At 39.8% G+C, this 130,000-nt stretch overlaps 5 protein-coding genes and 1 long non-coding RNA gene across 7 annotated transcripts; 1 reads left to right on the top strand and 5 right to left on the bottom strand.

Moving 5' to 3' along the window:
- The first annotated feature begins 29,065 nt into the window (after nucleotides 1–29,065).
- Nucleotides 29,066–29,543, top strand: LOC117494894. The gene is made up of 3 exons (XR_004557138.1): nucleotides 29,066–29,224; nucleotides 29,311–29,400; nucleotides 29,486–29,543. It is a non-coding gene; the product is annotated as an uncharacterized LOC117494894 (long non-coding RNA).
- Nucleotides 29,544–65,998: 36,455 nt separating this feature from the next.
- LOC117494905 (fucolectin-4-like) lies at nucleotides 65,999–87,854 on the bottom strand. Its single transcript, XM_034145909.1, has 6 exons — nucleotides 87,720–87,854; nucleotides 69,905–69,980; nucleotides 68,644–68,926; nucleotides 67,680–67,828; nucleotides 66,732–67,011; nucleotides 65,999–66,231 (listed from the first exon to the last, which is right to left on the bottom strand). Exons 2-6 carry the CDS (start codon nucleotides 69,966–69,968, stop codon nucleotides 66,078–66,080), a joined length of 930 nt encoding a protein of 309 aa, XP_034001800.1. The 5' UTR covers nucleotides 69,969–69,980; nucleotides 87,720–87,854; the 3' UTR covers nucleotides 65,999–66,077.
- LOC117494901 (fucolectin-4-like) lies at nucleotides 78,970–125,146 on the bottom strand. 2 transcript variants are annotated; one of them, XM_034145905.1, is made up of 6 exons: nucleotides 125,117–125,146; nucleotides 106,260–106,335; nucleotides 104,947–105,232; nucleotides 103,983–104,131; nucleotides 79,699–79,978; nucleotides 78,970–79,198 (listed from the first exon to the last, which is right to left on the bottom strand). In XM_034145905.1, the coding sequence occupies exons 2-6, from the start codon at nucleotides 106,321–106,323 to the stop codon at nucleotides 79,045–79,047; spliced, it is 933 nt and encodes a 310-aa protein (XP_034001796.1). In that variant the 5' UTR covers nucleotides 106,324–106,335; nucleotides 125,117–125,146; the 3' UTR covers nucleotides 78,970–79,044. The 2 variants fall into 2 exon arrangements, with proteins under 2 accessions (XP_034001796.1, XP_034001795.1); XM_034145904.1 differs by lacking the exon at nucleotides 125,117–125,146 and adding an exon at nucleotides 107,752–107,847.
- LOC117494904 (fucolectin-4-like) lies at nucleotides 92,428–97,384 on the bottom strand. Its single transcript, XM_034145907.1, has 6 exons — nucleotides 97,235–97,384; nucleotides 96,849–96,910; nucleotides 95,782–96,067; nucleotides 95,115–95,269; nucleotides 93,826–94,105; nucleotides 92,428–92,794 (listed from the first exon to the last, which is right to left on the bottom strand). Exons 2-6 carry the CDS (start codon nucleotides 96,904–96,906, stop codon nucleotides 92,644–92,646), a joined length of 930 nt encoding a protein of 309 aa, XP_034001798.1. The 5' UTR covers nucleotides 96,907–96,910; nucleotides 97,235–97,384; the 3' UTR covers nucleotides 92,428–92,643.
- On the bottom strand, nucleotides 111,307–116,278 carry LOC117494903 (fucolectin-4-like). Its single transcript, XM_034145906.1, has 6 exons — nucleotides 116,123–116,278; nucleotides 115,739–115,803; nucleotides 114,672–114,957; nucleotides 114,006–114,160; nucleotides 112,707–112,986; nucleotides 111,307–111,673 (listed from the first exon to the last, which is right to left on the bottom strand). Exons 2-6 carry the CDS (start codon nucleotides 115,797–115,799, stop codon nucleotides 111,523–111,525), a joined length of 933 nt encoding a protein of 310 aa, XP_034001797.1. The 5' UTR covers nucleotides 115,800–115,803; nucleotides 116,123–116,278; the 3' UTR covers nucleotides 111,307–111,522.
- A 1,654-nt stretch (nucleotides 125,147–126,800) lies between the features above and the next one.
- On the bottom strand, nucleotides 126,801–129,978 carry LOC117494906 (fucolectin-7-like). The gene is made up of 4 exons (XM_034145910.1): nucleotides 129,389–129,978; nucleotides 128,448–128,596; nucleotides 127,532–127,805; nucleotides 126,801–127,031 (listed from the first exon to the last, which is right to left on the bottom strand). The coding sequence occupies exons 1-4, from the start codon at nucleotides 129,736–129,738 to the stop codon at nucleotides 126,878–126,880; spliced, it is 927 nt and encodes a 308-aa protein (XP_034001801.1). The 5' UTR covers nucleotides 129,739–129,978; the 3' UTR covers nucleotides 126,801–126,877.
- Between the last annotated feature and the right edge of the window lie 22 nt (nucleotides 129,979–130,000).

Below are 130,000 nucleotides of genomic sequence, written 5' to 3'. Positions count from 1 at the left end.
AGAAAGTGGAGTGACATACGGTTTAACCTTGTCTTCATTGTCTATTCACACAGCAGACAGAATTTGCATATGAAATGTAATCATAGGCTTGAAGTTTTATTAAAGTAAGTGATGTAGAAGATGACAAAGACAGTAATCCCCTCTCAGCTCCACTCACCCTGTCTCATAATGATAATGGTAAGAAGAATTTGTTTCACACACACACACACTCATGAACACACACGCATGCACATCATCACACCTCACCTATCTTTCCAAATTGTAACTAAAGTTATGAACAAAATCCATGCACAGATTCTCACAATGGAAGCCCATGCAACACATAGGTACACACACACACACACACACACACACACACACACACACACACACACACACACACACACACACACACACACACACACACACACACACACACACACACACACAGATTGTTTGTGTGTGTGACAGAGCGTTGGTGAGAAGCAATTTCCCCTCCTTGTCATTATTAGATTAGTACTTGTATTATTTGGGAGAATAAATTGGCCGTGATTGAAATGAATGCTCCAACAGTATCTCCTCTGTCTCTGCAGCTTGCTGTTGGCTCCTGATTATGAAACAGATGATGGGTGCCAGCAGGAAAACACCAGCAGCAGCAGTCAGATGATCTCACTCAGTCCCCATCGATAGTTTTCCTTAAAAGTCAAGTGAGGGGATCTGATGGGGGATCAGTTGGCGACCTCTACGATGTGGCAAAAGAAAGACTAAATCCTGACGCGTGAGTACCTGAACTCTCTACTGATGATCTGAGTTACAAACATAGGTGTCATGTACGCTGGTGACGCTGGGGAAATGATTTTAAATGTCTAATTTGTTCTGAAAAATAGTATGCACAAATATATTAGAGAGGTTTATTTGTGCAACCCAACAGCTCACACTTGGTGGGTGTATTTCTGAGTGAAAAGTGGATCCGATTTGGTCACAGGTTTAATATGTGTTAACTTTGAATAACAAATAATGCTTTGCAACAGCAGGGCACAGACACTACAATAGCGGGCAAGAAGGTAATTGCCCCTTAGCCTAGTGATTCTTAAATGACCCCAAAAAACGTGCCTAGGCAAATCAGAAACGTTAACGAATTCTTGACACAGTTTTCTTCTCGTCCAAGTGTTACATTCTCTCTTTGTGAACATGACAATAAGCCACGTTGTTGAGTTGGGTGTGCGACATTGAAGAGCGAAGCAAGTCTTCAGGGTTCACTCCGCCTCAGAAGATGAGGCAGCAGCAAATTGTCTTGAAGTTTTATAAATAAGCTGAAGCCTGACAGTGTAAATCCTGAGTTTCCAACAAATAGTAGGCCTACCTTACGAGTGTATTGCTTGCTTTGGGCGCAATACACAAGTTGTTTATTTGGTTTGTCTGAAAGTGACGCACATGTTTACAGGGATTAGGATGTTAACTTGTAATTTATGAACTTGTAAAAAGTTTGCACAATACACAGAAACACTTACTGACAATGGCAACCTATTGAACAACCTTCATGGCCAACATCTATCTTACATTACATGTGAGTGTTGAGAAGCTTAATGCATTTGGCAGAAAATACTTTTGGCATTTCAACCTGCTCTTGGGAACCCTGAACATCCTACCAGAAGGTAAGAGCTGGACCTCAGGGTGGAGGATGTAGGAGCGATCAGACCCAAATCAATCTTTCTAATGATGGACCGCTCATAGATGTTCTTGCAGGGATGTGTGTTATTAAAACCCCATCAATTTGACAGCAATCTATACCAGGCAACTGCACCGATTAACATAAATACTAACATAAACTCTTACTTAACTGCGAAGGCTCTGAGTCTACGCAAGAATATATCCTCTGTTGAAGTCTGGAGAAAAGACTTTCAACATCCAGCTGAGTATACTATCAATATGAACAAAAGTACTTCAAGGAGCAGACCTGAGTTATGGTTACGTTTTGGATAACAGCCGGATTACACTCTGTAACTGCAGTGTGACCTACTTCCTGTTTGCTCTGCGTGATAAAAAAATAAAATATCGACTCCGGGTATAGTAATCCCGCTTTTACCTCTAAAAGCTAATTGTTTAATTTGAGAGAAACGGCAACAAAGCAGCACAATCGAAAGAAACAAGCCTCTTTTTAAATCACCTGTATCCATCACTTTAACAGTGCCGAGGTCACATGGGACTCGCTCCATTAGCAGGTCATACACTAAAGACAAAGTAAATACTGTACAGTACATTAGCTGTAGTTACCAGGTACTACACTTTGTAGATTGCAGGTTTAAATGCCTAACATACAGTATGCAAAAATCAAATAATATGTTGAACTCGATACTGTTCACCAATATGACTTTTGGTATCAATACTGTTGGAGCTATTCGATGATTTAATAGTTAAACATGTATTTTCTTGCTGCTTACGTTTATTCTAAAATGTGTCATTATTTAGTCAGTTACAGTAGTTGCTGAGACAAAATGCAGCACAATCGAACGAGGCGAGACACTTTTAAATCACCTGTATCCATCACTTCAACAGTGCTGAGGACACATGGGACTCGCTCCATTAGCAGGTCATACAGCTCTGTGGAAATGTGTGCGCTTCACTTAAATGCTTCCCTTCATTTCCCCCCTTTTGATTCGACGACTGGCGCAATAAGCCCAGCCGGCGCCGCCTGATGACTTTGGCTGTGAAGGGTAATTGATTGGCGGGGATTATCCCCATCGAGTCACCTGCTGATGGAGCTGAATGACAGAGGTGAAGCAGTCTGCAACCAGAGAGCAGCAGCTCGTCTGCAGAGGGACGCTCAATGTGTCCCGTGAGGAGGACAGTTGCTGAATGTAAAATATTTGTTCTCTGCTCACATGGACAGTGTTTAAAACGTTGACCCTGAGCCGTCCTTTACCAGAGGTGGGAAGTAGTGCAGTACAAATACTCCGTTACTGTACTTAAGTACATTCTTCTGGTATCAGTACTTTACTCCACTACTTATTTTTCTGACCACTTTTTACTTTGACTTCTTACATTTGTAACACAAATACCTGTACTTTCTACTTCTTACATGTTGAACACAAATACCTGTACTTTCTACTTCTTACATTTTGAACCCAAATACCTGTACTTTCTACTTCTTACATGTTGAACACAAATACCTGTACTTTCTACTTCTTACATTTTGAACACAAATACCTGTACTTTCTACTTCTCACATTTTGAACACAAATACCTGTACTTTCTACTTCTTACATTTTCCAAACAGGCTGGTTCCTTTAGTTTGAATGTGTGTTTGGTGGCGTGATCATTATTATTTAGAGTCATTGCGTGCCTATTGATTTGAACACGATCCGTGTATCCATCATTTCCTGGTCTTCTCTAAAGAAGAGGGACCAATGAAAACGTTGTCATGTTGCCGTTGTTCAGCATGGAAACATTCATTAGCTAACAATGACATTATTGTTCTATTAATATAAAGGGAGGTCAGGTACTCTTTAAAACAGCTGCTAGTTATGGGTACTTTTTACTGAAGTACATTTCCCAAGCCCATACTTCTTTACTTTTACTTGAGTAAAGAAGTTTAGTCAGTACTTCTACTTTTACCAGAGTATTTTTAAACACCAGTATCTGTACTTCTACTTGAGTAAAGGATGTGTGTACTTTAGCCATCTCTGTCCTTTACTAATAGCACTGAAATGGCTCAAGACCTTGCAAGCAGTCAGCTAAATATGTATTAAAATCACTTTTGTTACTCTGGATTGCACACTGATTTAATAGTGACTCGGCTTGAAAGCTTTTCTATCTGCCTTTCTTTGACCCAGCAAATTAAATGATGTGTGTGTCATCCATCTGTTTTTCGCATTTCACTTAGACATCACTCAACATCTCTCTCCACTGAAGAGAAACGACCAACACATTAGATCAGATCTGTGTAGAGCGATGAGGAGACTCTAACAATCCCCAAATGAGTACCAAATTAAAACCGTCATAAATGCCATATTTTGTCACCATGTTCTCTACTTTAGTTTCACCCTGAGTGGATGGAAATGTGTTTCTTTATCTCTTAAAGCTTCTTAATAGACACTTGAAGATGTTCAGCATATTTGAAGGGGTGTACTTGCATGTCTCTTGCGATTTCTGGGTTGTTATTTATTTGTTTATTTGGCAGAGACATTGCACATTAATGAACACTTAAAACATGAAATGTGCCAAGTGTAAATATGCCGGATTTAGCTTTGAGCTACTTTCCCTCACATAAAACATTGAGAACATGAAAATTACAAACACAGCAGTACAAATACATAAAATGCAAGAAAAGTTCAAGAGTATAATACCCAAGTAATTAGGACATAATACAAAATAGCAGCATCGATACATACAGTGCAAGAGAAGATACCCCTGTATTAAAGTGCATTTAGTGGTGATCGCACGTCTGTTTGTTTCTCAACCAACTTATTTCAAGTCGCTTTTTAAATGAGGCTCTGTTTAGCTTTTTTGGGTAAATGGAAATGGTCTGCAAAGATTACAATTCCAAAGTTCCCTCCATAGTGAGTTTCTCTCTTACAAACGCTTCCATTGGACTCCTTTGTTTACTTCTGTAACATAGTGACATTACTATAAAAAAAATGTATGTCCATTAGATAGCGCTCCAACACATTGTACGTGATAGGCTAAGGGGCGGGACATCTCGAAGCGGTTGACCAATCACAACAGAGCCGGCCAGCTAACCAATGAGAGCAGACTGGGCTGAGGGTGAAAAGATGACCAATTAGGAAAAGGTAGAAAGTGTTTCAACTTTCCTCATTCATTTCTAATTGTACTGAAACTAGCCACATGCATCTAAACTCAACCTTTCTGCGAACAAAAATAAGTCATAGATTAGTGAGTGATGTGTGAAAAGCAGACATCTCTTTTCTTTTGTGTGTCTTTCCCTTTCTTTCCTCTTTAATGCCGTCTCTCCGGTGGCTGTGAATCCTCCCTGCTGCCCATCAGCCCGGCAACATAATTAGAGAGCTTACAACAACAGTATCCACCCGACGGGACTCAGCACACACGAATGCTTTGTCCACTGCCATTACACACTTGAGACGCCACCTCAATTCACTCTGCCTCCACTTCAAGTTGCCCCTCTGTCTGAGTCTTTGAAGGAGCATTCCCCCCCCCCCCCCCCCTCTCGTTCTTCAGCTGAGGCCTGAGGGAAGCAGCTGGACTCTGCAGGTTGCTGCCGAGGCGAGACGGTGAACAAACAGACAAATCAGAGAGGCCTAATTGTTTTGTAATGTGCTCGACTGCGGGGCGGGGGGCTGGTGGAGTGTGTGTGTGTGTGTGTGTGTTTGTTTATGTGTTTTTCCTGATCTTTTTTAATTTATTTTTGTGTGAGTGAGTGAGGGTAGAATTATATTCAAGATTTCATGAAACCAAGAAATTAATTGACAACCAAATTTGACTTAAATGAGATTAATTAATTAATACTTCATCCCCTCTCATTTTTTCAAAACAAACAAACACTGACCAAACCTCCCCTCCCCCCTCCCTTCTCAAACTGACACATTTTCCTGATCTTTCCTGATCTGTTTTGTGTGTGTATGAAGGTCTGTTTGATTGGTGTAATTGCAAGCACAGAACGTGTGTTCGAGGATGTTGTGATTCAACTTTGTTTTCATTAAATATCACACACTCTCTTTAGAGCAGAACATCATTATTGGATGATTATCTTAATCTTCTGAGCATGTCACCTGTTTTCTTTTACTCTTCATGATGGGTTTTTCTGTCAGCTTCATTCCTTTTGCTCGTATTCATAAGAACCCTCTCAGTAATCTGAGATATGTATGAGTTCTTCTACAAGAATATCACTTTGATCCTTTCAATCCTCACTTTATCTTGCTTGTTACTCTGATGAACTTTGATTCAAAGCTGATTCAGCTGCCGCTTTGCTGTGATGTAAAGTATATATTTTCTTTCAGAAATAATAAGGTACTTATTTTTAGAGCTATTTCCTCCATTGGCCTTTCAAGCGAGCAGATTACTACCTGTAGTGCTAATAGTGCTTCAGATGCATGCTGGGAAATTTCTTTTTGCCGATGTGAAAGTACATACTGTAAATTGAGCTGCAGGCGAACTTTATGAATCAACATGACACATTATTCTGTAATGGCTGTTAAAGTTTTTATACATTCATTCATAACTTATAATGACATGTTGAGTGTTTCATTCTTGACTTAATGAATTAAAAGCCATCACTCAAGTTCCACTGATTTCTCTGCTCTCTGAAATAAATACCACTACAGTATTGCAATGGGCACAGTGATGCTTTGAGCTAAATGCTAACGTCAGCATTCAATCCCTGCAGTGATAATGCTAACATGATGTTTCCAGTTATAATGTTTACCATGTTCACCATAATTGAGTGTGTTAGTGCGCTAACATTTAGCCAAAAACACAAAAGTAGCTAATGGAAGCGACACTGAAAAACTGAAATGTTGACTTTAAATGGGACCTATCATGCAAAATGCACTTATTGATGTCTTTTATACATACATATGTGTCCCCGGTGCGTCGGGGAACTCACGCAGCGTCAGAAAATAAAACCCTTTCTCTTTTCCTCCGCACCCAAATCTTTTAAAAACGGGGGTACAACGAGCGGATACAGATTTGCTGCCGATATTATGTAATTTCGGATGGTGGACCCACAGAAAGTTGCTATCAGAAAGAATGCCTGACGTGTTTTGGACGTAATCCCGTCTTTGTTTACATTAGCAAGCCTCGCTAACACTCAGAGCTAACCTGTACTGTGTAGAGCACATGTGTTTTAAAAAGCAGGAAATAAAAAAAGGAACTCACCTTGTGATAAACCTGCAAGAGAAAAAGCATTTGAGCTCCATACTGGTTCAGAAATAATCCTTGATGTGGTTTAGAACAGGATGGCGTTTTATCACAGCAGAATTTTACTTTATCTCCGGTAGAATTCTGATCAGGCATTAGCTCCGCCTCCTCTTTTAATTGTTTTTCAAGCTAAGGACCCCAAATCCGCGTTTCTCTAACAGGGCTGGAATAGAGGGATATGAGGGATTTCTAAAATGCATGATCTTTGTATTTTGAGAAAAACACATCATAGACATGTTTTTATATATGTTTATATATCTGAGACCCATAATATAGGCCTTAAAATAGCATGATAGGTGACCTTTAATTAAATGTATTATGTCAACAGAATTCACATAACTGTATTAGGTTAGTTAAAAGCAATAATATTAAGTTGAAATACAAAAGCATTAGGTTTAACTTCATACTATTGCTTTCAACTAACCTAATACAGATACAATTTGTGAAACTGTGACATTTGTTGACACAATACATTTACTTAAAGTCAACATTTCAGTTTTTTCAGTGCAGCATTTTAATATTTTGTTAGAAAGTAAAGTAGAGAGCAATTAAAAAAAGTCAGGGGATCAACAGAGTCAGACCTTTGGAAATAAATCCCATATTATTCGTAATCTTTTTGTTTAAAATGAATTATCTAAAAAAACAAACTGACCAATAGAGCCATGCCACTACAATCAAAAATGTGCACCACCAACTTTAATTACTTAATTAATTAATGTATTTTGTCGACAGGTTGCACAAATTATATTGGGTTAGTTTAAAGCCAAAATCTTACGTTTGTATACTTGTGTAATATGAACATAACAATTGTGAATTGAGCCAACGAAAACGTTTTTACTTCTGATCAACAAGAGATATTAACCTGAAATAAGTAAGATATGTTACATGGACTTAAACAATATATTAACCGGCTATATATTGTACACTTGTCCTTCCAACACTATATTATTAGTGAAATTAAAAACACACATAATTGTTATAATAATAATTGTAAAGTGTGTATAGTATGTCCATCTCATTCACTTTTTTGAATGTACGTCTTAAAACGTGTCTGCTTCCAACTATCATATTTATTTACATTTGTTGAATGCTTTAAACCACAACGATTAATTTCTATACACTTTTTTAATTACTAAAAGGAGACTATAAAAAGGTTTACACTTGGTTTTCTTTCAATGATTGATCTAATTATATCTTCTGCTGGCAACAAAGCATCTTCCATTCGTCGCATTGCATCAAAAGGACATGCTGGAAACCGTATCTCACACTTCAAAGCTCTCACCAACAGCATCATGGCTCGAGCAATGGCTTAATTATAATGGCGTAACCACTTTTAGCAAAGCGTCTGTCATGTTGCGTAGACATTAGGCAAACTGCCAAATGTTGTAATTCTGCAGAGCTGCTTCTAAAGCTTTGGAAAGGCGGATGAAATTACATAAAACTAGTGCGGAGCAAAATATCTTTAGAAAAAGATTAAAAGCTTCCATTAATGTGTGAATTACTTCTGATTCATCAACATTAAAAGCAACAATTAAATCACTTGGCATTTAAATGACATTTATTTTGTCGTCATTAAACACTTTGATTGATCACAGGATGGCTCCTTTTGCCTTCTAGATCATAAGTGGAGACATTCATTAATTAATAGTGAGTGAAGTAACCCTCCATTACTAACGAGCTCCACCATTATAAAAATACTTGATATGTTATGATCTTAAAGGAACATTAGAAAGTAAGGCTCCAAAATGTGAAAGTGTTTGGACCTACGTCCCCTGCCCTTAAAGCTAACGCCAAAACAGAAAGTTATATATTCATTTCATCAATTTAAGACAGGCATTTTTCACTGAGGGCCACATACAGAAAAATATACAAAGGGCAGGGCCACTCATTAGAGGAGAGGTATATTGCCTCATAAGTTAAGATATAAGTAAACAAAATCAATCAAATGTAGGTAAATAACGCTTGATACTTGAATATGCTTAAGAAAACAAAAAGCCTATATCACAGCTCTCCATAGGGTTTCATTTATTTTGTCAGCCACGGACACCTGGGTGTAAATATAGCATTGTTAGCTACAGACACCCGGGGTGCTTCTCAATGCCAAGGAAGGATCCTTCAGAGCTACGTCATCGAATCCCGCCGAAGGACTGTTCCAATGTCCAGGATCCTTGGAATTCTACCGTGGACTGAATCCTTCGTTGCAAGAAATGTCGAGGCTGCTCATATGTATCCTCGGCGGTCTTAAATTACCCACAATTCTTTGCGCACGGACCAATTTCCAAAATCTTTGGCGGAAAATGGCTGAATCCAGGCAGCACACATTTAAATGTAAGTATGTTCTTTTTAGAGCTATTTCCTCTAATTGGCCTTTCAAGCGAGCAGATTACTACCTGTAGTGCTAATTGTACTTCAGATGCATGCTGGGAAAAATGTTTTTGCCGATGTGAAAGTACATACTGTAAGTTCAGCTGCAGGCGAACTTTATGAATCAACATGACACATTATTCTGTAATGGCTGTTGAGTTTTGCCCTTGTGAACGCAAACCGAACCTTCTGAAAAATGAAACACTGGAACAAACTGTCGTCCAGAGAAGCGGACTATTAGGTTTGAATGAGACGTTAGAGCGTTTTGCACCTAAATAAATAATTAAAATTAACCTTGTTTTGACTTTGCGTCTTTTGTTGATATTTGTGGTTTATGCTACAATGTGCATCATCATCATCAAGTATGATATGAATACAAATTGTATTATTGATTGGTGATGGTGATTTTATGATTTTCTTATGGCTGCTTATCCTCCAGGACTTTTTCAAGGCTGCAAACAGAAGGAGAACGTTTTATGTTAGTTTAGTGGTTCTGTCCTGGAGAGATGATCATTTTACAAAATACAGGTGCTCAAGTACATCTTCGCAAATCAGTTATGAGTCTTCAAACAAGTCGCGCTCAATTTAAGGCGGGGCCTTGCATATGACGCACACCTGCACACTTGCTAGCCTGTTCCATTCTTCGTTCTCCGAATGCTAGGACGGATTCTTGCCTAGCCTCTGAAGGACCTGACTCGGAAGGACATGTCCTACCAAGGAAGCGTCCTCGACTTTGAGAAACAGCCCCGGATGTAAACAGCATTGTTAGCTACGGGCACCCGTGTGTAAATAGCATTGTTAGCTACGGGCACCCGGGTGTAAATAGCATTGTTAGCTACGGGCACCCGGGTGTAAATAGCATTGTTAGCTACGGGCACCCGGGTGTAAATAGCATTGTTAGCTACGGACACCCGGGGTGCTTCTCAATGCCAAGGAAGGATCCTTCAGAGCTACGTCATTGAATCCCGCCGAAGGACTGTTCCAATGTCCAGGATCCTTGGAATTCTACCGTGGACTGAATCCTTCGTTGCAAGAAATGTCGAGGCTGCTCATTTGTATCCTCGGCGGTCTTAAATTACCCACAATTCTTTGCGCACGGACCAATTTCCAAAATCTTTGGCGGAAAATGGCTGAATCCAGGCAGCACACATTTAAATGTAAGTAAGTTCTTTTTAGAGCTATTTCCTCCATTGGCCTTTCAAGCGAGCAGATTACTACCTGTAGTGCTAATTGTACTTCAGATGCATGCTGGGAAAAATGTTTTTGCCGATGTGAAAGTACATACTGTAAGTTCAGCTGCAGGCGAACTTTATGAATCAACATGACACATTATTCTGTAATGGCTGTTGAGTTTTGCCATTGTGAACGCAAACCGAACCTTCTGAAAAATGAAACACTGGAACAAACTGTCGTCCAGAGAAGCGGACTATTAGGTTTGAATGAGACGTTAGAGCGTTTTGCACCTAAATAAATAATTAAAATTAACCTTGTTTTGACTTTGCCTCTTTTGTTGATATTTGTGGTCTATGCTACAATGTGCATCATCATCATCAAGTATGATATGAATACAAATTGTATTATTGATTGGTGATGGTGATTTTATGATTTTCTTATGGTTCTCCTTCTGTTTGCAGCCTTGAAAAAGTCCTGGAGCCAGGACTTTTTCAAGGCTGCAAACAGAAGGAGAACGTTTTATGTTAGTTTAGTGGTTCTGTCCTGGAGAGATGATCATTTTACAAAATACAGGTACTCAAGTACATCTTCGCAAATCAGTTATGAGTCTTCAAACAAGTCGCGCTCAATTTAAGGCGGGGCCTTGCATATGACGCACACCTCCACACTTGCTAGCCTGTTCCATTCTTCGTTCTCCGAATGCTAGGACGGATTCTTGCCTAGCCTCTGAAGGACCTGACTCGGAAGGACATGTCCTACCAAGGAAGCGTCCTCGACTTTGAGAAACAGCCCCGGATGTAAACAGCATTGTTAGCTACGGGCACCCGGGTGTAAATAGCATTGTTAGCTACGGGCACCCGGGTGTAAATAGCATTGTTAGCTACAGGCACCCGGTTGTAAATAGCATTGTTAGCTACGGACACCCATCTGCCTAATAAATTACAGGAAATTGTAGTTGTCTCAGAGTTTGCAGAACTTTGTTAGGGATGCTTTAAGTCTTGTAGAAAGGAACAGTCACAGTGAGTTATTTGCTTTAAATCTGTAGGTTTATTAGTGTGTTTTGAACTTGTCTCACTCGTCATGAAGGTAAACAAAGCTTTGTGTGCTGTAAAAAACACGACTCGAGTGATCATACAATACTCACACAATAATTGGAAGAATCCCCAATCTGTTAGTTTCTATTTCACACTACCTTAAAAGATTAAATGCATGAAATGAAAGAATGAACAGAGTGTCATTTCTCCATAACAAGTAGATATTTAATATTCTGCTCTCTAAGAGATCCCTGGCAGGTACTTTCTTCAGTTCATCTCTCCACAGGGGAGTCAGTATGAACTCATTATGGACACGGTGCCAGGAGATGATGTAACAATGGCTTCATTGCATAACATTTGTGTAACATTCATGCACTTCTATAGTCAGAGCACAGACTCCTCCAGAGGGCTGTTATATATTGTCATCACAGCAGCAGCCATTAGATGGTGTTTGGCTTCATTAATGACATTACTTTTGAAAAGAACTGCAGTGCAGGTGGGGATGAAACAAAGAAGACACCATCTGTTGTTCATGCATAACGCAAATAAACATGAAACTATGTTAGCGCTCAGAACACTGTGTTGCTTTCACACCATGAACATGAAGTTGTACTGCAAACATGCTTAATTTAGTCTTCATCATATTAGCTGAGTGCTTGTTGCTGTAGTAAATCGTCATGGGTTCTGTCAATCATACAGTGTTGGTGGTACCGTCAGTAATCTTTTCATATCTTTTCAGTTTGTTTTCTGATGAGTAATGGTAGTTAGATCATGCTACACTTTTATTCAAAACACTGCAGAAATGTAAAATGCAAATGTAGTGGAAACAATACCAACATTCTTATTGTGAAAACTGTCCATGCACTGAGTATAAGTTGAATGTAACAATGCAGGTGTATTCATTTATACATTGGGGGCAGCTCAAAGGAACTTGGCTTTGTAGCTAAAGGGTTGTCGGTTTAAGTCCCAATCCCAAAACAATAACCCAAAAACCCCCCACCAATATACGAGTGTGGACTGGTAGCTGCAGAGGTGCCAGTTCATTACATCAAATCATCAAATCAAAGTGTATTTCTATCACACGCGTGTCCCAGTTGGCTTTACAGATGAACAAACATAGATGACAGTGTAAAAGATAACAAAGAATTACAAGAAACTGATAAAAGACACGCAAAATACAAATAAAACAAGATGAAGTACCATAAAGTGTAGGACAAACATAGGGTAATCTAATTATAAGCTTGATTTAAAAAGGAGGGTCTTCCACACACTGATTTGGACACGGTCTGCCTCCCTAATAAAAACAGGCATCGAACCCCCAACTGCTCCCGGCAGCCTCTTCACGGTGGCACCTCTCTATAATGCACGTGTGTATTTATTCTGCTTACTGTACTGTGTGTGAATTTAAAACTGAAACCTTAGGGTATTAGTAAAGTTTCATCTTAATGCTGTCTTCTCCTTCTCACATTACTTCCCCTTCTGTGCATTTTCCCCTCACTCAGTCCACTGATCCTTTATTACATGTTACCATAACACCTTGTAAACAGCTGAAGGAACAGGATGCATGGATCTGAGGGGGGTAATGGGCCGTGACCCGTTAATCTGCTATTGAAGAAAGATTGATCTTTAATGGTTTATGTCGGGTTGTTTGCATCTGATGATGTGTAAAAGTGGCAAATGCTGCCTGGAGGAGCCTTAGCCTAATACTAAAACTACTTTGGGGTTTTAACTCCCGGGAATTACCTGGCTGACGCGCTATAAGATACCGTTTGTTTTCTTGCTTAAATGAAGAAGGCTCGTTTCCAGTTGCAGCATAATACAATTAATGTATTGTATTAATATAGCTCTTATACTAGACCTGACGGGACACGTAAATTAACAAATGTCTACTTATTGTTATCTGATGAACCATTTAACAAAAAACTGTTGACATGCTCGAACATTGTGCAACATTATCAGAGCCGTCCCTGGCCAACTTGAGGCCCCATGCAAAGTTATATGATGAGGCCCTCTGTTTCGCGAGCGTCGACGGGGACGGGGGGATGCTAGTGGAGCCTCGCAGCGGCGAAACCGTGCCACGCCACACTAATTGCGCCGCACAAGCGCATAGGTGCGCCGCATTTACGGCTCAGTTGAGGCTCCCTCCGCAAGATGAGGCTCCCTCCTCGAGGTGAGGCCCCCTCCTCGAGGTGAGGCCCCACGCAGTCTGCATGATCTGCCTGTAGGGAGGGACGGCCCTGAACATTATAGAAGGGAAAATTCCTTAAGTCAGCGAAACTAAAGCTGACATTTAGACACTGATCAGAAATAATGTAAGAGTACTGAAAGCAGCATAATCTGAGTGTGTTGAAGAGGTTAATTCATTTTATTATTTATTCTACTATTTCAACAATTAGACAATTTATACATCCGAGAAACAAACACAATTAGTAGAAGTGGGAAGGCAGAAAGCATATCTTATACAGAGTTAGCCCTCCCGTTAGTCATCCTGTTGAAGGATAAAGAAAAAAGATAATTATGTAATTAAATACGCACACAGATAAACAAAATTCTATACACATACAGATACATATGTACACATATACATACACCCATTTCCAGGGTGAAAAGAAAATAATAAAGTCAACCCTTCTTTTGCATGAAACAGAAAATGATGCATTATTTATCTATTTATTAGCCCCAGTTCAAATCTGTATTGATTTATTGCCACTTGGGGCAAAGAAAATGCTAAATATCGCACAAACACACGGCCTGTTTGTGCCTGGATGTCATGGCTAACACGTTAGCAAGCAATTATCTATGTAAACATCCAGTGGACACAGAGCTACATTAGCATTCAGTTGGCGTCCTGCGTCTGGTTTTGTCTCCTGAGAGATATATCTGACTCTTAAACTGCTACAAGCTCAATTTTCTTCACTAGCTAGCACTTATTTAACCCGTCTTTAGTTGCTTAGCTCCAGTGGGGTTTATCAGAATATGCTTTGCAGAAAAAAGAGCTGATTTAAATGCGGCATTAATCCAACTTTGAGCGGGCAAAAAGTCAGCCTATATCTCTATAGGGGTAGCATTTCTATGTAGATGTGTCACTATAAGCAACACTTTTTACATTACGTAGTGACTTGATTTGTTGGTTAATAAACAAAATATGATTAGTGCCGCTTTGAACGTGCATCCTGAACGTCTCATCTAGCTTATTTCACTGCTGCATCCCGGCCTGCCTTTTTGTGAAATGCATGAGAACAAAGCAACAATAGCCATTTTAGTCGGTGTAATACACATTTTCCGTTGCCTGGTAGCCACCTCCATAACAACAAACTCATTGCACTTATTCAGAAAAAGAGAGAGAGAGAGAGGGGAAAGAAAGAGCTATCAGCACTCAAAGACAAATTGGCTTTTATCCATTGATGCCATTTGCATCGGCGGCGGCATATGCGAGGCATCTCTCTGAAGTCAGGACTGCATTATTAAGTCAAATTAAGCCGTTCTGTGCGCGCTGAAGCTGAGTGCTTGACCCTTTCTTGCCGGGGGATGCTATCTCGTTGTGCCGCATTAGGAGGCCCAATTGATCCCGTCTACAGTTTAAATAAGGCCATTTCTGCACTCTCACCAAGAGGCTCACCCACCCTGAGATCCTCATTAACACTCCCCCCTATCTCACGCTGTCATCCTCGCAAATTATTCGCTCCCCCACGCCTGTCGTCTTATAGCACGTTGTCGCAGTGTTGCTATTTCTTTTTTTCATTTCTGTCCATTGGGCGCCTTATCTTGCCTCAGTTCACCCGTCGCTGTTTTCCCCCAGCCTTCTCCTCCCTCTCTATTTTTGTCTGTTTGGCTCTTAGTGAGTCTGAGGGAGAGACTGAAAGGGAATTACAGAGTCCTTGGTGTCATTGAAGCCACTGAGAGTGACAGAGCAAAGAGAATAATGAGCCCTCCATCCTTCTCTTCAGACCAGACTCTCTCTGGGTCTTTTTGTGGTTCAAAGGTCATTTATCTTGGTACTTTGGAGACGGTGACACACTCTTTCCCCATGACTCACCCACAGACCCATTTGAGTTAAATGAAACTAATTAGCTACACATTTTGGATGATGGATTTTAGGCTCCCATTCTAGTAGCAATTACGGAGTTTCAGGGCTATCGATTTACTTTTTCGGAGTCGAGCTACAGCAGATTGTGTTGCCAGGAGGAACAACTATAGAAGTTTACTGTATAACCCCGGGTAATTATTGTCAGGAAAGTGCACTGCAAATCATCAAATTCTTTCTCTGCACACAGCCATTGATTGTTTGTGGCGTTCAACTCATCATCAGCTTCGACAGACTATCCTTTCATCAACAGGCAGCCTATATTTGAAACTCATACAATGCACTGCCGCGGGATATTTGCTGCGTTAAACAAGAAAGAAACTGGATGGAATATGCTGAGTATGCACGACTTTCAAAATCAATGGCATAAATATGACTTAAACATGCAAACCATAACAATGTGGACGTTGTAGCAGTGTGGCAAAACGAGATTTTCTACACTGTATTACAATAACAATAACTGCACAATGGCTTAAAGAGTATGCTTAGTTTCAGCTTCATATCAGTAGCTGTAACTAGTGTCTCTACTTTGACATGTCTCCATGCTTTAATGTTCAAAAAGCTCTTTATTTTAAGTGATAAAACACTATATAACATTCTATGATCATTTAATACTTTGAAAAGAGCTATTATGCATAATGGTTACGTTTGAAATTGTGACTACATTTTGATGACATTACTTTTGTACTTGAATTCAACATATAATGCTCATCTTCATATTCTGCTCTGATTGGTTAGCTGGCCGGCTCTGTTGTGATTGGTCAACCGCTTAGAGATGGCATAATAAGAAGCATAATAAGGCCTCTTTAAGCTGGTATTTAAGGTTATCTCATTAAATCTGTAAAGCACTAACAACAATATCACAACACATAATCATCTCCTAAACATTTTGTTCTTTTTTCACTGCATCCTTTCTTTGACACCCCCTTTTTGAACTATAGTAGAAAAGACAAACATGGAAAGATTACCGCAGGATGTAATAAACCGTATCTGTTCGATGCAAACTGGATTACAAGGGCCAGAAATACCTCCGCACGGCTTATCATGCTAACATTGTGCAGATTGCAGCAATTGATTTTGAATAGCATGTTGCTCGAGGAGGCCCATTCAGAGTCAAAGCAGATGGTGATAGTGGAGAGGTGGAAGTAATTAGAACAGCTAATCCTCTGTGAGGTGGTGTTTTGACGCCTTCTCGACTACAGCAACGCTCCTACAATAACCCACGCAAGAGGAACAATAACACACTAACGCAAGCTTTCAATCATTGTGTACCATTTTATTTTGCTCACATTTGTCACGATGGGTTCATTTTGCAGCTTGGCGCAGTGACAAAAACCTGAGGGCACAATTAGCAGACAAAGTGTGGTTATGACTCGGGACTCAGTGATGACTGCAGTCAGGGTGGTTTCCATAGTGATACTGGTTAATTACTCAGGAGACGAGGTTAAATATAACAAAAATACATTTACTCAATTATTATTTTCCCATACTTAAACTTTACTTAAGTATTTACATTTAAAGCTACTTTTGTACATCTTGGGGAAACATAGTGTACTTTTCAGTCCATTACATTTATTTAACACTCATAGTAACTAGATATTCTTTACATTTAAAACACATGGCATTTTGAATATAATGATGATCTTTATAAAGTCAGTATTTAAAATAAATCTGAGTGGCTAAACATTGAGAAACCAACACATTTAAAAGCTCTTACCATGCATTTGTAAGTGATAAAACACAATAATATAATACTTTGAAAAGAGCTTTTGCGCATAATGTGTACTTTTACTTTTGAGAACATTTTGATGATAATACTTCTGTACTTCTACTTAAAATGGAAATGTTTGCTCATCTTCATATTCTGTTCTGATTGTTGTGATCAGTTTTGTGATTGGTCAACCGCTTAAAGATGTCCCGCCTATCACGTACAATGTGTTGGAGCGCTAGTCAATAGAAACGCAAGTGTTACAGAGTAATGTCACTTTGAAGTAGGGCTGCACGATATATCGTGTCGTGACGAAAATTGCGCATATCGCGATTATCGTCACGACACGATATATCGTCACATCGCAGGACGTGCGATTCTTTTTTTTCCTTTTTCTTTAAGACGCGCGATATTAAGTAGGCAAATGAACTCAAACACGTCATGTTACAATTATTTTGCTGCTTGCTACAAAAGGAAAACTCGCGTGGCTCTCATGTCAGGGGTACTTGAGTGAGTGACAGCAAACCACCAATCACAATCAAATCTCCAAAGCAAACGGACCCGGTGATTAAAGGTAAAAACACTGAATAAAGTAGTTTCATGTGTTTCTCAAAGGCAGTTCGGAGCTGCTAACCGAGCTAGCTCAGCTTGTTGCTCTGATAACTTAAGATCCAGACGTCCGTGACTAAAATCCTTCATCCGGTTAAATATAAAAAATACCAATTGTATAGCATTAAAGTTCAAGAAAGGATGGTTTGCGGTCTTTTCTTCAATTCCTGTATTTTGTTCATATCGCAATATATATCGCAGGGGGGAAAAAATATCGCAATATGAGTTTTTTCCAATGTCGTGCAGCCCAACTTTGAAGGTAATAAACAATGGCGGCATTTCAGACGAGCGGAGTGTGTGGGAGAGAAACTCAGGAATTTTAACCTTTGCAGACCATTTACATGCACTAAATCCTATATTAAACACTACAGGAAAAAGAACACACCCAAAAGCATACTAGGGCCTCTTTCAGTAATTTGGAATTCAGGACTTGTATTTCTACTTTTACACAACTATAGGATCTGAGTGCTTCTTCCTCCTCTGCTCTGGTGGGTCCAGTTCCTCTAAATCTGCCCAGAGCACATTACTGTTTGTTGTTCAGGGGTCAATTTGTCTAAATATCTGAACTCAATTACATTTTTTTCTTAGGAAACTTGTATGATGTGCATATTTTTTGATAGATTCTGTTTTCCTTCATAGCTCCCAGCTGCTCCTTTTTTACTCTGAGGCACTATTTGCCACACGCCTCATTATTTAGTGCCTCTTTGCCTCTGTCTGGTATGCACAAATTACTTTTATGAAAAATGGCAGACACCTATGCCTATACCTTCTCCATTTACTCAGTGAGGCTGTAAATCAAGATGTGAAATGGTAGTTTAGTGGCCCATAAAAAGATAGATACAAGACATTATGTTCATTTGACTGTGCATCAAGCAACATGTTAGCACACCTGTGTGGTCACTCTTTACTTCCTGTTGTCGGTAGATGGTCGCTGTTATCTCTCGGCTCAGTAACTGTTTATATTCACATTGCACGACCTTGAGGAAAATGCGGCTCCGGCTGGCCATTGGGAGCTTAGTGGTGTGTGCGATAGATCGCTGAGGTACATTAAACAAGCAATGAGGTACACTGAGCATTGTCGTAAACGAGATTTAACCTCCAAAGTGTGATTTTAGTGCGTCTCATTGTGACGCCACCATTTTAATATTGGCAGACAGGGCTGGAAAGGTGCCATGTTCAGCTATTAACTGTCACAAGTCTATGTGATTTGAATGGTAAATTAACTGCATTTATTGAGTGCTTTTTCCAGTCTTCTCGACCCCTCAAATGACTTTTACATACAAGTCAGCATTCACCCATTCACACACATTAATACTGAGGCAAAGGCTAACATTCACACACACACCGTTTGTCATGGATTCGCAGCAATTTGGGGTTAAGTATGTTGCCATGGGATACATTAACCACAGAGCATCCAATTGGAGGAAGAACAAATACTGAGACACCGCCAGGGTTGTGAGGGTTACTTAATGTAATGTGATTTGATTCATTTGCGCACATTTTGGTTTACTTAATATCAAATGCAATGCAAATACATACAAGAGAAAGTACATTTAAATAAGATGTTTTCAACTCAAGTGTATTATACAAGACAACAGAACAATGTGACCTTAGAAAAAGAAGATATTTAGGATCAAAAATGATTTCATTTATCTGAAAAGCTGACAAACAATGCTCTTTTTAGGTTGTTAGTAACATCACGTCTTTTTTTATGTAACTTTAAGGGAATACAGTTACCTTTTTTCTTTGTATCTGGATTACATAATCCTGTCATCTGTTACTCCCCAAGCCTGGCCATAGCCACCCATCTCCAATATTAAAACTACTATTCTTTTCACCTGCTGAAGGTAAACTTTATATGTTTGCACATTTTATACACATTAGCAATACATATTAAGTGTCCATAGCCTTGGGTAAATTGATATACGCAGAATCAGGAACACAAAAACACCATTATAAGGTCATAGGAGAGTCAAATATAGCTAATAATCTGCAGCACATAATGATCCACAAATCAAGGGATTCTGACACAGTGCTTTTGTGCCTCATGGTGACGAGGAAGCGTCTGAAGCAGATTTCTGCCGCCTCAGTGCTGTCTGCAGACATTAAAAACACTGACAGAGCTGACATCTGCTGTTATGACAGGTGTAAGAGTTTACTTTCATGAGCTGCACGATATACAAAGTCACATGATGTGTTTGGGCTCAGCGTGAACTTTTGTTGAGACAGCAGTTCGTGACAAAACATGAGAGTAATGTTCAATAGCGGATTATTAGTTACACACAGAGTGGAAAAAGAACAGATAGATGCTTCCTTTTGCAGAAGAAGAAGAAGCTGTTACTCCAACTTCATTTATTAGTTTTAATCCCAAAACTGAATTTGGCCAAAAGTGTTTAAGTCCTCCGCCTTTTTAATGATGTGTCGGCTTATTCTTTACATGGTGGATGTGGTGTCAGGATGCAAGACACTTCCTCTTTAGAAACAGCCGCTAACATCTTTACAACTTTGAAGGAGTTTACTCTCATTAACTTGGAAACTCTTAATCTTTTAGAGGATGAAATATAGAGACTAATCCACGTCAATGACCAGCAGAAGTTTAACTCGAAAGTTCAAAAGAAAACGGCAAAATATTCCAAATAATCCTGATTTAATTTAAGTTTGTTTTTTTGACAGCATCATTACTAACTGATACATGTTTTTTTATCGCCTGGTTCTCTTGCTGAAACATTTATTCAATATTTAAAAACACTGAACTGGCAAAAATAAGTACTTTTGATGTTGATTTTACTGTCAATTTAAGAACTATTCAACCACAAAAACCGTCAAAACCAATTAGTGAGTTTCCTAATAAGGCTAAGTTGTACTGACCTCTTGACCCTGTCAGTTTTTAGGTCTTTAAAAACGTATTTAATTCAGGTACATATTTCCTTACAGGACGTCTATCTCTGATGCTCTATCACACATGTGTCAAACTCAAGGCCCGGGGGCCAAATCAGGCCCGTGGTGGATTTAATTTCGGCCCGCAGGATAATTTCTAATTACTATTAGATCTGGCCCGCCGGTATATTGCACGCACACCTTCACTCAATCCTGAGGGTCTCCTCAGCTCAGAGCCTGACCCCACACATTGATGAACTTGCACCCAAGATGAGATGCCAAGTATCTGGCTTGAACTAGCATCACAGAGCAGCACACTGAGTTTACATGGATGTTTCCTTCTGCACGTTTTCTCTTGCGACAACAGGGCATGTTTGTTTTTTTCTTTGAGGGTTTTCTTGAAGCTGTTGTTGGCCTGTGGAAAAATGTAATCATAAGAAATGACTCGGCAGATAGAGCCATAAGAAATGACTGCAACTGATTATTTAATGTTTAATGTTGTTTTTATAGGCAATAATTTAAGCTTTGTTAGTTCCAGGTTTAATATGTGCAATAAGTTCATTTCAATAAGTTTTGCAATAAACATTGAACCAGTCCGGCCCTCGACTAGTACCCATTTTTTCATTTTGGCCCACTATGTATTTGAGTTTGACACCCCTGGTCTATCATCTTCATCACAATGACCCAACTACACAGCATCATATTATGACATGATGATAATATCCTCGTGTTCAGATCCTAAATGTTGTGTAAATGCGAGAGACATTTGAAAAGTTCAATAAGACCTCAGTGTTCTTCTTCTTTTTTTATGGATGAGAAATAGGAATGTGACTTTTTCTGCATGAGACCATCCAGCTGGAAACTCGGGGATACTTGAGAACCGAAGCCTATATACTTCCATTCCTCGAAGACAAAAGAAAGCATGACTGGCTTTTTCATCAGAAAATACTGCAGTGGCCATGTCCTCTGTTCTACGACATACTCAAGTTATGTACTTGTGTGTGTGTGTGTGTGTGTGTGTGTGTGTGTGTGTGTGTGTGTGTGTTGTGTGTGTGTGTGTGTGTGTGTGTGTGTGTGTGTGTGTGTGTGTGTGTGTGTGTGTGTGTGTGTGTGTGTGTGTGTGTGTGTGTGTGTGTGTGTGTGTGTGTGTGTGTGTGTGTGTGTGTGTGTGTGTGTGTGTGTGTGTGTGTGTGTGTGTGTGTGTAGTCCTTCATATCCAATAATTTAATTCCAAGAGTAAGAAATGATCCACAGTGTAATGCACCCGTGGCACACTGCATTTAAAACCTATTATTCACTGGCAACTTGTCATCGATAGTAATCCGACTTTATTTCTCCAGCTGCTTTTAAAAAAAAAGTTTAAATGGCGACATATTTGTACCTGTCTAATCATAGCGGTGTGATTGTGGTGCCGGGTGCAGATGGTCAGCACTAACCTTCCATTATCTCTTTCGGTGAAAGAAAGACAGCCGAAGAAAGGTAACACAATTACACAGAAAGCAATTAGTGCCACACTCTCAGTGTTGTGGAACGGAGGGGTGTAATTACGCAGATGAAGTTTGTGACGGCTATGAATGTCTCGGATATGAGACGACGCTATTAGCCATCCTTGTTTTTTTAATTAGTGCTCCTCTCACTTTTCTTTTTGCTGCGACATTAAGGGTAATGTTGCAGGGAGGCGAGCCGGGTGCAGTCACAGGAACAGTTTTCATAACTCACACAGAGCTGCTCCATTGTCACTTAATGTAGCATGAAACATCAAAAAGTTGTATCCAAACAAGTCACTTTATCAACTGATAGACCGCTTTCATTGATCGAAGAGCGGTACTTGCAGAACACTTCTCTGCTAAATGGCTTTTTGGTGGAATTGCTTTTTTGTGTTTTCTATTAAACATCCTCAAATCTTCCCATGACACTCTCCTAACACACTTTAAACAACAGAGCTAATTCCATGTTTGAAATGGTGGTTTCATAGGATTTCCTCCATGTATGATTTAAGTTAGTCTTCTTAATCAATTAAAGTGGACCTATCATGCTATATTTGAATAATATAGTGTAGGACCATACCTATATAAGGCATATTTATACTTTTTTTTTTCAAAATACCAAACAGATCATGCATTTTAGCCATGCCTCATTTTGCTCAATTTGACATTTTTTCGCTCTGTTTTTGCAAGGGCTGATTCAGTGAGAACAGCACCATCTACTGGCCAGGCATATGTACTACAGCGTCTCCAGCGCTTTCGAACGGCAATGGCCGTGGCTGTCTCCTCCTGATTGGTGGAGTTGGCCCAATAGCCGTAGCGCCACTGTCCTGACGTCAGGAAAGTGTTCAAATCTGGATCAGTTTTGATCAGATCCGTTGCAGCCCCTTTTTTAGAGATTTGGGTATGGAGGAAAATAGAGAGGATTGTGTTTTCTGACACTTGGTGAGTTCCCTGGAACACCGGGGACACATATTCATGTATAAAAGACGTACAAAAGTGCATTTTGCATGATAGGTCTCCTTTAAATGAAAAACATTATCCTGTACTTGCTTTTGCTATGATTGTCTCCATTGAGTCACATTGTTAATACAGTACAGTATGTGATGGGTTTGTAAGATTATTGTAAGATGTCGCTGGATTTATGAAATGTTTTGACAATGCTAGCTGCTTAGCTCCATGTTTTGTTTATTGTTTGTTTACTTCATTTGCACAATGTAAAAATACACAAGCACAACAAATGATATACAACGCAGGAAGAGGAAAAAAAAGAGGTTAAACCTCCACCTTAATCGTGTTTAAATTCACAATGTTATAGGATTAAAAAAACAAGAATAATATACATTTAATAGTGGTGACAAATTAATAGAACAACATATAATGAAACAGATATAACATAACAAAGGGGAACAAAGTGTGTGTGGCTGTGTGTGTTTAAGACTTGTTTTGTAACATATTATGGAAAATGTGTGTCCCTCCCCTATCACATAGTTTGCGTTGGAGCGATAGGATTTAGCCTTTGCAGACCATTACCATGCAAAAAAACAAAACCTTAATTTTATGGAATTGTAATTATTGTATTCTAACTGTATTTGTGTCATTGTGTTATTTACCCATTCATTGTTATTTTCACATTTATCTTGTAATTTTACCATATTCTCAGATATGTTTGTTGTTTTTACATTATCATTCATGTTTGTTGATTTGTGAAGCCCTCTGAGACAAATGTGATTTGTGATATTGGGCTAAATAAGATACACTCTTTACAACATCAGGAGGATACGTCCCCTCCTGACCCAGAAAGCGACGCAGCTTCTGGTCCAGGCTCTCGTCATCTCACGCCTAGACTACCCTCCTGGCTGGTCTACCTGCCATCCGACCTCTGCAGCTCATCCAGAATGCAGCAGCTCGTCTGGTCTTCAACCTTCCTAAATGTTCCCACACCACACCGCTCCTCCGCTCCCTTCACTGGCTTCCAGTAACTGCTAGAATCCACTTCAAGACACTGGTACTTGCGTACCATGCTGCAAATAGATCTGGCCCTTCCTACATCCAGGACATGGTTAAACCATACACCCCAGCACGTGCACTCCGCTCTGCATCGGCCAAACGGCTCGCTGCACCCGCACTGTGAGGGGGACCCAATTTCCCATCAGCAAAAACACGTGGGTTTGCTATCCTGGCTCCAAAATGGTGGAATGAGCTCCCCATTGACATCAGGACAGCAGAAAGCTTACACATCTTCCGGCGCAGACTGAAAACTCATCTCTTTCGACTCCACTTCGAGCAATAAAATTACTAACAAAGCACTTATATACTAACAAAAGACTGGCTTATCTAAAGCCAGTTGAGTAGCACTTGAAATGTTTTGGCTCTATGAAACCTAATGTACTTATATGATTCTGTTTTCTTCTAGTTTGTATCTTCTTGGTCGAATGCACTTATTGTAAGTCGCTTTGGATAAAAGCGTCTGCTAAATGAAATGTAATGTAAATACATTTGAATTGAACCCAAAAAGCATAAAAGGGCCCCTTTAAGATCCAGTTCTACATGAACCAAAAGCACCACACGTGTTGAACTCTTCTGTAGTTTCTCATCACTCCCCTCCTCTCCCTGATTACTCCAAACCAGCAGAATGACCTTCCTGCCGCAGTCATTACAGCAGAGTCACTCTCCATCTTCCACCTGTGGGCTGAAACACATCTGTTCCAAGAATTATCTCTCGCTAGACCTCCTTTCCCATCACACCTCTTAATTACAGCTTTATTTCACACTCCTGTCTCTCGTATGATAATTCGGCGGTCGTAAGAATGTTGTTGAGACAAAATATGGCTGCTGCTTTGGAAATCCAATTTTATTAAAAGGAGACATTGCCATTCACAGCAGCACTCTTTTCATTTTGAACACGGGAGAGGAAGTAAACAACCTGCAGGCCTTGTTCATGAGTAGCACCTTAGTGGGAATCTATAAGAGACCACGTTCACACTTCATAATTTCAAGTGTCTCATATTCTGATAAAATCCAGGTGAGGTTTAAAGCACCATCATTCAAATGTAGGGCTTAACAGACATAGACATGGATGATGCTTTTAGGATTGTGTTCAGGGTTCACTACACACAAGAGGACATGTTTTGTATTTTTGATGAAGAGAAACTATGCTGCCAGGATGCATTACTGCATATTAGGAAAAAACACTCATAGAGTGTAGGATTGAGTCTTAGAATTGTGTTTTTGGTTAGATGCCTGAATTAAGGTCTGTGGTTAACACAAGTATCAACCCAGTCTCACGGTATTTCGTGTTATAGTCACAAAATTAATCTATTGATTCGTGTTCACCAACACGATTTCCCCATTTTATTCGTGTCACACAGAACGATTTTAAAAGCAATGTAAATAATAACAAATTAGAAGGAAAAAAATATTTAAAAAATACAGATTTCAGTATTCTGAGGCCCTGAGCCCCATTTATTTTCCTCGCGGACGGCAAATAAAGTCTGACATTATACAATTTAAAAATAAAACCAATAATCGTGGCTTGATATTGAGTAAGAAAATGTTTTTATGAACCACACAGCTTCCGGTCTTCCAAGACCCGACCGGACAAACAGACGTGGTGCAGGCACGAAACATACTACCAATAGAAATACATTGCTTTTAAAAATCGTTCTGTGTGACACGAAAAAAAAAAGGGGAAAATCCTGTTGGTGAACACGATCAATAGATTAAATTAATTTTGTGACTATTACATGAAATGCCGTGAGACTGGGTTGCAAGTATAGGAGATGTTTAGTTTTATGTCGGAAAATATGCCACTAGTAAATGAATTAAAACTGTGACTAAATGAGACTACTAAACGTCACAACACTGATTATTAGCTGCCTCTAGCTTAGCGATTGTGAAGTAAAGTCATGAATCTGTGATGTTGTTGGCTTCCAGGCTAACGTTAGCTTTTAACTTCTACGCTTCAAAAATCATAAAAGCGGTGGTAATCTGTGAAGGTAATTCTGCTGAAAATCTGAGCTACGCTTTCCATTATCCGAGGGCTTAATGGAGCCAAAAATCGTCAGATTCTTGTGTAGCATGTACCTACAGTAGCATTAGCAACATATGTGCATCTACGCTGTTGTCTTTAAGATACATGCAAATAAGGGTTGGCCATACTCAAGTCGATTGGTACGGACTAATGGTCCCAAAGGTGTCTGTTAACTACTCAAAACAGAAAAATAATGATTTTTACACTCAAGAAATAACTTTAATAGTTAACTTCTATAACAGTTTGGCTAGCGTTAGCTCGGTGGTCAGGGACCAAGTATGCATGCTTTTATTTTTCCCTCTCTCAATCAACAAGGGAGAATATGTCCATATAATCTATTCATTTAAACGGACAAGGCACATTAATCAACATTACTGTAAATGTGCCAATATTAGCCAGCTGCTTTCTTCAACTGTTGTCCTGTGTCGAGATGTTTGGAAACCACAGCAACAGAAATCGGCAAAACATTAGTGCAGTAATACATCAACAGTTTCCGCTGTTCAGTATGTAACCATGCAAGCAAGCAACATGAATCAACAAAGCAATACTGATTATAGACATGTTGGACGCATGCCAACATGCACAACAGCAATCAGCAATTAGCAATTAAATAAAATACAACAATCATAATGGAGATTGAGATCAAAAGAACATTTCAGAGTTATGTCAGTGTAACTTTAGCGACCACTATCACAGGGAACAGACACAGTGAGTGGATATTCCCACAAACTAATCACTGATGTGTTTACACTTGGGAGAAAGGCTGATGCATTCACATGTGTATCCAGCCTGATGGATGCATCAATCCATTAAAGACCTATTAATCAGATTTCAGTCCTTCTTCAGTGCTACTAGAATGTATTTACAGCTACTTTTGTGAACCTACACCTAAGATGTATGAAGTGTAATGTGGTATAAAAAATGTTCATTCCCCATTCTATTTCTGCCTATAATTCATGTGTGTTTGACTCGATATATTTCAAAGATAGTGAACGGTGTTGATAAAATATTAACTTAAGTGTATACTATGTCTCTTTATGAACATATAGTCTACATTTGGTGATATTCTGATCATTATGTCCAGAGATACTAGGGATAAGGCAGTCAAAGCCCCCTTTAGAGGAAGCTTTTCACTTTTTTTGGTTATGGCAGGTCTCCAGACATATTAAAATAACGGGAAAAAAACATGGTTGTGCTTTGTTCTACCTCGGGTATCTCGAAAACTAAAGCCTTTTTTGGAGATACTGTATGTTCCTCTACTGTTTGATTCCCAGCAATGACCACATTTATTTTTGCTTGCTTGTAATATTAGATATCAAGGAATATAAGCTCTCATTGTGGAAGAACTCAGTAAAAGATTAACATGTGAAACAATCCGAGAGAAGCAGAGCGTACTGCATGACATCATCTTCTCCGTATATCCAGAGGTGGGAAGTATGGAGAGTGAATGCAAAGAGAATAGGCGTACAGTGTCGTCCTAGAACATTCCTCTGAGACGCTTCTGTGCAACAGGGCGGTTTCTCAGGCAACATAGTTTCATCTAATGGATTACACACACACCAAGAGGTGGGAAGTAGTGGAGTACAAATACTTAGTTACTGTACTTAAGTACATTTTTCTGGTATTTTTCTGGTACTTATTTTTCTGATGACTTTTTAATTGTACTTCTTACATTTTGAACACAAATACCTGAACTTTCTACTTCTTACATTTGAACACAAATACCTGAACTTTCTACTTCTTACATTTTGAACACAAATACCTGTACTTTCTACTTCTTACATTTTCCAAACAGGCTGGTTCCTTTAGTTTGAATGTGTGTTTGGTGGCGTGATCATTATTATTTAGAGTCATTGCGTATTGATTTGAACACGATCCGTGTATCCATCATTTCCTGGTCTTCTCTAAAGAAGAGGGACCAATGAAAACGTTGTCATGTTGTTCAGCATGGAAACATTCATTAGCTAACAATGACATTATTGTTCTATTAATATAAAGGGAGGTCAGGTACTCTTTAAAACAGCTGCTAGTTATGGGTACTTTTTACTTAAGTACATTTCAAAGCCCCTTTACTTTTACTTGAGTAAAGAAGTTTAGTCAGTACTTCTACTTTCACCAGAGTATTTTTAAACACGAGTATCTGTACTTCTACTTGAGTAAAGGATGTGTTTACTTTTGCCATCTTCTCCGTATCTGTAACCTCTCATGACTCCGTGTCGCTGCCCTCAGAGTTCAGTCTGCGGATCTGAGGGTCAGGGGTCCTGGCCTTTTCTCAGAGAAAAGCTGGCGGCCGCTCCCATCTGTCATCAGCTCAGTGGCCAAATGACTTGTTCTTTACTGGGAGCCAACAAGATGGATGGAGCCACTTCATCACAGCGTATTGGGGGCAGATTGGACGCTCTGCACTGCATGAATCTTTGACAGCAAGTCCTCCCCCGCCCTGACTCCTATGGTTACCATCAGGGCAAAGTAGATTACAGCTAACTCATTAGCAGCACTACCACTGTGACTGCATATTTAATTCATGATTTTTTACACCCATCAACATTACAGGAAGTGTGATACTCAGAGCATTTTCACACCATTAAGAGTTGTTTCGCTATGAAAGATATAATAAATTATGAATTTTCCTACAAGTTGAAGACTTTAATTTGCATGCACAGAGGATGTCTTATTAAATTATTCTGGCAGCACTGGGCATCTTACAGTGGTGCTAGTTAAAGGGATGACTGCACATACAATGCTAGGATACAATTAAGAGAACCATATCCAAAGTTATCCCAAGATAAATATTGTATATGTAGCAGGATGAGAGTCCTAATCCCTTGGAAAGCATATTCTCCTCTTTTGGCTCTTGTGAGCATATCACCACCAGGGGGCACCCTATAAAAGGGCAGAGGTTTCTAGCTGGCTGTCTCTTGTTTGTTGGTACACAGACCCGCCCCACTTGCGTGTTTGCCGTGTTTGCTTCCGCCACCGGTGCAGGTATGTTGCAGTTGCATTGCTCGCTTCGGGAAAGGTTCTGCAATTTGCCAGCGTATTGATACTTAGCCCTGCTTTGCCTCAGCTAGTGGTGGATCCTCCGGGTGCAGCCTGTCAACGCAGCCATAGAAAGCATGAAGCTCTCTCCTCTCTGCGTCATCGATAGGAAAGCCTGATCGGTATGTGCGCTGTACGGCGATCTATTTAGTCAATCCACCTCATTACTTTTATTGATATTAACGCTGTATTTATTCATAAACCTAGGGCCAATCCAATGATTAAGGGACATCTGCTGTTTTGCTTCACCGGAGAAAGTGTATTTATCGACACCAACTGCTGTTGATCCTGCCTAAATGTTTGGGCTGCTGCTACTGTGTTGCTGCTTCTGATTGCTGCTTCTGGCCAGCTTTGCGTCGCCTACTGCGGAGGCTCGCTCACCAGTTAAAGTGCTGCTTTAACTGCACGCCTTCCTGCTGCCTTGCTTGGGCCGACACTCGAAGTGTGGAAGTCATTGAACTCTGGGGCTAACTCCCCCCTATAACTTGTCCTTACTTTGGCCAACTTGATTTAAATTAGTTTGTTTATTTTATTCTAGTTAATTGTTTATTTTGTTTAACTGAACCTTTTATCTTGTGATTTGTTTTATTCTTAAATGTTTACACAAGTTATCTGTTTATGAGAACATATTTGCTATTGTGTTTGTTTATTACTTTGATTTACTTATTTAGCCCCCATTAACTGCATTTCCCTCTTTGTTTCCCTACTTAGTTACTGAGAGCTGAAGGTGGTGGTGCTGGTGTCCAAGGTGGTGGTTTTCCTCTCTTCTTTTGTGTGTGATGTGCTCCCCCGGGATTTGATTTCCTGCACGTATGACTGGGGTGATTTAAGTTTGGTTTGTTTGGGGATCCTTCCACTCACTCGTCGACCCTATCCCCCCACTGGTAAGCCTCAGCCCCTAATTCATTTTGTTTCCCTTTGTGCTACAGCCCTGTGTGACTGTTTTAAACTGCATTTTAAACTATTGACTTGTGCTAAATAAAATTGTATATTTTTGATAAATTGAAACCACGTCTCCGGCTCCATTAGTATTCGAACCTATGTGTCCTCTGAAAAAGTGTTAATATTTCCTTGGGTGAAACTCCCAAGGTGGCGTTGTCGGAATTGTGAATGGTGTAATCAAACCAACTTGAACAAATACATTCACCTATCCTCCCCTCTGCGGCTACTGCTACATATAGAACATTTTCATCATCTTTGTGCAACACTAAACTACAAAAACTCGAAATCTTGCCAAGTATTTGTCTAATATCTAGTCAGAATATGTCTCTACACCTGATATAAGACACAATAACTTCAGAAGTAACAATGAAGTGAGATATAGGGTCTTGTTTTTAGACAATGCATCATCCTGTTAAGTCAAATAATCCTATTTTGAGTTGTATCTCAGATGAAACGCATATATTTTTACATATTCATTAGAAAATCACCAACTAACATCAGAAAACAGAACACTTTTGAGCATTACACATATGATGTTTGTCAATTTAAAAGATAATTTTGCAAGTAAAAAAAATAAAAATGTGTCGTAAAACTGTGAAGTAACACTTTTTTTTGTGTGAAACCTCTCAATGAACTACATCTCCCGTCTCGCACCACACACCAAGACGGCCGTCACGTTGGCACATTTCACTTCTTTCTTTCAGAATGAGGCGGAAAGTATTAAAAGAGGTGAAAATCACTCCAAGTCTGGGCATGTTGAGAGCTGTGCATACACACAAGGGGAGTTAGTCGGTTCATAAGAGCCAGCATGCGGGACCGGGACTCTGGGATTTGTAGTCTTTCTAGTTGCGTATTTTTCATAGTCTTATATTTCAACAGTTTTACGACAAACTGTGACTTTTTTAACATGGAAATGATTTTTTAAGATTGACAAACATCATATGTGTAATTTGTGGCACAATTCAAACGGGATCGAAAGATAATCTTTCTCTCCCCATTGACTTCAATACATAATTTTTCCGAAATAAGGTCCCATGCGTCGGAAGTAGAAGGGCGGGACTTCACCTCTCTATAGTGCAACTTGTTTTTGGAGCAGCATCTTTTCCAGTGAAGTGTGTGTAGTCTATGCATGATTTTTACTTCCTGTCCTTGTTTGTTTCCCTGTTAATTTTGATTGTCCTGGCCTTATTAGTTTTTTAACTGTTCCCCATTATCCCTGCAAACACCCAAAGGTCTTTACATCTATCCCTTCATTAGTTCAGCTTCTATTTGAGTCCTGCTTTTTGTTAAATCTTTGTCGAATTCTCGTTTGTCGTACCTAAAATAAGAAATCATGGTGCAGTTTTTTTACAAGTGTACCTGCAACTTGGACATTAGTGATGTATCGGTCGCGAACGAGCCGATAATTTTGAACGGCTCTTTGGTGAGAGCCGTTCTTGTTATCGTTCAATCGTTGGTCCGCACTCACTGCCTGCTAAAATCCACTCGCCTTTTAAAAAGCTTGATTTTGTTCCCCAAACCTATTCTGTGAAGACCCGCCCCTACTCTGATTGGTAGGTTTCAGCACGAGGAGTGAGATGGGGTGGGTCTTAAAGGGCCCATGTCATGGCCATTTCCACTGATCATAATTACATTGTTGAGGTATACTAAAATAGATTTATACTGTGCAATTTTCCAAACTCACATTGGTTTCGCATACAGCATCTCTGTCAAGCATGTGTATTCAGCAGTATTCACTTTCTCCACTAAACGACTCGTTGGAGCTCTTGCCCCCCCCTCCCTGTGAGCCTAGTGTGCTCCGATTGGTCAGCTCGGCCACTCTGTTCTGATTAGTCAACCACCAGAGAGGCTGCGCCCATGTCTAAACGGCTGCTCTCAGCCGAACATCAGTCTTATCATGGCGTCGGTACAGCCGTATATTTTATATACATATATATATTTTTAACTGTTGTTATAGAAGAGTGTGACGGCCCCAGGGCCTTTGTCTTACGATGGGGTGGAGCTGAAGAGGCTAATCAGCGCGATCACGGACACCTGGCCGGAGCCGAGGTGCTAGCCAGCTGCCGGGAGTCACACGGCAGCCTCTCTCTCCCTCCAAGCAGCACAGCGATCCTCTTCCCTGACCACGTATCTCTGCATTTACCACAATAAATGTGCCGTGGTTTTGTAAACTCGTGTATGTCTCCTTGTCTTTCCGTTGTGGCCTACGAGCCGGTCATAACAAAGAGTAAGTTATTTTTACCCGTTATAAACTACTACTGTTTGATGAGAAATCAAATCATGGTTTGCTATATATAGTATTTCCATTAAACTTTATTTTTAGAAATGTACAAAATGAACGTAAATATACATATATACACGGTATATCGTCAATTACTCCCCGTTGTCGGCATCTTGCCTATAGCAGCCGGGGCTTTTTAGGACGAGGCCTCAGTGTGGTCCGGTCCCCGTCATGTATTGTCCGGCAGGATCTGGCTGGACGAAATCAAATGCAAATCACAAAATATTAGAGAAACTTAGTTGTTTTAGATTCGTTAGTAGTAGTTGTGGTAGGAGTGTGGATCTATCTAATCCAGGGCTTCTCAAACTCCGGACCAAGGTCCGGATCCGGACCGAACTGCAAATCAATCCGGACCGAACCCTGTGTCCCATTATAAAAACTAAAACAATTTTTTTATTTTTTAAATCTTTTTTTTTTATTTTTTTTATTCTGATTCTGATCAATTAATGTACATCATTGTGTACGCGCGTCTTGTGTCTGACGCATTGTGAGAATGAACGTGCATATATATTTACTTGTGTGCGCGAGCGTGACACGCATTGCAGACCGCAAGTTAACCGCAAGTTTACCTTGACTTTCTAATGCTTCTAATGCCTTTTTTGCCGAGGTTCAAGGTATTGGCTTCAGACAAACAGTGCCATTTCTCCCACTAGTTCAAGCCACCATACTGTATGTATGTATTGAATGTGTGTGTGTATACAGGGGCGCCGTTTGCCAACAGGCAAGGCAGGCAAGTGCTTGGACCAGAAGGGGGCCCCCAAAGAAGGTAGATTAAAGGGGACCTATCATGCAAAATGCACTTTTGTACGTCTTTTATACATGAATATGTGTCCCCGGTGTTCCAGGGAACTCACCAAGTGTCAGAAAACACAACCCTCTCTATTTTCAAATCTCTAAAAAAGGGGCTGCAACGGATCTGATAAAAACTGATCCAGATTTGAACACTGTCCTGACGTCAGGACGGTGGCGCTACGGCTATTGGGCCAACTCCACCAATCAGGAGGAGACAACCACGGCATTGCCGTTCGAAAGCGCTGGAGACGCTGTAGTTACAATGTACAAAATAATCTAAATAAATCAAAACCTTCGAATGAGAAGCTGTGTCCAAACTTTTGACTGGTACGGTGTGTGTGTGTGTGTGTGTGTGTGTGTGTGTGTGTGTGTGTGTGTGTGTGTGTGTGTGTGTGTGTGTGTGTGTGTGTGTGTGTGTGTGTGTGTGTGTGTGTGTGTGTGTGTGTGTGTGTGTGTGTGTGTTGTAAATTCCTGCTTTTTTTACTTATTGCACCATAATTCTTTCTCAATGTTCTTCCACAGAACTGATAAAAACACTCACACCCATACACATGAATTCAGTATCATTTTCCGTGGAATATGCCTCCTCCCATGTACGATTGCACAATGACCCACAGCATCTCTGTTGACCTGAGGTCAGTACAACAGACTTCATCACACCAGTTGACTTCTTACTGCCTATCATTCACTGTCAGCAGACACACGAAAGTGTTCAACAAGGTCTTATTTTCTTGCTGTAATATCTTTTTTGTATTTCACAAACATTGTAATCAATAATTTTCAGAACTCTGTGCAGTATACATTTTTATTTGAATTTGTTTTAGATGTCATTGTTGTTTTCAAAATGTAACTCCTGATGGTTGAATTTGTCAGGATTATAATCTAGCTCAGCTGAAAAGTCAGATTGATTCAGTTAACTACAATTGTGATTACTCATGATGTGTCTTTCTTTAATGCAGGAACCCACAATGAGCACCTACATCTCAGAGCTTCAAGTGTCCGTGAATGCAGCTGAGGAGGACGACCTTGATAAAAGACGCTTCAGCAAGATCGATGTCAATCTGAACAAAGAAACAGGAGGAAAGGCCGTCTATCTTTGGTACAAACATGGATCAGAGGCAATCACCAAGGTTCAAATATGCCTTATATAGGTATGGTCCTACAATATATTATTCAAATATAGCATGATAGGTCCACTTTAAGAAGGTCCACAGCAACGACAACATGAAATACCCTTTAATTTACTGCAACGACATGTCGGGAAACCCCCTCATGCATAGAGCGCCGTAAGAAACTGCTTCTTAATTTCAGTTTCGTTTCTCCGCTCCGGGGGGTGGGGGGGTACTTTACTGGCATTGATCCGGACCAGTGACCTTGTATAAAGTTCACAAGTGGACCTTTAATAAAAAAGTTTGAGTGCCCCTGATCTAATCAATCTAATGAACAGCTTGCCAGCTAATATGCTAACCTAGCTTTGTTTACCTTGGTAGCTAACGTTAGCTCGGAGGAACGGCAACTATAATGTAGACTAGAGTAATAAAACTACTATGAACAAAAGCTAGTGGTTCATATTAGGCTAGCAATAACGTGTTTATAATTGCAATGTTATACGGGTAGTCTGCTACGTTCGGTCATACATTGTAACGGTCATGAATACATTGTTTTGCGCTAGCATACAGCTAGCCTCGTAGCTATACATGCAGTATATGTACTGTCACAATGTACGGTAAATCACCCGGAGTATACTGTATGAGTATTCCGTGTGTGTGACTGCAGACATTCTCCTGCCATGACAAACATGTAAGGCCATCTGCTGACATTGTAGTTGATATATTTAAACGCTAGCAACGTAGCATCACAAAAATGTTTTTCCGACCAAACCTAGCTCTAGCTCCGTGTGTTAGATCGGTTGCATACACGCTACGCCAGCTATAATGTAATTACGTTTCGCGACTGACCGCACGGCAAATCACCCGGAGTATACTGTCAATAGGTATTTTGTGTGTGAATGCAGACATTCTCCTGCTATGAGATACATGTATGCAAGGCCATCTGCTGATATTAGAGTTGATATATGGAAACTCTAGCAACTTAGTTAGCACAGTTAGCACTGTGTCAATGGCTTAGCAGTCCAACACAGTTTACACATTTAAACAGTCTTGTTCGATAAATACACAAATAACAATGCAAACTTACAGGTTGTGTACCCGGATCTTCCCCTGCTCCAAACGGTCCAAACAAGATGTGCATATCCGGCCTCAAACTGGGCAATGTTTTGGAAGCTTTCGTCTGTGAAATGCCGGTTCTTTGAACCTCTGGAGGAACACGCCGCTGCTGGTGTGGCCATAGCTCTTCAGGATTGGTCCATTTCGTTCCGGGTACCGCATGACATCAGGCGGTACCCGGAAGAATCAAATGGGCAGTGACGTATCTCCAACGAGGCGTTTTGGGGAGGTATTTTCTGTGTTAGAGTTTTACTCGCTACAGGGTGTACTTTCAGGGTTTTGACTCTGCACACCGTTTACATGCATAAAAACCTTCATAACACACAAGGGGACGGGTAATAACCGGAAAAGCATGACATGGGAGCTTTAACGGAATACGCGAGAGAGAGAAGTCATAACAAGTGGTACAGGACAAGTAGACGACGTGTTTTTCGGATGGAAAATGAGCCAAACGCGAAAACGCAGCAGCATTTGGATGCACTTCAACCAAAACCCAGGCAGTGATAAAGCGCACCGTTTGTAAAGGCAAAAATATCCTTTAAAGCAGGGTCAACAAATAATCTCCATCGCCACTTAATTATCATTATGACTGGTGATTATTTCGCAGATAAACCTAGTAACCCCGCCCCCTTTAAAAGAACGGCTCTTTTGAACGGCTCTTTGAAAGGAACGGAGCCATAAGATCCGGCTCCCTTCAAAGAGCCATAATTCCCATCACTATTGGACATCACAGTTGCATCTCATATTGATTTGTAAACCCAAAGCAAATTACTGATTTAAAAATGCCGTCTCAATGCATCAAATTAATGAACCATTTTTGTCGCGGTTTGTAATTGTGTTTATATCACTGCAGAGTTAATGTCATTTTCAACAGATGTTTTCATTATAATCTTTATGTGCACATAGAAAGAGCAATTATGAGAGCATTCCACTCCAATTAGGATATTTAAAGTTATTCCACCCACCACAAAGCAGGTGTCTGGAGCTGCCGTTATGCATTTATTATAAGATGTGTCCTGTTGCATCATTGGCAACATGTGCTATAATGGAAAATGGTTCAAATGAAATAGGCTATCAAGATAGATAGATACAGTAGATACTTTATTGATCCATACATACACTGCAAAAATCTAAAATCTTGCGATGTATACTTGTCTAATTTCTAGTCAGAATATGTCGTTACACTTGATATAAAACCTAATAACTTAAAGGTCCCCTATTATACTGTTTTTCATCAATATATTATAGGTCTCAGATATATACAGAACATGTCTCTGATTGGCTGAAACACCAAACAGATCATTGCAGCATTACCCATAATCCCCTCTGTTTCAGCCCTGTTTCAAAAGAGCTGATTCTCTGTCTGTTACTTTAGATGAAAATAAGGAGCCCCTCCCCACGCCCCTCTGAGAGATATTTGGTTACAAAGAACACAATGGTGCTCTAGGAGAAGATTCAGGTGATAAGGTGGGGGGGGGGGTTACCTTGGTTGGTGATTGGCTAATAGTTACACAAGCCAAAAACATCGTTATGACATCATAAAGTGGCCAAAATCTGATCAGCTCATTTTCAGACAGGTTTTTATAGAAATGGATCAGGACAAAAAGAGAGAGAATCTTTGTTCCTGAAACTTTCAGAATCTCTTTACACAGAGGGGGGGGACACATGTTGATGTAGAAGAGACATGAAAACGTGGATTTTGCACAATAGGTGACCTTTAAGTCTTGTTTTTAGACAAGGCATCTTAAGCATCTTTGAGTCAAAGTCTCTTAAAAACATCTTATTTTATAGGAAAATCTCCAACTAACATCAGAAAACTGAATACGTCTTATAATTTCTGTTTTTTTTTGTAACAATTTACCTAAATCTGGTCAAACATAGTTCAAAATAAGTTTTCCCAGCTAAATACAAGATCTAATTTATCGAAAAATCCCATCTTTACTTCAAGAAATCTTACCAAGCCATTTTGTACTTGTTCTATTGCCAGATTTGTTCACTTATTAAAAGCGAAAACACCTTGTTTTTATTATATATTTACTTGTTTTTGGAGCAGCAGTTTTTTCCAGTGTATTTGAGTCATTCTTTCATCACAGAAGCAGAAGTGTGTTCAGACATTAAAATACAATACTTAAAAAGTGGAAAAGAGAATTACAAATATGATATCAAATATAAACAAAACAGTATAAAGATATTGGAGGCATGTGGCGCAGTGGATAGAGCCTTGCTATGGGGGTCAGATGGTCACAGGTTCAAACCCCACTGCAGTCAGCATGTCGTTGTGTCCCTGAGACACTTCACCCCAAATTGCTCCTGTAGGGATTGTCCACAGTATTGAGTATGTAAGTCGCTTTGGATAAAAGCGTCTAACAAGCAAAACATGTAATGCAATTCTGGATAACTAAAATAAAGAGTCAAACAGAATACAGGATGGAAATACTACAGGTCTCAAAGTTCAGCATCCTGAATGTATACATTATAATCATTACTTTTGGCTATGACATTAGCCTTTATTTTGACACTTTATTAACGTCTAACCCTTATAATGTTGGATTCCTTTGCACGATGGCCTGCACTCTGGAGCCGCATCGTGTTATTAGTGAGCTTAAAGACCAGCTTGAAGTGATTTCCAAAGTTTTTAATACAAATCCAGTCAACCACAACTCGTGAGCGTGTTTCTTTTGAATACTCGCCATCATCTCAATTTCATTTCTGCAATCACCCATACTGCATCAGTCTGCCAGTCGGAGTCTGGGGAAGTACAGAATCCTGTATTTTATTAGCGGAAAGAGCAGTTTTTTTTTTATTGGGTTTTGGGGCCGCTGTTGATGGAGTCGTGGTTTCGGCTGAAATGACTGTCAGATCTTAACACGCTAGCTGTTTTGTTAGTGAACACTGAGTATGAATTTTCCAGCTGTCCTACGTTTTAAATTACCCACAATTACCCTCAACTGCCAAAACTAAAAGATGAATAGACACAAATATCCACACCTCTTTGCCATTATGAAATAACAACGTGCTGGTGACAAGAACTGTTTCAAAAGAGGATGATTTGCCAAGGCACACCTATTTGAATAGCGGAGGACATTTCATATATTTTGTTAAAGCCTTGTATGTCCACATAATGATTATAATAAGTGCAGCCACACCTTCAGTAGTCTGTTCTTTTAATGTTCTCCTCCTTCCTTTTCCTCTTTCTCTCACCATGTTGCTGCAGACACAATCCACTTTTCACCCTGAATTGAAAAGGTTCAGAGTCTGCTCCTTTCGTCACGGGGTCTCTGTCAGCAGCTCACTCTGCTTTAGGCTCTTTATATTTCCTTTTTGCTTTCTCTCTTATCTTTAACTATTTCTGTTGTCTGTCTCTGCCGTCTAGGGCAACTATGAAAGGAAGAAGAATGGAAGAGACAGTCGAGAATAATGAGGACTGAGTATACAGAGACATTTCAAGATGTATTGTTGCCACCAGCAGTCGCTTTGTGTATTCAAAATAAGATTGAACCCATGAACAAGTCATAGAGCAGTGAAAGCCTTTTTCAGTTTTAGTTCTTAAGTTTCAAAATGGCTGTAAATAAGAAGCTGAATTGAACCTATTTGCTCGGAAATTTAAAAGGGCCATATGCTCATTTTCAGGTTCATGTTATTTAGTGTCTCTACTCAGAAATGTCTCCATGCTTTAATGTTCAAAAATCTCTTTATTTTTCTCATACTGGGTGTTTCTCAATGTCGAGGAAGGCTGCTCAAGAGCTACTATTTCAAGGATGCTACGTCATCGTGTCCCGCCGAAGGACTGTTCCAATGTCCAGGATGCTTGGAATTCTACCGAGGCCGGCGTTCGTCGATTCGAGGCTGCACATGTGTATCCTCCGCGGTCTTAAAATCCCCACAATGCTTGGCGCACGGACCAATTTCCAAATCTTTGGCGGAAATTGCGCTCCATTTAAGGCGGGGCCTCTCATATGACGCACACCTGCACACCTGTTAGCCTGTTCCACAATTCGTCATTTTCCGAGGCTAGGAAGGATTCTTGCCTCGCTTCTGAAGGACCTGACTCGGAGGGACATGTCGTACCAAGGAAGCGTCCTCGACTTTGAGGAACAACCACTGCCTGTGCTGCAGCACCTCTTTTCACCCTCTGTCTGCAACCAGAGCCCAGTCTGCTCTGATTGGTTAGCTGGCCGGCTCTGTTGTGATTGGCCAAAAGCTCAGAGATGTCCCGCCCCTTAGCCTATCACGTCAAATGTGTCGGAGCACTAGCCAATAGAAGCACAAGTTTTACGTAGTGATGTCACTATGTTGCTAAAGTAAACAAAGGAGTCAAATGGAGTCGTTTCAGGGGAAGTGTGTGAGAGAGAAACTTCCTCTGGAGGGAACACAGGGATTTTAGCATTTGCAGACCATTAACATGCACTAAAACCTATAGAACACACTAGTGTTGGGTGTGAAAGCTTAAAATAACAAACTAAAACTGAAATTAAAACATGCTTGTCCCTTTAAAAAAAGAGGGTGCATGTATTTATTGATTAGCATGTGTATTGACTATTTGCACATGTTTTCTTACATAGCTGTGCATCAACCTTTTGTATGATTGTGCTTCTCTCCGGTTCAATCGTATATATCCACTCTAAGGTTGTATATTTTTCCATAAGTAGCAGATCAGTGCCATTTGCAGCCATGATTATTAAAGAACTCTTAGTGCAGAGCTTTGAAGGACAATCCTTCTTTTTAACCATGGCCCCGTTTTTTTTTGCAATCAAAGAGGCCCCCTTGAGTTTTCTTGAGATCAAACAAAGTTATATTTACATTTATTCCTCAATAAAGACATGTAGTGCATCCTTGAGTTCTGAAAAAAGCGTTGAATGCATTTCATTCCTCATTAAATATTCACAAAGCCATTTAAATAATATGTTGCTTGTTAAGAGCTGTCATCCTGCCTGCATTTTGCTGGCATGTTTTGCATATTGCTGACAACTAACTCACCAAAATTGTTCTCAGGGTACTGTCGCCCACGTCGTTGATAATATCAGTACTTTTGTGTTGGGAAAATACTGAGTGTCCTCTTCCAATATGAGAGTAACATGATAACAAAGGTACCCCAACTGTAGCTGTGTACATGACAGGATGTATGATTACCGAGAAGAGCATCAGGACTGTTTTAGGCATATGATAGCTATGTGATTAACATGATGATTCAGCCTCTATGGAGATAGACATATGACAAGCATGATCATTTCTGACGTGGAGCTCATCTGAACTAAACAATGAATACTGCAGAATTTTGAGAAAAAGTCAATTTTTTTAGAAAAAGTCAGAAATTTGAGATTCTTTGAAAAAAAATATATCTGAATTTTGAGATGTTTTGAAAAAATATCTAAATTTTGAGAAAAAGTCAGAATTTTGAGATTTTCAGAAAAAAGCCAACATTTTGAGAAAAAACTCAGTATTTTGTACATGACAGGATGTATGATTACTTAGAATAACCAGTATTCCTCCATCTTGTGACTGTGTAACTCCCTCTCTTGTATATCAGCATGTGAAGGACACTGTTCAGGAACTAGTTGATGCTCTGTATGTGATGACTACTTCCATTCTTGAGAGGATCAGAAATACATGGATCCTGATATTGAAGATCAAGCCGGTGACGAGTGATATTTTCTTAGCATGTTATTGTTTGTTTATAACCATGTCCGTCTGGCTGCTCAGATTCCTTGCATTGTTAGACCAGCAGTAGGGATGCTACATATATAAATACCATATTTCAGCCATTAACTGGCATACAAGCGGATTGCCCTTTAAACAAAGACATTACTTCTTCAATGTTATCTCTTATCGTCTTACCTTCAGACTACATTGTCAATCCTCATTCTTATTCTTTCCACAACGCTGTTAACAGCCTGTCTGCTCAAGAGATGCTTCTCAGCAGTTTTATCTTGCTTTGCCTCGATTTTCCATTTTTAATCCGCACACACATATAAAACACCACCTCCCAGGTGCGCAATAATAATGGATTATGTTCACAAAGCAACCACTAAGTCACACATAAGGGATTTGGTCAACAGCCTAAAAAAAGACAGCATATCCTTGTTTAACATTGCATAGATCCTCTTATCGCAGGCGTTATCTCATTCCACGGTTCTGATGCATCACTTCGTTTTACTTTCTCTGCAACGAGGGAGGGAGAAGTGGAAATGATTCGCCTGGAAATTAATCCTCAGTTCTTTATTCTAGAGAAGCCAGTGTGATTTCTAAAACCGACACATCGCATTGCTCCAGCAGTTTTAAATTATCATACAGATAATGCAAATGTGTGTGACAGTCTGTTGGTTTAGTTCACTTTAACGGATTTACATTAAAGTGCTTTTACAGTCGGGTGGAGAGTGAATGCAAAGAGAAGAGGCGTACAGTGTCGTCCTAGAACATTCCTCGGAGACGCTATTCTGTGCAACAGGGCAACGTAGTCTCATCTAATGGATTACACACACACCAAGGGGTGGGAAGTAGTGTAGTACAAATACTTCGTTACGGTACTTAAGAACATTTTTCTGGTATCAGTACTTTACTCCACGACTTTTGACTTTGACTTCTTACATTTTGAACCCAAATACCTGTACTTTCTACTTCTTACATGTTGAACACAAATACCTGTACTTTCTACTTCTTACATGTTGAACACAAATACCTGTACTTTCTACTTCTTACATGTTGAACACAAATACCTGTACTTTCTACTTCTTACATTTTCCAAACAGGCTGGTTCCTTTAGTTTGAATGTGTGTTTGGTGGCGTGATCATTATTATTTAGAGTCATTGCGTGCCTATTGATTTGAACACGATCCGTGTATCCATCATTTCCTGGTCTTCTCTAAAGAAGAGGGACCAATGAAAACGTTGTCATGTTGCCGTTGTTCAGCATGGAAACATTCATTAGCTAACAATGACATTATTGTTCTATTAACATAAAGGGGGGTCAGGTACTCTTTAAAACAGATGGTAGTTATGGGTACTTTTTACTTAAGTACATTTCAAAGCCCTCTTTACTTTTACTTGAGTAAAGAAGTTTAGTCGGTACTTCTACTTTTACCAGAGTATTTTTAAACACGAGTATCTGTTCTTCTACTTGAGTAAAGGATGTGTGTACTTTTGCCATCTCTGCACACCTCACACACACAGGAAACCCTTGTCTCCTCAAAATGCATATCCAATTCTGAAGGCGGGGGAAGAGAGCGAACACGTACAGTGACCTTTGGCAGCCTCACTGTTTCTGCGCCTGCTAATCGATTGGTATTGTGAGCCACATGCAACAGCTGTTCAGGCGTCGAGACCCAGTGACCGGGCAGATACGTTTCGCCCGTTCGTTGTTCAGACCCGCCGGCTGTTTCCACAAATTCAGCTTTGAATTTAATGAGCATCTTCCTGCCTTCTGTCTGAACAGTCCTTCCCTTTGACTCTGATGCAGACTGAATATTCCCCTTCTGTCTCCCGTATAATTGACAAGGTCAAAGAAAGCATCTCTGGTTTCAGAGTGACCTGCGGTTTCTGACTCACCCCAGATTTACCTTTGACCTGCTCCTTTTCAGAGGGAATAATGTTGTCTGTAAGTGTATTTATTAGTCATTGAACATAGCAGTTTCTTCTCACATAACAATGACATCGTTGAGACTTTACTGCAATAACACTTTTCAACAGCTCACCTCTGGCTGGCAGATAACTCACTGCTGCATCGTTGAGTTTCTCCGTCCTGATTACATTTTGTAATTCTTCTGTATATCTGTTAATTATATACTATCATACAGTATATTATAGGCCTATATTGCTGCTACTGAAGTATTTTGGACCTTTTTAAAGAACATTTTAATCATCCAGAATGTTGCATATTGTTTAAAATGTGATATACTATGTTTCATTGTTAACTCTTTTCCACTTTTTAAGTATTTGTATTTTAATGTTGAGCACACTGGTCCTGAACAAAAGAATTTCCCGAATTTGGGATTAATAAAGTATCTATCTTACTGTCTGTCTGTCTATCTATCTATCTATCTATCTATCTATCTATCTATCTATCTATCTATCTATCTATCTATCTATCTATCTATCTATCTATCTATCTATCTATCTATCTATCTATCTATCTATCTAGGTTACCTTTCTCAACATCATGACATCTTGTTCTGGAGCTGGGTGCAAAGCTGATATTTGTCTCTTCTTTGTCTACACAGTTTATGAGGCGTTTTCAAATACTGATATCTGAGGGGGGCTTCACGTGAAGTTACCCAGTCATAAACATGTTTTTTTCCGATTATTCAGACCCCACATACATTCAATTCAAGGCTTTATTGTCATGTGCACATTAGCTACAGTGTAGATATGGCAATGAAAAACTTAAGTCACAGGCTCCTCCTACAGTGCAACATGAATATATGGCAAATTAAACAGATAAAATAGTGCAAGAGAATGTTTTGAGATGTGCAAGTAAATACAAATAAAATTGTAAGTAAGTGGAATATGATCTATAGATAAATAATTTGCAAGAGGCAAACAGATGAATGTTTATGGATGTCAGGTGTTTAATAGTCTTATGGCCTGTAGAATGAAACATGCAACCGTTTGCCTTATCTAGCAAGGTTACCAGAAACTAAAACACATTTGTTTTATCCGCCTTGTACTTCCCATTCTGTGCCTGCAAGGACTTTTATTGCACATTTTTACTTCATCTTCAGCAGTGCTTTATGGCTTTAGTCCATTTGCTACTTGTAGAAGCCAAGAGTTCACATCATGACGGTCGAAACACCCTCGTATACAGGCAGTGCGTCATCGTTCGTCTTTGGAGAACTCGCTTTCCCCAAACTCGCTTTCCCCGAACTAAACTTTTCCCGACAAAGAGGATGCTCCATCTTGTTGCAGTGTTTGCAGAAGCTGCTATAGACCAGCACAACCTGGACCTTTGTGATAAAAGTAAGCCAGACACAGAGACCTATCTGTGTGCTTTTTTCAAAGGCAGCCCTCGAGGCGAGCCTTTCGATAGCTCAGTGGAAAGTGACTACAGAAATCAAGGACTTTTCAAAGAACACTTAGAGACGCCGCGCCATCTGATAGGCAGTGTGGAAATTTGTGGTGAGTGATGCTCGTCGCATATCCTACCATCTGCAAGGCTGATAGTTTAGTTTAATGAGAAGTGCAGAGACAAAGTGTTGAGAGGCTTTGCATGGCTGTATCATTGCTCCAACTTTGTAGGGTATTGCTTCGTCTCCTCCCTCCAGCTGGCGTCTCTCTCCCTGGATCTCTGCTGCTCGGGGCCTCGGGGTCGTGACCTCTGTCTCTGGCATCACACAGGCAGAAGATGAGCCAAGTACACAAACACATGTATTTGAACACAAAACCAAACACACACTCGTCATACTGTACATGACTGTGCACACACATCCACACACAGAGCATATGGCTCCCTATTAATTTCTGAAACAAAGTTCTTATAGATGTACCTGTGGATGTTTGTTTCCAGATTTGAGTGTGGACGTTTGTTTGTCCTTGCTATTTAGCTGTTAGAGGGTAGATATAGAGAAAAAGTTTTAATGTCAATGTTTTCTTGCACTCAAGATTATATTTCGCCTAGTTTTAGCAATACAATTTGTGTTTAGATATTACATTTTTACAACTTCCATGTTTTTGCATGGAGTGTAAATCTGGAGCTAGGAGCACTTAGCTTATAGCATAGCATAGCATGACATAGCACAAAGACGGAAAGCAGAGGTAAACAGCTAGCTTGCTCAAAACAATAGTTTGGAGAGCTATTGCTTTGGGCTTTATCCCTTCCTCGCTAGATCTTATTGAATGACATGTACACTGCCAAATAGAAGTAAACAACCTAATGCAGAGAAATATAAATAAAGTTAACAAGTTTTAAGAACTGAATAGCGCTAGCGTGTTAAAATTAAGCCCACCAGCTAGTCCACTAATTAGCCCCATTGAGATGAAGCTAGCTTCCTACACAGCCGATTATTTTTGCAGCTTCCTCTCTCTCAGACTTTTTGGGCATAGGTTGACCATTACGTTTTATTTTTAATGGTTTAACTTGGCAATATCAATTTTTATTAATCATATTAAAATATAAGGAATTTAATATATTCCAGAGTAGGTTTGTCCCAGCATTTAGGTAAATTAAGATGTGTATTGATAAGATGATAGCAGGTAGGAAAATAGCTAATTACACAGCTAGCGAGAGTCAGCTTGACTCCATTTTAATGTCCCTCTTATCTATATACAACACAGTCTCACGGCATTTCGTGTTATAGTCACAAAATTAATCTATTGATTGGTGTTCACCAACACGATTTTGCCATTTTTTCGTGTCACACAGAACGATTTTAAAAGCAATGTAATAATAACAAATTAGAAGGAAAAACAGATAAAAAAATATACAGATTTCAGTATTCTGACACAGAACGATTTTAGAAACAATGTATTTATATTGGTAGTATGTTTCGTGCCTGCACCAAATAATAACAAATTGGAAGGAAAAAAAGATGACAAAAAATACAGATTTCAGTATTTTGAGGCTCTGAGCCATTTATTTTCCTCGCGGACGGCAAAAAAACTCAGACATTATACAATTTAAAATAAAAGGGATAGGGTTAGGGTTAGGGTAAGATATTGAGTAAGAAAATGTTTTTATGAACCACACAGCTTCCGGTCTCCCAAGACCCGACCGGACAAAAATACGTGGTGCAGGCACGAAACATACTACCAATAGAAATACATTGCTTTTAAAATCGTTCTGTGTGACACGAAAAAAAGGTGAAAATCGTGTTGGTGAACACGAATCAATAGATTCAATTAATTTTGTGACTATAACACGAAATGCCGTGAGACTGGGTTGCTATATATGGTTAAATAATAAGTAAATTGCTGAATTTGCATGTGAGAAACATCACCACTATTCAAGCAAACGAGCCATCTCTGTTTAATTTGAGAAAGTAATTAATGTAAATTCTTCACAAGAGGCAAGGTGTGTTTGTGCATCTGTTTGATCACGCGGATACGGATGCTAAATCGTGCTTAGTGATGCGTAGACAGTGAAGCTGAACGGTCAGAGAGATTGAAGCATTGTGCTGAAGGATCAGTGCGTCAAACCACATCTCCCACTGCGACAGCTCCTTTTTGCTCTGTGCTCACTAAAATGAAGTACCTTACTTACAGAATAAAGCATGCGTTCTCTTTCTTGCACTCAGTTGCTGAAAGTTATAATCCTCCTTAGACTGGCTGTACTTTAAAGGAGCGTAAATGGGGGACGTATAACAAGCTTAGCTTTTTGTTTCCTGTCGTTCTAATGTTCGACGTGTCTCACAGTGGCACCGTTCACAATAACCCAGACACAGCAAAGTGCATAGCGGACATTTTCTTTTGAAATACCTTGCTGTAATCTACGTCTTCAATCATAGCCAAAGTGGGAAGCTTGAACATTTGCCTGACTATAAGAAGGAGGTTTACGACTTGAAGCACTGCACTTAAAGATTGAATCACATGACAAAAGCATGACGTCCCTCAATGCTAGGCTCTCTTACAGCTGTTTGATAGTTGAGCACCTGAGCCTTGCAAAGTGCTGACTGTTAATCTGTACTGTCAGATCTTTGTTGAAAGACGTGAATGACAAATTGATTTTGTGACAAGAAGGACTTGAGAGAATTGATTGCAACAAACACAGAGAAAGAAGGCCATTCGGACCGATTCACCTCGTCTTGTCTTCTCCTCTGAAGCCTGATCTCTTCTCAAAGCTCCTCTGTGGAGCATCTTAAAGAGGCTTGGCGCTTTTATCCAGTGACACTAAACTAATGAACCGGTGAAGTAGGTACTTTGTGTAATGCATCAAGGTTCTCGACTGTAACTACCCTTCAGTGGTTTCGTGTAACATTATGCTAAGGATTGTGTCACAGAGGAGTAGAGACATTCATTTACTGTCTTAACTCTTTGCAACACTTCCCCAATCCTTTAACCCTCCTATTGTCTTCGTTTCCCCCCCCTTACTTTGGTGTTCGCGGTCAAATTTGACCGGTCCTGTTTTAACTGCTATTACATTAACACAAAAACCATTAATCATCACCAAATTTAATTTAACACCCTTTCAAACTGTAAATATTGTATCAGACTACTGGTATACATGAACAACTGCAGTACATATACAAAGAATAGACACTGAACAAGTATTGCGTGTGCCAGGTGTGATCCATGTGGGGGGATGGGCACATAAGAGCGGGAAATGTATCAAATTGTTCTGTGTGTGTCTGTGTGTGCCAGGTGTGATTCACATGGGGGGATTGGGCACATAAGGGGGGAACACATCTAGAGTGTGTGTGTGTGTGTGTGGGTGTTGACTAAATCATCCAAAATTCAATGAAAGTGCTGATCAGCAATTTAATATGTTCAAATGTCTACTGTGAAGGATATCATAAAGCCTTAATGCAATCGAATGTAAAACAAAAAAGTTATGATGAAAGTAGTAAATCTGTCAGATTTGACCCGAAGACAACAGGAGGGTTAAAAGACCACTGAGTCTGATTGGCTTACAGCGCGGCTAGCATTGCTGTTCACTCATGATTATGGTAATGTTGTTATTGACATAACACAAAAAATGATGTTTCCTGTCAGCTGAAACCTAAATCTAACATTAGTTTTAATAAAACATGGTATGAGCATCAAGATAAAACAGTAATCTTGATATTTGTCATCGGAAAGGTCACTGTTATGGGCCATTTAAGATATCTACAATAACCTGAACCTATGATAGTCAGTGAGATATTACTGTTTAATGTTGATGTTTGAGATGAATTAATAATATTGAATGACACACTGCATGTCAGACACTAATGTCAGTGAAGAGCATCACCACTTTGATGCTTTGACCTCTGTCAGGACATTTAAACCATAACAATACGCACTATCTTGGCTTATTATTAATGAACAGTTAGCTCCTTAATTAGGTCTCTTGTTCTTTGATCCTTTGTTCTGGTTTTCTGCTTTCTCTCCGCTCTGCTTCCCTGCCCTGAGGTCATCGCTGTACAGCAGCTTCAACTCTGCGCTCAGTACACATTACGGGTCAGCTGTGGTGATGTAAGGTGTTTTTCTGCTCATAGACCAACAGTTTTCTGCATCAGGTTCAACGATCAAGGCCCAACCGGCTGCTGAAACAACACGCCGAGGGTCATCAGGGCTGAAGAAACTCTTTGTGTTGTCAACAGCACTTCATCAGAGAAAGATACGGCTGACACAGACCTTCAGGCAGAGTTAATATCCTCTAAGTTAGTGATCTCTGTATCAACAAGCATACACTTTACATTAGGATTAATATAGTTAAGATATTGTCTATTCCTCACATTATATTTGAATGTTGAATGTCTTCTAAAAATGCACCTTGAGTCTGGTGACGAAGACGAAGACACACATTCAGAATCCAAATAACTTTATTCGTCCCACAGAGGGGAACTTTGCATTTGTTATAGCAAGAAAAGAGACAAAGACAGCTTAACCCAAGAAGACCCAAGAAGCATGCATTAAAAAATATTAAAGATACAGAGAGCCATATATATATATATTGCACATAATTGGTATTGCATTCACAAACAAGTGCATTGATGGTTTTAGGATCCATAGTTTGAGGCCCTGGAGCAGATGGCGGTTTGATGCCTTGCTCAAGTTCACCTCAGCAGAGCCCATGAGGTGGACTTGCAGCTAAAATAAGATAATAAGATAAGAGGTACCTTATTGATCCCAATTAGGGAAATGTTTGCGGTGCAGCAGCATAAGAAACAACAAAACAAAACAAGGGATTGCACATAAGCAGAAATGAAAGAGTAGAAGTACACAATACTAGAATATAAACATCTCAAAATAGAATTAAAGCAGCATTAAAAAGTAGAAAATACACAGTAGCCCGTGACGATAGCAAATCTATAAACTCTGACAATAAAACACTATTGAAGGGCTTATTAGTCAAAACCACATCTATTTATTTATTTATTTTTTGGTCTGTGCAGGGACTTGAACCAGTGACCATCTGCATCTACAAACTTAGCTACAGACTAACATAGACATTAAATACATATTAGACCACAAGAGTAAATCAGCTGATCAGCAGTAATTTAAAACTCTATTAATGTGTTTAAATTCACCAAAAGATAGTCGTAATGCCTGGATTGTGAAACTACGCTGTGGTTCCAGTTCTCAATTTCCACCATTTCACTTTTGTAAGTCTTTTTTCTAAGTACCTCAACAGAAAGTAGATTACTGTGGGCCAAGCTGAATCCAATGTGTCAGCAAGTGAGCAGCTTCCCCCCCAGCGAGATATCAACTCTCTGCTCAGCATATATAATATCTCCTTGCAGTTAAGTCATATAGACAGAAGCCTTGTAGCTTTTAAATTAATATTAGATTACATTAGTTCAATCAGGAGAGACGGTTTTGATGTAGGAATACATATGTATTGCCAGGAATACACAAATTAATGTAATGCTGATTTTGGCGATTAGGCCCCGTTGTGCAGGAGTATCATTCGGGAGGGGAGAACCGATCCGATGAAACCCCCCGGGGTCTAGACACTGGTGGTGAATGGATAGTTGGGTTCGGTCTGAAGGGGAGTGGCTTAGCTTGACCCTGGTGGTGGTGAATGGATAGTTGTGTTCGGTCTGAAGGGGAGGGGTTCGTCTGAAGGGGAGTGGCTTAGCTTGACCCTGGTGGTGGTGAATGGATAGTTGTGTTCGGTCTGAAGGGGAGGGGCTTAGCTTGACACTGGTGGTGGTGAATGGATAGTTGGGTTCGGTCTGAAGGGGAGGGGCTTAGCTTGATCCTGGTGGTGGTGAATGGATGGTTGGGTTCGGTCTGAAGGGGAGTGGCTTAGCTTGACCCTGGTGGTGGTGAATGGATAGTTGTGTTCGGTCTGAAGGGGAGGGGCTTAGCTTGACCCTGGTGGTGGTGAATGGATGGTTGGGTTCGGTCTGAAGGGGAGTGGCTTAGCTTGACCCTGGTGGTGGTGAATGGGTAGTTGGGTTCGGTCTGAAGGGGAGTGGCTTAGCTTGACCCTGGTGGTGGTGAATGGATGGTTGGGTTCGGTCTGAAGGGGAGGGGTTTCGCTTGACACTGGTGGTGGTGAATGGATAGTTGGGGTCGGTCTGAAGGGGAGGGGCTTAGCTTGACCCTGGATTCAGAGGGACAGGAGGTGAAAAGGGGTGGAGGAGGGTTGCGTTGAGTCACCTGAAATGACAGCTGTCAGAGGGGGGGAGAGCAGATTGAAAAGGGTTAGCGGCGCGCTATGATAGGCTTGTGGGAATAGAGCGAAGTGATTGGTTAAGCTGGGGAGCGACGCCCCCGATCACTTATTGAGAGGAGAGAGAGTAGTGACATAGAAATAGTAAATTAATGAGAAAAGACGGTCTTCCTGGTTGAACTTGCGCCGAGCTTCATATCTACTTTATTAATCCCAAATTGCTAGACTACACTGTAATAGACTAACCTAATACTAAAAGTAAATAAACACAGGATACTATAGGCATACATTAGACAAGTGTCCAAGTTGTATATAGTTAAAAAACACAACATTTAAATACAATGAGAGTTCGACAATATGAACAAATTGCTCCGGGTTATTGACAGCGGAAAACAGGGAAATCTGGCAAAATAAAAAAAAAACCTTTACATAAAAATCTGTTTAATTTCACTTTATAAAACAACATTTTAGAAACGGCCGTGTGTATAGTCTGCAGTTTCTTCCAGCGATAAACATTCAATGATTTTACATCCTGTGATCAATCTCTGTCTAGCTGTCAGTGTTATAGTTTTATAACACATTGAAAAAGGCGTAGAAAAGATGGCAAATCATGTCTATGTACTGTAAATACTGTTATATATTACAATATCTTTTATTATTTTTAATATTTATCTAGTTCTCTATCTGTGTTTTGTATCTGTGTTTTAATTTTATGTATGCACCACGACATCAAGTCAAATTCCTCGTACGTCTCAACCTACCTAGAGATAAACCTGATTCTGATTTCTGAAGTAAACATAAACAAACTAATTGAATTAAGGTGTTATCTGATGCCGCAGCAGGGTGACTGTTAATAGGAGACCTTCCTTCAGGCTCAATTATTCCACACACACTGAGTAAAGTCATTAGCCTAATGTTTACAGTGGAGATGTATGTCATCTGAAGGCTGTATGGATTACTGATGAGCTTTTCACTTACTGCTCTGCGTGACGCTTGTGAACGATTCCACGCTGCCAGGACTCAAACTGAGGACACGAATGATACAAAAGTTGTGTTTCCTATCAGACTTTTTCCAAGTTGAGGTCAAGCAGCACTTAATCAGGAGGTAAATGAGCGCCAGAGTTGGTATCCTGTGGCGTTGGTTCCCATTATGCAGACTGACAGCGGTGGGAAATCTTCTGCAATAACGGCGAGCTGTGCAGATGTACGGTAATTAGCCCATCCGCTTATAATAGCTTAACAATTACTGGCATGTCGCCATTTGTTATGCAGGAGATTTGCTTTGTTGACTCATTTGGGAGGAAACCGATATGAGTTTTTTGATGCAATTACTCATCATTAGGATTTGGGTGTACTGTAGTTGAATCTTATGAAGGCTTACCCAGGAGGAAGATTAGGGCGGAAATTATTTTTGTTTTGTTTTTTCAAGACAAAGTAATATGTGTGAGGGTGAAACAAATGGGAGAGGGATGTTTGTTTTGTTGGTTGGTTAGGTTGCAGTTGTTAATATCTCACTGTTTAAAGCTTTATTAACAGAACTCTTAGAGGAGATGGAAGCTGCAGACTGAGCCGTGATTGGCTGTTACTATTTTCTGTGCATTTTACCAATGAATCATGCTAAACAACTGAAGCTGAATTAAAGTTACTGATAATCTTCTAAAAGTTGTTTATCTTTCTCAGACATGTTGTTACATAAGGAGATGTTGCACTTATTACATTTAAAACTAATATAGTTTACAGCAGGGGTTTTCAAAGTGTGGGAAGGTGAGCCTCCCCTCAGAAAACATAAGAACAGCCGCACCCCCCCTCCCAATTATTACTGCTATTATTATTATTATTGTTGTTGTTGTTGTTGTTGTTGCTATAATGCAGGGGTATTCAATTGCATTTCAAAGAGGTCCAGTGAGAGAACATGCTCTGTTTTCGCTGTCTACCTTTCTCTTTTTTGAGCACGCCATTTGAAATTACTCCGACTGTTTCTCTCTTCTTGTCTCGTCTCTGTGTGTGTGTTTGAATATATCGTGCTGACTCACTGACTGACCGATTTGATTGGCTGAGTAGCGTCACCTCCTTAAAACATTAAACAATAACTTTTTAAAACGTTTTTATCTTTATGTTTTAAACTTTTTCTTAAAACATTTTTAACATTTTCAACATCGTGGATAAATCCTTATATGCTCCCGGAAACACACTGAACGTCAACTTTGCCTCCTTATGACACTCACCCCTACTTTAGTGGGAACAATGAGTCTGCGTCTTTGATGCGCACAGGCGGATGATGCGGGGATGCAATGTAGACAGGAATAAACGCAGATCATCCTCTGGCTGCAGCCTTGACCGGTTCTTGCTTTTGATCAAAGTAAGTATTATTCAAATACAAATAAAGGGCGGTGCCGGCCGTCAGCGAACCGAGCCGGCCGTTCTGTGATTCTCCAGAACACACAGCTGGCCAGTCCGCCCCTGCCAGGAACCAAATCTTCAAATAATCGTGGTCATACTTCCTCCATTTTCTGCCAGACGCTGTCTCCTCTTTCACTTTAAGTAACTTCACTAAAAATCGATCCACGTTGCCGCTGGCATAAAGTTAGCTGAAGTTAACTAGCTAGATTTCACTGTTTCTCGTTATTTTTTTCTCACGCTGCGCCTCCCCTGAAGCTCCCCCCGGGGAGGCGCGCCTCACACTTTGAAAACCGCTGGTTTACAGCATGACAGGCTGACATAATGCTAAAAGTTAAGGAAAAGTAAAGCACCCTTTTCCTGCTAATATATTTAGCTTTACGTTTTTAAGCTACATTTTGCTAAACAATGTCTATTTGGTGTTGAAAGCAAAAAACTAAACAAATACAGCATCAAGTAAGCTAACATCAATACAAAGTTGCAAAAAATACATATCTTTTTTTGTATCACTTTTGCCGCTGCTTTATACCAAATGTATATTACTCAGCAAATACAATCATACACATTATTTTCAGCCTTTTGTTTTGAGCTTGCTGACTTTATTTCTTTTAATTGAGATATCATATTTAAGTCTACAGTCATCATGAGACAGCTTTAGGTGTAAAGCATTAAGTCAATAGTATCTGAGCTTTGTTAAGTGCCTCCATAAACATTCATCTGTTGTCATCTTGCAATTTACTTACTCATCTAAATAGTTATTGTCATTGTAATAAACAGTATTTAGTTTCATCTTACTGTACAATATTTAATTTCACATTCTGTTCTTGCATATTTCATATTTTATTTACATGTATATAGACTTCTTGCACTATTTTTTCATTTGTATTTTTGTATTTTATTATATAACTATGTTGCATCGTTGGGTCAAAATAATTTCATTGCCATTTCTACACTGTAGCTTATGTGCATATGACATTAAAACCTCTAACATTGGAATACAGTCTGAAGTCTCGTGGGATGATGAATTGTTCTAAACCGTGTGAAAAGTAGGTTTTTCAGGTTGTTCAAACAGAATTTAAAGTACTGTATATTCATTGAAATGTCCGAGTCATCACTATATCATTCACAATGTGGATTCCTATCTGAAAGCTTTCCTCAATGCTCATTAGAACTAAATCTTCTGGATATCTGAAGGATATCTTTTTTGGCCCTCATTGCTGAATGTGTTCCCCTCAAAGTCTTGTTATTTCCGTCAGTTTGATACGCCAGATGGCTATTAATACTACGATACCCAGAAGGCTCAGCCACTGTTGCTATGGAGAAGAAGTCATTCCAAAAGAGGATCAAAGCAAAGCTGTAACGATAATTGTAATTAGAAACAAAACATGGCCGTATTCTTCCAAAATAATCTGTAAGTGAACTGAATGCTGCCGAATATGAATCAATTATTAATTCAAACTTCATTGTTTTCCGGTCGCAATAACACACACAACAGAGTACATTTTAGCTATTTCTTTAACACACTTTCTCATCTTTTGTACAGATAATTCAACCGTAAGAGTTTCATCTCCATCTGTCAATGGAGAAAAATAATGAGAAGATAATTTGGAAATACCTAAATGAACTCCTTCAACCTCCCAACATGACTGACTTTGAATAACTTTATATGACTGAGACATATCAATAAGTTTAATATATCCAAATAACTCCTTCCGGGGATTTGCTCTTAATATAACGTTTGATCGACAACTGATGATTCTAAATTAAAGTCAATCTACATTAGAAATACGTGTGTGTTGCAAGTGAAGTCCTCTGCATCATTCACACTATATTAATGTATAATTAGTACTTTAGTCACACCATGCACCCATTTAGATTGAATAATTGGAAATGAATCATTCTGAAATGCTGCCAAAGAGCTTTTATGAAGTAATTATTTTCTCTTGTACGCCCATGGAGAAAATACACTGGAATGAAATTGTGGCAGAGAACAAACTTAAATGACTTTCCCTCAGGACAGTATTTCAACAATCCTCACTCTCCCCCCCTGTTCATCTGTGTTTTCGACAAATGATGTCTCTGACTTTATTCCCTCCCCAAAACCTCTCTGAGCCGCACACTGTGGCCTCGGCTGTGACGGAGCACGCACGCACGCACGCACGCACGCACGCACACACGCACGCACGCACGCACGCCACCAGAATGTTAATACAGCTGCACATTACTGTTGAATAATGTCATAAAATCACTGCTCATATTTTTATAACCGCATTTGGCTGTTGCTGCAGATATTAAGCAGTCAGCCTGGAGGCAGACATATTGCCTGAGCTGCAGAGGAAGAGGATGACTCCTAATACAAATGTACTCTCCCAATGTCACCTGCTGTTTGGACAAATAATCCTTTTCCATGGTGTGTCCCCCGGTGCAATCATGTCAGAAAGCTTGAGATGTTGATGCAGGACGGAAAATGCCATGCATAACAAATATTGATCCGGCGGACGTGTTATCAATAAGCCGTGATTAGAGGAAGAAAAAGTCAGGTGAAGCACAATGAAGGCTTATCCACTCAGTGATGTGACTGCAATCCAAAGCATGTCGGGTCTATGTTTACCTCACACACACACACACACACACACACACACACACACACACACACACACACACACACACACACACACACACACACACACACACACACACACACACACACACACGTACGCACACACGTACGCACACACGTACGCACACACACACACACACACACACAGATAACGTCAAACACTGAGACACACACACAGTGGCGGTGACCCTGGAATGAGATCACAGCGACACAAACACTGACGCAGCACACGGGTGCAAACAAAGGCAATTTAATGTTGCGCCCTCAATCAGATCCATGCACGAGATAAGGATCGGTGTACAAACACAGAGCAGCCGCTCGATCCCTCACAATGGCACCGTGACCTTTCAGAGAAACATTCCTCACACACAGAAACAGCAGAGATGATGTGCGGCTGCTCGGGATGAAGAGGGATTACGCGCTCACTGCTGCTAATCAAATGAAAGAGCAGAAAAATTGTATTAGGTGGGAGAAATAATTGAGTTAGTGGAGCTATTGAAGGACACCGGCGGCTACAGCTGAGGCTCAATGCTGAGTACAGTGAGGCACAAACATGGTGTCCTTTGTTTCAACACACAAACACTGCTCACTCACAAAAAAACAACAAAAAGCAGGCCTGTTTCCAACTCACTCATCAATACAGAATTCAAAGCAAACACACGCAGCCTTATGAATTAAATTATGCTTTTTTCGTCAACATTTAGAGGGGAAAACTCTAATTTCTTATCCGTTAACTATGAAAATACCAACACAGTCTCACGGCATTTCGTGTTATAGTCACGAAATTAATCTATTGATTCTTGTTTTTTTCGTGTCACACAGAACGATTTTAAAAGCAATGTAAATAATAACAAATTAGAAGGAAAAACAGATTTAAAAAAATACAGATTTCAGTATTCTGACACAGAACGATTTTAGAAGCAATGTATTTATATTGGTAGTATGTTTCGTGCCTGCACCAAATAATAACAAATTAGAAGGAAAAAAAGATGACAAAAAATACAGATGTCAGTATTCTGAGGCTCTGAGACATTTATTTTCCTCACTGACGGCAAAAAAACTCAGACATTATACAATTTAAAATAAAAGGGATAGGGTTAGGCTTAGGGTAAGATATTGAGTAAGAACATGTTTTTATGAACCACACAGCTTCCAGTCTTCCAAGACCCGACCGGACAACAAGACGTGGTGCAGGCACGAAACATACTACCAATAGAAATAAATTGCTTTTAAAATCGTTCTGTGTGACACGAAAAAAAATGCGAAAATCCTGTTGGTGAACACGAATCAATAGATTAAATTAATTTCGTGACTATAACACGAAATGCCGTGAGACTGGTTTGAAACTACAGCCAGTATACTTAGCTTAGCTTAGCATAAAGACTGGAAACAGCTATCATGAGGCTGTTGAGAGCTAACAAAAGCCACCTACAAGAACATCTAAAGCTTGCTAGTGTTGTTTAATATGTACAAAAACCAAAAGTGTATAAACATAAAGTGGAGGTTTCAACTTTTTTGAATCAGTCCCTTCTGAAGTCTCCACCATGGATGTAAAAAGAGAACTGGATACAGCGTTGGAGGCGGGCCCCGTTCATTCCTATGAAGGTTACTCAGTGGCGCATGAAGACAAAACGGCCTGACTCTTGATTATAAAAATACTCGGATCTTGGGTCTTGGCTCAGAACCTGCGCACTTGTTTTCCTAAAGTCACGCCTCAAATCCGCAATAACATGGCTTGTAAGGCTCAGTCAAATGAATGGAGAAGGAACATAAGCCTTAGATTTTAATGCAAAAGTTGTAGGATCTTATCATTTAACCTGTTAAGCCCGAGAGACCCCGGTACCGGGGCACTGCCGCAACATCTTGCAGGAAACAGTGTCTGAGGGCATGTTCATTTAATAAACTATGAATGTTTTATATCCATGTAACGGGAAGAAACTCATCTAACTGATCATTTTATTTATTTTTCAAAAGAAAACCCACAATGCTAACAGTGAGCCTCTGAATTAGCAACGAGCGAAAAATGCTAACAGATTACTGCACCGAAAATCACTCACAAAACCTTATTATTTATCTTTTCTCCACATCCATGACATCGATTCACATCGTGAGGTGACACAGAATCGATGGGTACCCTCATTATCACTGAATTATACGAAATTGCGACGTTATAAGCAAAAACAGACATCAAAACATTTGACGCTAGGTAGCTAAAAATGCTAACAAGGTTACCTTGGCTCTGTAGTCTCTCCAAAGTGGTCTTCAATGGCATTAAAACGATACAAACGCTGCTGAAGTTAATCCATAGGTTAATCCAATGTGTCTGTGTCACTTTGAAATGATTTCTGATAATCCATGAGCAATGAGACGGATAATCCATGCTTTTCCGTTTCTAGATGTCAAAGCTAGAGATAGGTTCACTCTAATGCAAAATTACATGCGCAAAGCCCCCACCTTTTTGTTTCACAATGAGTGTGTGTGGGGGACTCCCCCTTCGATTCTATTGGCTCTAACGGTCAGAAAGAGGTGTCAACCATCAAAATCGACCAATGGGTTCCAGAGATATGAAAAAAAAAACATTTTCACCCAAATCACCTCAGAGGTGGGGTGGTTTTGGCTAAAGCTCTCTAAAAAGGTCAAATTTCACTTGTTTTGCATCAATCTTGATACAGGGTACTTATTATATGTTGTACTTTGGATTCCTAAAGCTTTTAGTCTACTAACCCATCATCCAAGTGTGGTTTTCACTTTAAGTAAAAAAGAATTGTTGGACGGACACTATAATTTACAGTTTTTTACTATGTAAAATCTGAATTCTCTTTAAAATAAAAAACATCTGTATTGATTCTGACTTTTCTACATCCAACTCACAGGTTTATCATTACTTTGAGAAAAAAGATTATTAATTTAACCCTTTTAGAAGGGAAGATATGGTCATTTGTTCTGGGAATGTCATTTTCGAGCCTGAGACCTGAAAAACAAGCTCAGGGCTTAACAGGTTAAAGGTGGGGTAGGTAAGTTTGAGAAACCGGCTCGAGATACACTTTTTGTTATATTCCATGGAATGCTCTTAACATCCCGATAGCAATGAATATCTTAAGTGCTTTGACAAAAAATCCATAAAAACATTTCATCTGTGGAAGCCGTAGTACTGTAAAAAGCACAACCAATCATTTTAGCCGGCCCAATGTAAGTCAATGGTAACAAGTATTTTTGGGCCAAATGACGTCACAGACTGATACAGAAGTTGTAGTACCACTGTTTGGCCACTACGATAATTTGCGCACTAAATGTGGCGCCGGTTAAAAATAAATCATGGTGACGACCAGACATATCATCTTCTTGTTTTCGGCAAAACAAAGCGAACAAGAATATTTCCTAAAATGTAAAAGTGTGTTGGAGAAATGGAACAGTAGGACAGTATTAATGCTTTAACCCCTTAGGACACAAATTGCATTGAATCATATTTGGGAAAAATTAACCAAGGACACATACGTATAGTATCACGAACGCATATGTTCCTAAGTTATCTATACTGTTTTAAAAATAAGTTATAAATTAAATAAATAATTATAACAAATATAATCTATATGTGCATTATTCTGTCTTCCTAAGCCATGAGCCCAAACATAAAGAGAGTGACAGACAGCGTCTCCCGGGTCGCACGTCTCTGCACCCGTCACTCAACTGTCTGTCTGGAAACTGCTTTAAAGATTGTTTACCAGCAGTAGATACCTCATATTATTTTAATATTAACATCTGATAAAACTTTTGATTAAGATGCAGTTTTTCTACAAATATTTGTAACATGTTGTGCATTTTTTCTGAGGACCAGAATCAAAGCAACAGAAATGGGATCAAAGTCAATAATAGCAATGAAGTCGTACATGATGTTAAGCAATTTACGCAAAAAATAAACCTTAAAATGTAATATTTTCTTTGTGCGTGATGTCAAATGGCTAGTCAACTTATCATAAGTCAACATTTTATCATTCAACTTATCTCTTTGCAACCTCAATTCATGTCTAATGAAAATGACATATGGGACTTATACCTAGAGTCTTAGTGTTATTAGACTCGGTGGAAAGTAACTAAGTACATTTACTCAAACTGTACTTGTGCACACATTTGAGGTACTTGTACTTTACCCAAGTATTGTCATTTTATACTACTTTATACTTTTACTCTACTACATTATGTACTTTTACTACATTTATTTTACAGATGTATTTACTAGTTGCTTTATTCATTCAGATTTTGACATTTGTTTTACAATAAAGCTTATAAAATAACTTTAATGGTGAGTTGGTTAACAAATAATTAATATCCAGCAATTTTGCTCAGCTTCTTATAAGTGAAGATTTGCTGCATTGATTTGATACTCCTAAAACTTTAAATATATTTTCCTAATCGTACATTAACTCTTATTTAAGTACCTTTTCGATGCAGTACTTTGAACTGAAATTGAGTTTTTCACAGTGTGGTATTAGTACTTTTACTCAAGTAAAGAATCTGAATACTTTTCCGTAATCATTTCCCTTGAAAGGATCTTCTCTGGATGAGAAACAGTTTGTTCACATTTCCAAACACAACCAAACCCAGACAGATGATTTCCTGACTTGAATAAACAAAGCCTGTTGTCTTTTTCTCTGTCATCAGTTTCTCACTCTGTCACCCTCCTCCTCCTCCTCTCCTCTTCCTACTGTCAGCTCCTCTTCCTCCCTGTGCTCCTCTGCCTGTCTTCTTCACTTTCGCTTCCCCTTCATCTCTTCCTCACCCTCTCAGCTGCTCCTTCTCTCCCTGGCCCTCTCTGGGTTTGTAATGGCTACTGTCATCAGGTTTGATGAGGGACGAGTCCACCATCATCCTCTTCCTCAGCAGCACACAGGAAGTGATGTTGTTAAACCACTGCTATACGTTTTTTCTGTCTACTTTAGGCTATCGTATCCAGTAGGTATGGGAATGATTAATCGAATATTTGAAATTATTCAGGTATTTCTTTTTATGGGAGGCATGCCTAAGTTGATCACATATTATCAAATGAAGTAATTAAAGGTATACGAAAGTGCCATTTGAAATATCTTAAGAACAATATCAAAGAAAGCTTCGTTTGGTTTCTATATTTATTTGAAAATGTATTTTTTTGGGGGTCGAATATTCGAATATAAATTTGCTTTCAAATTCCCATCCCTAGTATCCAGAACTTTAATGACTTGTAAATATCAACAACAGCCCAAAGCAATTACCTTTTGTTTAGATCCCTTAGCTATGATATAGACTGGAATTCATAAATGAGTTAATACACAGTCTGTTACACCGTTTTTATGTGTAATTCATGCAGTTAACTGCCTCTGTTTGTTGTTTTGGATCGTCTTACTGAGCTGAGTCACTTTTTTGGCCATGAGGCACAGAGGACTGCACTGGAGCTGAAAATACCTTTAGTGCTTTGAAATGTCACTACATTTGGGGAAAAAGCCGTGCTAACCTTCACGGTGTCACTTACGACTTGACAGATTGCTGCATTGCGTGTTAATGTGACCTCTAAAGAGAAGCAGGAGCCTTTTCTTCTTTTCCAGAATTTGCTAAATTTTGCAGGACAGAACCAAATCCTCTTATAGGGAACAAAGAAACACACTCACAACCTACTACTGTGGCTCTGTTATATGTGTAAATGTGCTGTTTTTCTTTTGGTATGCAGGTGAGAAATAGTAGATTTAGCATATGCATAAAACTCCAGATATGCCCACAAAGCAGTGTTTCTCTCCTGGAGCAAACTACAGTGCACACGTTGCCTCTGCTGATGAAGCAACATGCACATTTTGTCTTTTGCATTTGATTTTTAATATGGCAGTTTAACAATTGTGGGTTGTGTTATAATGTTCTTTTCTTTGGTTAGATACAAAAACAACTGGGGTACAGTTGGACTAAGACCATGGTTTTAGATTAAAATGACTAGCTTGTTAAAGTCAACCTGACCTCCTCCCTCTGGGTTTATTTGATCCATAATGACGTCAGACTTTTGCTCCTAGCGTACAATAGCTGGCCGGCTCTGTTTTGATTGGTCAACCTCATAAATCATATCAAATCAAAATGTAGTATAGCCCCAAATCACAAGAAATGCCTCAAAGGGCTGTACAAAGCAAACAAAAGCAAAGACAAAAACAAAATACAAACGTCATAGCATAACATTTAAAAAAACATTATACATCAACATAAGTATTGCCATGTGATAAAAGCATGTGACTGAAGTGATGCTAATATAGATAGAAACTATGGTGATGGAAATTAGTTAGTTTACAAGGAAGACATAGAGAAGTCCCGCCCCTTAGCCTATCAAGTACAATGTGTTGGAGCGCAAGCAAATAATGGTGCATCGTGGTGTCATTATGTTGCTCAAATGAACAATGGAGGCGTTTCAGGTGTGGAAGGGAAACTCCCTCTGGTGGGAACACAGGCATTTGAGCCTTTGCAAACCATTTACATGCACAAAAACCTATATAAACCCCAAAAAGCATGTTAGGGCTTATTCAAGTATTTAGCCCGAGGTTACTTCGACTGCAGGGGCTGGAGATTGAACCGATGACCCTCTGATTGGTAGATTAAATGTACCCTTGAGCCACAGCTGCAAATGTATGCTATACCTAGAACCTGCTGTATAATAATAATAAGAGAAATGGAGACAGGTTCCACACAAATACACAAACACACAGTTTGTCTGATTTAAGTTTTTCAGAGTATATTGACTGCAAGTTTGGTTCACTCTGCCTTTGTTTGCCCTCAGGAAGCAGACAGAGAACACATCGGCACAATAACGTTTATTGGGGAGATCAAGTTGCCGTCCTTCCATGACACCATAAATATTGTAACTTTTGTTTTTCATCTGGGAGGATAAATCAGCGATGGTGGTGAAAAACATGGCAAACGGCTCCAATGCCCTGTTCCCATTGTGTTGGTAGATGTGGTTTTCTGTGTATGCTGCAAAATTCATGACACAAGAGCATACAAAAAACCTCCGACAGACTCTTTTTTGTTGCCAATTCAAAGAGTTGACATCAAGATTTATTTTCCATTTTGCAGCCAGTGTTCTGAAAAATCTGAAATGTCAAAATGCACAAGAAAAGTCGGCAAGAAAAGAAGGGCAAATAGCTGGAAAAGTTAATTATTTGTGATTAACTCTTTCCCTGTTTCAATCACACTTAAAGTTGCTCTTCACATTACCAGCTCGACTGCCATTGATTGTTCCTGTTTTCATTGTAATCAGAGGATCCTAAAGACGTCTCTTAGCATGACGCAATCAAAGGTCCTTCTCTTTTTCAGAGAAGGACCTTTGATTGGAGGAATCAAGAACTCTTATTTCGGTGACGTTGCTCAAGGACAGAGACCCGGCCCTTCATTTAATGTCTTACAAAACTAGAGACATAAAAAGGGCAAAAATAGAGACACCGTGTAAAGGGCTTGCTCCTTAATGAGATATTAGCAATCCTCGCTCGGTTTAAAAATATACACAGGAGATGAACATTGGCTTCCTAACAGCCTCTTCCAGTAATCGTGGAGAGCCACTTTAATGATGATTGTAAAGCTCAGTAAAAGGCTTGAGATTTGCATTTCTTAAATAAATGGAAATGATTCAAACGAATCACCTGGTCTAAAAGGTACCTTAATATGATGTTAGTGAGTGACTGCAGAGAGAGATTTGACATGTGCTCGGTTGTGGTCAGATTATTGGGATGAATACGAACACTTTAGCCGCTTTCACACCAAGTACTTTGCCGTACTTAGTGCCCAGCACTTAGTGCCAGCACTTAGTGCCCCCATGGAACTAAAGAGCAGATCGCGTTCACACCGGAATAAGTTCCCTGAGGGAAGATTACGCAAATGAAGCCTCTGACGTCACTTCTTCTTCTTCTGCTTTGGGTTTACTGGCAGGCCACTAACCACTTCACGCCGTATACTGCCACCTAACCAACCAAACAGAGTCTCCTTAATATGCCGCTCTATTTAACCTGCCAGATATCTCTCTATGCTTTGCTTGCTGCAGCTACTTCCACGTCGCTGCTGCTTGCCTGCCCCACCACCACCCCAGCTTCCACACCAGCTTCCACCTGTAGGCTCGGGGGGTTAGTTATTTAATCATCATTCATCGTGCTATGTATATCTGTGGAGTGATGAGGCCCGAGCCTAGACGCCAAACTCAACTATATGCTGCTTCTAATAAACATGTTAAAGAAACACATGAGTTGTCTGACTGAACTATATATAATCAAGGCTGAACAATAATGGAAAAGTCCACCTTGTGTTTATTCATTTATGAAAAGGACTATACTGCCAATATAGTCTCCTACATTTTCTATCTTTATCTTCAGTTGGTCAGCAACAGCAGCGATGTGCGTAAATAACCCATAACCCCGTATAGAAGTAGCATACAGTACTGCTTCATACACAAACAAATGTGGGTATCTTGAAATGTAAAAGGGAGCTAGTAACAATGAGTGGTAAATGCATGTAGTGGAGTAAAGATTGTGTCACTTTCCTCCAAATGTAGTGGAATAGAAGTCGCATAAAACGGAAATACTCAAGTAAAGTACAAGCATGACTGAATAGTACTGAGTATATTTACTTATTTACATGTAACCTCTGGTAATGACACATCCTATCCAAGCTCTCCAGCTGATTTACTCACTAGAATAGAAACCCAAAAGCCTTATTCTAAGGTGGACCAGAGCCCAATAACATGTCTGAACTGTACTGTCCTAAAGCTCGTTCAACACCTCACCAAACATATCAAACTGTTTGCCAACTCTACGCATTAAACCCCTCTTTACTCTCTACTCAGACGCTTTGGATACAAACACAGTTTCAAGTTTCACTTTCTTTTGATTTGTTAGAACTTGTCCTGATTTTCCATTACAGGCCTGTCATTATGTCCAGTCAGTTTTTATTTACTCTCAGCATTACAAAGCTCTTCAGCTTCTCTGCTGTCAGGCTACTCGACAAACAGAGACCAACTCTGTTTACTGTTTCTGTATCAGTGTGGCATTAATCTTCTTTTGTTCTGATATTGTGCAATGCCCACCCACACACACTCAATCACGACCAGAATGAAGTTGGATTAATCCTACTCTTTATTGCCTGTCCCCAGTCTTGTAAAAAAAACACCTCTAAGATTACACGTACATTTACATACCTCCAGTCAAGATTTACTTCTTTAATTTAGATGTAGTGTACGAGTACAGTGTAGTGCTCAATTGCTTAGAGTGTGGTACCACTGTGGTGCATTGATTTATTTTCTACATTTCATACATTTTCATTTAGCTCAGCTGTCGGAGCACTAGTTTCTAGTGGAGCTGCTTAACATATGGGGCCCTACTGTTTTTGTAATTGTATCCGTTAAATCAGGGAACAGATTAACTCCTGGGGTGCCAGGTGAACGCAATTAAAGTTAAACTAATGACCTGATAGGACAGAAAACCGCATGAAATCAGAATGAAATGTTTCTTTAGAGGCCAGCAGTGTTTTAAGAGTCTTTGGACAATTCTCTTCCTATGTTTGGAAGCTTTGAAATACAATTGTTACTGGATATCATTCAGCTTTCAGCCGGCACACTTTCATTCTAAATTCAGTTATAAAATGACAGAAAGAGTTGTGTTTTTTACGGCAAAACAAGTAGACTGCCTCTAACTGTGCCCTGTCAGAACCTTTTTGTAAATATTCGATTTTTTAAATACAACTGTATGGCCTTAATAAGGTTATCTTTCTTTCTCATTGTATTTTTTGCCAAAGGAAGTCTTGTTATTAATGCTTTCTACAGAAACACATAAACGGCTCAGGCATACAGAGGAAACTGGTCTTTGTTTGGGCCTCCAGACATACATTAGTTGTTTGAACTTTAATATTGTCTGTGGCCCTTCAGTTATCAAGATACCACTCTTACAGACATGGGGATCGATCTTCTGATCTAACTTTGGGTAAGAAAGCTTTCAGATGTCTTTTATAATATTTGTCTATTTTATCTGTATTTAAATAAATAAAAAACTTGCCTTCAGAACCATTGCTTTCACTGGTCTTAAATGATTGATAGAACAAAAAAAATCAGTTATTTTCTTATGACATAAGACAAGCACATTACCAAAAGGTGTACAAGTCCTGTGTGAAAGCAAAAGTCAAGGCTAACTTTTGTTGCAATCTCCAACAGTAAATCTTGACATTATGCAAACAATGAAATTTAAGATGCAAATTTTATTTTGGATGCTTTGTGTACACATTACAGCATCTTTGCAAATCCATTACATTGAATGCTAATCCAGTGCAGAGCCAAAGACCTCGACCTCACAGAGGGTCAGGAACTCCTTTCTTCCAGGGACACCTATGTAAACATAGCGGCCGTCCATCCCGTTGGAAACCTTGAACTCAACAGTTTCACCTGCCGGGATGCTGGTGATTACAGCAAACCTGTAGAAGAAGCAGAAATCACTACATTAACCTCAGGAAGGGTTTGTTGAAGTAATAGGCTTTTCATTTTAAGTTCAACATGCACTCAAAGCGTCATTAGGTTTCTACGCTTTACTTGGTTAGAATGTTGGTTGCAGATCTTTTAATTAGGGCTTGATAATGAACAATATTTATATTTCAGTAATGTTTAAATAAATGTTTTCAAATCATGTCACAGAATCACAATTGACGACCCTCGATCAGGCCTTTAATTTGGCGACCTTGGTATTTGTCCATTTCTGTGATCAGATCAGAACACATTGCAGGAATCATTCATGAATGAAGGGTATTCCCGCTCCAATCCTATTTCTTGGCAATGTAAGGATTTTTTATCCAAAATGTAGCACCAGGTAAACTTGAGAGAGAAAAACTGAATAATTGTTCCTCAAACGTGTTCCAACAAAATACCAATTTAGTGACTTTTTAATATTAGTATTGTTATAGGAGAGGCTGTAAGTTACCTGGGATTGGCAGCACCATTGTTTACAAGAGAATCTCCAATGCGGATCTCGGCTTCATTGAGTCGTTGGGGGACTTCATATAGGTTGGTTATCTTAACAGAAAACACTTTGTGTGTTTTGGGCAGAGCCAGCCTCCACCAGGGGTTCAATTCATGGGCTGTGTGACTGCAGGAACCGTCATTGAACTTGGAGGCCCGACTCCCATCAATGGCTCTATCTGCATTGGCAGACCCATGCAGTAATGACTGTGCGGCTTTTCCTTGAATGGCCAGGTTCTCTCCTGCAACAAAAAAACAAAAAAAAGATTTAGGTTAAATCAATAACATTTATGACTCCTGATGCAGATTGTTTTTTATTATACTGTTTCACCATGACTCTCAAAAGATGTGATTTAATTTGCCGTCAGGATGAAGGACATAAATGGGATGACCCCACCATATATAAACAAATAACTACCATAAAGTTATTTGTTATTGGAAAATAGGAATTAAAGTAATATTATAGTCTATAATATATTGAGTCTATAGTTAAAGTTATATATAACTACAACTGCACTAAGTTTAACTAAATGTGTCATTCAGTTTTGGCAAATTTAAATAAAATAAGACCTGTTTTAATAATCATAAGTGACATGAGAGGCTGGTACATCCTTTCTCTTTTTCCTATTAATGGGACCATATTTTACAACTTGAACATCATGCCGGATTGAAGAAGACTTGAAACAAACAATTGAGATCATAAACTAATGGGTACACTCTTTCCAGCAGTAATAAATCAAGTGAGTTGCAGGAACATTTTTCATAGACTTCTACACAATCAGACTTTCAGAAAGAATGCAGGTTGAAGGCACTTCTGCATTGAGTTAACTTTTCAGCCGCTTGGCTTTTATGACAGTTACTTGTTTAGATGGAAATCACACATTATTTATGTAAGATCCCAAACCCTCACCAGTTGGGGCATGGTACCCGTAGACTTCCACCTCACAGAGGCTAACGATCTTTCCATTACCCGGTATACGCACAGTCACATAGCGTCCCTCCACACGATGAGTGAAAGTCAGAGTGGTCAATGCCTCTATTGTAGAAATTGTACCAACCCTAAAAGAAAGAGAACAAAAGTGAGAAAGAAAGAAGAACATGAATGACATGTTATACCCCTAAGGCTTCAACAGTTAGATAAAAGGTAACTGGTAATTTCATCATAGATTTCTATACAATCTGACTCCTTTTTGCAATCAGGGGGGCACCCACTGCAAGATATGAAAGACGATGCAAGTTTAATGCACTTCAGCATTGCCTCTATTTTTGATAAGCAAATAAGTAAAATGACATGGTTGAAACATTTAGGAACAGTTTCTATGAGAATCTACTGGCAGAGGTGGGTAGTACATTTACAGTTTTGAGGTACTTGTACTTAACTTGAGTATTTCCATTTCATTCAACTTTCTACTCCTATTCCTCTACATTTCAATACGGAAATAATGTCATGTTATTCCAGTACATTCATTAAACAGCTTTAGCTACTTTTAACTAAATGCATCTCTAACAATTCAACTAGGGGACTAACTCTTTAAGTCACAAAACAGTCAAATCATATAAATAAAATTAAACTCGTAAAATGCCTCTTAATGCATGAATATATCTAGAAATGTCACATACATATGTACATTTAATCATTAAGTACATTTTGCTGATAATACTTTTGTACTTTTACTTGAGTAACATTTTGAATGCAGGACTTTTCTTTGAAATATTTTGAAACTAGGGTATCTGTACTTTTACTTGAGTAAAGCATCTTAATACACCTCTGTCTACTGGTGGTGAGCAATTAACAGGGGAGAGGAGAAGATAAACAAAATGCTCAGACAGTTACACAAAACAAATGAATAAAATGTGTTCAGGAAATGTCTTACACTCGGTTTCTTGCACCATTGTCGACTAAAGAGTTGCCGATGTGGACCTGTGCCCCCAAAATCCTTTGTGGATCTCTGTCTTCTCTGTTGGCGATGATGACGGAGGTGACGATGTAGGGCTCCAGCAGGTCCACTCTCCACCAGGGGTTGCTTTCTCCATCAGTGTGGCTGCACGATCCAGAATAGAAGTCAGTTTCATGGTTTCCATCAATAGCGCTGAAGGCAGCTCCAATATGTACGTAACTGTCAGACTGTGTCGCTTTTCCACGCAACGCCACGTTTTCTAGTAAAGAGACAGTTGAATATATAATTATAATACACACATTGGAAAATGGTTTAAGCTACATTAGTGTTCCAACAGATAACTGGTCCTGAATATTCAACGCACAACAACTAAAGAAAATAGAAAATAGAAAAAACACAAATTACAAACAGAGTAATGCTGCACGTTTCTCAGAAAGTAAATGATGACTTGATATTACATCTGTGAACGGTGATCATTAAAAACTATTCCATTGTGAGTTGGGTTACGCTTTCTGAATTTGCTGCATGTTGCTTCAGCATGCACGTGTTGCCAACTTGATAAAGATGTTTATAAGTGTTCACAGTTACATTCAAACAGTATTACCACAATAACAATAACTAGTTATTGGAGCAGCAAAACATACAGTATCTAATGTGAGCAGTGAGATTACAATATTTCATGCATTACATAACTGCTGAAAAACTAATATTTCCACCGCAATCCAAAGGACTTTGGAGCTAAAGCTATAAACTAGACCAGTGGTTCCCAACCAGGGGTACAGGGACAAAATAAACCATTTTAAATCAATTTAATTAAGCTTGGTGTCCTGCCCCCAGAACTATCAAAGTTTACGAAAGATAAGCAAGGTCGAGTGTCTCAATAAAAGCTCTAGTCTTAACAAAAGATGTTGAAACTGCTAGAAAAGTTTAAAGGTCAAGTTTAAATGCATTTGTATTAAGGGTGACTTATCAACTAGGGAGCAGTTTGGTTAAATACGATTAGAAAAGGGTTTAAAAATAAACAATGTAGGCGAATCATCACAGATGAGTGAGGGGGCTCTTAGAGAATGGAGACCAGCTCAAGGGGTGAACGAGACAAAAAAGGTTGGGAACCACTGATCTAGACAATGAAACTTAATTTGTATAAACCTGCTTTTCTTGCTAACGGACAGCCTTACGTTCACTTCCCTGTTATGTTTTATAGTGAAAACGTCTTATATAAACAATTCATACTCACGATAAGTGGAGGCAGAGCACGTCTCCATGAGGAGCATGAGAAGGAAAACACTGAGTTTCATCATTCTGGATGAGACCTAGGATAGTCATTAATAGAATATATTTAACATAAAACACATTTCTTTGTTATTTCTGAAAGGCATCATTTAAGAAATGAAAATCAGATCTAAGTGTATTGAAATAGTTCGATTTGAACATTAAGACCATGATCCCGCCCCTTATGTCTTTGACAAATGGGAAGTAAAAGTTGAACGTATTTAATACAACTGTTAATAAAATCAAAGCTGCAATTTGAATGTATACTTTATGATGAAGACCTTTCACGAAGAAGAACGAATAATATTATTTTAAATAATTAACAATGGGGAAGAGCTTGGTTAAATCCTTGACTTTGATTGGATATTCCTTCTCTGAGAATACATGATTTTTCGTAACCTGTCTGTAAGATACAAAACATCCCTGACACACCGGGGACACATATTTATGTATAAAAGACATCAAAAAGTGCATTTTGCATGATAGGTCCCCTAAAAGGAGGATAGTGCAACACACAATCAGGTGACAGGTCAAAATGCATCAGAGTGAATTGAGAAAGTGCAGCAGAGAGCAGGAGTTTGCTTCCTAAAAGGCTAAATTGTACAAATATGTTTTGAGTTTTTTTTTCAAAGACTTCCACTGAGCAGGCATCCCTGATGTCTCTAGGTATTTTGTTCCATAGCTTTGGGGCATAATTAACGAAAGCTGCATCACCAAACGTCTTTTTGCGGCCGTTTCTGGGAACCTCTAACGGAGCGTCCACACAGCAGCGTTAAAAAAATCTTGGAGGTGGGCGTATCTGAAGCTTGGGGATTTTTTGCGAGCAACGCGACCAACAACCAATCACATGAATCTCCCGCCCCCGACATACAAAGCAAAAAAGCCCGAAGTAAACTGGATATAAACTCCCCAAACAGGCGAAAACCTACCACTGTCTCTGCCACCTCCCTCCATGCCTGGCTCCTCCGGTTTGTATCCCGGTAGGTAAATAGGGACTGGTCATAAAGCACCGGGTGATTCCCTACCGCTAATTTCTCCTCCATTTTTTGGAATATGAGGAAATTACTCTATGTCTCTCCCAGCATACACGCGGTTTGATTGGCTAGCGCTTGAACTGTCAGATTTGCATAAACGGGATTTGATTGGCTGATGCTTCCACCTCCGCTTCAAAAGTTGAACATTGCTCAACTTTGAATCCTGAAAATCCTGAAAATCTCCGCTCTACTTCCCACAATGCAGTTCGGCGAAAAGTGAGGCAAAGTGACGTCACCCCATTCAAAGTGAATGGGCAGAAGCATTAGAAGATTTTTTTAACGCTGCTGTGTGGACGCTCCGTAACAGCAGCAGAGGAACGCAGTGTTCTCGACGGCTTGTGGCTGACAAGGGAGTTAGCAATATAGCTAGGTCCTTGCCCATTAGGGCCTTATATGTCAGGAGGAGGACCTTAAAATCAACACTAAAGTAAACAGGAAGCCAGTAAAGAGCTTCTAAAACTGGACTAATGTGTTCTCTCTTCTTAGTTCTGGTTATCCGCAGAGCTGCAGAGTTTTGGTTGAGCTGAAGTCTGTCAGTCGTTTTTTTCAGGAGGTCACTGAAAAGTGCATTACAGTAGTCTATCCAGTTTGAAAATAATATTTCTTCCACCGCTGCAAAACATTAACATTAATACAAAATGTTTGAAACATACAAGATTTTTAAATAAAATAGTAGGAATGAGAATTGAAATGCTTACCCCAGTGAGAATAGAGGTTTTGTCCCAACAAAGTCGAAGTTACTTGATCTCAGAACTTCAAGAAGTGTCTGTAGATAAAAATCCTTAAAGCTGAGCTATTTGTATGATATCTTCCCCCAAAGTCAATCAATAATCATGATCAGCATCCAATCACTGAATACCATGTAGTATACTCCCAGGCACATGAACCCAGTTATATCTCTCACAGGCTCCGCCCTCTACTGGACTCTATGGGTACTACCTTATCATGCAAGCATTCAGCTACTGAGATTTCTATAGACGTAGCCGGCCCCGGGGCGGGCTTACCTGAATGCGTGCGCATCTCACTTCCGTATAAAAGGAGGCCTCGCCTCCTGACCACTATCCTTTACTCTTCAGCGAGCGGAGGTGGTAACCTAGCACTGAGTCCGAGACGTACAAGTGGGAGAAAGGAAGTAGAGAGAGATATTGTTGAAAATGGAGCCACTCCTGGAGCATCGCAGTTGCCCGTCGTGCCCTGGACTGATTGCGGGAGCAGACCCGCATCGCCAATGTTTTCAGTGCCTGGGACAGGATCACGCTGAGCAGGGAGCAGGCCAGACACCGGCCTGTGTTTCCTGCTGCTCGATCCCGATGCTAAACCGCCGGCATCGTGCGGAGTACTTCTCGAGGAAGTTTGGCCCGCAGGTGCACGGAGAGGAAGAGGATGTGGACCTCGAGGTGGTGGAAATGGACGACCTGGAGGACGTGCCGTTTGAGTTCGTCCTTCCGAGGGACCGCGTGGTCGACTTCACGGAGGATGACGACATCTCCTTGTCCGACACCCCCGGGTCCGACAGCCAGGAGGGCCCAGCACTCAGGTCTGCGCGACTGGACTTCCCAGCGGTGATGACCCAGGCAGCGGAGCGTGTAGGCTTACCGCTCCCCCCACCGCTGCCACCGAGGCCTGTAAGCCGCCTTAGGCAGGGGTTTTACGGTCCGGTGCTTCCGGCGCAGCCGGCTTTCGTCTCGCCCCCGTTGCCAGACATCTGGCAGTGTGTGGAGGCGACATGGCGGCGTCCATTGAGGACGAAGGCCGCCATAGCATCCATGTCGGGCATTATCAGGGTGCAGGGCCGATCAGACACGGTGTGTGCTGGCGTGCCCCCCCTCGACGAGAGCCTGGCGGCCCATCTGTTGCCACGATCAGCGGGTTGGGCGGAGGGGAAGAAACCTCTGCCCCCGCTGCCGCGGGACCGGGAAGCCTTAGAATATTTGGATAAAATATTCAGGCTCGGTTCACAGATGGCGGCTGCGGCGAATAATCTGGGTGTGTTGGGCGTCTCCTTGATTACTCCTCGAGCAGACGCCCCCGCTCTCCCGTCTCAGGACGGGGATGATTATCCGGACCGCTGCATAGGTCAGATGAATAATCTGATCCATGGAGTGGCCACCGCAGCCGGGCGAGTGATGTCCTTAGCCACAGTGGCGTCTCGTCATGTGTGGCTGGGACTCACCGCGCTGCCCAAAAAGGACCGAGCAGATCTCCTTGGAGCCCCCGTTTCCACGGAAGGGCTCTTTGGGTCTATAGCCTCGGTCAACCAGCGTTTCAGCCGTCTGGAGGAAGAGAGGCTGCAGCTTAGCCGCATGTTGCCGCTAGCTTCTCCCCAGGTGTCGCAGCGTCCTCCGCGGGCGGCGGAGCGCAGTGCAACGGTGAGACGGAGGGAGAGACGCCGGTACGAAAGTCCTGTGCCGGTAGCACCCTCCGCTTCTTCAACCAGCCCCGTGGGGCCAGCGTACCGGCACTCACGGGGGCGGGCTGCCCGGCCACGGCAGTCTCAGCAGCAGCAGAGAACCGCCGGGTGGGGAGCTCCGCCAAAACGCAGCTGACTGGCGGAGGGAGGAAGCGTCTCATCGGGTCTCTCCACCCAGGACGCTAGGGTGAATCCCACCTCCTCCCTGTTCAATGCCCAGGTCCCTTGTATTAGGAAAACTAATAAAGAAAAGGGTGATCTGTATCCAAGTCTGAGTGTCATGTGTTTTCACAATCCTGCACTCACACACATTGTTGACTGTACATATTCCCCACTCGCTACCCCGGTTATTTCTCCTGTAAAGGAGATAGCTAGTGGGCATGCGCAGATGAGAGAGATAAACCGCAGGAAGTGCTATAGTAGCGCTATGCGGGTGCAGGGACTTGCTAGTCGGCGCATTATGGTTAGGGAACACACTACGCCTAGAATAAAGGCTCCTAATAATACAGTTTACCGTAGTGGTAAGAGCTGCATTATGGCGGAGCTCACGCTCTCTCAAGAGCCCATGGTGTGTTCAGGGACCTCAGGTGAACACAATACGTCAACAAAAACTCCGGTTAATGCTGGTTACCATGGTAATGAGAACAGCGTTAGGGTGGAGCGCGCGCTCACACAAGAGCGCGCGACGGTGTGTTCAGGGACCTCAATAAAAAATCGGCCCTTTCTGTGTCGACCCTCCATGGGCAAATCTTCCTTTCACGGGGGATTTTGTGGCGGAACGGGTCAACAGAGAGTATCACAGCTTTATAGCTGCGGCCCCACAGCTAAGGGCTTGTCCATTAACTCAATATTATGGGGAATGGAAACTCAGCTGTGTACTGTCAGAGTGGATGGACAGGACGCTGAAACGGGGTTATTCACTCCAGTTTTGCAGCGTCCCACCTCCATTCAGAGGCATGCGAGAGGTAATTTTATCATCCCAAGAGGAGATGGGTTTCCTCTCAACAGAGATTCAGGCTTTGGTGCAGAAACAGGGAGTGTCTGTAGTGCATCCTCAGCAAAAAGAAAGGGGTTTTTATTCCATGTACTTCCTGGTTTCCAAGAAGACAGGGGAATTCAGACCTATTCTAGATTTGCGCAGCCTGAATCTTCACATTTGCCGCAGGAAATTTCGCATGTTAACTATCAACCAGTTAATGGGGCTAGTGCAGCCGGGCGATTGGTTCACCACCATCGACCTGAAAGACGCATATTTTCATGTGGAGATTGTGCCAGAGCACAGGAAATATCTGCGTTTTGCCTTTCAAGGGATAGCCTACGAGTACAACAGACTCCCGTTCGGCTACTCCCTATCCCCACGCACATTCAGCAAATGTGTGGCCACAGCGCTTCAACCGCTGCGCGCCCAGGGCATGAGAGTTTTCTTTTACATAGACGACCTCATAGTCATAGCTGGGTCCCGGGAACAGGCAATGTGTTGCACAGCACAATTGATCACACACCTAACCAAATTAGGCTTTGCGATCAATTGGCGAAAGAGCACCCCCATACCTCACCAACAGGCGTTGTATTTGGGAGTGGGGCTCGATGCAGGCGCGCTGCGTGCCACCCTGTCAGAGAACAGGCGTGCGTCCCTTCTCAGGGCGGTGCACAGGCTGCAACAGGGGGCAACAGTGACAGCTTTAGCTGTCATGCAGACTCTGGGTCTCATGGCGGCTGCTCACGTTGTGGTCCCGTTGGGGTTATTGCATATGCGCCGCCTGCAGAGGTGGTTTTCCAGTCTGCGTTTGGATCCCAAGAGGCACAAACGGCAGCTGGTGACCATCCCCCCCTCAGTGGAGGGCAACCTCCGGTTCTGGGGGTCTCCCGGGCGCCTCCGGAGGGGGTCTCCACTGGGGCGGGTAACCTCCTACATCACAGTGTTCACGGACGCATCCAGAACAGGATGGGGAGGGACCTGCCTGAAGAGGGCTATAGGTGGGCCCTGGTCTCTAACAGAAACACGACACAGCAACCTCCTAGAGCTACGGGCGGTAGTGTTAGTCCTCCAGCATTTCATGCCCCTAATTCAAGGGAGACATGTATTGGTCAGGAGCGACAACAGCACCACAGTGGCTTATATCAACAGGCAGGGCGGAGTCCGCTCCGCCGCCTTGTTGGCCACAGCGGAGAGGCTGTGGTTATGGGCATCAGAGGTGGTATTATCTCTGAGAGCCCTCCATATCCCGGGACTGGAGAACAGGGGGGCCGACCTCATGTCGAGGGGCGGCCCCCTGCCAGGCGAATGGACGCTTCACCCGGAGGTGGTGAAGCAGATCTGGGCCCAGTTCGGGAGAGCGGAAGTGGACCTGTTCGCCAGCCGGCGCAACAGCCACTGTGCCCTGTGGTTTTCCATGGCCCTGAGCGACGACCCGCCTTTGGGGGTGGACGCGTTTGCACACGAGCCATGGCCAAAAAAGCTGCTATACGCCTTTCCACCGCTGCGTCTCATTCTCCCTCTCCTGGGGAGAGTGAGGCGAGAACGTCTGGCAGTCATTCTGGTGGCACCGGATCGCGTCGGGGCTCCGTGGTACTCAGAAATGACACAGATGAAGGTGGGCCAGCCCTGGGCGATCCCCCAGTTCTGGGGGGCAATGTCTCAAGAGGCAGGTGCAATCGGGGCGTTACCCACTCTGGGCCGTCCTCTTCAGGCTTGGCTCCTGAGAGGGACAGGCTGAGACAGGGTGGATTGTCTGACAGCGTTATTCAGTCTATCCAGGCAGCTAGAGCAGAATCCACCACAGCCTGTTACAGGCCGAAGTGGTTGAGATTCCAGCATTGGTGTGAGGAGCGGGGAATAGAGCCCCTATCTTGTGAGTTGGGCTCTATTTTATCCTTCTTACAGTTACTGGTGGACAGAGGGCTTGCTCATTCCACAGTGAAGGTGTATGCAGCAGCCATCTCGTCCTGTCATGAGGGGTTCAACGGCAGGTCAGCCTTCTCTCATCCACTGATGTTGCGGTTTTTACAGGGGGTCAGGAGGCTGCGCCCGGTGGTGCACGCCTCCGCCCCACAGTGGGACCTGCCGCTGGTGCTCGAGGCCTTGGTCACGGGGCCATTTGAGCCTCTTGAGCTCTCCTCCCTGAAAGCACTGTCGTGGAAGACAGCGTTGCTACTTGCCTTAACGTCAGCCAAAAGAGTGTCCGAGTTAACCGCTCTGTCGGTGCACCCGAGCTGTTTATTGATTCGGGGTGACCAGAGTGGGGCGACACTCAGACCGAACCCCTCCTTTGTGCCCAAGAGCCTAAGGAGTGAGTTCAGGTCGAGGGCTATTCAGTTGGGGGGTTTTAGTCTTCCACCCCATGGGGGGGCTAGAGAAGCTAAATTACACCTCCTCTGCCCGGTGCGCGCATTAGCATATTATGTAGAGCGCACAGCTACCCTGAGACGCACTGAACAGCTGTTTGTGTGCTTCGGGGGCGGGGTGACTGGAAAAGCTCTGTCCAAGAAACGCCTGGCAGGCTGGCTTTGTGAAACCATTGCACACGCCTACAAGCAGGCAGGGAGAGCCTGTCCCAGGGGGGTCCGTGCGCACTCCACACGAGCTGTGGCTGCATCAACAGCCTTATTCAGCGGTGTGAGTGTGGAAGATATATGCACGGCGGCGTCTTGGTCAACGCCAGGCCCCTTCATAAAGTTTTATCTCTTGGATATGTCTGGCTCTTTCTCATCGTCTGTACTTGCTGCGGCAACACAGGACTGGTGAGGAGGGGGGGGGGCTGTGGGTCAGTGGGCATCTGACCCCCTCCCCGGACGTAAATGCGCTTACATTTCTCCGGACCCCTGGAGGGTCGCGGGGTGATGTAATGCGCTCTGGGCCCTTACAGGGCTGTAGGGCTCCCCTCACCTGCCTGGGGGCAGGAGGGGGAGAGCCCTCCATATTATTGTCCCTACACACTCTGCACAGGGTCAGTGGCGGAGTGGGGGGACATAGGGGGCACTTGCGTTCTCCCCGTGCTCTTTAGGGACTCAGGAGGGAGAGTGCATAGTGAACCCATACAGGGCTGCAGACTTTCCCTGTCTGTCTATGGGCAGATGTAGGGGAGTCCTCAGCACTATTTTTGAGCACACTTTTTTGCGAGGCAAGCGCGTCAGGGTGTGCTCTATCAGCCGCAGCCCGGACTTCTCCACGGTTACAACCGAGGGAGAGGTGAGTGAGGCGCAGTGGCTGCTAAAGCCGGTCAGGGACAGTGAGGTGGAACGGTGTGCTGGACGACAGTGCGTGCATACATCGGGGCTCCGCCCACTGTACCCATAGAGTCCAGTAGAGGGCGGAGCCTGTGAGAGATATAACGTCGGGTTACGTATTGTAACCCTTGTTATATAAACACAGGCGGAGCCCTCTACCTTGGGGGCACTGTCTGTCCTATACCGCTCGCTGAAGAGTGGTGTAGGATAGTGGTCAGGAGGCGAGGCCTCCTTTTATACGGAAGTGAGATGCGCACGCATTCAGGTAAGCCCGCCCCGGGGCCGGCTACGTCTATAGAAATCTCAGTAGGTGAATGCTTGCATGATAAGGTAGTACCCATAGAGTCCAGTAGAGGGCTCCGCCTGTGTTTATATAACAAGGGTTACAATACGTAACCCGACGTTCTAGCCAGCAGATCAAGGTTCCAGTAGTTATCTAAGGACACACTGATGAAACATTCATATGAATTCATGTTTGCTCAACCATTGCTTTAATCACAGAGCGATAACTGCACTGATCCAACAGTTTCATTTAACGAGGATTTAGTTTATCACATTGATATATATATATTATATATTATATATATATTGTGTCATATACAAATGCAAGATCAATATATGTTTATATGATGCCGTGTGCAGAGGTGGTAAAAGTACTCGGATCTTCTACTTAAGTAAAAGTAGAAGTACCAGAGTGTAAGAAAACTCTGTTACAGTTAAAGTCCTGCATGCAAAATATTTATCAAGTAAAATATGAAAAGTATTAGCTTCAAAATATAATTAAAGCACCAAAAGTAAAAGTAGTCATTGTGCAGAATGGTCCATTTCAGAATAATATATATGATATGTTTTATAATGATTGATCATGAAAGTGTTCTCAAAGCTGGTAAAAGTGCAGCTAGTTTGAATGACTTTGTGTACTGCAGGGTAGCTTGTGAATTTACTCCAGGTGTAACTCAAGTCTTATTTAAGTGTTGATTATATTAAACTTCATTAATCCACATTTTGCTGTAGTTGTAGTTTTCAAAAGTTGTTGAAATGTTTCTTTAGAGGGCAGCAGTGTTTAAAGAGTATTTGGACAATTCTCTTCCCATGCTTGGAAGCTTTGAAATGCAATTTTTACTGCATATCATTCAACTTTCAGCAGGCAAACTTTAATTCTGAATTCAGTTATAAAATGACAGAAAGAGTTGTGTTTTTTACGGCAAAACAAGTAGACTGCCTCTAATCAGTTATTTTCTTATGACATAAAACAAGCACATTCCCAAAAGGTGTACAAGTCCTGTGTGAAAGCAAAAGTCAAGGCAGACTTTTGTTGCAATCTCCACCAGTAAATCTTGACGTCATGCAAACAATGAAATTTAAGATGCACATTTTATTTTGGATGCTTTGTGTACACATTACAGCATCTTTGCAAATCCATTACAGTGAATGCTAATCCAGTGCAGAGCCAAACACCTCCACCTCACAGAGGGTCAGGAACTCCTCTCTTCCAGGGATACCTATGTAAACATAGCGGCCGTCCATCCCGTTGGGAACCTTGAACTCAACAGTTTGACCTGCCGCGATGCTGGTGATTACAGCAAACCTGTAGAAGAAGCAGAAATCACTACATTAACCTCAGGAAGGGTTTATTGAAGTAATAGGCTTTTCATTTTAAGTTCAACATGCACTCAAAGCGTTATTAGGTTTCTACGCTTTACTTGGTTAGAATGTTGGTTGCAGATCTTTTAATTAGGGCTTGGTAATGAACAATATTTATATTTCAGTAATGTTTAAATAAATGTTTTCAAATCATGTCACAGAATCACAATTGACGACCCTCGATCAGGCCTTTCATTTGGCGACCCTGGTATTTGTCCATTTCTGTGATCAGATCAGAACACATTGGAGGAATCATTCATGAATGAAGGGTATTCCCGCTCCAATCCTATGTCTTGGCAATGTAAGGATTTTTTATCCAAAATGTAGCACCAGGTAAACTTGAGAGAGAAAAACTGAATAATTGTTCCTCAAACGTGTTCCAACAAAATACCAATTTAGTGACTTTTTAATATTAGTATTGTTATAGGACAGGCTCTAAGTTACCTGGGATTGTCAGCACCATTGTTTACAAGAGAATCTCCAATGCGGATCTCGGCTCCATCGAGTCGTAGGTGGGCTTCCTTTCGGTTGGTTATCTTAACAGAAAACACTTTGTGTGTTTTGGGCAGAGCCAGCCTCCACCAGGGGTTCAATTCATGGGCTGTGTGACTGCAGGAACTGTCATTGAACTTGGAGGCCCGACTCCCATCAAAGGCATTATATGCATCGGCAGACCCATGCAGTGATGACTGTGCGGCTTTTCCTTGAATGGCCAGGTTCTCTCCTGCAACAAAAAAACAAAACAAAGATTTAGGTTAAATCAATAACATTTATGACTCCTGATGCAGATTGTTTTTTATTATACTGTTTCACCATGACTCTCAAAAGATGTGATTTAATTTGCTGTCAGGATGAAGGACATAAAAGGGATAACCCCACCATATATAAACAAATAACTACCATAAAGTTATTTGTTATTGGAAAAGAGGAATTCAAGTAATATTATAGTCTATAATATATTGAGTCTATAGTTAAAGTTATATATAACTACAACTGCACTAAGTTTAACTAAATGTGTCATTCAGTTTTGGCAAATTTAAATAAAATAAGACCTGTTTTACTAATCATAAGTGACATGAAAGGCTGGTACATCCTTTCTCTTTTTCCTATTAATGGGACCATATTTTACAACTTGAACATCATGCCGGATTGAAGAAGACTTGAAACAAACAATTGAGATCATAAACTAATGGGTACACTCTTTCCAGCGGTAAAACATCAAGTGAGTTGAAGGAAAATTTTTCATAGACTTCTACACAATCAGACTTTTAGAAAGAATGCAGGTTTAAGGCACTTCTGCACTGAGTTAACTTTTCAGCCGCTTGGCTTATATGACAGTTCCTTGTTTAGATGGAAATCACACATTATTTATGTAAGATCCCAAACCCTCACCAGTTGGGGCATGGTACCCGTAGACTTCCACCCATAGACTGTATATATAAATGGACGTAGGGTCCGTGACGTCACCCATAGGATTCTGCAGAGTTGCCGAGAAGCCCTTAGTACGCGGAGTCGGCCACTGACGGCTCGACAGTGGCGTCAGAGTTCCACTCCCGCCTGCTCCAAATAAGGGCAAAGAGGCGGAGCCGAGGTGGGACCTGCTGCCACCGGGCTGGAAGTTCCAGAGCTAGCTGAAGCTACCAAGCTAAGCTAACATGCTCCCCATCTGCACACTGCCGTCGCATTTTACGTTTCTAAGGTAAGCGGACATGAGACTATTCAGCAAAACTATAAATAATAATCTAAGTTGAGTTTTTAGCATAATACTTCAGAATTTTAAAATCCCTTAACGTTTGTATGCAATTGTGCTAAATGCAACACTGGAATCAAGCACATATTAATATGTTTGCATGACATTAGTTATTTATATTTTGCCATCACTTAATTATACGTTTAATACATTTAAGTTAAGCTAAGGTACATGTGATGATAGCTAGTTAGTGCTCTTACCTGTGAGGCCTCCTCCAAACAGCATTATAACCAGACTGTATCATTAAAACTATAAGTACCAGTTCTAGATCCTTGACTTTAGACAAACAATTCAAAAGACAAAATGTATTTAAAGACCAATCTTTATTTGAAGGTGCCTCTTAACCTGAGATATTATTTATACAGTAATAGTATTGACAATCTAAAAAAACTGAGCAACTCAACAGTCAACTTTATATTTCTTATTGTCTAAAGCATTTATTATTTTCATTTTTCCCCTCTCATATTCAGTGTGGACGGATTGAGACAGCGTGGTGTCCAGAGAGCTGCAGAGACTTCAGGGAGAAACCTCCGTGTGATGGACGTCCTGTCTGTTGGTTTGGCCGGAGAGGACTGAGGGTCTTTCCTCTGTGAGGAGGACCAGACCTGATGGAGGAGCCCATGCATAGCTGATACCACCTGACCAGGCCTAGTCTGTCACTTTATTTGACTAAATGTGTTTACTTATACATTTAATAGGTTTACACCTTCTGTCCATATGTGCTTTTTATTTAAAACATGTTTGATTAACTTTTGGTTCACATTTCAATAAATTGAATTTGTATTTGCACTCCTTTTGTCCATTATTCTTACTGAAAATGTTAGATTACACATTCACATCCGACTGAAGATTGGCCCCATTTATTTGCGTTGCAAACTCTGCGGTACAAGGTACATGTTGTGAAGCTCATGAAGTGAGGCAAATAGAAATAATCAGCTGATGGACTGTAGATGTGGAAATAGGTGCATTTGATCAGCTGACTGTGTTTTCACAATACAAATAGTTTCTTAGTGAATGTCCTGTACTGGTCTTAACATCTCATAACATCAGCTTTTAATTTTCCTATTGGATGTTTTTCTTGACCCTCGGAGAAAGAGGAGATGCTGAGTCGTGTCTTTCAGACATGTCCTTTCCTAACAAAAATTACAGGAAACATAAAACATATTATTGCAGAACAAGTGTGTTATTTATGAAAGAGGTGTGTTTGTGTTTAGGGGCTGTAGATATCATTATTTTGTAATTGTAATGTTTTTTTTTATTTCAACAGTGAGCTACAAAGACAATCAGATTATGAATGAACAGTATGAAATTCATCAACATTGAAATGTATTTTATTATCAAAATAATATTTAACTGTTATTAAAACAAGCTTGCTCTGTTGCCTCACTGAAAGAATAACTTTTACCATGTTTTTACAGACAATATTGAGAGATAAATAGCAGTTGTCACTATGCGTTAAATATCTTTGCCTTCAATACATTAAATTAGAAAGCTGACAGTCATATTGCTTGTTAACATCTAAATGTAACCCTTTGCATGGAAAAAACACTCAACTTCACTGATGTGTAGGTGATCTAGTATTTAGTATTGTTTAATGGAATGTATAGCAGTGTATTAAAGTCAATACTTCATTTATTTAAACCAATATCTTTCTTGATTCTTTGTACAGTATGAAAAAAGAGTATTTGTACCTGTGCTGAAGTTCACTGCTGTGAGGAGTCCAGTTCTGTCTCTCACTCTCTGGTCCATCCTGTCTGCATCACCTGGACACTTTAAACAAACAGATATATATGTAAAGAACCATGTGTACAAACAATATAACTTATTATCTTCTGTTGAACATGTTGGATTGTGTATTGTCCGAGTCAGGGTCCTTTTTATTTTACTGTAACTTTGGAAGTTGTGTTACCAATGCTTACTGTTTATTTGATACCAATTTGGTAATGCAATTAATAAAAACAACAAGGTTTGGGTTCGTTCTTCAGATGACTGTGATGTTAACGTGTAAGCTCAATAATGAACTCCAGCTCAACCAACCATATTGTAATATCAAAGTAATCATCTTGAAATATGACATTAATAATTGTAATATACACACATCTTATTGTGAGGTTGATTTCACATACACTACTTCAACGTTAGCTTGTCTACATACTTGAGCATAGCCAATTTAAATTAACCTTAGCGATGCATACAGTTCCTACCTACATAATAAAATATCTCTCTAAGTTACAAGGATGACCTTATTTTATCAACCTCAAACAGAAGCCTTTTGTTCTACAGTATTATCCCACTTAACGCTTAACACTTGTCTATTTCGTTTTAACCTTTATATATACAGTCTATGGTTTTAAGTTAACTTGGAGGCTAAGATTAGCATCGTTAGCACCGATGTAGCTACCACTCGCTTACACGCTAACCCAAGCCTTAACATTTATTACGTAGCTAATTGAAATCATAAACACATAAATAAAGTACTCGAATTACACTTACCGCAAAACGGCATTCATGCACCGTCTGTTTTAACCGCAGAGCGAGTCACAATAGTCCGATATATAAGCATGAAGAACAAACAAACACGGCCGGGGTCAAGTTGTGTTCCCTGGATGAACTGAGCAGGCAGAGTCCCTGTAGCTTCACGGAGACGGAGCAGCTAGCAGAGAGACAAGAAGCTAACAGCAGCAGTCACTTGACAGAGCTGTCACTCAATGTGACCACGCCCTAATTTATGCAAAAACTTTAAGACCTAATATAAATAAAAGGGTCATGTTAGAAAACAATTCACTCACAGATTCATAATCATGAAGGTGGAATCTAACTATATACATAATAATATTTATTGCATCCAGGGCTAGAAACGTTTTTTTTCTGCTGTGAAATTGGGCATTTTAACATGGGGGTCTATGGAAATTGCTCCTTTCTGCAGTCATCGCCTATCGGCCAATATATGAACTGCAGTTTGTGGCACTTCCGTATTGGCGTCCCGGCTCTTCCCCAGAGTTTGCAGCTTGCTTCCACCTCACAGAGGCTCAGGTACTTTCCATTACCCGGTATACGCACAGTCACATAGCGTCCCTCCACACGATGAGTGAAAGTCATACGGTACAATGACTCTACTCTAGAAATTCTACCAACCCTTAAAGAAAGAGAACAAAAGTGAGAAAGAAAGAAGAACATGAATGACATATTATACCCCTAAGGCTTCAACAGTTAGATAAAAGGTAACTGGTAATTTAATTTCCTTTTTGCAACCCACTGCGAGATATGAAAGACGATGCAAGTTTAACGCACTTCAGCATTGCCTCTATTTTTGATATGCAAATAAGTAAAATTACATGGTTGAATCATTTAGGAACAGTTTCTATGAGAATCTACTGGCAGAGGTGGGTAGTACATTTACAATTCTGAGGTACTTTTAATTCAACTTTCTACTCCTATTCCTCTACATTTCAATACGGAAATAATGTAATTTTATTCCAGTACATTCATTAAACAGCTTTAGCTACTTTTAACTAAATGTATCTCTAACAATTAAACTAGGGGACGAACTCTTTAAGTCACAAAACAGTCAAATCATATAAATACAATTAAACTTGTAAAATGCCTCTTAATGCATGAATATATCTAGAAATGTCACATACATATGTACATGTAATCATTAAGTACATTTTGCTGATAATACTTTTGTACTTTTACTTAAGAAACCTTTTGAATGCAGGACTTTTCTTTGAAATATTTTGAAACTAGGGTATCTGTACTTTTACTCAAGTAAAGCATCTTAATACACCTCTGTCTACTGGTGGTGTGCAATTAACAGGGGAGAGGAGAAGATAAACAAAATGCTCAGACAGTTACACAAAACAAATGAATAAAATGTGTGCAGGAAATGTCTTACACTCGGTTTGATGCACCATTGTTGACTAAAGAGTTGCCGATGTGGACCTGTGCCCCCAAAAGCCTTTCTGGAACTCTGTCTCCTCTGTTGGAGATGATGACGGAGGTGACGATGTAGGGCTCCAGCAGGTCCACTCTCCACCAGGGGTTGCTTGATCTATCAGTGTGTGTGCACGATCCAGAATGGAAGTGATTTTCACGGTTTCCATCAATAGCGCCGATGGCAGCTCCAAAGAAGTGCTCATAACGGTTTGATTGGGTCGCTTTTCCACGCAACGCCACGTTTTCTAGTAAAGAGACAGTTGAATATATAATTATAATACACACATTGGAAAATGGTTTAAGCTACAATAGTATTCCAACAGATAACTGGTCCTGAATATTCAACGCACAACAACTAAAGAAAACAGAAAATAGAAAAAACACAAATTACAAACAGAGAAATGCTGCATGTTTCTCAGAAAGTAAATGATGACTTGATGTTAGATCTGTGAACAGTGATCATTAAAAACTATTCCATTGTGAGTTGGGTTACGCTTTCTGAATTTGCAGCATGTTGCTTCAGCATGCACGTGTTGCCAACTTGATAAAGATGTTTATAAGTGTTTTAATGTCTATGCAGTGTTTTATTTCCAAACGCTGAACACGTGCTGATGAATTGGAGATTGAATGTGTTTTCTGTATTTGTTTGTGTCGCTTTGCTGGGATTTCTTACATGGCGATGTGTTCACAGTTACATTTGAACAGTATTACCACAATAACAATAACTAGTTATTGGAGCAGCAAAACATACAGTATCTAATGTGAGCAGTGAGATTACAATATTTCATGCATTACATAACTGCTGAAAAAAATATATTTCCTCCACAATCCAAAGGATTTTGGAGCTAAAGCTATAAACTAGACCAGTGGTTCCCAACCAGGGGTACGGGGACAAAATAAACCATTTAAAATCAATTTAATTAAGCTTGGTGTCCTGCCCCCAGAACTATCAAAGTTTACGAAAGATAAGCAAGGTCGAGTGTCTGAATAAAAGCTCTAGTCTTAACAAAAGATGTTGAAACTGCTAGAATAAGTGTAAAGGTCAAGATTAAATGCATTTGTATTAAGGGTGACTTATCAACTAAGGAGCAGTTTGGTTAAATACGATTAGATAAGGGTTTAACAAGAAAAAATGTAGGCGCATCATCACAGATGAGTGAGGGGGCTCTTATAGAATGGAGACCAGCTCAAGGGGTGAACGAGACAAAAAGGTTGGGAACCACTGATCTAGACAATTAAACTTAATTTGTATAAACCTGCTTTTCTTGCTAATCGACAGCCTTACATTCACTTCCCTGTTATGTTTTATAGTGAAAACATCTTACATAAACAATTCATACTCACGATAAGTGGAGACTGAGCACGTCTCCATGAGGAGCATGAGAAGGAAAACACTGAGTTTCATCATTCTGGATGAGACCTAGGATAGTCATTAAAAGAATATATTTAACATAAAACACATTTCTTTGTTATTTCTGAAAGGCATCATTTAAGAAATGAAAATCAGATCTAAGTGTATTGAAATAGTTCGATTTCAACATTAAGACCATGATGTCTTTGATCAATGGGAAGTAAAGGTTGAACGTATTTAATACAACTGTTAATAAAATCAAAGCTGCAATTTGAATGTATACTTTATGATGAAGACCTTTCACGAAGAAGAACGAATATTATTATTTTAAAGAATTAACAATGGGGAAGAGCTTGGTTAAATCCCTGACTTTGATTGGATATTCCTTCTCTGAGAATACATGATTTTTCGTAACCTGTCTGTAAGATACAAAAACTTCAGGGGTGGAAAATAACTAAGTAGATTTACTCAAGTACAGTACTTACAAATTGGAGGTACTTGAACTTTACTAAAGTATTTTAGTGCCACTTTATACTTCTACTCCACTACAACTCAAAGGGAAATGTTGTACTTTTTACTTCACTATATTTATGTTACAGCCAAGGCCGCATTAACTGGTCTCTCTCTCTCTCTCTCTCTCTCTCTCTCTCTCATTCTCTCTACCACGCACTTTCACACACACACACACACACACACACACACACACACACACACACACACACACACACACACACACACACACACACACACACACACACACACACACACACACACACACCTGCCAGATTGAATGAAAATTTAAAATATTGGTGCTTTTGGGTAGGCGTGTTGTTACGTGGGCTGAGGGTCCCTGAGCTCTCAGTGCCCAGGGGCCCCTATAGGTACTAATCCGGCCTTGGTTACAGCCTTAGTTACTGCTTACTTTATATTTAGATTTCCATACACAAAACGTATACAGAACTTTTACAACAGGGTTAATTAAAAACAATTTTAACAAAATTAGTAATAACACTTAATATATATATACACTGTCATAATAACTGCATGAAATCGATCCTAAACATTCAACAATAATTATAAACGTATACTCCATATTTGCCGTAGACCTGTGTTTATGGAAGTAAAGATATATTTCGGCTGTGATTGGTTATTCCTTGTCACGTGACAAGCGTTGCGCGCAGCAGCGTTTAAATCGGGGCGCCCTGGATGCACGCTGAGTAAAAAGGCACTTGGGAGTGCTGGCATGCATCGGCGGCCTCCACCACTTGTTTTGAGAGGCTGCTTTGAATACAAGTGAAATGTAACACGTAAAAACAATAACCACAAAAAAAAATGGCAACTGCACTCGTTCACTTTAGTTGTGGTGAAAACAAAGGTAAATGCATTTTGCCAAACCATGCGCTAGCAAGTTTGTATATATGTACTCACACTGTATAGTTGTGGGATGGAAGATGGAAGATGATCTCAAGGTGAGTGATAGAAGGCTGGCGGGTTTCGCGGGAATCAGACGAGTTTTGCCTGAGTTCAAAGAACAATCTGGCAATGAGTGAGTGCGCAGGACAGGCTTATATACTATCTGATTGGAAATGAAAAGCAGCAAGGACCCCAGGTGAGCTGACGGGGTGGGTGTGGCTACAAGACATTGAAGGAAGTCCAGGAGAATGGCAGCATTGTTTGCTAAACACGGAAACTTGTCCATAACCTCTCAAGTATGATGCCAATGTTTTTGGGTGCAGGTTGATAACAATATTGTTTGCAATAGTTTCAGTCTAAATAATTGTGTGCAGACTCTTCCTTCTCACATACACGGAAAGGAATCTGGGGAGATTAATTTTTTGAAACTGATACAGCTTGGGCATCTACACAGATGAGTTACCTAAAATCCTTTTCGTAAACTCATACTGTGGGCGTGGAAGGCCTTAACTGGCAAGAAAAGGAACTAAAAGAAAGCGGTTATTATGATTCTATGAATGTTTTAAGAGAGAAATGTACTGATAATCAATGCAACACAACATCCAACAGAATCGGCTTTATGAATAACATATACAAATGGAAACCCTGAACTAGACTCTATACAGATGAGCATCAAGGAAGCAGCAGGATTTGCTACAGACAAGAACTTGTTTCTAACCTATTGTCCCTCAGAGATGATGCCAATGGTTTTGGGTGTAGCTTGTGCATCTCTGAAAACAATGACTGCAATAGTGTCAGTCTGAAGTATTTGGGCCTCACTTAATTGTCAGACACCCGGAAAGGAATTTGTGCAGGAAATACAATCTGAAATTGAGACAGCCAGGGTTTCCACCCAGAAACATTGCTTCTCTCCGTGCCTCTCCACACGGAGAGAAGCAAACCGTGACAATAACATCCGGGATCAGCAACTTCGACTGATGTTGGAAAATGTTTATTTCGTCTGGTGCTAGCTTCGTTATTGTCGATAAAATATATAGACTGCCATTTAGAAACATATTTTATTACTTATAAACACCTCTCTTAGCTCAGGATGTGTCCCAGCTGCCTTCAAACATGCCGTGGTTAAGCCACTACTTAAAAAGAAAAATCTCGACCCCTCCATTCTCGCAAATTTTAGGCCCATCTCCCAGCTACCTTTTTTATCTAAAGCCCTGGAGCGAGTAGTCTACGCCCAGCTGCAGTCTTTTTTAACCATGCATGGAATCCATGAAAAGTTTCAGTCTGGCTTCAAACCCATGCACAGCACTGAAACAGCCCTTTTAAGAGTTTTTAATGATCTGCTCCTAGCCGCCGACTCAGGTAGCCCAGCTGTCTTGGTGCTGTTAGACCTGACAGCTGCCTTTGACACTGTGGACCATAGCATCCTGTTGTCACGGCTTGAACAGTCCGCTGGCATCACAGACTCTGCCCTTGCATGGTTCAGGTCCTACCTGACAGACCGTAGCTTCTCAGTACAGCTAGGTGCCTTCTCCTCTGCCAAAGCCCCTCTTACCTGTGGGGTTCCCCAAGGCTCGATTCTGGGCCCCATCCTTTTTCTACTGTACATACTGCCCCTAGGTTCAATTCTCACTAAACACAATATTCCCTTCCACTGCTACGCCGACGATGTACAGATCTATCTGCCTCTCAAAGCAAATGTCAAACACTCACTACAGCAGTTGATGGACTGCTTAACAGAGATAAAATCCTGGCTGAGCAAAAACTTTCTCAACCTCAACGAGAGCAAGACTGAGGTCATCTTCTTTGGACCCCAACCTCCAGCCTCTCCGGTTGATATTCTGGGCTCTCTCAATAAAAACATCCTCCCCTCTGTCATGAACCTTGGAGTGACCTTCACTAGCACTTTTAAATTCGACAAGCAGGTCAGCACCGTAGTCAAATCCTGCTTTTTTTAAATAAGACTATTGGCCAAAACCAAGTCGTATTGATCTTTTAATGACTTAGAAAGGGTTATTAACGCCTTTGTTACCTCAAGACTGGACTATTGCAACGCTCTGTATGTGGGTATGGACCAGGCCTCAATTAAACGCCTGCAGCTAGTCCAAAACGCAGCTGCACGTTTGCTGACTGGCCACAAAAAGCGTGACCACATCACCCCAATTCTGGCCTCCAGTTCGGTTCAGAATTGATTTTAAAATTATTTTATTTGTTTTTAAAGCACTAAATGGGCTGGCTCCGGCCTATATAGCTGAACTCCTCCAGCGCTACACCCCAGCCAGAGCTTTAAGGTCTGCTGACCAGCTGCTGCTGGTAGTGCCCAAGACCAGGCTTAAAACCCGAGGGCACCGAGTCTTCGCAGCAGCTGGCCCTAGGCTCTGGAACACTCTGCCCCTCCATGTGAGGTCGGCCCAGACCCTAAGGGTTTTTAAATCTACACTAAAAACACACTTCTTCTCTCTGGCCTTCTAGTTAGAGCGGAGCACGACTCCTGACTTTTCCCTGTGTTTTTTTTAAATATATATCTGTTGTAATTTATTGTCTTTTATTGTGATTGTAGTAATGTGTTTTTATTACATGTACAGCACTTTGGCTCGACCAAAAATCGCTTTTAAATGTGCTTTATAAATAAAACTTGATTTGATTTGATTTGATTTGATACAGTAAATACAATTCTGCTTCAAACAATAGGGCTAGGCCAAACTGTCTAGAAATCTAATGAAAACAACAAATATTCAAGCTGAACTGAGGATGATCCTCCGTAACTTTAAAGTAACTAAGAGGATGTCTACGATCTTTCGGGTCAAACTCCATGAAAACGTTCTGTATTCAAATGTCCAATTCATTGTGTTGGGATATTACAACCCATTGAAGGAAGCCCAGGAGAATAGCAGCATTGTTTGCTACACATGGAAACTTGTGCATAAACTCTCAAGTATGATGCCAAGGGTTTTGGGTGCAGCTTTTGCAGTTCAGATAACAATAACTTTGCAATAGTTTAAGTCTAAAGAATTGTGTGCAGACTCTTCCTTCTCGCATAGAAGAGGAAGGAGATTTGTTTTTTGAAACTGATACAGCTTGGGCATCTACACAGATGAGTTACCTAAAATCCTTTTCGTAAATTCATACTGTGGGCGTGGAAGGCCTTAACTGGCTAGAAAAGGAACTAAAAGAAAGTGGTTATTATGATTCTATAAATGTATTAAGAGAGCAATGTACTGATAATCAATGGAACACAACATCCAACAGAATCTGCTTCATGAATAACATATACGAATGGAAACCCTGAACTAGACTCTAGGGTTGGTCATAGAGCATCTTGACCTTGTTCGTCATTTATTTTGGTTCCAGCTTCATGAAGACTCTGAATATGTTTTGAGATATTCCATTTGAGAGCATCGAGGAAGCAGCAGGATTTGCTACAGACAATAACTTGTTTCTAACCTATTGTCCCTCAGAGATGATGCCAATGGTTTTGGGTGCAGCTTGTGCATCTCTGAAAACAAAGATTGCAATAGTGTCAGTCTGAAGTATTTGGGCCTCCTGTTAACTCTCATGGATGTAGAACAGTGTTAATTTTGGTAGCTATTTTCGATTTTAGTCCTTTTTATCCTTCATAATTTTAGTTTAGTTTTAGTAGACGACAACTCAAAACGTTTTGGTCCAGTTTTAGTTGATGAAAAATCATTACATTTTAGTCAACTTTTAGTCAACTAATTCAGTTGGAATCAAGGTGACAGTATCAAGTGTTGAAATTCGTAAAGCAACATTTCACTCTCTTAACACTTTACTTGTGTAATATCTGGATTCCTTACCTTAGTTAGTTGGATATCTCTAGCGTAGACTCTAACATTGATGCGATGCTGCTGTGCTGTCCTTGCTGATCCTCTAAGGCAGTGTTTCTCAAAGTGTGGGGGCGCAGAGGCATGACAGGGGGGGCACGAGAGACCAGGAGGAAAAATGGTTTTGAAAATGATTGATTCGAAAATAATATGATACAGTACACTACAAGTACGTCTGGGTCTCTGTGTTTCATTCAAGCTCGGCTCTGTGTGTGTGTGGAACGAGCCATTTTGTGTGCGTGCGCGAGCGAGAGAGAGAGAGCGCACCGGTCCCAGAGATTGTTGTTGTTAGCTTCTGGTGCTAGCGAGCTAGTGGCCGGGTCTCAAACGTTTTGGTCACGATTAATGTAAACAATTATTTCCGAGGCACACGTTTATATGATCATTATAGTTATAAAAAAAATAAGAGAATAAATGAAAAACAGGTATGAAATACTATATGACAGTAAAAAAAGAATAAAGTTTAAAAGGGGAGTGATTTGTAAAATATCCATAAAGAAAAAGTAAATCTGTTTATAGTTCTGTTTCATATGGGTGTTGAGTGATGTATCCATAGATCTCTTCATTTTGTGCAGACTCTTCCTTCTCGCATAGACGGAAAGAAATCTGTGGAGATAAACATTTTTAAACTGATACAGCTTGGGAATCTACACAGATTAGATAAAAAATAAAAAAAATAAAAACAAAAAAAATGTAAAGAATAAATACAATAAAACATTAAAAAACTTTGAAAAAAATACAACTATAAGTGGGCTTGAGTGTTGATGATCAGATCAAGGGGCGTTGGTGGACTCAAGTTCTAAAAAAGCTCTTAGTTGGGGCAAAGAAACTTTAAATGTAAAAAAAGATTTTGATCCAGACCAATAACGATAGACAGACCAAAATAATGTTCCAATGATTTTATTGTATATCAGTATTGATAACATAGAATTATGTCCTGGACCAGGTGGTGACCAAAGAAAGCACCAAAACACTATAATATGTAAGCAAGTAGAGCTCTAAACATTCACAAAATGCAATCACTGTCATTCTAGGAGATGATTTTAGAAAGAAGTGATTTTTGGTTTTCTTTTACATTGTGAACTTCTCCAGTTCTTCACTTAATCCAGACGAGAGCCGTACACCTCCACCTCGCACAGACTCAGGAACTCATCCCGTCCTGGGATGACTATGTTGACGAAGCGACCGTCCATCCCCTTACAATCAAACTCACCGACACCACCTGCAGGGATACTTGTGATCACAGCACACCTGGCAGAAGAAGCAGAAATTACTTTGTTGAATTCAATTAAGGTTGGTTTTGTTGCTTTAACAAAGTGCACTGTTGGCCACATTGGGGCAGCAGAACAAACATTGCAAAAACAGGACTTTGAAATGATCACCTCACAAGGTTATTGTGGCAAACATGCAGAAACATTTGTCTTTTTCATCATCTATTGGCCACCTGATGAACTCTGTACTGGTCTCCGCGTGATGGAAATATCTTGCTCTCAGCTGCTCAACGCTCCACTGTGTTCCCCGGCTAGTTATTAAGTGTGTGTGTCTGTACTTTGGTGGTGAGCAGCTAGAGTAAAGTTGGGGATATCTGAGGTTTTTCTTTGTTAAGCAGCCGAAAGCAACGCTATGATAGCAATAATATTAAAGCAACAATTGAAGTTGCACATAAACCAAAAACAATATACTAAAAGAAGCGTAAAAAGCTGAATGAAACAGTATATGTAGATATACACTCAACACAAATACAGCTGAGACTGATGAAAATGGCCTTTGTACTGAGGGGTTTGACAATTTGTGAGGACTCAGCGCATTAAACTATGACCCTACACTACAGTTGCATTAAACCCTGGTGTGTAAGATTAAACAGTAAAAATTCCATGACAACAACATGTTGTTATAGTTTCACATGGGACCCAAACCGCAGTCTCTTGGGTAAAAGTCCTGTGTTGTTTTTTCCAATCCTTATTCTACATCACCACCAGCACTTGCTCTGAGCGTCTAATTGGCGCAGTTACTTGAAAACCCAATGTGTCCCCTACTAAAGGGTGCCTCGAGCATTGGTAGAGGACATGACGAAGCCTTGGTATTTGAAGCTCTCTTATGAGACTGGGCTGGAGCAAATTTTACCAAAATATCTGGGAGTAGTTAAGATATTTCAGTCTGAACAAAGCACTGACCGGCCACTAGAGTGACTAAAAACATTGTTAAGAACAGCTGTAAAATATGAATTACATCCAAAATACAAAGCTATGTAAATGAAGAAACCAGGGACTTTGAAAGGCTACCTGGAGTTGTTGTTGCCAAAGTTTTCAACAGAGTCTCCGATGCGGATCTCAGCTCCATTGAGTCGTTCTGGGTCTTCTTCTCGGTTGGTCACCTTGACAGTAAACACTTTGTGAGTTCTGCGCAGATCCAATCGCCACCAAGGGCTGATGCTGTTTTTTGTGTGAGTGCAGGAGCCGTCCTCCCACTTGCTGGCAGGATTCCCATCTATGGCATTATATGCAGTGCCAAACATATACAGGGATGACTGTGAGGCTTTTCCTTGGAGTGCCAGGTTCTCTCCTAGAAAAAACACATTTACAAAAAATGACCTGACTAATTTGTGGATTTCATGACAGCAAATATCAACAAGTTGAAGGTCTATCACTAACATGTATGATTTCTGATGCTAAATAATACTAAATGCATGATAAAACCAAATGGAAAACTTCAACCAAAAGAAAGAAAAAAAGGAAGCTATTAAATAGGATGTGAGACCCTGGCAGGATTACACAACATTTATGATTCTCACTTTAATCCAAATGTAGCTAATAAGAAGGTTGACTTTATAAAAAATGGTTGGCTTACACCATAGACTGTATCTAAGAAGTTGGCAAAGTCATCGTGACGTCCTCCATTTCTTTGTAAAATACAACAACCTTGATTTTGGGCCTTCGCCATTTAGTTTTTTTGGAACCATGAGTGACTTGAATCTAGAGATTGGGAACAAAAAGTAATGTAGGGTAGTATGTAAGTAGGGTCATTTTCTTAAAGACTTCTACACAATTGGACTTCTTTTTACAACCAGATCAGTGGCAGAGGAAAAGAGGAATTAAAGTAAAATTATAGTCTATAATATATTGAGTGTATATAGTAAAAGTTATATATAACTACAAACTACAAACTAAGCTGAACTACACTTGTGATTCAGTTTTGACAAATTAAACTTTAAATAATTGGGTACCGCCATTTTTCAGGCTATAGCCATCTTACTTTTTAGGAACTATAAGTGACACGAGAGGGTGGAGCTAACTACATCCTTACCTTTTTCCTATTAATGGGACCATATTTTACAACTTGAACATCATGCTGGATTAAAGAAGACTTGAAACTAGCAATTGAGATCATAAATAATGGTTACACTGTTTCCAGCAGTAATAAGTCAAGTGAGTTGCAGGAACATTTTTTATAGACTTCTACACATTCAGATTTCTGCATTGAGTTAACTTTTCAGTCGCTTGGGTTAGACCACAGTTCTTGATAAGATGAAAATTACTTCATTATTTATTCATGTAAGATCCCTAACCCTCACCAGTTGGGGCATGGTACCCGTAGACTTCCACCTCACAGAGGGTAAGGACCCTTCCATCACCCGGTATACGCACAGTCACATAGCGTCCCTCCACACGATCAGTGAAAGTCAGAGTTTCCAAATTGTTTGAATCTATTCTAGAAATGGTACCAGCCCTGACAGAAAGAGAGCAGATATTAGACAGAAAGAAGCCCATTATTTACATATTATACCGGCAGTCATTAAGGGTTCAATATTGGTGCTCAAATGTACTTCTCCTCACATTTAAACTTTAAAGATATGCCAGTAGATTTCAATTTTTCAAAGAGGATTTTTAGACAATTTTGTGTTAAACATGATATGGATGGGTTGTGACCTGTCAATCACATGGTAGTTCGCCTCTAAAGCTCTTCTTTACTCAGTATTTCCCAATTTGGGATCAATAAAGTACCTCTTAGTATCGGACCATCATTTACTCAATTCAAATCATGCTGTAGTTTGTTGAAAATGGCAATTGAGACTATAAACTGTTCACTGAGGTAATAAATCAATTAGGATTGGTCATTTTCTCTATAATCTGACTAGTTTGTGTAGTTGCCTCATTAAACAGGACAGAGGAGAAAATGCTCAGACATGTACACAACATAAAAGGCAAAACAAAAAGAAATGTGTGCAGGAGATGTCTTACACTGGGTTTGTTGCACCATTGTTGTCTAAAGAGTTGCCGATGTGGACCTGTGCCCCCCTAAGCCTCTGCTGACAGCAGTCTCCTCTGTTGGAGATGATGATGGAGGTGACGACGTAGGGCTCCAGCAGGTCCACTCTCCACCAGGGGTTGCTTTCTTCATCAGTGTGGGTGCACGATCCAGATTGGAAGTGATTATAACGGTTTCCATCAATAGCGTTGCTGGCAGATGAGAAAGCGTGGTCATAACGGTCTGACTGGGTCGCTTTTCCACGCATGGCCACGTTTTCTAGAGAGAAGACAGAGGTGTGTCAGTGTTTCAATAGATAACTTTGAGATGGTCCTGAGTACTCACGACACTCCAAAGAAAACAGCATATCAGAAACATTACAGTCATAGAAAGGCTGCAAGTTGTTGGGAGAGTTAATCGGACATGGAGTTAATTATTGCTTATTAGCTTAATATATGACCTGTGTTTGAATACTGAACATTATTGACGCGGGCGCTTATTTTCCAAATAAAGTGCATTTCTGTCTTTGTCTTTGTATAATGTGAGTTTGGTTGTACTATGTGCATTTGCAGTAGTGTTGCTAAATAGTTTCTCTGTGTTTAGTGTCTATTCGGTCATTTGCACGTGTTTGCTTACATTGCAATGCCTTGAGCAACAGTATAATCGATACGAATCGGCCTAAAAACTTTCTACGCAATACAAAAATTCTGCAGGAAGTTTTTGCAGAGAAGTCAGCAAAAAGAGGAAGTGGTGTGCTGATTCAGTCCGAGTACAAAACAACATTTGGAGAAATCAGAGTAGTCATTAAGGCTGCAAAACATAAAGTGTATATATTTAATGTGATCAGATTACAGTCTTCTTATTTAGAATCCAACTGAGTTTATTTCTTTTTAAACATCATAATAAAATTGTCCTAAAGCTTTAGTTAATATTTAACTTGCTAATGAATATGTGTTTTTATCTTAAAGGAAAAAAAGCTTTTGCAACAACTACAGGGATTTTGGAGCAAAAATGTCCAGATAATTCAATTTGTATCTTGACCCTCTCGGATCATACTTACGATAAGTGGAGACTGAGCACGTCTGCAGGAGCAGCAGCAGGACAACACAGACTTTCATCTTTCTGGTAGAGCAAGAGGATATCGTTAACAGAATATATATTAATAACATTTTTTTACATATTTTACATTTTTCTTACTGTTATCAGTGATTGTAACGGTAAAGTTCAATGAGTTAGAGTTCAACATTAAGACAAGATAGATCTTTATTTATCCAAAGGGATTTTGTTGCGCATCAGTTGCAGTACAAAGTAGGACAAATGCAAATGAGGATCCTTATGCTGCAGAGGGTACCTATTTACACGCTATGTTACATGTTTTATAATCCATTCTCAGGCTGTGAGAAGCAACGTAAGAGAACAGGACAAAGACAAAATAAAAAGTGTTACCTGAGACCCCGACAGTCTGTTGGTTCAATGGAAAAGAAAGAAAAGTCTCCAAGCCCCAAACAAAGAGATTATGTTACTCTTTATATGCAACCTGGTCAAACCTTATCCAACCAATCATCAGAAATCAGATCATATTCATATTCAACACCAACCAATCTTATTCGATTTACTCCCATGCACATGTATTTCAGTTCCCTTTTCTTGTGGATTTGATTATAGGAGTCATCCAAGTTAATGCCAGGAAGTATGCTAAAGATCACTCAATACACACCAATGTATTACCAATAATATCGGTTTAATATTATGTAAAGTAACTTTGATAATGATGAATTTAAAAAACTCATGTAGCGGTGGAATGTAGGTTATTACATTTAAGTACAATTTAAAGATACTATTATTAGTATTCCCATTATAATCCCCTTTATACTTCTACTGCACTACACCGGAAGGAAGGGAAAATAGTGTCCTAATACTTTAAAACTAAAACTAACTAACTAATATGATCATTTTATAAACATTTTATTTGTTATATTATCCAACAGCATATAGTGTACGAAACTATTTGTTCATCATATAGTATTTAAATATTGCTTAAGCATCAATGCATCAGTAATAATTAGGGGTGGGAATCACCAGGCTCCCCACGATACGATACTATCACGATACTTAAGCCACGATGCGATAGTATTGCGATTCTACGATATGCTAAGTATTGCGATATGATATATTGCGATATTGCAAATCGCATATCTCATATCCATGTCCGTCTTCCCTTCCTGGTTAAAAAATGTATTTTCAATATGAATAGTTTATATAAATAACTACATTTGTGTTATTAGAACCTGAAAAGGAGATGGCATTGTTTTTGACACTTTCATTGCAATTGTATACATGTCTTAACGTAACTTCCTGTTTTATATACGACCATCTTTCGGAGGGATATGCTACAGTTTCTATAAATGAAACCAGAGGAGACTGTGAGGTCCACCGTAGACGGACCACTTTTGGACAAAATGTCCTCTCCATTAAAGGCAGCTTGTTCTGGAATAGCCTCCCAACTGAGATACGGGATTGTCCCACTCTCAATAGTTTTAAAGGTCAACTCAAAGAATGGTTGAGAAACAAACAGACGTGCAATCACCGCTAAATGCACTTTAACACAAGGGTATCTCCTCTTGCACTTTATGTAGCACTTTTATCTTCTCTTGCAAAAAAGGTTTATATAATAAAATATCGATACTTGCCATCCGTGTATCGATACAATATCGCCACGCAAAGTATCGCGATACTATGCTGTATCGATTATTTCCCCCACCCCTAGCAATAATATTCCAGAAAGTAATACATACTAATTGTAGCAGCTAAATTATAAAGAAATAAAACAGAAAATGAACTCCAAACTAAAACTGCCACTGAAGAACCGGCTAGCAAATCTTACGCAGGGAAAAATATCCAAAGTTCAAGCGAGAATGTCGTTTTCGGAAGTTTATGCCAAGAATCCAATATCATGCAGTACAAAATTGGGTTTTCCAATCTTGCCCCTTTTGCTTTTTAAGGGACATTTACATTTAGCAAAAACTGTAAGAAAATAAATGTTAAACTATGAAATAAATTAACTGAACTGTATTGCTCAAACAATCATTTATAAACCATACTCTCAAAGGTGCTACTCAAACATAAACTTACTTGATGTGCATTTTACTGATAATGCTTTTGTAAATACACTTGGGTAATGTTTTAAAATGCAAGGCTTTAATTTATTATAGAGCATTTTAAATGTTTACATAAGTAAAACATACCAGTACTTCTTTCATCACTGCTTAATTAATGGTGTTACTGGACGACCTCTGATTAAATTGGACCATTGCAACACTAATGTGCACAAACTTGTAAACTGTGTATAATAAAGAGTTATCGCCAACTAAATGCATCAACCATTAAATGTGTTTGACCAAAATGTGTGAACAAAAGCATAAAACAGCATCAGCATAACTCTGGTAAAAAAACATTGCAGTGAATGACCCCTGATTATATCTCTGCACATGGAAAGTTGAAAACATACCAAATATTCTACAAAAAAACAACAGAATTTGTTAATAACAAAAAGGCTTAGTTGCAATTTATTTTTGCTTAATGTGCACAATCAACTTCTCTGTTCTAGTGTGTTTCAACATTTTGAAAACTCTACTTCTCTGTTTTTCTCTCTGAAGAAACACAATCCAACCCTGCAGTTTACTGGTTTCAACAACTCAGATTTTATTTCCTTCTCAAATTCCTTTTCGGGTGTGTGACTGACAATAAAGACGCTGCACAAATTCTTCAGACTGACACTATTGCAATGTTATTGTTTTCTTAGCTGTACAAGTTGCACCCAAAAACAGAAACAATTTATTGTATGTAGCATATGCTGCTTCCTTGATGCTCCAAAATCATTGGCATCAGACCAAAGAGGTTAGGAACAAGTTGCCGTGTGAATCAAATTCTGCTGCTTCTTCTTGGCTTTCTCGATGCTCAATAATGGAATATCTCAAAACATATCCAGAGTCTTCACCGTTATGGTGTAAATATAACCTATATACCAATTGGATCAAATATAAAAGTCAGCCAAATTAATGTTGATACTGCAAGGAGACGTATTTTGTGAAAATAAATGTAAGATGTTGTGTAATTGTTGATATATTTATGATCCACGTCACGTATTCAGTTTCGGCGGCACTTCGTCCTGTTTGTCCAGAAGTCTTCTCATCAGGGCTCTATAAATACAGAACTACGGCAGATGTGTAATATTGAATGCAGCCGAACCGTGTATTACAATGCCGTTATGTGATGACTTCCAAAGAGAAAAGCAAGAACACTCGGAATAAAGTATTATTTTTTTTTTTTTTTATGTTTTCGGATTTCACATCGCATAAACACCATTTCCCAACGTGCATTGCGGCTAAAACATCCAATCAGCGAGCTGAGGATCTTTCCTACGTCTGTTTCCGGTATTGTTCCTGTAATGAGAGTTCACATTTATGCTACATTGAAGGGTGGAATTCACTACACATCTTCAGAAACATAATTTGCTTCAGATATAACTCATAGTAATATTGTAACCATTAAGAAAAGCCAACTGCATTAAAAACCCAGTTAACAAACACTAGGTAAAGTGTTCAAACACACTTCTTAGATCGAAATATGACATAATCTTTGTACACACTACTAACCTGTTGAACAGGAGAAATGAATGAAGCAGAGGGAAAGTTGCTGCCGTTCTAGCCAGAATGCCAAGTCTGCGGCAGACACATAATAACAACACTTACTTTACGGCATTCGCTCGGCAACACATTCCCTTTTACGACATGCTCACTGAGGCCTTTACGTGCATTGCAGTATTAGTACATTGCAGTATTAGTAGTTTTACCTAAGTAAAGGAGCCGAATATTTCTTCCACTGCTGCAAAACATTAATATTAATACAAAATGTTTGAAACCTACAAGATTTTTAAATAAAATAGTAGGAATGAGAATTGAAATGCTTACCCCGGTGAGAATAGAGGTTTTGTCCCAACAAAATAACTCTGGGTCGAAGTTACTTAAGTGTCTGTAGATAAAAATCCTTAAAGCTGAGCTATTTGTATGATATCTTCCCCCAAAGTCAATCAATAATCATGATCAGCATCCAATCACTCAATACCATGTAGTATACTCCCAGGCACATGAACCCAGTTCTAGCCAGCAGATCAAGGTTCCAGTAGTTATCTAAGGACACACTGATGAAACATTCATATGAATTCATGTTTGCTCAACCATTGCTTTAATCACAGAGCGATAACTGCACTGATCCAACAGTTTCATTTAACTAGGATTTAGTTTATCACATTGACATATATATATTATATATTATATATATATTGTCTCATAGCTACAAATGTAAGAGAAATATATGTTTATTGTTTATATGATGCCGTGTGCAGAGGTGGGAAAAGTACTCGGATCTTCTACTTAAGTAAAAGTTGAAGTACCAGAGTGTAAGAAAACTCTGTTACAGTTAAAGTCCTGCATGCAAAATATTTATCAAGTAAAATATGAAAAAGTATTAGCTTCAAAATATAATTAAAGCACCAAAAGTAAAAGTAGTCATTGTGCAGAATGGTCCATTTCAGAATAATATATATGATATATTTTATAATGATTGATCATTTAAGTGTTCTCAAAGCTGGTAAAGGTGCAACTAGTTTGAATGACTTTGTATACTGCAGGGTAGCTTGTGAATTTACTCCAGGTGTAACTCAAGTCTTATTTAAGTGTTGATTATATTAAACTTCATTAATCCACATGTTGCTGTAGTTTTAAAAAGTTGTTGAAATGTTTCTTTAGAGGCCAGCAGTGTTTTAAGAGTCTTTGGACAATTCTCTTCCTAAGTTTGGAAGCTTTGAAATGCAATGTTTACTCCATATCATTCAACTTTCAGCAGGCAAACTTTAATTCTGAATTCAGTTATAAAATGACAGAAAGAGTTGTGTTTTTTACGGCAAAACAAGTAGACTGCCTCTAACTGTGCCCTGTCAGAACCTTTTTGTAAATATCCGATTTCTTTTTTAAATACAACTGTACGGCCTTAAAAAGGTTCTCTTTCTTTCTTATTGTATTTTTTGCCAAAGGAAGTCTTGTTATTAATGCTTTCTACAAAAAAACACATAAACGGCTCAGGCATACAGAGGAAACTGGTCTTTGTTTGGGCCTCCAGACATACATTAGTTCTTTGAACTTTAATATTGTCTGTGGCCCTTCAGTTATCAAGATACCACTCTTACAGACATGATGGGGATTGATCTTCTGATCTAACTTTGGGTAAGAAAGCTTTCAGATGTCTTTTATAATATTTTTCTATTTTATCTGTATTTAAATAAATAAAAAACTTGCCTTCAGAACCATTGCTTTCACTGGTCTTAAATGATTGATAGAAAAATAAAATCTGTTATTTTCTTATGACATAAAACAAGCACATTCCCAAAAGGTGTACAAGTCCCGTGTGAAAGCAAAAGTCAAGGCAGACTTTTGTTGCAATCTCCACCAGTAAATCTTGACGTCATGCAAACAATATCATTTAAGATGCACATTTTATTTTGGATGCTTTGTGTACACATTACAGCATCTTTGCAAATCCATTACATTGAATGCTAATCCAGTGCAGAGCCAAACACCTCCACCTCACAGAGGGTCAGGAACTCCTTTCTTCCAGGGATACCTATGTAAACATAGCGGCCGTCCATCCCGTTGGGAACCTTGAACTCAACAGTATGACCTGCCGGGATGCTGGTGATTACAGCAAACCTGTAGAAGAAGCAGAAATCACTACATTAACCTCAGGAAGGGTTTATTGAAGTAATAGGCTTTTCATCTTAAGTTCAACATGCACTCAAAGCGTCATTAGGTTTCTACGCTTTACTTGGTTAGAATGTTGGTTCCAGATCTTTTAATTAGGGCTTGATAATGAACAATATTTATATTTCAGTAATGTTTAAATAAATCATGTCACGGAATCACAATTGACGACCCTCGATCAGGCCTTTCATTTGGCGACCCTGGTATTTGTCCATTTCTGTGTTCAGATCAGAACACATTGCAGGAATCATTCATAAATGAAGGGTATTCCCGCTCCAATCCTATTTCTTGGCAATGTAAGGATTGTTTATCCAAAATGTAGCACCAGGTAAACTTGAGAGAGAAAAACTGAATAATTGTTCCTCAAACGTGTTCCAACAAAATACCAATTTAGTGACTTTTTAATATTAGTATTGTTATAGGACAGGCTCTAAGTTACCTGGGATTGTCAGCACCATTGTTTACAAGAGAATCTCCAATGCGGATCTCGGCTCCATTGAGTCGTTGGGGGACTTCATATAGGTTGGTTATCTTAACAGAAAACACTTTGTGTGTTTTGGGCAGAGCCAGCCTCCACCAGGGGTTCAATTCATGGAGTGTGTGACTGCAGAAACCGTCATTGAACTTGGGGGACCGATTCCCATCAATGGCTCTATATGCATCGCTAGTCTTATACAGTGATGACTGTGTGGCTTTTCCAGGTTCTCTTCTGCAACAAAAAAACAAAACAAAGATTTAGGTTAAATCAATAACATTGAAGATTGTTTTTTATTATACTGTTTCACCATGACTCTCAAAAGATTTGATTTAATTTGCCATCAGGATGAAGGACATAAAAGGGATAACCCCACCATATATAAACAAATAACTACCATATTGTTAATTGTTATTGGAAAAGATAAATTAAAGTCATATTGTGCTGTAGTCTATAATATATTGTGTCTATAGTTATATATAACTACAACTGCACTAAGTAACTAACTAACTAACTAAATGTGTCATTCAGTTTTGGCAAATTAAACTTTAAATAAAATAAGACCTGTTTTAGTAATCATAAGTGACATGAAAGGCTGGTACATCCTTTCTCTTTTTCCTATTAATGGGACCATATTTTACAACTTGAACATCATGCCGGATTGAAGAAGACTTGAAACAAACAATTGAGATCATAAACTAATGGGTACACTCTTTCCAGCGGTAATACATCAAGTGAGTTGCAGGAACATTTTTCATAGACTTCTACACAATCAGACTTTTAGAAAGAATGCAGGTTTAAGGCACTTCTGCATTGAGTTAACTTTTCAGCCGCTTGGCTTATATGACAGTTCCTTGTTTAGATGGAAATCACACATTATTTATGTAAGATCCCAAACCCTCACCAGTTGGGGCATGGTACCCGTAGACTTCCACCTCACAGAGGGTAAGGATCTTTCCATTACCCGGTATACGCACAGTCACATAGCGTCCCTCCACACGATGAGTGAAAGTCATAGTGGTCAATGCCTCTACTCTAGAAATTGTACCAACCCTAAAAGAAAGAGAACAAAAGTGAGAAAGAAAGAAGAACATGAATGACATGTTATACCCCTAAGGCTTCAACAGTTAGATAAAAGGTAACTGGTAATTTCATCATAGACTTCTATACAATCTGACTCCTTTTTGCAATCAGGGGGGCACCCACTGCGAGATATGAAAGACGATGCAAGTTTAACGCACTTCAGCATTGCCTCTATTTTTGATAAGCAAATAAGTAAAATGACATGGTTGAAACATTTAGGAACAGTTTCTATGAGAATCTACTGGCAGAGGTGGGTAGTACATTTACAATTTTGAGGTACTTGTACTTAACTTGAGTATTTCCATTTAATTCAACTTTCTACTCCTATTCCTCTACATTTCAATACGGAAACAATGTAATGTTATTCCAGTACATTCATTAAACAGCTTTAGCTACTTTTAACAAAATGTATCTCTAACAATTAAACTAGGGGACTAACTCTTTAAGTCACAAAACAGTCAAATCATATAAATACAATTAAACTTGTAAAATGCCTCTTAATGCATGAATATATCTAGAAATGTCACATACATATGTACATTTAATCATTAAGTACATTTTGCTGATAATACTTTTGTACTTTTACTTAAGAAACATTTTGAATGCAGGACTTTTCTTTGAAATATTTTGAAAGTAGGGTATCTGTACTTTTACTCAAGTAAAGCATCTTATTACACCTCTGTCTACTGGTGGTGCGCAAATAACAGGGGAGAGGAGAAGATAAACAAAATGCTCAGACAGTTACACAAAACAAATGAATAAAATGTGTGCAGGAAATGTCTTACACTGGGTTTGCTGCACCATTGTTGACTAAAGAGTTGCCGATGTGGACCTGTGCCCCCTGAAGCCTGTCTGAACAGCAGTCTCCTCTGTTGGAGATGGTGACGGAGGTGATGATGTAGGGCTCCAGCAGGTCCACTCTCCACCAGGGGTTGCTTTCTGCATCAGTGTGGCTGCACGATCCAGAATTGAAGTGATTGTCACGGTTTCCATCAATAGCGCTGCTGGCAGCTCCAAATTCGTGCTCATAACGGTTTGATTGGGTCGCTTTTCCACGCAACGCCACGTTTTCTAGTAAAGAGACAGTTGAATATATAATTATAATACACACATTGGAAAATGGTTTAGGCTACATTAGTATTCCAACAGATAACTGGTCCTGAATATTCAACGCACAACAACTAAAGAAAACAGAAAATAGAAAAAACACAAATTACAAACAGAGAAATGCTGCACATTTCTCAGAAAGTAAATGATGACTTGATATTAGATCTGTGAACAGTGATCATTAAAAACTATTCCATTGTGAGTTGGGTTACGCTTTCTGAATTTGCTGCATGTTGCTTCAGCATGCACGTGTTGCCAACTTGATAAAGATGTTTATAAGTGTTTTAATGTTTATGCAGTGTTTTATTTCCAAACGCTGAACACGTGCTGATGAATTGGAGATTGAATGTGTTTTCTGTATTTGTTTGTGTCGCTTTGCTGGGATTTCTTACATGGCGATGTGTTCACAGTTACATTCAAACAGTATTACTACAATAACAATAACTAGTTATTGGAGCAGCAAAACATACAGTATCTAATGTGAGCAGTGAGATTACAATATTTCATGCATTAAATAACTGCTGAAAAACTAATATTTCCACCGCAATCCAAAGGATTTTGGAGCTAAAGCTATAAACTAGACCAGTGGTTCCCAACCAGGGGTACGGGGACAAAATAAACAATTTTAAATCAATTTAATTAAGCTTGGTGTCCTGCCCCCACAACTATCAAAGTTTACGAAAGATAAGCAAGGTCGAGTGTCTCAATAAAAGCTCTAGTCTTAACAAAAGATGTTGAAACTGTTAAATACGATTAGAAAATGATTTAACAAGAAACAATGTAGGCGCATCATCACAGATGAGTGAGGGGGCTCTTCTAGAATGGAGACCAGCTCAAGGGGTAAACGAGACAAAAAAGGTTGGGAACCTCTGATCTAGACAATGAAACTTAATTTGTATAAACCTGCTTTTCTTGCTAATGGACAGCCTTACGTTCACTTCCCTGTTATGTTTTATAGTGAAAACGTCTTATATAAACAATTCATACTCACGATAAGTGGAGGCAGAGCACGTCTCCATGAGGAGCATGAGAAGGAAAACACTGAGTTTCATCATTCTGGATGAGACCTAGGATAGTCATTAATAGAATATATTTAACATAAAACACATTTCTTTGTTATTTCTGAAAGGCATCATTTAAGAAATGAAAATCAGATCTAAGTGTATTGAAATAGTTCGATTTCAACATTAAGACCATGATCCCGCCCCTTATGTCTTTGACAAATGGGAAGTAAAAGTTGAACGTATTTAATACAACTGTTAATAAAATCAAAGCTGTAATTTGAATGTATACTTTATGATGAAGACCTTTCACGAAGAAGAACGAATATTATTATTTTAAAGAATTAACAATGGGGAAGAGCTTGGTTAAATCCTTGACTTTGATTGGATATTCCTTCTCTGAGAATACATGATTTTTCGTAACCTGTCTGTAAGATACAAAAACTTCAGGGGTGGAAAATAACTAAGTAGATTTACTCAAGTACAGTACTTACAAATTGGAGGTACTTGAACTTTACTAAAGTATTTTAGTGCCACTTTATACTTCTACTCCACTACAACTCAAAGGGAAATGTTGTACTTTTTACTTCACTATATTCATGTTACAGCCAAGGCCGGATTAACTGGTCTCTCTCTCTCTCTCTCTCTCTCTCTCTCTCATTCTCTCTACCACGCACTTTCACACACACACACACACACACACACACACACACACACACACACACACACACACACACACACACACACACACACACACACACACACACACACACACACACACACACCACACACACACACACGAGCAACCACATACTTTCATTACATGTTTTACTTTTGTAACTCTCAATGTTTGTAGAATAGAACTCCTCGTGTACTTGTAAAGCCAGCCAGTCATATTTGCTGCTTTGAGGTTTTGATTGGTATTAGTTTCTTCTTGAGCCATACACTGTCTTGAGATCTTATCCATTGTATCCTTGTCTTGTGATTTTTGACTGAAAGGGCAAAAGGCTAGACCTACTTTGGTTGAGCTATGTAGCTGCGTACCTGCTTTTGACAAATAGGTGTGCGATTGACCTGCCAGATTGAATGAAAATTTCAATCATCTGGCAGGTCAATCGTACTCCACTCCATATTTGCCGTAGACCTGTGTTTATGGAAGTAAAGATATATTTAGGCTGTGATTGGTTATTCCTCGTCACATGACAAGCGTTGCGCGCAGCAGCGTTTAAATCGGGGCGCCCTGGATGCACGCTGAGTAAAAAGGCACTTGGGAGTGCTGGCATGCATCGGCGGCTTCCACCACTTGTTTTGAGAGGCTGCTTTGAATACAAGTGAAATGTAACACGTAAAAACAAACAACAATAACCACAGAAAAAATGGCAACTGCACACGTTCACTTTAGTTGTGGTGAAAACAAAGGTAAATGTATTTTGCCAAACCATGCGCTAGCAAGTTTGTTGAAGTTTGTATATATGTACTCACACTGTATAGTTGTGGGATGGAAGATGGAAGATGATCTCAAGGTGAGTGATAGAAGGCTGGCGGGTTTCGCGGGAATCAGACGAGTTTTGCCTGAGTTCAAAGAAGAATCTGGCAATGAGTGAGTGCACAGGAGAGGCTTATATACTATCTGATTGGAGATGAAAAGCAGCAAGGACCCCAGGTGAGCTGACGGGGTGGGTGTGGCTACAAGACATTGAAGGAAGTCCAGGAGAATGGCAGCATTGTTTGCTAAACACGGAAACTTGTCCATAACCTCTCAAGTATGATGCCAATGTTTTTGGCTGCAGGTTGATAACAATATTGTTTGCAATAGTTTCAGTCTAAATAATTGTGTGCAGACTCTTCCTTCTCACATACACGGAAAGGAATCTGGGGAGATACATTTTTTGAAACTGACACAGCTTGGGCATCTACACAGATGAGTTACCTAAAATCCTTTTCGTAAACTCATACTGTGGGCGTGGAAGGCCTTAACTGGCTGGAGAAGGAACTAAAAGAAAGCGGTTATTATGATTCTATAAATGTTTTAAGAGAGCAATGTACTGATAATCAATGCAACACATCATCCAACAGAATCGGCTTTATGAATAACATATACAAATGGAAACCCTGAACTAGACTCTATACAGATGAGCATCAAGGAAGCAGCAGGATTTGCTACAGACAAGAACTTGTTTCTAACCTATTGTCCCTCAGAGATGATGCCAATGGTTTTGGGTGCAGCTTGTGCATCTCTGAAAACAATGATTGCAATAGTGTCAGTCTGAAGTATTTGGGCCTCACTTAATTGTCAGACACCCGGAAAGGAATTTGTGCAGGAAATACAATCTGAAATTGAGACAGCCAGGGTTTCCACCCAGAAACATTGCTTCTCTCCGTGCCTCTCCACACGGAGAGAAGCAGACCGTGACAATAACATCCGGGATCAGCAACTTCTACTGATGTTGGAAAATGTTTATTTCGTCTGGTGCTAGCTTCGTTATTGTCGATAAAATATATAGACTGCCATTTAGAAACATATTTTATTACTTATAAACACCTCTCTTAGCTCAGGATGTGTCCCAGCTGCCTTCAAACATGCCGTGGTTAAGCCACTACTTAAAAAGAAAAATCTCGACCCCTCCATTCTCGCACATTTTAGGCCCATCTCCCAGCTACGTTTTTTATCTAAAGCCCTGGAGCGAGTAGTCTACGCCCAGCTGCAGTCTTTTTTAACCATGCATGTAATCCATGAAAAGTTTCAGTCTGGCTTCAAACCCATGCACAGTACTGAAACAGCGCTTTTAAGAGTTTTTAATGATCTGCTCCTAGCCGCCGACTCAGGTAGCCCAGCTGTCTTAGTGCTGTTAGACCTGACAGCTGCCTTTGACACTGTGGACCATAGCATCCTGCTGTCACGGCTTGAACAGTCCGCTGGCATCACAGGCTCTGCCCTTGCATGGTTCAGGTCCTACCTGACAGACCGTAGCTTCTCAGTACAGCTAGGTGCCTTCTCCTCAGCCATAGCCCCTCTTACCTGTGGGGTTCCCCAAGGCTCGATTCTGGGCCCCATCCTTTTTCTACTGTACATACTTCCCCTAGGTTCAATTCTAACTAAACACAATATTCCCTTCCACTGCTACGCCGACGATGTACAGATATATCTGCCTCTCAAAGCAAATGTCAAACACTCACTACAGCAGTTGATGGACTTTAACAGAGATAAAATCCTGGCTGAGCAAAAACTTTCTCAACCTCAACGAGAGCAAGACTGAGGTCATCTTCTTTGGACCCCAACCTCCAGCCTCTCCGGTTGATATTCTGGGCTCTCTCAATAAAAACATCCTCCCCTCTGTCATGAACCTTGGAGTGACCTTCACTAGCACTTTTAAATTCGACAAGCAGGTCAGCACCGTAGTCAAATCCTGCTTTTTTTAAATAAGACTATTGGCCAAGACCAAGTCGTATTTATCTTTTAATGACTTAGAAAGGGTTATTAACGCCTTTGTTACCTCGAGACTGGACTATTGCAACGCTCTGTATGTGGGTATGGACCAGGCCTCAATTAAACGCCTGCAGCTAGTCCAAAACGCAGCTGCACAATTGCTGACTGGCCACAAAAAGCGTGACCACATCACCCCAATTCTGGCCTCCAGTTCGGTTCAGAATTGATTTTAAAATTCTTTTATTTGTTTTTAAAGCACTAAATGGGCTGGCTCCGGCCTATATAGCTGAACTCCTCCAGCGCTACACCCCAGCCAGAGCTTTAAGGTCTGCTGACCAGCTGCTGCTGGTAGTGCCCAAGACCAGGCTTAAAACCCAAGGGCACCGAGTCTTCGCAGCAGCTGGCCCTAGGCTCTGGAACACTCTGCCCCTCCATGTGAGGTCAGCCCAGACCCTAGGGGTTTTTAAATCTACACTAAAAACACACTTCTTCTCTCTGGCCTTCTAGTTAGAGCGGAGCACGACTCCTGACTTTTCCCTGTGTTTTTTTTAAATATATATCTGTTGTAATTTATTGTCTTTTATTGTGATTGTAGTAATGTGTTTTTATTACATCAGCACTTTGGCTCGACCAAAAATCGCTTTTAAATGTGCTTTATAAATAAAACTTGATTTGATTTGATTTGATACAGTAAATACAATTCTGCTTCAAACAATAGGGCTAGGCCAAACTGTCTAGAAATCTAATGAAAACAACAAATATTCAAGCTGAACTGAGGATGATCCTCCGTCACTTTAAAGTAACTAAGAGGATGTCTACGATCTTTCGGGTCAAACTCCATGAAAACGTTCTGTATTCAAATGTCCAATTCATTGTGTTGGGATATTACAACCCATTGAAGGAAGCCCAGGAGAATAGCAGCATTGTTTGCTACACATGGAAACTTGTGCATAACCTCTCAAGTATGATGCCAAGGGTTTTGGGTGCAGCTTTTGCAGTTCAGATAACAATAACTTTGCAATAGTTTAAGTCTAAAGAATTGTGTGCAGACTCTTCCTTCTCGCATAGAAGGAAATGGATTTGGGGAGATTTGTTTTTTGAAACTGATACAGCTTGGGCATCTACACAGATGAGTTACCTAAAATCCTTTTCGTAAATTCATACTGTGGGCGTGGAAGGCCTTAACTGGCTAGAAAAGGAACTAAAAGAAAGTGGTTATTATGATTCTATAAATGTATTAAGAGAGCAATGTACTGATAATCAATGGAACACAACATTCAACAGAATCTGCTTCATGAATAACATATACGAATGGAAACCCTGAACTAGACTCTAGGGTTGGTCATAGAGCATCTTGACCTTGTTCGTCATTTATTTTGGTTCCAGCTTCATGAAGACTCTGAATATGTTTTGAGATATTCCATTTGAGAGCATCGAGGAAGCAGCAGGATTTTATTAAAAAATACAACTATAAGTGGGCTAGAGCGTTGATGATCAGATCAAGGGGCGTTGGTGAACTCAAGTTCTAAAAAAGCTCTTAGTTGGGGCAAAGAAACTTTAAATGTAAAAAAAGATTTGGATCCAGACCAATAACGATAGACAGACCAATATAATGTTCTAATGATTTTATTGTATATCAGAATTGATAACATAGAATTATGTCCTGGACCAGGTGGTGACCAAAAAAAGCACCAAAACAGTATAATATGTAAGCAAGTAGAGCTCTAAACATTCTCAACATGCAATCACTGTCATTCTAGGAGATGATTTTAGAAAGAAGTGATTTTTGGTTTTCTTTTGCATTGTGAACTTCTCCAGTTCTTCACTTAATCCAGACGAGAGCCGTACACCTCCACCTCACACAGACTCAGGAACTCATCCCGTCCTGGGATGACTATGTTGACGAAGCGACCGTCCATCCCCTTACAATCAAACTCACCGACGCCACCTGCAGGGATACTTGTGATCACAGCACACCTGGCAGAAGAAGCCGAAATTACTTTGTTGAATTCAATTAAGGTTGGTTTTGTTGCTTTAACAAATTGCACTGTTGGCCACATTGGGGCAGCAGAACAAACATTGCAAAAACAGGACTTTGAAATGATCACCTCACAAGGTTGTTGTGGCAAACATGCAAGCAAACATTTGTCGTTTTCATCATCTATTGGCCACCTGATGAACTCTGTACTGGTCTCCGTGTGATGTAAATATCTTGCTCTAAGCTGCTCAACGCTCCACTGTGCTCACCGGCTAGTTATTAAGTGTGTGTGTGTTTGTACTTTGGTGGTGAGCAGCTAGCGTACAGTCTGGGATATCTGAGGTTTTTCTTTGTTAAGCAGCCGAAAGCAACACTATGATAGCAATAATATTAAACCAAAAATTGAAGTCGCACGTAAACCAAAAACAATATACCAAAAGAAGCGTAAAAAGCTGAATGAAACAGTATATGTAGATATACACTCAACACAAATACAGCTGAGACTGATGAAAATGGCCTTTGTGTTGAGGGGTTTGACAATTTGTGAGTTGTCAGCGCATCAAACTATGACCCTACACTACAGTTGCATTAAACCCTGGTGTGTAAAATTAAACAGTAAAAATTCCATGACAACAACATGTTGTTATAGTTTCACATGGGACCCAAACCGCAGTCTCTTGGGTAAAAGTCCTGTGTTGTTTTTTCCACCCTTATTCTACGTCACCACCAGCACTTGCTCTGAGCGTCTAATTGGCGCAGTTACTTGAAAACCCAATGTGTCCCCAACTAAAGGGTGCCTCGAGCATTGGAGGACATGACGAAGCCTTGGTATTTGAAGCTCTCTTATGAGACTGGGCTGGAGTGAATTTGACCAAAATACATCTGGGAGTAGTAAAGATATTTCAGTCTGAACAAAGCACTGACCGGCCACTAGAGTGACTAAAAACATTGTTAAGAACAGCTGTAAAATATGAATTACATCCAAAATACAAAGCTATGTAAATGAAGAAACCAGGGACTTTGAAAGGCTACCTGGAGTTGTTGTTGCCAAAGTTTTCAACAGAGTCTCCGATGCGGATCTCAGCTCCATTGAGTCGTTCTGGGTCTTCTTCTCGGTTGGTCACCTTGACAGTAAACACTTTGTGGGTTCTGCGCAGATCCAATCGCCACCAAGGGCTGATGTTGTTTTTTGTGTGAGTGCAGGAGCCGTCCTCCCACTTGCTGCCAGGATTCCCATCTATGGCATTATATGCAGTGCCAAACATATACAGGGATGACTGTGAGGCTTTTCCTTGGAGTGCCAGGTTCTCTCCTAGAAAAAACACATTTACAAAAATGACCTGACTAATTTGTGGATTTCATGACAGCAAATATAAACAAGTTGAAGGTCTATCACTAACATGTATGATTTCTGATGCTAAATGATACTAAATGCATGATAAAACCAAATGGAAAAATTCAACCAAAAGAAAGAAAAAAAGGAAGCTATTAAATAGGATGTGGGACCCTGGCAGGATTACACAACATTTATGATTCTCACTTTAATCCAAATGTAGCTAATAAGAAGGTTGACTTTATAAAAAATGGTTGGCTTACACCATAGACTGTATCTAAGAAGTTGGCAAAGTCATCGTGACGTCCTCCATTTCTTTGTAAAATACAACAACCTTGATTTTGGGCCTTCGCCATTTAGTTTTTTTGGAACCATGAGTGACATGAGAGTGACTTGAATCTAGAGATTGGGAACAAAAAGTAATGTAGGGTAGTATGTATATAGGGTCATTTTCTTAAAGACTTCTACACAATTGGACTTCTTTTTACAGCCAGATCAGTGGCAGAGGAAAAGAGGAATTAAAGTAAAAGTATAGTCTATAATATATTGAGTGTATATAGTAAAAGTTATATATAACTACAAACTACAAACTAAGCTGAACTACACTTGTGATTCAGTTTTGACAAATTAAACTTTAAATAATTGGGTACCGCCATTTTTCAGGCTATAGCCATCTTACTTTTTAGGAACTATAAGTGACACGAGAGGGTGGAGGTAAATACATCCTTACCTTTTTCCTATTAATGGGACCATATTTTACAACTTGAACATCATGCTGGATTAAAGAAGACTTGAAACTAGCAATTGAGATCATAAATAATGGTTACACTGTTTCCAGCAGTAATAAGTCAAGTGAGTTGCAGGAACATTTTTTATAGACTTCTACACATTCAGATTTCTGCATTGAGTTAACTTTTCAGTCGCTTGGGTTAGACCACAGTTCTTGATAAGATGAAAATTACTTCATTATTTATTCATGTAAGATCCCTAACCCTCACCAGTTGGGGCATGGTACCCGTAGACTTCCACCTCACAGAGGGTAAGGACCCTTCCATCACCCGGTATACGCACAGTCACATAGCGTCCCTCCACACGATCAGTGAAAGTCAGAGTTTCCAAATTGTTTGAATCTATTCTAGAAATGGTACCAGCCCTGACAGAAAGAGAGCAGATATTAGACAGAAAGAAGCCCATTATTTACATATTATACCGGCAGTCATTAAGGGTTCAATATTGGTGCTCAAATGTACTTCTCCTCACATTTAAACTTTAAAGATATGCCAGTAGTTTTCAATTTTTCAAAGAGGATTTTTAGACAATTTTGTGTTAAACATGATATGGATGGGTTGTGACCTGTCAATCACAGGTAGTTCGCCTCTAAAGCTCTTCTTTACTCAGTATTTCCCAATTTGGGATCAATAAAGTACCTCATAGTATCGGACCATCATTTACTCAATTCAAATCATGCTGTAGTTTGTTGAAAATGGCAATTGAGACTATAAACTGTTCACTGAGGTAATAAATCAATTAGGATTGGTCATTTTCTCTATAATCTGACTAGTTTGTGTAGTTGCCTCATTAAACAGGACAGAGGAGAAAATGCTCAGACATGTACACAACATAAAAGGCAAAACAAAAAGAAATGTGTGCAGGAGATGTCTTACACTGGGTTTGTTGCACCATTGTTGTCTAAAGAGTTGCCGATGTGGACCTGTGCCCCCCTAAGCCTCTGCTGACAGCAGTCTCCTCTGTTGGAGATGATGATGGAGGTGACGACGTAGGGCTCCAGCAGGTCCACTCTCCACCAGGGGTTGCTTTCTTCATCAGTGTGGGTGCACGATCCAGATTGGAAGTGATTATAACGGTTTCCATCAATAGCGTTGCTGGCAGATGAGAAAGCGTGGTCATAACGGTCTGACTGGGTCGCTTTTCCACGCATGGCCACGTTTTCTAGAGAGAAGACAGAGGTGTGTCAGTGTTTCAATAGATAACTTTGAGATGGTCCTGAGTACTCACGACACTCCAAAGAAAACAGCATATCAGAAACATTACAGTCATAGAAAGGCTGTAAGTTGTTGGGAGAGTTAATCGGACATGGAGCTAATTATTGCTTATTAGCTTGATATATGACCTGTGTTTGAATACTGAACATTATTGACGCGGGCGCTTATTTTCCAAATAAAGTGCATTTCTGTCTTTGTCTTTGTGTAATGTGAGTTTGGTTGTACTGTGTGCATTTGCAGTAGTGTTGCTAAATAGTTTCTCTGTGTTTAGTGTCTATTCGGTCATTTGCACGTGTTTGCTTACATTGCAATGCCTTGAGCAACAGTATAATCGATACGAATCGGCCTAAAAACTTTCTATGCAATACAAAAATTCTGCAGGAAGTTTTTGCAGAGAAGTCAGCAAAAAGAGGAAGTGGTGTGCTGATTCAGTCCGAGTACAAAACAACATTTGGAGAAATCAGAGTAGTCATTAAGGCTGCAAAACATAAAGTGTATATATTTAATGTGATCAGATTACAGTCTTCTTATTTAGAATCCAACTGAGTTTATTTCTTTTTAAACATCATAATCAAATTGTCCTAAAGCTTTAGTTAATATTTAACTTGCTAATGAATATGTGTTTTTATCTTAAAGGAAAAAAAGCTTTTGCAACAACTACAGGGATTTTGGAGCAAAAACTTCCAGATAATTCAATTTGTATCTTGACCCTCTCGGATCATACTTACGATAAGTGGAGACTGAGCACGTCTGCAGCAGCAGCAGCAGAAGGACAACACAGACTTTCATCTTTCTGGTAGAGCAAGAGGATATCATTAACAGAATATAATACTTTTTTTTTACATATTTTACATTTTTCTTACTGTTATCAGTGATTGTAACGGTAAAGTTCAATGAGTTAGAGTTCAACATTAAGACAAGATAGATCTTTATTTATCCAAAGGGATTTTATTGCGCATCAGTTGCAGTACAAAGTAGGACAATTGCAAATGAGGATCCTTATGCTGCAGAGGGTTCCTATTTACACGCTATGTTACATGTTTTATAATCCATTCTCAGGCTGTGAGAAGCAACGTAAGAGAACAGGACAAAGACAAAATAAAAAGTGTTACCTGAGACCCCGACAGTCTGTTGGTTCAATGGAAAAGATAGAAAAGTCTCCAAGCCCCAAACAAAGAGATTATGTTACTCTTTATATGCAACCTGGTCAAACCTTATCCAACCAATCATCAGAAATCAGATCATATTCATATTCAACACCAACCAATCTTATTCGGTTTACTCCCATGCACATGTATTTCAGTTCCCTTTTCTTGTGGATTTGATTATAGGAGTCATCCAAGTTAATGCCAGGAAGTATGCTAAAGATCACTCAATACACACCAATAGTATTACCAATAATATCGGTTTAATATTATGTAAAGTAACTTTGATAATGATGAATTAAAAAAACTCATGTAGCGGTGGAATGTAGGTTATTACATTTAAGTACAATTTAAAGATACTATTATTAGTATTCCCAATATAATCTGCTTTATACTTCTACTGCACTACACCGGCAGGAAGGGAAAATAGTGTCCTAATACTTTAAAACTAAAACTAACTAACTAATATGATCATTTTATAAACATTTTATTTGTTATATTATCCAACAGCATATAGTGTACAAAACTATTTGTTCATCAGATAGTATTTAAATATTGCTTAAGCATCAATGCATCAGTAATAACTAGGGGTGGGAATCACCAGGCTCCCCACGATACGATACTATCACGATACTTAAGCCACGATGCGATAGTATTGCGATTCTACGATATGCTAAGTATTGCGATACGATATATTGCGATATTGCAAATCGCATGCTTCATATCCATTTCCGTCTTCCCTTCCTGGTTAAAAAATGTATTTTCAATATGAATAGTTTATGTAAATAACTACATTTGTGTTATTAGAACCTGAAAAGGAGATGGCATTGTTTTTGACACTTTCATTGCAATTGTATACATGTCTTAACGTAACTTCCTGTTTTATATATGACCATCTTTCGGAGGGATATGCTACAGTTTCTATAAATGAAACCAGAGGAGACTGTGAAGTCCACCGCAGACGGACCACTTTTGGACAAAATGTCCTCTCCATTAAAGGCAGCTTGTTCTGGAATAGCCTCCCAACTGAGATACGGGATTGTCCCACTCTCAATAGTTTTAAAGGTCAACTCAAAGAATGGTTGAGAAACAAACAGACGTGCAATCACCGCTAAATGCACTTTAACACAGGGGTATCTCCTCTTGCACTTTATGTAGCTCGTTTATCTTCTCTTGCAAAAAATGCTTATATAATAAAATATCGATACTTGCCATCCGTGTATCGATACAATATCGCCACGCAAAGTATCGCAATACTATGCTGTATCGATTATTTCCCCCACCCCTAGCAATAATATTCCAGAAAGTAATACATACTAATTGTAGCAGCTAAATTATAAAGAAATAAAACAGAAAATGAACTCCAAACTAAAACTGCCACTGAAGAACCGGCTATCAAATCGTACGCAGGGAAAAATATCCAAAGTTCAAGCGAGAATGTCGTTTTCGGAAGTTTATGCCAATAATCCAATATCATGCAGTACAATATTGGGTTTTCCAATCTTGCCCCTTTTGCTTTTTAAGGTACATTTACATTTAGCAAAAACTGTAAGAAAATAAATGTTAAACTATGAAATAAATTAACTGAACTGTATTGCTCAAACAATCATTTATAAACCATACTCTCAAAGGTGCTACTCAAACATTTACTTACTTGATGTGCATTTTACTGATAATGCTTTTGTAAATACACTTGGGTAATGTTTTAAAATGCAAGGCTTTAATTTATTATATAGCATTTTAAATGTTTACATAAGTAAAACATACCAGTACTTCTTTCATCACTGCTTAATTAATGGTGTTACTGGACGACCTCTGATTAAATTGGACCATTACAACACTAATGTGCACAAACTTGTAAACTGTGTATAATAAAGAGTTATAGCCAACATAATGCATCAACCATTAAATGTGTTTGACCAAAATGTGTGAAAAATAGCATAAAACAGCATCAGCATAACTCTGGTAAAAAACATTGCAGTGAATGACCCCTGATTATATCTCTGCACATGGAAAGTTGAAAACATACCAAATATTCTACAAAAAAACAACAGAATTTGTTAATAACAAAAAGGCTTAGTTGCAATTTATTTTTGCTTAATGTGCACAATCAACTTCTCTGTTCTAGTGTGTTTCAACATTTTGAATACTCTACTTCTCTGTTTTTCTCTCTGAAGAAACACAATCCAACCCTGCAGTTTACTGGTTTCACCAACTCAGATTTTATTTCCTTCTCAAATTCCTTTTCGGGTGTGTGACTGACAATAAAGACGCTGCACAAATTATTCAGACTGACACTATTGCAATGTTATTGTCTTCTTAGCTGTACAAGTTGTACCCAAAAACATTGGTATCATACCTGAGTGACAAGAGGTTAGAAACAATTTATTGTATGTAGCATATGCTGCTTCCTTGATGCTCCAAAATCATTGGCATCAGACCAAAGAGGTTAGGAACAAGTTGCCGTGTGAATCAAATTCTGCTGCTTCTTCTTGGCTTTCTCGATGCTCTATAATGGAATATCTCAAAACATATCCAGAGTCTTCACCGTTATGGTGTAAATATAACCTATATACCAATTGGATCAAATACAAAAGTCAGCCAAATTAATGTTGATACTGCAAGGAGACGTATTTTGTGAAAATAAATGTAAGATGTTGTGTAATTGCTGATATATTTATGATTAACATATCATATCACATATTCAGTTTCGGCGGCAGTTCGTCCTGTTTGTCCAGAAGTCTTCTCATCAGGGCTCTATAAATAAAGAACTACGGCAGATGTGCAATATTTAATGCAGCCGAACCGTGTATTACAATGCCGTTATGTGATGACTTCCAAAGAGAAAAGCAAGAACACTCGGAATAAAGTATTATTTTTTTTTAAAAATGTTTTCGGATTTCACATCGCATAAACACCATCTCCCAACGTGCATTGCGGCTAAACAATCCAATCACCGAGCTGAGGATCTTTCCTACGTCTGTTTCCGGTATTGTTCCTGTAATGAGAGTTCACATTTATGCTACATTGAAGGGTGGAATTCACTACACATCTTCAGAAACATAATTTGCTTCAGATATAACTAATAGTAATATTGTAACCATTAAGAAAAGCCAACTGCATTAAAAACCCAGTTAACAAACACTAGGTAAAGTGTTCAAACACACTTCTTAGATCGAAATATGACATAATCTTTGTACACACTACTAACCTGTTGAAATGAATGAAGCAGAGGGAAAGTAGCTGCCGTTCTAGCCAGAATGCCAAGTCTGCGGCAGACACATAATAACAACACTTACTTTACGGCATTCGCTCAGCAACACATTCCCTTTTACGGCATGCTCACTGAGGCCTTTCCGTGTCCTATACTGGAGAACCCGGCCCTCCCAGACATTTGACCCACACCTAGACTGTTACTCTACAGAAGTTTGTAGGTGATTCAGTTTGAAAGATATAATTCTGGAGTCCACCCATGCAGTGCAGCGTCGAAGTGCGCATATTTCACGTATTTAAACATATCTTTTCGAATATAAGGGGTAGAAATATGATTCAGATAACCGCATAAATATGTGGTCACATTTTCAATGTATATTGTCTTGTATAAATTAAAGGAAACCTATCATGCTATATTTAAATGATATATTGTAGGGCCATACCTATATAAGGTATATTTATACGTTTCTGTTTTCAAAATACCAAACAGATCATGCATTTTAGCCATGCCTCATTTCGCTCTATGTGCTGTTTGCTGTCTACGGGTCTGATTCTGCTTGACCGGCACTTTTCTAATTTTGTCCGGAAGATTTAAACTTTAACGGACATCTTGACCGGCGAAACAAACTGAAACTGAAACTCTGCCGCACGGTCCCCTCGTTCCTTGGAAGAGGCGGAGAGGTGGGTGTTTGTCATCTGCTGGTGGACTAACCGGAGAAAATTACAGTGCTTGCCTCGACGGGGAGGGATTGCATTGCAGCGGGAGCAAACGCTTGCCTCGGGGAGGGAGAAAGAAAGCCACAGCGGAGAATAAACAGAAGGGTAACCATGGTAACCAAGTATTTTTCGCTGCTTTTGTGGCAGACTACAGCGCCACTTACAGGCCTGGCATATGTACTACAGCGTCTCCAGCGCTTTCGAATGGCAATGTCCGTGGCTGTCTCCTCCTGATTGGTGGAGTTGGCCCAATAGCCGTAGCGCCACCGTCCTGACGTCAGGACAGTGTTCAAATCTGGATCAGTTTTTATCAGATCCGTTGCAGCCCCTTTTTTAGAGATTTGGGTATGGAGGAAAATAGAGAGGGTTGTGTTTTCTGACACTTGGTGAGTTCCCTGGAACACCCGGGACACATATTCATGTATAAAAGACGTACAAAAGTGCATTTTGCATGATAGGTCCCCTTTAAGTTATACTCTCCAAGGCCTCCAAGGCATGTTTATGTTAAATATTGTATCATTTAAAAAAAAGCAGAGGGCAGTATAGGACACGGAAAGGCCTCAGTGGGCATGCCGTAAAAGGGAATGTGTTGCTGAGCGCATGCCGTAAAGTAAGTGTTGTTATTATGTGTCTGCCGCAGACTTGGCATTCTGGCTAGAACGGCAGCAACTTTACCTCTGCTTCATTAATTTCTCCTGTTCAACAGGTTAGTAGTGTGTACAAAGATTATGTCATATTTCGATCTAAGAAGTGTTTTTGAAACTGTTCTTTATGTGTAGTTTAATGTCATTCTGTGAGCAGGGGCGGATCTACCGGCGTGGCATGGGGTGGCAACTGCCACCCTAAAAATAGGCCTTGCCACCAGTGGCGGCCGGTGGTCTTTTTTTTTGGTGGGGCTCTTGACGTACCGGAAGTGACCTACCCGGGGGGTACGGGGGGTTTCCCCCCGGAAATTTTTTTCGAGAAATGACCCCTTAAATGATGACTTCTGGTGATGTTAGAGGGGGGGGGAAAGGAGAAATCGAGGCTTAAAAATATGAGAAGACTGATCAATACCTCCATAATCTTCAGTGTGGAAAATATTATTTATCAACCTGAACATCTACTACTTTACCAGGAATTTGTGTTCTCAGAACTGGTCTGTTTTTTTCTTTCTTAAAACTGTTCATGTTTTATGAACCAACACCTCCACCAAGTAGCTTTACAGTGAACTGCATGTGGGATATAAAATTAATAGCATCTTTTCAGTAGCATTAATTATAAATATTTAAGTGGTTCAATACAAGTCACTACAGCATTTCAAACTGAACTGTGAATAAATGCAATTTAAAAAAAATAACCACAGCACAAAATGTCATAAATTGTGTTTTTTCTTTGTTTCTCTGAGGATTATTTACAAACAGGCTTATTTACATATAGCAATAACTCAGAAATGAAAAAGCTACATCGTCTAACACGAACAACCTGTTAGCATAATGATAATATATGTGTTATGTACAATGTAACTGGCAAGGCTAGAGCAAGAAAGAACATAAAGTTTGCAAAAGGTTTAAATAACTTCAAGTATCTGTCTTCAGATTACGTGGAGGTTTTAGTCCGATGGGAAGCAGATTTTAAGCGACACCGAAGATAAACCAAAAATGTGGTGGAGCTGCAAACCGTGTAGTGTTGCTGGGACAGGACAGGAGCTATAACCGTTGGAAAATACATCACAGACAATGCAACAAACGTGGAGACAGAACAATCACTTCTGTGATAAATGCCCACTTATTAATAAACTTCTAACAACCATGGGAAACCTCCTCTCTACATATAAAGTGATATCCAAGCATGGGAAACAAAAGACAGCATTTACCTGTTTGCATCCAGCTAGCCAAGCCTTTTTTGTGTACCAGCTACTTGCGAAGCCTCGTGTATAAGTTTTGTCTTTTTCACGAGATTGCTGCGATATATTCAAATCGGGTTGGTCCGGTCCAAGGTCTTTAAGCAACAATTTATCTGCCAAACTTCTCCTTTCGAAAGGATTGGAGATTAGCTCTTGAACAGAATTAGGCGGGGACCGAGGTCCGGAGACTCCACCTGCACACGAAGCCATCCTCATCAACTACTGCGTCAACCGGATACGAGTCACTGTCCAAACTACTCACAGACTGCACGGGGTGCTGACATTGGCGCCCCGTGACCGTCATATTTGACGACGCTGATTGGCTGAAATTATGTTTTCGCGGCATAGTTTACACGTTACAGATAGCAACAGTCAGCTGCTAGTGGCTGCTGCTGCACTGGTTGAGGGCTCCTCTCTTAGCGCCCAGACGAGAGAAGGTACACGGGCAAGGCCAGGCAGGAAACATGTGACTTATCAGTAACTTTAGACATCGTAACACAATTTTAAACGAGATTTTATTGTAGATTATACATTTTACTGATACCAATTATATAATATTTACCTTGTTCATTAAAAATAAAAATAAAAATATATATATTTTTTAAAATATATTTTTATTTTTATTTTTATTTTATTTTTATTTTTTAATATGGGAAGAGGTGGGGCGGCGCCCCTAGCGCCCCTATGGACCGGCCGCCACTGCTTGCCACCCCAGCTGCCACCCCAGTTGGCAGCTTTGTTTTAAAAGGAAAGTTGTGGTTCATCGGACATTTATGACAGAAAGTCTCTAATGTCCGAGTGCAAGTGAATGCAGCACAAGACGCGAGTCTTGTAACCCCTCCCCCGGCCCTGGCGCGAGCGTGGAAATATGATTGGCGGGACGGCGCAAAACGAGAAGCATTCGGACCCAAGACGGAAGGAATTAGTTATTTGCGTTCTACAATGACAGAGAAGAGATTGTACTCAGCATTGAATCAAAATGCACTCAAGCTGTTGATCTTAAAAATGGTAATCGCTGTTATAGGCATGCCAACTTGATGCTCTGCTCACGGATGACTCGATGAGCATAAAAAACTGTTAAGATGATGACCTTGTATGTGTGTATATATGTTTTTCTGTGTGGGGGTCTGCCCCCAAAAAACTGTTCTGAGAAAGTCAAATAAGACGGTGTGTAAAACTACACTGCCCAGCAAACAGAAAGTAACCACTTTGATTTAACTAGGCCAGTAGGTAAGGACTTTCCACTGGATAATAACTGCAGCGATGTATATGTTTTAGCTGAATACACGTTTTTTAACCCTAACTGATGCAGTTAGTCACTTCTTTAATGTGTGTTCTTTCTGATGTAAAGTCAAGGTTGTAACTGTTTGCAGGAAAGTTGTGGGGCACTGAACTGTTCCTTTGAATCTTTTGAATTTTGATATATGATCGTGATTACTTGTCTTTCAAATTTGAAAGAGGGTGAGCAAGCATCTTGAGGAACATTCATCATTAACTCCTCCAAAAAATATAGTTTATTTAATAATAACACTGAATATGTGAATCATAAAAGTGATTTACAGCTGATGGGAATGATATGATTGTTAATATTATCATATTAATTCAGACAAACATCGATGAGACCGTTAATTAATGTACTTATTGCGGCAGTCTGCATATATTTGGTACCCCTGCTGGTCTAAGAGTGAAACAAACTCATTCAGTTATTGTTCATTTAAAATTCATTAAATTATGTGTGCCTCCTTATATATTTATATTTAAAGGGGACCTATCATGCAAAATGCACTTTTGTACGTTTTTTATACATGAATATGTGTCCCCGGTGTTCCAGGGAGCTCACCAAGTGTCAGAAAACACAACCCTCTCTCTTTTCCTCCATACCCAAATCTCTAAAAACGGGGCTGCAACGGATGTGATAAAAACTGATCCAGATTTGAACATTCCTCTGACGTCAGGACGGCGGAGCTGACCTATCAGGGGAATGAGAGGTTGCCGTGGCATGGTAACAGCATGGTAACACGACGCTCGTAACTCGGCCCCCTCCTTTGCAGGGGGGCGTGGTCAGCTGCAGCGCATGCAAAGACACGGTGGAGGACAGCAAAATAGAGCGAAATGAGGCATGGCTAAAATGCATGATCTGTTTGGTATTTTGAAAAATAAAACGTATAAATATACCTTATATAGGTATGGCCCTACAATATATTATTCAAATATAGCATGATAGGTCCACTTTAAGGATTCACTGTTGTGCCACAATAATGTCACCTAATGTTATTGAGTTAAAATATCAATATTGTGGATTTCCAAGTTAACATTGATTGATATGACTGCGATTAAATCAGCATATACTTTTGCCGGGGGATGCCACCCCTCAAAATCTCCTGCCACCCTCTTGCCACCCCATGAATATGTTTCTGATTATTTGAGCTGCAGAGTTTTGGATGAGCTGAAGTCTGTCAGTAGTTTTTTCGAGAGGTCACTGAAAAGTGCATTACATTACTTGTGACCTCCTGTTTGATCCTAGGAGTAAATCTCCCCAGATTATTAACCAGAATTTCGGTTTTTGCTTATACTAATTGTTTAATAAATGTGTGAGTGTAAATATCTTTCACAGTTCTAGCTTTTCAAATGTGAAGATTTTTTTGGATTTAGAGGTTTTGTTTTTATATATCATACTTAAAACGTTTACTTAAAGGTGGGGTAGGTAATTTTGGAGAAACCAGCTCGAGTGCGCTAGAATTTGAAAATACCCAACCGGAAGAAATCTGCCACTTCCTTATAGAGCCCCTCCTCCAACACACACGAACGCGCACATGACCAATGAGGGCACGAGATAAGTTTGTGCACAGATGGAAGGCTGACAGGCAGGTAGGCCATCCAGTTATTTTAGCCGGGCCGGCTAAAATGATTGGTCGTGCTTTTTACAGTACTACGGCTTCCACAGATGACATTTTTTAATGGATTTTTTGTCAAAGCACTTAAGATATTCATTGCTATCGGGATGTTAAGAGCATTCCATGGAATATAACAAAAAGTTTATCTGGAGCCGGTTTCTCAAACTTACCTACCCCACCTTTAAGTACCATTCTCAATGCAGTATTTTCCTTGCAATGGAGTAATTTACATTGCAGTATTAGTACTTTTACCTAAGTAAAGGAGCCGAATATTTCTTCCACTGCTGCAAAACATTAATATTAATACAAAATGTTTGAAACCTACAAGATTTTTTAATAAAATAGTAGGAATGAGAATTGAAATGCTTACCCCGGTGAGAATAGAGGTTTTGTCCCAACAAAATAACTCGAAGTTACTTGATCTCAGAACTTCAAGAAGTGTCTGGAGATAAAAATCCTTAAAGCTGAGCTATTTGTATGATATCTCCCCCAAAGTCAATCAATAATCATGATCAGCATCCAATCACTCAATACCATGTAGTATACTCCCAGACACATGAACCCAGTTCTAGCCAGCAGATCAAGGTTCAAGTAGTTATCTAAGGACACACTGATGAAACATTCATATGAGTTCATGTTTGCTCAACCATTGCTTTAATCACAGAGTGATAACTGCACTGATCCAACAGTTTCATTTAACTAGGATTTAGTTTATCACATTGACACATATATATTATATATTATATATATATATTGTCTCATAGCTACAAATGTAAGAGAAATATATGTTTATATGATGCCGTGTGCAGAGGTGGGAAAAGTACTCGGATCTTCAACTTAAGTAAAAGTAGAAGTACCAGAGTGTAAGAAAACTCCGTTACAGTTAAAGTCTTGCATGCAAAATATTTATCAAGTAAAATATGAAAAAGTATTAGCTTCAAAATATAATTAAAGCACCAAAAGTAAAAGTAGTCATTGTGCAGATTGGTCCATTTCAGAATAATATATATGATATGTTTTATAATGATTGATCATTAAAGTGTTCTCAAAGCTGGTAAAGGTGCAGCTAGTTTGAATGACTTTGTGTACTGCAGAGTAGCTTGTGAATTTACTCCAGGTGTAACTACAGTCTTATTTAAGTGTTGATTATATTAAACTTCATTAATCCACATGTTGCTGTAGTTTTAAAAAGTTGTTGAAATGTTTCTTTAGAGGCCAGCAGTGTTTTAAGAGTCTTTGGACAATTCTCTTCCTAAGTTTGGAAGCTTTGAAATGCAATTTTTACTGCATATCATTCAGCTTTCAGCAGGCAAACTTTCATTCTGAATTCAGTTATAAAATGACAGAAAGAGTTGTGTTTTTTACGGCAAAACAAGTAGACTGCCTCTAACTGTGCCCTGTCAGAACATTTTTGTAAATATCCGATTTCTTTTTTAAATACAACTGTACGGCCTTCAAAATGTTCTCTTTCTTTCTTAATGTATTTTTTGCCAAAGGAAGTCTTGTTATTAATGCTTTCTACAGAAACACATAAACGGCTCAGGCATACAGAGGAAACTGGTCTTTGTTTGGGCCTCCAGACATACATTAGTTGTTTGAACTTTAATATTGTCTGTGGCCCTTCAGTTATCAAGATACCACTCTTACAGACATGATGGGGATTGATCTTCTGATCTAACTTTGGGTAAGAAAGCTTTCAGATGTCTTTCATAATATTTGTCTATTTTGTCTGTATTTAAATAAATAAAAAACCTGCCTTCAGAACCATTGCTTTCACTGTTCTTAAATGATTGATAGAAAAAAAAAATCTGTTATTTTCTTATGACATAAGACAAGCACATTCCCAAAAGGTGTACAAGTCCCGTGTGAAAGCAAAAGTCAAGGCAGACTTTTGTTGCAATCTCCAACAGTAAATCTTGACATTATGCAAACAATTACATTTAAGATGCACATTTTATTTTGGATGCTTTGTGTACACATTACATCATCTTTGCAAATCCATTACATTGAATGCTAATCCAGTGCAGAGCCAAACACCTCCACCTCACAGAGGATCAGGAGCCCCTTTCTTCCAGGGATACCTATGTAAACATAGCGGCCGTCCATCCCGTTGGGAACCTTGAACTCAACAGTATGACCTGAAGGGATGCTGGCGATTACAGCAAACCTGTAGAAGAAGCAGAAATCACTACATTAACCTCAGGAAGGGTTAGTTGAAGTAATAGGCTTTTCATTTTAAGTTCAACATGCACTCAAAGCGTTATTAGGTTTCTACGCTTTACTTGGTTAGAATGTTGGTTGCAGATCTTTTAATTAGGGCTTGGTAATGAACAATATTTATATTTCAGTAATGTTTAAATAAATGTTTTCAAATCATGTCACAGAATCCCATTTGACGATCCTCGATCAGGCCTTTCATTTGGCGACCCTGGTATTTGTCCATTTCTGTGATCAGATCAGAACACATTGCAGGAATCATTCATGAATGAAGGGTATTCCCTCTCCAATCCTATTTCTTGGCAATGTAAGGATTGTTAATCTAAAATGTAGCACCAGGTAAACTTGAGAGAGAAAAACTGAATAATTGTTCCTCAAACGTGTTCCAACAAAATACAAATTTAGTGACTTTTTAATATTAGTATTGTTATAGGACAGGCTGTAAGTTACCTGGGATTGTAAGCACCATTGTTTACAAGAGAATCTCCAATGCGGATCTCGGCTCCATTGAGTAGTTGGGGGACTTCCTTTTGGTTGGTTATCTTAACAGAAAACACTTTGTGTGTTTTGGACAGAGTCAGCCTCCACCAGGGGTTCCTTTCATAGAGCGTGAAAGTGCAGGAAGTCAACTTGGAGGCCCGACTCCCATCAATGGCCTTATATGCATACTGAGACCCATGCAGTGATGACTGTACGGCTTTTCCTTGAATGGCCAGGTTCTCTCCTGCAACAAAAAAACAAAACAAATATCGGCAATATTTAGGCTAAATCACCAACATGTATGACTCCTGATGCAGATTGTTTTTCATTATACTGTTTCACCATGACTCTCAAAGTATTTGATTTAATTTGCCGTACCATAAAGTTATATGTTATTGGAAAAGAGGAATTCAAGTAATATTATAGTCTATAATATATTGAGTCTATAGTTAAAGTTATATATAACTACAACTGCACTAAGTAACTAACTAACTAACTAAATGTGTCATTCAGTTTTGGCAAATTAAACTTGAAATAAAATAAGACCTGTTTTAATAATCATAAGTGACATGAGAGGCTGGTACATCCTTTCTCTTTTTCCTATTAATGGGACCATATTTTACAACTTGAACATCATGCCGGATTGAAGAAGACTTGAAACAAACAATTGAGATCATAAACTAATGGGTACACTCTTTCCAGCGGTAATAAATTAAGTGAGTTGCAGGAACATTTTTCATAGACTTCTACACAATCAGACTTTTAGAAAGAATGCAGGTTTAAGGGACTTCTGCATTGAGTTAACTTTTCAGCCGCTTGGCTTATATGACAGTTCCTTGTTTAGATGGAAATCACACATTATTTATGTAAGATCCCAAACCCTCACCAGTTGGGGCATGGTACCCGTAGACTTCCACCTCACAGAGGCTAAGGATCTTTCCATTACCCGGTATACGCACAGTCACATAGCGTCCCTCCACACGATGAGTGAAAGTCAGAGTGGTCAATGCCTCTACTGTAGAAATTGTACCAACCCTAAAAAAAAGAGAACAAAAGTGAGAAAGAAAGAAGAACATGAATGACATGTTATACCCCTAAGGCTTCAACAGTTAGATAAAAGGTAACTGGTAATTTCATCATAGACTTCTATACAATCTGACTCCTTTTTGCAATCAGGGGGGCACCCACTGCGAGATATGAAAGACGATGCAAGTTTAACGCACTTCAGCATTGCCTATATTTCTGATAAGCAAATAAGTAAAATGACATGGTTGAAACATTTAGGAACAGTTTCTATGAGAATCTACTGGCAGAGGTGAGTAGTACATTTACAATTTTGAGGTACTTTTAATTCAACTTTCTATTCCTATTCCTCTACATTTCAATACGGAAATAATGTAATTTTATTCCAGTACATTCATTAAACAGCTTTAGCTACTTTTAACTAAATGTATCTCTAACAATTAAACTAGGGGACTAACTCTTTAAGTCACAAAACAGTCAAATCATATAAATAAAATTAAACTTGTAAAATGCTTCTTAATGCATGAATATATCTAGAAATGTCACATACATATGTACATTTAATCATTAAGTACATTCTGCTGATAATACTTTTGTACTTTTACTTAAGAAACATTTTGAATGCAGGACTTTTCATTGAAATATTTTGAAACTAGGGTATCTGTACTTTTACTCAAGTAAAGCATCTTAATACACCTCTGTCTACTGGTGGTGCGCAATTAACAGGGGAGAGGAGAAGATAAACAAAATGCTCAGACAGTTACACAAAACAAATGAATAAAATGTGTGCAGGAAATGTCTTACACTCGGTTTCTTGCACCATTGTTGACTAAAGAGTTGCCGATGTGGACCTGTGCCCCCTGAAGCCTTTCTGGAACTCTGTCTCCTCTGTTGGAGATGATGACGGAGGTGACGATGTAGGGCTCCAGCAGGTCCACTCTCCACCAGGGGTTGCTTGAACTATCAGTGTGGGTGCACGATCCAGAATCGAACTTATTGTCACGGTTTCCATCAATAGCGCTGCTGGCAGCTCCAAATTCGTGCTCATAACGGTTTGATTGGGTCGCTTTTCCACGCAACGCCACGTTTTCTAGTAAAGAGACAGTTGAATATATAATTATAATACACACATTGGAAAATGGTTTAAGCTGCATTATTGTTCCAACAGATAACTGGTCCTGAATATTCAACGCACAACAACTAAAGAAAACAGAAAATAGAAAAAACACAAATTACAAACAGAGAAATGCTGCACATTTCTCAGAAAGTAAATGATGACTTGATGTTAGATCTGTGAACAGTGATCATTAAAAACTATTCCATTGTGAGTTGGGTTACGCTTTCTGAATTTGCAGCATGTTGCCTCAGCATGCACGTGTTGCCAACTTGATAAAGATGTTTATAAGTGTTTTAATG

This window comes from Trematomus bernacchii, unplaced genomic scaffold, assembly GCF_902827165.1.
Source record: "Trematomus bernacchii unplaced genomic scaffold, fTreBer1.1, whole genome shotgun sequence".
NCBI classification, from domain to species: domain Eukaryota; kingdom Metazoa; phylum Chordata; class Actinopteri; order Perciformes; family Nototheniidae; genus Trematomus; species Trematomus bernacchii.
Note: the sequence above shows the minus strand (reverse complement) of the source record. Positions and strands in the feature narration are given on the sequence as shown.

Coding starts and splice junctions, on each gene's coding strand:
- LOC117494905 (XM_034145909.1), bottom strand. CDS start 69,968: ATGATGAAACTCAGTGTTTTCCTTCTCATGCTCCTCATGGAGACGTGC. Junction 67,829..68,643: donor AATGGTGCAAGAAACCGAGT/GTAAGACATTTC, acceptor TCTTTCTTTTAG/GGTTGGTACAATTTCTACAA. Junction 66,232..66,731: donor AATGGTGCTGCCAATCCCAG/GTAACTTACAGC, acceptor CTTCTTCTACAG/GTTTGCTGTAATCACCAGCA.
- LOC117494904 (XM_034145907.1), bottom strand. CDS start 96,906: ATGAAAGTCTGTGTTGTCCTGCTGCTGCTCCTGCAGACGTGCTCAGTC. Junction 96,068..96,848: donor GTGCTCAGTCTCCACTTATC/GTAAGTATGATC, acceptor TCTTCTCTCTAG/AAAACGTGGCCATGCGTGGA. Junction 92,795..93,825: donor TTTGGCAACAACAACTCCAG/GTAGCCTTTCAA, acceptor TTCTTCTGCCAG/GTGTGCTGTGATCACAAGTA.
- LOC117494901 (XM_034145905.1), bottom strand. CDS start 106,323: ATGATGAAACTCAGTGTTTTCCTTCTCATGCTCCTCATGGAGACGTGC. Junction 79,979..103,982: donor CGGGTACCATGCCCCAACTG/GTGAGGGTTTGG, acceptor TTTTTGTTGCAG/GAGAGAACCTGGCCATTCAA. Junction 79,199..79,698: donor AATGGTGCTGACAATCCCAG/GTAACTTAGAGC, acceptor CTTCTTCTACAG/GTTTGCTGTAATCACCAGCA.
- LOC117494903 (XM_034145906.1), bottom strand. CDS start 115,799: ATGAAAGTCTGTGTTGTCCTTCTGCTGCTGCTGCTGCAGACGTGCTCA. Junction 114,161..114,671: donor AATGGTGCAACAAACCCAGT/GTAAGACATCTC, acceptor TCTTTCTGTCAG/GGCTGGTACCATTTCTAGAA. Junction 111,674..112,706: donor TTTGGCAACAACAACTCCAG/GTAGCCTTTCAA, acceptor TTCTTCTGCCAG/GTGTGCTGTGATCACAAGTA.
- LOC117494906 (XM_034145910.1), bottom strand. CDS start 129,738: ATGCAGCTTAAACCATTTTCCAATGTGTGTATTATAATTATATATTCA. Junction 127,806..128,447: donor CGGGTACCATGCCCCAACTG/GTGAGGGTTTGG, acceptor TTTTTGTTGCAG/GAGAGAACCTGGCCATTCAA. Junction 127,032..127,531: donor AATGGTGCTTACAATCCCAG/GTAACTTACAGC, acceptor CTTCTTCTACAG/GTTTGCTGTAATCGCCAGCA.